The sequence below is a fragment of the Stigmatopora nigra genome, chromosome 9, assembly GCF_051989575.1.
Source record: "Stigmatopora nigra isolate UIUO_SnigA chromosome 9, RoL_Snig_1.1, whole genome shotgun sequence".
NCBI classification, from domain to species: domain Eukaryota; kingdom Metazoa; phylum Chordata; class Actinopteri; order Syngnathiformes; family Syngnathidae; genus Stigmatopora; species Stigmatopora nigra.
The window spans coordinates 4,475,694-4,605,506 of NC_135516.1; the positions used below are offsets into that span (position 1 = coordinate 4,475,694).

General features: G+C 37.5%; 6 protein-coding genes across 19 annotated transcripts in view; 4 read left to right on the forward strand and 2 right to left on the reverse strand.

Annotated features, from left to right (window-relative positions):
• The window catches only part of rnf220a (ring finger protein 220a), a 125,774-nt gene extending 123,588 nt beyond the window's left edge, over window positions 1–2,186 (forward strand). For all 8 annotated transcript variants that reach the window (XM_077724202.1, XM_077724199.1, XM_077724204.1 and 5 more), the window contains 2 exons: window positions 164–238; window positions 747–2,186. In XM_077724202.1, the coding sequence (XP_077580328.1) occupies window positions 164–238; window positions 747–818 (147 nt within the window). In that variant the 3' untranslated portion in view covers window positions 819–2,186. The remainder of the gene's footprint in view (window positions 1–163; window positions 239–746) is intronic.
• Window positions 2,187–38,005: 35,819 nt separating this feature from the next.
• klf17 (Kruppel like factor 17) lies at window positions 38,006–40,503 on the forward strand. Its single transcript, XM_077724421.1, has 3 exons — window positions 38,006–38,189; window positions 38,293–39,289; window positions 39,821–40,503. The coding sequence occupies exons 1-3, from the start codon at window positions 38,109–38,111 to the stop codon at window positions 39,994–39,996; spliced, it is 1,254 nt and encodes a 417-aa protein (XP_077580547.1). The 5' UTR covers window positions 38,006–38,108; the 3' UTR covers window positions 39,997–40,503.
• Window positions 40,504–41,544: 1,041 nt separating this feature from the next.
• On the reverse strand, window positions 41,545–44,626 carry ppp1r35 (protein phosphatase 1, regulatory subunit 35). 2 transcript variants are annotated; one of them, XM_077724492.1, is made up of 6 exons: window positions 44,507–44,626; window positions 43,755–43,965; window positions 43,576–43,636; window positions 43,056–43,177; window positions 42,883–42,970; window positions 41,545–41,989 (listed from the first exon to the last, which is right to left on the reverse strand). In XM_077724492.1, the coding sequence occupies exons 2-6, from the start codon at window positions 43,959–43,961 to the stop codon at window positions 41,685–41,687; spliced, it is 783 nt and encodes a 260-aa protein (XP_077580618.1). In that variant the 5' UTR covers window positions 43,962–43,965; window positions 44,507–44,626; the 3' UTR covers window positions 41,545–41,684. The 2 variants fall into 2 exon arrangements, with proteins under 2 accessions (XP_077580618.1, XP_077580617.1); XM_077724491.1 differs by having other exon boundaries at window positions 44,390–44,602.
• A 938-nt stretch (window positions 44,627–45,564) lies between these two features.
• slc6a9 (solute carrier family 6 member 9) lies at window positions 45,565–90,184 on the forward strand. Of its 5 annotated transcripts, none has more exons than XM_077723840.1 (15): window positions 45,565–45,583; window positions 50,589–50,872; window positions 63,114–63,232; window positions 77,021–77,177; window positions 77,790–77,921; window positions 78,542–78,809; window positions 79,716–79,848; window positions 79,976–80,110; window positions 80,792–80,895; window positions 82,771–83,008; window positions 83,219–83,353; window positions 84,822–84,921; window positions 85,645–85,745; window positions 86,501–86,671; window positions 87,549–90,184. In XM_077723840.1, the coding sequence occupies exons 3-15, from the start codon at window positions 63,191–63,193 to the stop codon at window positions 87,795–87,797; spliced, it is 1,965 nt and encodes a 654-aa protein (XP_077579966.1). In that variant the 5' UTR covers window positions 45,565–45,583; window positions 50,589–50,872; window positions 63,114–63,190; the 3' UTR covers window positions 87,798–90,184. The 5 variants fall into 5 exon arrangements, with proteins under 5 accessions (XP_077579966.1, XP_077579965.1, XP_077579962.1 ...); XM_077723839.1 differs by lacking the exon at window positions 45,565–45,583 and adding an exon at window positions 46,176–46,318; XM_077723836.1 differs by lacking the exon at window positions 45,565–45,583 and adding an exon at window positions 49,054–49,202.
• A 12,420-nt stretch (window positions 90,185–102,604) lies between these two features.
• On the forward strand, window positions 102,605–117,716 carry lrrc24 (leucine rich repeat containing 24). Of its 2 annotated transcripts, XM_077725169.1 has the most exons (6): window positions 102,605–102,986; window positions 111,075–111,152; window positions 112,346–112,528; window positions 113,848–114,126; window positions 114,228–114,396; window positions 115,842–117,716. In XM_077725169.1, the coding sequence occupies exons 3-6, from the start codon at window positions 112,370–112,372 to the stop codon at window positions 117,074–117,076; spliced, it is 1,842 nt and encodes a 613-aa protein (XP_077581295.1). In that variant the 5' UTR covers window positions 102,605–102,986; window positions 111,075–111,152; window positions 112,346–112,369; the 3' UTR covers window positions 117,077–117,716. The 2 variants fall into 2 exon arrangements, with proteins under 2 accessions (XP_077581295.1, XP_077581294.1); XM_077725168.1 differs by lacking the exon at window positions 111,075–111,152 and having other exon boundaries at window positions 102,606–102,986.
• Window positions 117,717–119,689: 1,973 nt separating this feature from the next.
• Window positions 119,690–124,702, reverse strand: pigr (polymeric immunoglobulin receptor). The gene is made up of 8 exons (XM_077725066.1): window positions 124,568–124,702; window positions 123,748–124,089; window positions 123,564–123,645; window positions 121,888–122,129; window positions 121,231–121,345; window positions 121,002–121,087; window positions 120,718–120,767; window positions 119,690–120,646 (listed from the first exon to the last, which is right to left on the reverse strand). Exons 1-8 carry the CDS (start codon window positions 124,614–124,616, stop codon window positions 120,599–120,601), a joined length of 1,014 nt encoding a protein of 337 aa, XP_077581192.1. The 5' UTR covers window positions 124,617–124,702; the 3' UTR covers window positions 119,690–120,598.
• Window positions 124,703–129,813: the final 5,111 nt, after the last annotated feature.

The following is a 129,813-nucleotide window of genomic DNA, read 5'->3' on the forward strand; positions in this document are numbered from 1 at the left end:
CTGTGGCTGCCGGTTTCTGTTGTGTCATGGTCAGTGGTGTGACGCGCTTAATTGAACAGGGTTCGTCTTTGTCGTAAAGTGGTTTCGTTTTGTCCATCGAGATGCTTAGCATCTTTTTGCCCCATAATTGTGCAGTGAACCCTTTTTGTTTATGTCTCTGCAGGACTCTTACACGATGCCACTCACATCTATACAGTGCTGGCATGTCCACTGTGAAGAATGCTGGCTCAGGACTTTGGTACGTGCAACATACACCCACACAAGTTATCCACAATGTGTCAATACTATAACCTTAAAACTAAGGTCGCTGTCCCTCAGCAATGAATTCAGAGAGAGGGCAGCTAGGGTGTGTTATTACCAACAAAAGGCATTGAGTTGAAGTATATTTGTGGCAAGTCTTTATCTGTTCAACATCAAAGTAACGATTTAACAGGTGGTTTATGCGAGGGAATTCTGCAAAATACTTACGATCGTGATGAGAGCCTAATAGTTGTTAAAATGGTCACGTGCATGTTAAAAAAACAAATGTACGTATTGAGGTGGGCACATGAAAATGTTGTAGTACAAACGAGACATTTGTCAGGGCTGAACAAAACTAACATACTGCATCAAATCTCGGGCGTTTTGAAAGCATCTTTTTCGAGATCACAAATATGATTAGCACTCACCAAGTTAATTTGGCTGCATTCTAACTCCGTTACAACTAATATACTAAAATGTAAGTCTCTCTTTTCTAATGTCAACAGGGTAACAAGAAACTCTGCCCTCAGTGCAACACGATCACCTCACCTGGGGACCTGCGACGTGTCTACTTGTAAAGAGCATACTTACATGCATTAATCACCACCATGGATTTAATTTCGGTTGTCATTTTTCTTTACCGCCCCTCAACTCTGTGGACCAGGTTGTCGGCGCCAAACCTTTTAAAAGAGAAATTTGTGAGAGGTGAGCTGGCTTTGATGAACACAATGGACACGAGCAGCGCTCAGTCCGTTGCCGCTCCACCTTCTCACATTAACATATGCGGGGGACACTGGACATTCACTGGCTTCTGTGACTGCTTGTATATTACATATTGGATGTCTCATACTGATGGACCTTTATTCAGCTGATATCCTTGAAAGTGACTCACCTACCATTAGCCCTGCTGTGAACTCAACTGGAGCTCAACCTCTTAGCAACTTCTGAACCACCCGACCTCCTGAACTCCAACCATGGGCCAGGCTCATTTTTTTTACATCCTACTAGACCTCAATCATTACTTGACAGAAAGCCTTTTTGTTGTTCTTTTCCCTCAGTTTAAGCAGAACGAAAACAAAATAAAAGAACTCCAGCCTTTGTTCTCAAAACCCTATTATTGGTTATTATATGATACTCCATCAATCCAACCATCAAAAATGCAGTCCAACCAAGCACATATAATTTATTTTGTGTATGTTTGTTTACAAACTTAGAATACGAACTATCTGGAGTACACAGACACCGTGCACAGACAATTTTCTTAGCAGACACAACAGGGGTGTACAATATAAAGTTATGCATTTAGTCAGAAAAGGTTGGGGAAAAAATGGCTGGAGTTAAAGAAGCCTTATGTATTTAAGAAAATATGGTTTGAAGATGTTCATTGTACAGAAAAAAAATAAAACTCAAGCCTAGGAGGTCAGATTTAGGTATATTTCTGCAGAATACCTAATTGAGTTTAGCGCTTGAATAAGATTAAAAGGGAGGGGGTGGATGAGCAGTGACTATCTTTTGTTTGGTTTAAAAGATGGGAAAGAATCCTAAAACCCAATACCTTATACCAAACAAGCAGTTCTATAGAATTGAGCTGCTCCTTTTTGCTCCAAATACTCTTTTTTTTCAAGGAATTAGCTTCCGAATCTGAAAATTTCAGGGTTAGGTTTAGAATTTTAACAGTCATTTTCCATCATTTTCATACTGCTTAGCCGCAATGGTCAAAAAAGACTAGTAAAGGGTCCCAGACTTTTCTAGCTCATTTATGGAAGTCTATGGAAAAGAGGAATGGCCCATGCTGTACTAGCAACAAATTGCAATTTAACCCCGCCTCTCTATCCAGCAGCAGCAGCCAAGGTGGTGGCGTGCTTTGTGTTTGTAAAACTATGTATTCTGTGGTGTCTGTATTGTTGTTAAAAATGCTGAAAAAAATAAAACGTTCTTAAATACCATGAGTGGTCCTGTTCGCAAGCACCGGGTCGTCAAATAACAAAGTGAGAGATGAAGGACTGTCGTATGCATAAGATACATTTTTGAATTGTGCATATTTTAATAGTGTTTAAAGAATTGTTCTTACATAACTGTTCTATACACTGCAACCATTATTAGCCACGTGCTGCATTTCATGAGCTTATTTCTTGTGTTGAGTTTATGGCTACTGTTTTTTTATTGTTTTTTTTTTTTGGGGGGGGGGGGGGTGCAGTTTATGGTACTTCAGTCAAGAATGAATCGGATCCGATAACGCTATTCCTGGCTTTCACGTTTAGTCAAGTCTGCCCCAAAGATGACGATTGCACAAAAAGAATTATGTCACAATTATTTTGTGTCTTGGATATGGTACCTGTCTTTCCCGTTTGTAAACTAAGTTTGACATTAATTAAATGATTGTAAATCTCACTTAAAAATTTTGCTTGTGCATTTTTTTTCCCTCCATAATGAATGTGAGCTCTGAGTTAGGCATTCTTTATTACTTTATGCACTTTTGGCAGGGTTTTATTTATATATATATATATATATATATATATATATATATATATATATATATATATATATATATATATATATATATATATATATATATATATATATATATATATATATATATATATATATATATATATATATATATATATATATATATATATATATATATATATATATATATATATATATATATATATATATATATATATATATATATATATATATATATATATATATATAAAATATATATATATATATATATATATATATATATATATATATATATATATATATATATATATATATATATATATATATATATATAGATATATATATATATATATATATATATATATATATATATATATATATATATATATATATATATATATATATATATATAAATATATATATATATATATATATATATATATATATATATATATATATATATATATATATATATATATATATATATATATATATATATATATATATATATATATATATATATATATATATATATATATATATATATATATATATAAATATATATATATATATATATATCAAATAGCACAACGCTATTTTAATAAGAATCGCAAAGCAGTGTTAATTCTACTAGGAGTAACTAAAATGCTCCACATGGGGGCAATGTTTGCCAAGAAACGTTATTGGCACTGTAACCAACTATAATAGTTTCACAATATATTATAGGTGTAGTCCTGAAAATCAAAACCAACCACAAAGGTGTCCTCGAACGTTTGGCTTGTATTATAAACATTATTTATCTTCAAAAGTTCTGAGACTATTTCTTATTTTGTGAATGGAATTGAATTGTACAGAGATGGCCCAGTGAGGCGAGTGGTTAACGCGTTGGCCTCACAGTTCCAGAGTCCTGGGTTCAAATCCATGTAACGTCCACCTGTCTGGAGTTTGCATGTTTTCCCCGGTTTCGTCCCACATACAAAAACATCCAGGCTCATTGGACACTCTAAATTGCCCCTAACTATGGGTGTGCGTGTGCATGGTTGTCCGTCTCCTTGTGCCCTGTGATTGGCTGGCCATTGATTCAGGGTGATAGGCTCCAGCACCCCCTATGACCCTAAAGCGGTTCAGAAAATGAGATGAGATGAGAACTGTACACAATTATCAAGAACCTAACAACCTTCATCTAGAACTCGGTGGGGATGTGGAAAACAACCATTGAGGGCCTATCAAATTTGAATGTGTGGCATATACCAAGGAGATGTGCTCTCACCAGTGCTGTGTGGGCCTAAACTCAGTCGTTAGATAATCAGATTGGCCACTAGGACAAATTCCGAAAAGTGGAACAACAATAGAATGAGACAAATTAACAGCAATGACAAAGTAGTGTCATCCATATTGGATAAATGTGGACAGTGTTCTGTCGACCTATCGTGGTAAGTACTGTTGACAAAAGCATAAATCGCCCTTATCTCGCAATGTCATCTATATAACATGTTTTGATGTTTTTGTGCATACGTAATTGCTTACCTTGGTTAGCGATGAAAAGGAACTAAAAATGAATACAATGGTACCTCGAATTAATTCCACAATTGTTTTTTTTACTTTAATTTTTCGTAAGTAGAGACACAGTTTACATGTAAAAGGACCGTAATCATTTCACATTTTCTTCCTAAATTTTAGAGTGGAGCATGTAAACCCTGAATCCGTTATTTATTATTATAAAGACTATACAGTTGGTAGATAAGTTGGTAACTTGTGGATTCCTTGGTTGACAAAGACTTTTGTGAGAGTAGAAAATAAGAGAAACAATTGATGCTAGGAGTTTAAGTGAAGTCTGCTATTTCTTTCCCCATCAGCATCAGGACAGTTCCTTTAATCTTTGTAGGCCCCCAGGCGAGACACTTGCCTTCAATACATGTATGCATGTGTGTTTTGGGGGAAAAAAAGGAGGGGCTACAGGTCTCCAGTGTCTTAAAAGAGGAAGATGACAACATGAGATAAAGGGGTGTAAAGCTTTTGTGACTCTGTTGGGGGTTATCACCTCCACAAAAGTCTAGCAGCTAGCTATCATCAACAGTGGATGTGACTGAATGATGTCAACTAGGTACATTCTAAATCAGTTGCCAGCCAATCGCAGGTCAGAAGGACAAGGGTGGGCAAACCGGTCCTCGAGGGCCGCTGTGGGTGCTGTTTTTTGTTCCAACCGATACAAACACAGACACATACCTGTCAACCTCTGCCGATAACTGCCCTTATAAATGATTATGATTCCCCGTACAAACCCCCCAAAAAAACGTACAAACACCGTACGACGCATGTTTACTCGTGGTAACTCGTTTCTTACTTGGTGGCTCCTTCATACTTGTTTCCACGATATTTACTCTATGTATATCTATGCATGTCATCCTTTATCGATATTTCCGTACGCCCCGCTAAAAAAATACATACGATTGAGAATAATTTTTGCTGGTATACCGTGACAATAGTAACGATTGATTACAGTAGAGTCGTTGGCTACCAGCCTACGAGACTATCTGGATTTTAGCCAAAACGGTCTTGTTGAGATCGGTTTTCATAAATATTGGCGATTTTTTTTAGAATTTTCCCTGTTCTAAAGTCGTGTACGGCGTACATGATTTGAAATGGTAAAAAAACGTATACAATACGCATAAAACGTACAAGTTGACAGGTATGCAGACAGGTTAACCAATCAGGTTTGTGCTGAAACAAGAAGCACCTGATTGCAATCCAATGATTGTCCTTCTAAAATACCATATTGGTGGAAAGTTTTCTATTATAGATTAGAACAAAAACCTGCATTCACACACGAAAATTGAAGGAATATTTCATTTAAGATATTAAATAGAAACTACTGCAATTGATTTGAGTGTCACATTACTAGCACTACTATGCTCGTTTGCTGACGCAACTAATCCTTCTTGAGCTTTTCTGCGACCGTGTACTAATCTCTTTGGAAGGTGTTTACTTATCTTAAAATCAACAAACAGTGACAGGCAACAACTTGCTACATACATACAGCCCATATTCATCAGTGTGTTAAACACAAAATTAAGGTACGTATTCCCATAATATTACAAATAGCTTCACGAATTGAGACAACACAAAATCATGGCCAATAACCGCTTGTGAATATTGATATTTATGTGAAAACTTATATGTGAACGTAAACCTTTTCAACTGTCTTTAGTGAGAACCTCCCACTTTGTGTTTTGTGGATTACCTTTCAGTAATCATTTGTTAATTATGTTTGACAGGTGACAATCCCCTAAATGAAGTGGAAGTTTGTCAAATGGGAAGAGTCAAGTAGTGCTGTTTTTGTTAATATTTATACAAACATTTTAACAAAGCTTTATTAGTGGAAAGCTATTGTACACAAGTGATTCAGTTTTAATGTTTGCATAACAGGTGGACACACCCACCGAAACACGCATTAGAAGCTTTCTGAAGCTTCTGGGTAACTTACATTTACTTACTTTGTGTTTATTGTCTTTACAAGTAAATCAATTGATTGTATTAGTATTTTGTAACCAAAAGCAATAAGAACTCGATTGACATGGAAAAAAAGTTTATTTAGTGTTCTTCTCTAGTTTTCTGTGTAATATGTGAATATATGAATACACATGTGATATTTAATAATTAGACTTGCTATGAGTCAGTCCATTTTGGTGGCGGGCCATGCATTTCACACCTAGACCTTCAGTGGTTTTCGTCTAAATCCAACCCTCAAAAACTGTTTTATGGCTATAAAACCTTTCCTGCCGCTGCAACACACACGCACACAAAACCAGTACTAATATTCTCATAAAATTGCAATATTATTCAGGAATAGAGCCACATATTAGTAAAATGACTTTACTCATCAAAAATCATTTTAATCTGTACACAAAATCCATCCTTTTTTTCCTCAAGGAGATTTTAACTACTTTATCGTACAAATTCTCATTATTATTCGTCCAAATGAAAGTTCCTGCTTGCCGAAAAATATTACAAAGTCTATCATTCTTGGCTCCAGCACCCCCAGCAACCCTAATGAGGAAAGAGCGGTTCTGAAAATGAGTTATATTTTCAACTAACCAGTAAGGTCACACAGGGCTCGCATTTAAAAATCCACCCTCACACGCGTTCCCACTCAGCCGCAAATCTAAAGTATTACATAACCATAGTAGCCCCCTAAAAAAAACACAAAAATAATCAAATTCTGAAAAAAAAAATAAAGGAATACAACATCCCCTAACCAAAGAGCAAATATGTCTTTTACGTATGCAGGATATGGAACGTGGTAGTACACAAATGCAGGGAGGTAGGCAGAGATAGGGAGTGAGGGTGCCATAACATAACTTTGATAACTGACAAGGTTCTCAAAAATAACAAAGACTTAAAAGCCAAAGAAAAAAACTAAAGCTGCCTGACGAGGAAGACAAGGGGAAACGTGGAGTATTTGACATGAAAAAAGCAACATGAACACAAGTTTCCACAGGCCGATCCGACACGGACTGACGTATACATATATGCACAGGGTGTAAAAAGACAACCAGGGGTTGACGAAACAGTCAGAAACGCCGGGGTCGAACAAGAGGCAGTAAATTGGTGACACACCAGGGGCGTGGAAACGACAGGTGAACTCAATGGGCAATCACAGGGACAGGTCACACAAGGGGAACGATTCAAGTTGTATTCCCATGCAACACTAACCACTTTCTTACGCGCATCAAGCTTCTTTATTATTGCAACTTTGGTTTCAAATGAAATGGCTTGCCTCTTCCTTGCACCACCCTCACCAGAAGCCTTTCACTTTTCACCAACCATATTGAATAATGGATGCACGAGATAATTAATGATAAAAATAAAAAGGTTCTTTGCACACTGGAGATATGTCAAGCACATCTGCAACTTCTGGTGGATGCTGGGTGAGCTGAGCTCTCACAGTGCCAGGTGTCGGTATTAGCGGCTGATGCTAACAAAGAATAAAATGGATCACTTACCTCTCAATGTCTTCTCACCTACCTTCAGTCAGCCAGCAGGAGGCAGATCACCACCCAACGTCCTTCATGTTACCTCACCCCGAAGTTATTACACAGAAGGGATTGTGTGTCCTCCTACCGCAAGTTCAGAGTCCTGATGGATGCAGAAAAAAAAGCCGTCCTTAAGCCTATTTGTCCGTACTTTGTGAGACCTGTAGCATCTGCCAGAGGGGAGCAACTGGAACAGGCTGTGACCAGGGTGGTATGGGTCCCCGATAATGCTTTTCGCAATTTTCTCTATAGGTATGAATGTGTGTCCGAATAGCTGTCAATCCCCTTGTGCCGTGGAATTGGCTGGCCACTATTTCAGAGTGCCCCCCCCCCCCACACACACACACACACACACACCTGCTGCTTATATTGTTGGTTTGGATAGGCTCCAGCACGTACCACTGTTCTTTGAAAATTAATGAATGAAATCCGTGTTTTCCAGTAATCTTCTGAGCCGGATTTTTTAATTATGTTTTTTCATGGATTCAAATTGGGTGATATTTACAGAGGCGGTCCTAGCTAATTTTGTGCCCTGGGCAGATAACTGTCTGGCAACCAAGTAGCTCGGCCAGAGCCTGTGCTCAGCCAGAAAACCTTAGTGCATGAGTGAATGTGTAATGGTTTTACATTTCCTTTGTCTAACACCCGGAATTCATTTGAAAACAAATTAAAATGTCTATTCATATTCTTTGCTTTTCCCAAATGGGACACAAGACACAAATTCAAAAACAAAAGTTATGAAAATGGCATTGCAATGTAGACCCAGTCAAACAAATGTTCTCCCGTATTTCTTGAAGTTGTTTGCTTTGCAAATATCCACCTTAACTGCTTTAGTAGTTGTTCACACATAATGATGCAAATATCATAAATTATTGTGTATTTAGTATAACTACTAATTGTAATATAATGGCAGTTTTTACATTTGAAGGCTAAAAATGTTGCTCAATTATTTGTCATCATTTCCCACGAGCCATTGGTACAGAGCGGCACTTGTGTATTCAACTATTATCAGTCAGACACAAATTAATAATTAAGTATACATACATCTGTTTAATATGGCTGCTTGTCCCAAAATAAAAATTAATTTGGGTGGTTTAATTTACAATTTTACCAAATGATGTCAGGAATTACATGCATTCTCATGCAAACTCCACACAGGTGGAGGTGACCTGGATTTGAACCCAAGACCCCAGAGTTGTGAGGCCCCCCTTTTGACATATTCCTCAAAATCAGTGGTGCTCAAACTTTTTTGCTCAAAGATCTACTTCTCAGGGAGCCAACTTTACGCGATCTACCCTTTTTTTCGTGGCCAATGACAAAGCTCAGGAGTTACTATGTCTGCTGATACCTGTAAAAACCCAATGTAGTGTAGGCAAGTAGTAATCATACTTGGACATGCAATGACTCTGTTTCCCAGCTCAATTCCTAGATCAAATTTGATTTATTTTGACGCTTTGGCTTGATTGAATTGAACTACTCAATTGCTTCTCAAATTATATCTGTACATTTTGCTTGATTGATTTGGGGTTAGGGTTAGTGGTGAATTCCTTCTGAATCATACCTGTACATAATTGTATGCACATTTGCAGTGCTATGCATCTACCTTAAATTTTCTTTTCTCGCCTAACCCATTTTTCAAAAGTGATTTTTATAGCACAACAACTGTCTTTTGGTTCTAAACAAGCTTGTTTGTTTTATTTTCAGTATTGCAGAAAATTCAACAAACCCTCAACTTTGGGCAAAGAAATACATCACCATGTAGTTAAGGGAAGACAACACTCTCCCATCCATTTTCACATGTTCAACTTTCTTGGCCCCATCTGCCCATCTCTGAGCTGGCTGCATGGAGGATAAGGCATTTGGATGTTGTCCCAGACAATGGACAATTTGGGTGATTTCCTGCGTGCCAGTGTCAAATGATTTTGTCCTGAGGCTGAGCTGATCCTGAGCCTTTTGTCTGTCTGGCTCGATCTGTGGAAGTCAGACTTCCCTCTTTCTCTCAGTCTCTTTTCATGTGGTCTCTCTGAATGACCCAGTCCACGGCTATTGTGGTGTGATTTAGTGGTTGCTTCACTGGATCCAATGACTGAGGGATTGGCGTGCAGTGTTAACTGTGTATTTGATACTAGTAGCCATACCTTTCACAGGGATCATCTCTCCTCGTTGGAAAGACGCATGCATTGTTGCAAACAATAGCTTTTGTTTTCCTGCATAAAAAGAGGTTTTAGGAGCATATTATTGGAGTTTTGCTGAATAAAATCATTTAAAACTTTAAAATGAATCAAAAACTTCATTTTTAACAATACTATATAGTCTTTTTCAGGGTCTATTCTCACCCTTTTGCTACTGTGAGAGTGAAGTTTCCCAAATACTGAATGAATAAAGTTATCTAATTGAAATTAATCTAATTAATTCAATATCAGGCAGGCACAATCTTGTTATAAAGGTTGAATGTAGCGATTAGTTTTGTGTAGGATAAGACAAGTTATACACTGGATTGACATAAATTGAGGAAATTATCTTAATAAGGAAATTGCAGCCTCAATGTTGGGAAAAAAATTTCCACGCAGGCGTGTTTATAAACTGAGGATAAATGCCAATATTCCAGAAATTCCAAGGAACAAACCTCTGGGTTCTGGATATGAGCCCTATTTTACTTATAACTGCTAGTGTTCCTCATGCTATTTTAAAAATCCTGTGTTTTCAGTTGAAGTAAATTCCGAAGACAGGTTCCTTAAACAGGAATGGAAGTGTGGAAAGTTTTCATTTGACTTCTATACTGCAAGCTATTTTGGGGACAGGAAATGATACATATAAACTATGTTTGGTGTTCTGTTAAAGAAAAAAAATCAGTAATTAGTGGTTCAAGTCAATACTCTTCTGTAAACAGTAATAATAATATTCCAACCTCATTACTTGCATTACATTCCTAGCAGCAACTTCACTCTTCACCACACACCCACTGACATGTCAAATAGAAGAAGTAGTTGGAAGTGAGGTGACGTGAATTAAAAAGTGATTGGTCGGAATTTCGCATGAAGGTTTAATTGAGAAACTTTTGTTCCATAATTACTTTCCGGTCTGAGTCAGTTCACCCATAAATGTGTCAGTACTAAGATTTACAAGCAAAGGTTGTACACACCTTATGTAATGTGACAGCGAGTTTGTTGCACTTGCAAGAATGAATTATGCATTTTACTGGTAATTTATGGTGAATGGTGATTTACATGAGATTTCAGTGTCAACTTTACATGTAGATACTGATTAAAAAACTAATAAAAAAACAAATGAGAGACAAGACATTGAAAAATGACAGGAAATTGCTTTGAGTTCAAGAGGAAGAGGTTTCAGTCTAAGGCTTACATTGTAGACCCAGACAGTGGCAATCAGTGCGTACATATGAGTATCTTAGTTCTGACTAAAAATAATTTGTGTCCAATCCAACAAATAAATTTCATTTTGTGTGAGACCCACTTTCTTCCTGGCATGACACACAGCAGGTGTTGTTTTTTTTTTAGGTTAATAATGCATGGATTAAATTTTGCATGTGTTTACACAAGGTTCAAAATTGGAACGATGTGATCTAAGACAACATTTACAGATTTATTTTTGCTTTTTCTAAAGTTTGATCTATTTATGCATTTGATGAACCATTTATTAAATTGGATAGATTAGATTAGATAACTTTATTCATCTATATTTGGGAGATCTACCTGTCAGTAGCGAGCGGGTGACAATACAGACACAGGAAAATACCTTTTAGACATAAATAAATAGCTAATAAATAAGTTAATAAATAGATAAATAAACATCTATCAATCATCATCACAGGGGATGCTGGAGATGGTTCAAGGAGGCACTTTAGTACATAGAATACAATTTATAGAGAACATGGGTGGCAAATAGCCCAGGACAAATAAAGGCCAGCCAGACAGAAGCCATCCTATATGGTTACTATCTATAAAAAATAAAGCATGAAATAGTGAATTAGTTAAATTACACCAGCGGGTGGTGAGCTCTATAAATTTAGCAGAGCTAAAAGATTAACTTGTAGGGCAGAGAGCCTAGTACAGGGGTGGGCAAACTTTTCGGTCCGGGGGCCACATTGACTTTAAAAATTAGACAGATGGGTCGAATCAGCACAATATACGATACATATAAAAAAAACTGCATCCATTAACAGTACATATGAAACATAAATAGAAAAAGGACTAAAGTATTAACATACTCATCACTCATCATTAATAAAAGAAGTATAAAGTACAAAGTAAAGTAAAAAGGAATGTATTACGAAATATTCAAATGTAATTTTAAAAAAGATAGAGGGGCTGTAAAACACGAAAAACAAATAAGAGTGGACAGAGCTACTGCCACTGGCTTCCGCGTGACGGCGCCATCTTGGGGAAGAAAAAAAAAACATTATTTGGACAATGTCGGCGGGCCGGATTAAAAGGCCTCACGGGCCGGTTGTGGCCCGCGGGCCATAGATTGCCTACCGTACCTGGCCTTGTAGGTCTAGATGGGTAGTACATTAAAAGGGTTGAGTGGGTCAGCAATAACGGTGCCTCTGGCAAGGCGTTTGATTGGGTCGATAACTGCTGGGTTGTTTTGGTAAATAAGGGGGAAATTAGTTGAATTAGGGGGTGACCCATGACTACAAAGAAGACCCCACGAAGTCTGCAGGTGGTGGTAAAAGAGTTAGTGAATATGGTAAGGCGGGGGGTCAGGTGTTGAGATAGGTGTTTACCACTTCGATTATGGTGTCTTTTGAAAAGAAGCCTCTTAGGAAGTGGATGCCAGTGAGATCTAAGCTGCCCAGTGTGAGGGCAGGGGGTATCAGTTGGTGCATGTCTTATAGTTTTCAATGTTTTGTTTTTCTTCTGCATTGTATTGTAGCATAACAAGAAGAACCTGACTGCAATCCAGAAAAGATGTCCTCTTTATGGGCTTGTATCAAAACCTGTGGCCCTTTGTGGAATAGTTGTCCCACCCCTGGCCTTAGATTGTTGACCAGTTGTTTGAAGTCAGCAGTGTTTATGTTATTTGATGTTGTCTATTAAGTCAAGCTTTCTTGGGCATTACTTTCTTGTGTATCTTTGCTGTAATTTTGCTTGGAAACAATTCATAAAGGCAAAAGATTTTTTTAAAGGACCATAATGAATGGAATCAACAAATGAACAGATAAATCTTTGCAGTTCAGTTGACTTGAGCATTTTGACTAGGTCTGCCTCATCATTCACTTAAGCAAAACAGCTACTTTAAAGTGTGTTCGTGTGGATGTGTTCGTGTGAGTGCATGTGTGTGTTTGTGTGTGTGTGTGGAGGGAATATTGAATGTGAATTGTTATTCATTTCATGTGAACAAACAACACATATCAATGGCTAATGTTCAGTTGAGCGACATAAAAACAAGGACTTAAACAGCACATGAAACTGTACACAAAGTATTGAGCAAACAAAAGAGACAGAGAGGGTGTAATGTAATCAGTTTGGCTTTCTGAGTCTTTTATTTTAGATTAACTCCATTGTCCCTCATTGAGTGAATTTATGACAGAGTCAACCCCGAGAAATGGTGATTTTTTTTATCTAATGCCTGTCCAAAAATTAACTCACTGAAACCCAAGACTCCTCAGTGGAAAAGTATTTTGTGTGTCAGTGAGTGAGTGAGTAATACTGGAGAGGAAGAATAAGAATGAAATGAAGGGGCGGGGGGTAGGAAGTGAATTCTATTTGGAACTTCCGATTGAGACTGCTCTGGTGCCAGTGCTGCAATGGCATCTAAATAGAAAATCTCTTAGAGCAAATTAGCGTCCAATCTGGACACTTTGAAGTTTGTCGGTGGCGAGACTCAAAATTTCCTTTCCGCATTACGGAGTCAGTTTGCGTTTGTTTTCTCAAGGGAGTGAAAAATACGTGCCTTGAGCCATGCATGTACGTTTCTTGTCTGTGTTTGTGTCCATCCGTAATTCTAAAAGGCATAGTAGACTGGATGAAGCCCCCTCCCAAAAAAAAAAAAAATCCCCAAATTGTATGTCGCTTTGATTTCCCACTCTTTCTTATTCATCACACAAAAAGCATTACAACTGTGTTTTGTTTTAGTTATAGCAATCATCGTACCTGGTTGGACTGTCTTTCAAGCTCTGAATTGTCCATATTCTTTATGACAAAGCCTACACGGCAAGACTCCGCATTGTCCTGGGGCAACACCAGATTTTGATCTAGACTCGATATGCATTGCACTGAATTGTGTTTTGAATAAACATATTGTCATCCTTGGGAAATCGACATATATGAGAAAATGAATACCAATAAGTTACATGAGGATGGACAGCATTCACCAAATTTCACGATTTATCAGTTTGGTGCTCAGGGGAAAGTGTAATCATGTCAAAAGAGCATCTATTTTGCCCACACTATTGGCTGATTAAATGTTTTCAATAAAACAAAGTCGTCAACAATGCAGATGTTGGAAAGTCTAAAATTCACATTCTGTTTATTCAGTGTCATTGATAATGTACATTGTAGAAAAGCCCTGGTAATCGAATACCCATGAACTTCTTTATTCGCATACCATTTTTCGTGGTATTTTCACAATGATTGAAGTGGCAATTGTGAACTTTAGGATTTCCATTTTTTCCTGCTAATGGCTAATAGTCCTTTGAAGTAGCATATTTCCATTACAAATTCCATACCATTGCAAAAGACATTCAGGCCAAAGACATTTAGCCTTTGCAATAGCATTCCTGTTGCAGTTCCTCTTCAGTCTGATTCCTCCATTTGGATTTTCTCAACCAGTTAGTCCTTATTCATTAAGGGGATGAAATGGGGTATAGATGGTTGTTTCGCATGGGTATATTTGCCCCAACAAGTCTGTGTCTGTAAAAGATTTGAAATTAAACAGGAACATATATTAAGAACATACTTAAATTCTCCACAGATTTTTAATTTGTAATGAACAGATCTTAACAATGTATTTTCTTGTTATCATTATTAATTTCTGACAAATATGTATTGATGATGATATGTGAATGTGGTTGTGTATTGTCATTTTCTGTCATTTATACTCTTGTCGGGATTTCAATTCCATATTTTGATCCATTTGACATTATACATCTGATTTTTCCTACACAGAAAGTTAGTTGCTGAATTTCTGACCCTTTCAATTTAGGGGTTCTCAGGCCACACAGACAGCCGGGATTTCAGGGGGCTTTCCCTTTACTTCCCACATGCACGGTTGAGGTGAACAGTGGAGACAGGGCTACATGGGAACTTGTTATTAGTCTTGAATCAAACATCAGATCTTTAAACTGATCAGATGAAGACAAAACTATTAACTTCCTTTTCAGGCAGCACACTGGTTCTTTGATGTCTACTATACAGTAGTATAGACTTGTGTATAAATGGATAGTCAAGAATTTTTTATCTCAAATATGTGTTACAATTCTATTTTTGTGTCTAATGGCAATTGCTAAAAGGAAAAAAATAGTTAAATATTAATTAATATTTTTAGCAAAATAAAGAACCATCATTAAAATGTAAATTTAAAGCTTCTCCAAACTATAAATTGAAATACAGTATCATTGGTATATGTGATGTCAAAGACTACATTATGAAGAAAATAGTAATTATAATTGATGGAGAAGCTTTTAGCACTATTTGAACCACTTATCCTCACAAGGGTCGCTAGGGGTGCTGGAGCCTATCCCAGCTAACTACAGACAACAGGCGGAGGACACCCTGACTCGGTGGGCAGCCAATCGCAGGGCGCAAGGAGACGGACAACCATTCACGCTCACACTCATACCTAGGGGCAATTTAGAAGGAGCTATTGGCTTAGCATGCATGTCTGGGGGATGTGAGAGGCAGTGGTGTGCCGTCAGGGCCTTCTCTGCTGGCCTAAGAAATATCTGAGTCGCAGACTGATGTTAATTATATTGTGTCCATGAATACTTATTAAAAAAATTAAAATTGTCTGTTAGCTTCCTTTCATTGCTTTTTATAATAATGATAATAATAATCAGACAAGCTTTGTCATTATCGTTGACTCGACAAAAGCCTAAATGTCATCATACCCAGAAACTGCATATGACGAAATTGGTAATTGTTATTTTCCCCCTGGTTGCACTGCTTCCAGATGTGTTTTCATATTTACGCATTTAACTAATCACATTTCAGCCATTATTTGTTGCCAGGGTCAGAAATCTGCCTCAAAGCATGTCGGCCTCAGTTCTGCATCACAGCACACATTAAAGAACTGTTAATTTCTCAAATTCCATTTAATATTTATAGCAACAGTCAACCTACAAACTGCGAGATATTCCTCTATAAAATTCAATATTTGGCATTCTTATATGGTAACCTTGCAATTCAATTTGCACATTGTGGTGGGTCCCACCGTTCTATGGTTAAGCCACCTCCTCGTCTAGACTGTGTGCTGCGCGGGAAAGACCCCCAGCCTTCGGTGACCTCCCGTTTATCTCTTGCTCCTGTATTGCTCTGTCCATTTTGCCAGGGTGCTCTCCTTGGCGCACAGCGGGGGTTGCCAGGCAGTTGGCGCCAAAGGGGTGTCATTCCCTCTAGGTGGGGATCCTCACATGTCCTGGGCCTCGGGAGCCCTGCTGTGGTCCTGGTCGGGTGGCTAGTAGGTTGCGGCATATCTCTTAGTTCTCTTCCTGAAGGCCATGGGTTAGGGGGAACGCCCTGGGTCCTAGGGAGCTTTCGGTGTACCATTTACCTGGGCTTCAGGTGCGGGAAAGTACAGCGCTGGGTCTCCATGGCAGGCCCAGCACAATAGTTTCCTTTATTGCATTACCGAACCACATTAGAGTGGCTTCAAGCATTTACTATCCACATTCAGAAAAACAAGATTGTTGTTGCCAAGATAAGCGATCGAGTAGCAAAGATTACTTTGTCGACTCATCAATAACCCCGGATTATTTCCCTCATCTTGGGTTTCTCACCTCACATTTTTGGTATTGTAATGCAAACAACAGAGTACATGTGTGTGAAATGATGCATGCTTTCATCAGTGAGTTAGCGTTAACTCAACATGACCTGGTGGATACCTGAGTTCTTCGTGGCTCTGTCACTGCGGCTTCCAGTTGAAAGGGCATCCACCCAGATGGAAAGGAACAAGCATGTACACTTTCAGTTCACACATGCAAATACACATTTTGAAAATGCAAACATTTCAACACATGAATTCATAAAGATACAAAAAGATATCTTGCACACAGAGTGTATACTTGACAGACATGCTTACACACCCGCACAAAAATAGGCTACACTTTGCTATACACACAAAGACCCTGCCCTTACTGACATAATTTCTCTACAGTGCTTACCTGACTATAGGGCACTTCTTGACATACTTTTATCCACGCATGAGAGATTACCAATTGTACTTGCGTAAGCATCCTGAGTCTGACCCTGTTTCCTGTCATTGGTAATGTAAATAAATCAGTGCTTATTCAGAATTATATGTGGATTGATGAGTTCTGTTGAACCTGGGAAAAAAACTAACTTTTTGCTTGTCCCTTAAATAAGCGAAATACTTTCTTATAGACTAGCTACTATAGTATTTCTCATTGAGTTCGTTCTAACTCCTGCAGTGTTATTTGGTGTTATCCCATGTCTATAGGGGTTTTTGATATTGTCCCCTGTGGTGGCACCTTAAGTGCTGGTGGTGCAGCCCAAAGGTTGGGGCTGGTCAGTGATTGTAGCCCCCAACTGTGTTTGGAATGAGGGGCCTGCCTCCCTCCAATTACATTTAAACCAACCCCATGAAACGAAAGGCTTTACGGCTCTTATCCAATATGAACCCCGGGCAATAGAGGGCAGGGAGAATAAGACAGCAGCAGGTAGTAATGGTCCTTAAATGGCAACAGGCATTCCACAGTGTGAAGCCTCTCCCACTGCAGGATTTGGTCGGGGTGACAGGTGAGCGATGGATGGTGTAACTGCAGTGTGGGTTCACGCAATAACTCATGAACACCTTCACCCAAGGCATGTCTTTGCAGGTACCGTACAGCCACAACCACAAATTGCAAAAACACTTTTGGTATATTCAAAAATAGATGTGAAACTTTAATAATGTATTCATTTAATGTTTTTTAGGTTATTGTTAGTTGAAGCAAAGTTAACATTTCAAAATGTGACAACAAATATTCCTTGAAACATGCTAGACTTTTGCAGATGACACTCATTTAATCATCTTCAACACTGCTTAATCCTGGTCAGGGTTGCAGGGTGTTGTAGTCTATCCCAGGTGACTTTGGGCAAAAGACTGATCGTCAGCCATTTTTAGGGCACACACAGAGACAGACCATTTGGACTCACAATCACATCGCCACTGAGCGGGAATCGATTGCATGCTGTCGGCACCAACCACTTAACTATCAGGTGGATAGATTACAGTGACAGGAAAAAAAACTGCCAAAAAGTTGTTTTTGTTCAACAAATGAAATGGGAATAAAATGACCAAAAATATGATGTTGTCTAGGGCGGCCCGGCGGCTGAATGGTGAGTGTGTCATCCTCACAATGGGAGACCTGAGTTCAAATGCAGGTTGGTCCACCAGTGTGGAGTTTGCATGTTCTACCCGGGCCTATGTGGGTTTTCTCTGCATACTCTGGTTTCATCCCACAATAAAAAAAATGGCCACATAGCAATTTTTAAAAATGAAATTTACAGCCAAAAGCATTTTACTGAAAAACATTTTATTTAATAAGAAAAAATGTGATGCAAAGCTATTTGTTCCTGTGTGGAAAAAGGCAACTACTACTCAATACACCTAACATGATTAGTTGCACTATTTTAAGCAGTAATAACTGACAAAAAAGTGTTTCATATGACTGTACATGAGCACCATCCTATCACCACAATTGTTTTAATTAGGTAACATTGGGGGTTTGAGTCAGATTCAAGGCTTCAAGTCTTGATATTGCATGCTTGACATTTGATATTATGTTCTTTCTTTGAAATGCAGTCTTACATGTATATGGGATGTAAAGAGGCCTACCTTCAAAAAAAAGAAAAATGATAACTGTCTCTCCATACAATATTTTCTTAAACGTCTTACGAATCATTCCGAATTTTGGTTCTGCTTAAGTAACATAAATCTGTATGTTCTTTTTGGTCTCCAGTCTCTTAAAAATACCATGGGTACTTGTAGTATGCTGTTGGATTCCAAACAATTGTATAAAAAAAGAGATGTTTGCCCACATGCTTCTCTTTATCATCACATCATTCAAATTAAACAGTAGCCAATCTCTGCTGGTCTTGATGGAAAGGCTTCACTGACACCAAAACATGGTCTTGAATATTACAATATACACATTTTAAAGTATAATTAGCTCAAACATAAGACAGGAAATATACCTTTAGGCTAGCCATAAATAAAATTAGGTATTTTATGGTAATAAGGAAACCAGTACAGGGTGGGAAGCTATTGTTGCCCCTGCTGTGAGGCTTATTAGTGTCACCCATTAATGAACAGTATAAAACACACTGTGAAATTTCTTGAAAACATGGTCTGTAAGTCATTTTTAGGATTCCACAAATGTGCTTTTGAAAACTACGATAGGCTTTTCCCTTTTCGAATGGTTCCCTAATTAAATTGCTGTTTTCTCATTTAACAATATCCATATTTATGAAATCTCCTTTAGCTTATCTATTAAGTATGTGAGAGACACAAGAATGAGATGCAGCCCAGAGGAATAGGTGTTGGCCAGGTGGTGTTCCCCTGCTATTAGCCCACCTGCACAACCCCATGGGGTAAACTATGTAATGGGACATCAGCCCAGCTCTTGTAATGTCTTGGCAGGTTTAATTAAAATTGCATTGTTAAGCCTTTACCATGTATATATATTTATAGCACATTCCTGTCCTAAATACCTTAGTGTAACTTGAGCTGGAAGTCTGGAGACTTTAGATGATTGTGATTTTATGGCGGGCAGGACTTTAGTCAAAGGGGATATACCATTATCTTGCCCCTGTTGTGAGGCCCATGGCACAACTTCATAAGGCAGTGGAAGTACGGCAAAGCAATAATGTAATGCTAAGGATTAAAAGATGCAAATTCACTTAAATATAGCCACAACTGTATACATCCTTATCGTCATAAGAAAAAAAAATCCTGAAATTTCTACAAGACAAAAGTAGAACTTCATCCCAAGAATGAATGCATAATTGAACAAGTGAATTGTGTTGAAAAATAAGCATTTTTCTTTTGCATCTAATTGAATACTGGCTTGATTTCTTTGAAACGTGACACAAATTGTGAAAATATTTTTTCTAGCTGTATAAACAAATATAAAAATGTAACCTGGTGTTGCGCAAGGCTGCTAATGCAGTGACTCAACCCCAATCAGTCCACACCTAGAATGTAACAATGGCACAATGTTTTAACATTAATCATCTTGTGAAAATCCTGCCACTCGGCTCTTAACCAGGTTTACCTTGTTCATGTAGTAAGAGAGCATTAGATTCTACATCTATTTATTATTTTTTGATGATTTAATAATAACTAGTGAGGTTTTTCTTAGGTGAATTAGAATTATGTTTTTATTCATAGAAAAATTGGACTTGGTGTAATGAGCCCTTTTAGAAAATATTGCATACCAGTTGAAATATTATTTTTTTATATGTTTACAAGTTTAAAGTCTATAAAATAACACCAACAGAAAAATTAAAAACAAATTGACCCTTACCCATTTAAAATGTACAAAGTTGCCAGATATTTATTTTTATGTCATTACGCATTTGTGGTTTGTTTTGAGCCTGTGATCTTATGCCCATGAAAAACTCTTGCTGAGGGTAATTACTTTATGCCACTGTTGGCTTTTAAGAAATGACTATGGATACACTTCCTTTAGCTGAACAATTACCAAAATATCTCTGATGTCTTATCACTCTTATGCTCTTATGCTTATCTACCGATGTTCAACTTATCATTAAAAGTTAAACTGTGATTTTGCCACTCATGAGCAACAGGCAGTTTGTTGTTTATAAGATATCGGCTAACTAAACTAAACATTTACTGGTACAACACGTGTTTAGTCTTGTATTTATTTCGTTGTTTTTTTTTGTGAGCATACAAGCTGCCATGGATTCTAAAGGCATTACTTTTATTGTTGTTGTAGCCTGTAATAATGCTTTTTAACTGATAACCTAAAATCATTTTAATGGTTTTTACATTAAACTTTTTTTTAGATTACAACACGTGTTTAGTCTTGTATTTATTTCGTTTTTTGTTTTTTTTTGTGAGCATACAAGCTGCCATGGATTCTAAAGGCATTACTTTTATTGTTGTTGTAGCCTGTAATAATGCTGTTTAACTGATAACGTAAAATCATTTTAATGGTTTTTACATTTCACGTTTTTTTTAGATTATTTACAATGTGATCACTTTTCATTCAACATCATTGTGTAACCTCAGAAATTGCCTTTGAGTAAATGGTCAAACAATTCACATAAAAACACTTCTCATACTTGCAAAAAGCCTTCCCTGAATAATTATGGCCATTGTCCGACATCACTTTAAAACCTATAAATGAGTATCGGGATGCCAATACATAAGTGAAACACGGTCGGTGACCAAATACGTTCACAAATAGTTTATCATTTGCCGCCAGCAGTGCAACAAATTCACATTATTGAGTCAATCAATGTTGCCATTCATGTTCAACCATCACTTCTTATTGAAGCATACCAATTTAAAAAGCACTGACAGCTTACTTTTTGACCTGTTAAGCATGTTTTTGATGCTTTGGACATTCTATTGATGGCTATAAATGACAGCATTTTCTCGTGCCTGCCCCTTCCAGCATATCCAGTAATTTTATGCTGCTATTAAAAAGAGTGAACTAAAAAACAAACAGGCTTGAGTAAACATTGTTAACACTTTTTTGTGAAGATTTGTTGGACTGTGCAAGTCAAATTGTGGTCATATAGTCATTCTGACTGTTTTCTGACACCCCCAAACAAGTAGAACTGGACATTTTAAAAGTGCTTTTTATTACCAGTGGCCTAAGGCACACCTGTGCAATAATTGTGTCTAACTATGTGAGCCAAATGATGGTCACCACAGATACCAATTGGATTTCTTTATTATCTAGATGCCTTCAAAGATGTTCTCATTTTTGTTAAATATATTTCACACTAAAATGTAGTATGAATATTTCCCTCTTGATTCGTGTTAGTATTATAAATAGTATAGTAAACTCATCCAATGCTTAAGACATGTAAACAATACCGTTTATGATCAAAAGCTCATATTTATCCCTCTAAAGCAGGAGTAAGGAACCATATGGCTCGAGAGCCACATGTGGCTGTTTTGATTGGTTGCTTATTGCTCTAAGCTAAAATATGGAAACCGAGAGAGCCGACACCCGAATGCATCAATATGAACGTCATATTGGCATTGTGGCATAGATTTTTTTTTGTTTTACATCTATTCTCTCATTGATATTTATTGATCTCATTGATATTCCTTGATTAGCAACAGTGTGACGATGCTATCAAAAGAATTCACAGACTTTTTGTACTTTAAAAGTAGTAAAATTATTTAAAAAAATACGTATACATTTTAACTTTTAAATTGAGTATGACTCTCAACCAATAATATTTAAAAATAGGAATTGTTTACGGCTCTCGCTTTCAAGAAGGTTCCCAACCCTTACTCTAAAGCAGTGTTTCTGTTTTTGTGCTATAGCACACTGCTTTGCAAAAATCTCAAGGCACATCACCAGCTAAAAACCTTCAAATTTTAAACTCTGTCACCTATATTTACAATATATGTAATTCTCATCGTAGTTTTTTTCTATTTTAATCTTGTAATTTTACACTTTTTCCTCTCTAAATATTATAATGTGTACATTTTTGGTTTGTAATTTCCCACGGCACACCCGACAATCCCTTACGAGACACCTGTATGCCGCGCCACAGTGGTTATAAAACCCAAACCACTAAATGATGAGACAGCAAATTAATATTCTTTTAACTCTGAGCCTCAGAGCAAAAAAATACAAAACTTCAAAATAATTTGTAGTATTCAGTCAGTTTTTTCTTCATTCATTCATTTTCTGAACTGCTTATCCTCAATGGGGAGTGTTGCAGCCTATCTCAACTGACTTCGAACATTAGGCGGAAGACACACTGAATTGGTAGCCAGCCAATCGCAGGGCACGAGGAGACAAACAACCATTCACGCTCACACTCATGCCTAGAGGCAATTTAGTGTTCAAGTATATTAGATTGTTTTCTTCCAGATTAAAATTAATTTCAACAGTTTTACCAGCCTTTTTTACACCACTTATCCTACTCAGGGTCACGAAAACTTGGAGCGAAAGGTGGACTACACCCTAGACTGGTTGCCGAACAGTCGTCAGGCACACATAGGGACAGATAACCAATCCCACTCACAATCACACTGCCACTGAGTGGGAATCATGCCTATACTTACTCTGTCTAAACAAAAGAAAGTTTAAATCCTAAAAAAAGATAAATGTTTTTATACCTATTCTTTTATCTTTGTGTAATTATTATATTCAATGCAGCATATTTGTCACACTTAATTGATCTAGTTGCGTTTGATTTTACATATTATTGTGTATTTTCTTTCATATGAATTTGCAAATATTCTAAACTGGCTTGAAACCCTTAAGGATGTGCGGTACGGAAGATGAATGAATTTTTCTTAATATCGTAAAAAATTCAACTATTGTTTTGTATTCTCTGTGTGTTAACCGTTTAACATTTCTAAACCAACAGTGATGAGTATTAATAAGGTTGAGTGACTGACTGAGGATTTATGTTTTTTGTTGTTGTTTTTTAACCTCTTATCACCTGGTGTCCACATGTGTGGACATCACATTTCTAGTTGTCAAAGACTACTATATTAAATGTTGGACTACAAGGGCCTGGCGTCCACTTATGATGTGGACATCATTTTTCTCAGTAACTTCATCATGTAAAAATATAATTCTTTGTTTTCACACTCATCAGGTCACAATTAGTCTAAATATGAAAGAGAAAATACAAATGCATGCCTTGCATGAGTTTGGGTATGGGTTAGTAGGTTAAGGTATATTTTTGGGATACTTTTATTCTTCAAAGCACTCTTATCATATGAATAAAAGTTAAACTGACATAAGGCAGTCCTGAAAAAAAGAGCCACAAAGGCTTCCAGAGGCAAGGTGAACCCTGATTGATGTCCTTGACTTTTGACCTTTTGACACCTTGTATGCCCTAGGGATGAAAGCAATTATTTAGATGACTCCTGGTTCAGTGACTTGTTCTTACATACTCTTTCCCTGTTTAAAGAATCATGTAAATATTGTGTAGTTATTCTTATTTCTTCGAACCAAACTTATACGATTCTGCTTCCGGTTTTAGATGGAATCCATATGGCCAATACATTCAATTAATTCTATTTTTCTTTTAATGTTTCACATCGCTGATTAATACATTGTAGAATTGTATGATTTCAGAGAAAACCAACACAATGTCAATGTAAATCCTTCTCTGTCTTTGTCACTTAAATATGCACAGCCTTGTATAATTTGTTTCCTTTTTAAAAAGTACTTTTCAGCTCAATGTTATCCTTTATCTTTCTCTTACCTGTCAACAAATGAGAATTAAACTCAAACAAAAGGATAATTTGCCCAGGCCATTTTCTATATCTCTTCATTGTTGTTTCCTCTTTCTACCCCCAAGTACTTCAGAGTAACCTTTTACATCTTTAACTAGCACTTTTTTCTTTCACCATTATGTTCTCGTCCCTTACCACGTTCCTTTGTTTCCACATTTTTCCAGGCTCTCATTTTTTTCCCTCTGTCGGATGATGTTAAAATGTGGTATTCCCGTGGGCGAGCCAGAGGATCAAAGAAAATGTTTCACATGTCAAATCAATCTAATGTAAATGGATACTAAATCACTGCTATGCAGGATCCTCACACTTCCACATTGACTCCCACAGACCTCTTTCATGTACCACACAGGCAATTTTGGTGTTTTACGGCTTCATGCACAAAAGGTTTTAAGCCTGAGGACACATGGGTGGAAGATACAAGACCTGATCGTCACCAGATCCTTCTGCACCTCAAGCACCGTGACACTTCTTACTCAACCACTACATTGCTTTCCAATCCTTCCCTACCCCAATGCAGAAAGCATGTTGATCACTAAATGAAAAGAATCGCTTATGTGATTTAATTAAATCATACAATCAATATTATCAATTAAGAAAAAATCACAAACTAAGAAAATAAATGTTATTGAAAGTTGACCTTTTCTTTTCTTTAAGAAAATTTAAATTAATGTTTTTCGTCTCACAGTCCTACAAATTACAAAAAAAATGACATTTACAAGGTAATTTATGGTGAAAATACTCGTGTGATCCATAATTTTTCATTGTCATTTGCTGCTTCTACCTTAAAAATGATATTTGTTTTAATTCGTTTATTTCCAAACTGCTTATCGTCTCAAGGGTGGCGGGGGGTGCTTAAGCCCATCCCAGCTGACTTCATTCTGGAGGTGCTTGCATTCCAATTGCAGGGCACAAGAAGACGGACAGCCATTAACAGTCATACTTAGGAGCAATTTACATTGTCCAATCAGCATACCATGCATATTTTGGGGGAATATGGGAGGAAACTGAAATACCCGAATAAAACCCACGCAGGCCTGGGGAGAACATGCAAATTCCACACAGGAGGTCCAACCTCGTATCGAACCCAGTACCCCAGAACTGTGAGGGTGATGCACTAACCACTATCCGCCGGGCCGCCACTGATTTGTTTTAATGAGATATGCTCCAGCACCCTACAAGACCCTAATGAGGATAAAGCGTTTCAGAAAATGAATGAAGATTTTTGGCCAGATACAAAATTAAGGTTTCATTTGTACTATTAACTAAAGTTTTTATTCCCCTTGTTTCTCAGTTTTAAATTTGATTTGATGATGAATAATTATTGACAGTTTAGTGCATGTGCTTTCTTGACTTGCAGGTGTGAATCAGATAAGAAAAGGTGACTCACTAATATAGTAATTATGAAGTTTCAGTTTTTCTTTTGTGACCATTTTCATCATGTGACATCCCCTTTGCACACCTAATTTTCAGCCGTTGTTGTAATTATACCTAAAATTGCTACTTTGTTTGGATTAGATCTTGCATTCACACCTAACTGGTTTAAATACACGTAGTTGGAATATTCATTTTACACACTTAGCACCTGATTTTTTTCTATTTTTAACTTCAGAGGCGCTTTCTTTTAACATCCTGTAGTACTAGTACTGTATGTCGTAAATGACTGTTGGTCTGTTGTTATTTTTTGTTCCTTTCTTCATGTGGTCACAGGGAGTGATGCTATCTACAAACCGCAGGCGCCATTTGTGGATCAAATACAGAAACTGCTAATCTACTTTGTGGCAAAATGTGTGGTCTGTTAATGAAAGATGGGCGCCTCTTTCTGCTGATGTCTGGGTATGTGAGAGAAGGAATAAGAAATGCAGTTTGTGGACTGATTGTAGCAGTAAACAGACAGTAGTTTCAGGACCAGTTATATATCACTGGTGATGATCCATTCATGAGTAAACATGGATTCTTTAAAAAGCTACTGGCTTGATGTCAGTGGTGATGAAATGATTTAGAAACCTAAATCCAATATATTAAATATCAAGTCCTAACAACATTGTACATAGGATGAAGACAGATTATGACATGTATTACATTAAATTTTGCCCCTTGTCATATTGTCTAAGAAAAAAAACAAAACTGAACTACTAATGTACTGTGTACAACTTCAATTCTTTATTATTATGATATTTTGTCCTAACTCCACTTCTCAATTCACATATTTGTTTGTATCTGTTCATATTGCAAATACATGGGCCTCACAGCGTGAAGGGAATTCATCTGTAGTATTACACCAATATTTGATGTCCTACTGTGTTAGTGTTCAGTGAGGACTCAGCTGTCACACTTTTCTGATAATTCTGAGAATTTTACTTAGTTTTGCTTTTTTTGGTCTCCACATTACTTTCTTGAAACCCACTTTTCTGATAATTCTGAGAATTTTACTTAGTTTTACTTTTTCTTTGTCTCCACATTATTTTCTGTCTTATTTTTGTCCTCGTACATATACTTGAAAAGGAAATTGATTAGAGTTGGCATCCATAGAACCAACCTATGTATGAGTTTGAAAACTATTTCCTCAAATTACTAATGTATGTATGATTTAACACTTTAACTAAAATAAAAAAATATATAGCTTAAACGGATCTCATTTACAAAGGGGTGACATCACTATACTATATGTCTTCCAGTCATTTCAGTCCAAAACCAAACCTAAATGAAACATATCTGACATATCGATAATCAGTTGAGGCCAGAATGTAGGACGAGGAGTGATACCGTCCTCTTACTAACGGAAATGCAAGAGGCCAGATTCTGATAACATTCCACCCGTCTGAAAAACATTCTTGGTGTGAGGTGATAACCAGCTTCACAGAAACCATGACAGTGTTCATTGGCTGATCCCACAATTTACAAACAGTTTAGCCTTCAAGTTTTTTGTGGTTCATTTTGTTCTAGGTTTTTAATTACTACGAGTTTTTTTTTTTGTATTTCGTTCAGTTCGGTTTCTATGTGTTGATATGCATAGTACAAGTTTCCTTAAATGAAATTTCTATTTTAGAAGCATCTCACATCCAGGTTTATCCATTCTGAAGTGGGTTTCATACTTACTCTTTTGCTCTTATTTAGTCATAACTGAATAAGGACAAAAGACATATTTTAACGACAACCACTTCAAGTAATTTTATGTTTATCAGAAAATTGTTAGTAAGTGTTGTGTAAGAAATTGGTACAACACAAACACTGCCTATATAAAAAAAATCTGCTGTAAAATGAGCACTTGAAGGAAGCAGTAAATTGTGTATTCTATTGTTTTCATTCAAACATTTTACCAAAGATTGCATGGAACTACTGACAAATGACATGTAGCCTGTTTTTTGTGCTTAATGGTGTTAGATCAGGGGTAGGGAACCTTTGGCTCTGCAGCCATATGTGGCTCTTTATATGGGTGTTTATGGCTCTCTGCGAACCTGTGTGATAAAATATGAGAACCGCTGGTGAGAGACCTAAGAATCTATATTTTGAATATGGTGTGGTTACTATGATTAAATGAAATTGAAAATGTTCATCCATGTGAAGGCAAAAGAGTCAATGAGTACAAGTTTGTATCGGGATGGTATCCATATTGGTGCCGTGCGTTATCTCTTTTCTCAGGTTTGTTTTTGTTGCTCTACTTGTTGAAACATACCATTAAAGGTCGGAGGCAGACTTGGTCAACAAGAGTTATCTGAAGTGGATCTCATTAGGCCTCTAAAAGGGACAGAGGGTTGGGGGCAGGTGGGTTTTTTACATAGCAAAGGTAGTGAGCTCATATCATGACAAATTGGGGGTGAGAAAACATGTCAACTCCATTTAAAAGGCAAAAAGATGAATGTATGCTGGCTAAGTTGTGTGCCGAATGCCTACAGACCACCTCGCATTTCACTGAGGTTTACACAGTGCACCGGAATTAACCTGTTAGTGCTACAACCTCACAAAAAATGCACCTTAACCAAAAAAGAAGAAGAAAAGAGTTTCACAATGAAACCTTTTTTTTGGACAAAATGCTAAAATGCGCAGTTGCCAACTGATGAGCAAAGAAATTAGGTTTTCCGGACCTGGTAAGGAGATCAGTACATGTGTTTGGCTTGATAACATTGGAGATAGCGTAAGTACTACAGCCTGTCACTATAAGAATTTTTCTAACCACCTGATAAATGGTATTTTAGTGGAATTACAAGAACTCTACTCCATTCAACTTTAAAAAAAGGTTTACTACATTTTCTGACAAAAGCGTGCAGTTGGGAAATGTGTTTATGATGAATAGAACAATATAATTCCAATACAATTTGATACAAATTAAATGATCTTGAACTTTTTGAGTGATTTGATTTGGTGCTCAACGGCAATCAATCAAAATTTCAATGGTTTTGATATATGACGGAGTTCCAAACCATAATTTAAATCATCGAACATATGTTCCTAATTTTAAGTCATTGTAGCCAAAAACAAGTACCCAGAGGCTTTACTACTTCTATCATAAAAGTTTACCGGCTAACCAATTTAGCATTCATTTTATTGTACTATGCGTATAAAATATAACAAATCAATTTTAGAAATCAAAAAGAAGAAAGAGAAAAAAATCCTTTAGATAAATTAGAAATTGGAATTGTCAGTCACATTTGACAGCACAAGCAATGATTCTAAGTCAAAAAGCATCAGATTGATCTCATTGTTCAATTAATTGCACAGGAAACAGAATAGCAAAATGATTTCCAATTCTTATTTACTATCAACAAAATTGGTGACAATTATCATGAGGTTTCATCAATATGGTTCAACAGTAACATTACCAAGACCTGAGTTAAAAGACAAAAAATAAGGTCTGGTCTCGGAGCCAATACATTTTTTAAAGATTTTTAAATGAATTAAATATTTCTAAAACAGTTTCCAATGAAGGCTGGATATTATTTTTCATTCCTTGAGTCACGATAATCAGTATCAGTACATAAACTGAAAGACATCATTAAATCCATGAAAATCCTAATCCAGTCATTAATGGTTTGACAGACACTTAACCATCTCAGTTGCCTTTTGTCTTGTGTCTTTTGGGGAGGGTTGAGGGATGGGTAAATGGGTGTAATTGGCTGGGCTTCTATGCTCAGGTGAAAGCACAACTCTTGTCTAAGGACACAAGACCGTCTCCGTGTGTCTGCAGCACGGCAAGGTCAAAAAGACACGGGATGTTTGGACCAACACAAACGCAGTCACACACAGAGCCCTCTTCACTCATGCTCAGCCACAACAATCAGCCCAGATACCTGGGAAGGGTAATTATTTGCACTCCTGTCTGTCTTCCATGTTTCAAAACACTTAGCTGCAACGTCTGAAAAGAAACAGAAACTAGAATGGATGTCAGAACCAAGTAAAACCACCAAAACTGCTAAGAAATCATAGTTTGAAGCATAAATACCACAAAGTCACCTCTCGTTTTTATGTGTTTTTTCAATTGCCAAAAAAACAAAAACAAATGGTAGTATATATCCTAGTTGAATTCTTAACAAAAGTGTCTGAAAGACCCGTAAACTTGAAAGCAGAGCCACCAGTTTCTTTCTCCATGAGTATGTAAATAACAAACAATCACGTTATTTAAGATACCGGATACTACGTGGAAAAAAATCAGTAAATCATCATAATTCAGAATGCGTAAGATGTTGCAGGTGTATTTGTCAGCATTTTAACATCCTAATTGACTATTTGTATATGCATGGGTGGCTTCAATGTGAATGGCACACCCTTGAGCAACAGTAACACGTCAAGTGACACAAAATACCCAGTGTTGGACTATAATAAACGTATCCCTTCTTGTCCTTTTGCTCAACCACGTAGTAAAGAAGCTGTCTTTAGTTTCTCTGTAGCCCGTACAATGAAGGAGAGAATAGTTGTATTTTTAAAGAGCACTTCATCATCATTTGACGCATTGTAACCTTTCTTAAAGTTGAACAGGTTGGCTGCAATTGTGCCACAATTAGCATGTTTTTTTCTGATGAGTCTAACAAAAGGATAACAATGGATCTGATTTTGACCCTTTGGCGTGCGTCTAGAATGTCACGGTTAGTTAGCAGTAAGGCATCTAAGTCAATAAAAGACGAACTATTTTAGCCAAGATAGATGAGACACTATGCACCCCCCCCTTACCACCACAAGAGAAAATAGTGCACAGATTGCACCTGAACATATTATTATTCCGCAGCAACCCAAAATCATATCCCTGTTTTAATACATACTACCTCCTGAAAAAAAAACCAAAAACTATCTAACGTCAGGGTTTGTGTTTATTTAGATTGTACTAGTTCAGTTTTAGGTTTGGTTGTTCCCTTGTTATGTTGTATGTTGGGTTTGGTGATATTCTAGTCTGTTGTCCGCTGTATCTCATCCAAATTTAAGTCACCAGCAATTGCCTGCTCAATGTGTGCTGGGCCAATCAGACATTTTCTGTTCAGTCTTGTTGGTCCATTGTCGCTGTCAGCGCCTCGTCAATATCACTTTGTATTTTGCTACTTGGTTTTGTTTTTTGTTTTCCGCAACATTGTTTGAGATTCAAATCTACTATTTTTGTTCATTTGGTCGGTGTTGAATAGTAATAGCCGAATAAATCCTTGTGCAGGGCTGAAGCTTTAATTCTTTTTGTACCAGATTTTCAGGGCTTCTGTGTGAGAAGGAACAAAAACATCTAATGATATAATGAAAGCAGCTGTGTCATAACTAGACCAATGTACTCAACGAGACATAGTTTTAAATCAGATCAGAACATGGGCAATGAAAACTCCTTGCAAGATGCATGCATGGTTATGAATAGATATTCTCGCACACAACTATCTATACATCTGTCTTTTTTGTAATATTTTTTGTTTGTTTGTGTTTTTAATGACTTCGGTACAGGCTGGAGCGGGCTCATTTCCCGCTGATGACGGTATGATTGTGAGTACGTATGGTCATTTGTCGCTCTGTGTGCCCTACGTCTGACTGGCGACCAGTCTAGGGTGTAGTCTGCCTGTCACCCGAAATTATCTGGGTTAGGCTCCAGCAACTCCCGGAACCATTACCAGAATGCGTGGTATGAAAGATAATATATTTTTTTAATGTTATGTTCGTTGATATGGGGAAACAATATTAGCTTGTATTATTTCTAATTCAAATAATGTGTTGTATTTTAACCCAAGCAAAAACTGCTGCATGATTGACCTCCAAAGCAGATTTGGGGCAAGTGAATCTGTTCTTTCTTGTGATAGTTGTCGTTTGATACAAACTCCGACACTTTAAGTAGAAACATGCCGCCTAATTAGAGTGACACAAGCTTCGGTTTTGTTTGCCAATCTCTAGTCTTTAAGTATTTTTGAGTTTAAGCTAGTTCCTCTTGTTTTTTGTCTGAGTAACTGGGTTTATTCCATCATTCCTCACCTGCCCCCCCCCCCCCCCCCATATGTGATATTTACTTCTACTTGCAAGTCAAGTTTCTGCTAGCAGCAAAAGGTGATAAATGGTGGTATCACTCAATGTCAGAGTTTTTGGCTGGATTTCTTCTTGTGCCTATTGGAAGAAGGCACACTCAGTCAGTCACAAAGGTTCTATCTAAATCAACATCTATTCTAAAAGGTTACACTCTAGACACCCAGCTAAATACAAAGATGTTTGAGTGCCATCTACATTTCATGGAGACGACGCAGCATATTTCTGACTGATCCCAGTTGGTATAAAGGTTATATCACGACACATTAAAACATGTTTTAGGGTTAAAGGGAAAAAAATCTTCCACACCACACATTAGCTCTCACTTCTCAATGTTATGTTAGAATGCATGATCACAATTTAGTTTGGACAATGCAGTGTCAGTTTGCATGATATTGTGTAATGATGTCGCAATGTGTCTTAAAAAAAAAGAGTTATCAAACTACAAGATCAGAGCCTACTTGAACATTGCTTACTGCTATGAAGAGTGGGGTCCGGCAGATTTCGTGGGGCAAGCAGCTGTCAATCAATTTTTGACACAGAGGTGACACAATATGGGGAAATGGAATTCTCCGTTTATTTTACACTGCATTCTCAAGGAGTATTCTTTTTAAAAAATCTGATGGCGAGAGGGGGCGTGCAAATGAAAGCACACCTCTGTCACAAAAGTTTCACTATAGGTCATCAGAATCTGCTAGTAATGTGTATGGCATCTCACATTGTGGCATGATAAGCAGAAATTCCAAAGTGTTAGTCTACCTACGACGGGGTCGTGGGGCAACTTAGATGCCGCATCAGCAGTTATTGAATATTTCACACTATATGAGGTGTTGGATATTTATATTACTGTTATGTAATACTATTTAAAATCATACAAAAACAATTGTTTTCTCCCTATTCATTCCAAACACCACTTATCCTTGTCATGGTCATGGGGTGGGATGCTGGAGCCTATTTAAGCGGACTAAAGGGGTATATCAACCTAGACTAGATGCCAGTCAGTTTGTGAGTTCATCAAAAAACCTTACAATAGCTCTCGTTATTTAAAACTTGCATTGCACGTTTTTTCTTGTCAAACACTAATCCACACAAAACAGGACGAACTGATAAATAGTCACTGGAGGTAGGAGTTAGCTGGAAAAACACAATGGTCACATCCTCAATGTCTCTTGCAAACTTTTAGGGGGAGGGGAGATGAAACTGAGTCAAAAAGAAAAAAAGAAAGAAGCGAGACCGGTTTCTTCCTTGCTTAAAGTGCAAGATCTGGTCAAATGACGGCAGATATACAGAGTGTTAAGGTTTTACGGAAACAAACAACATACCTGTCAACCTCGAACCATTTGTGATCTTACCAAATTTTGTTTTCGCCCTTACATATATGTATAAATACATGGAAAATCTTACCACTTTACATAAACAAGGGAACAGGAAACGGAAATCACATGGTGAAAGTGTTACAAAACGAAATGTTTATCATGATCTTTTTTTTTTAGCCAATCAGAGGCGCCGGTACATATATCACTTGGCAGACATGCGTTTCCGGGAAGAAACAATGGCGGATGGTGAAAAATGGCTAGAAAGTGCCTTAATTTATTTTTTTTTCTCAAAATCACCGTTTAGCGTACCATTTTCATGTGTACAGCGTACCAATATAAAAATGGGCTTTCAGTTGTACCAATTACGGCGAGAACGTACCAGTTGACAGGTATGAAACAATGTTCTTTTTGGAATTCTAAGCACCTGGGAACTTGGGGCATTATATTTATTTTCTAAATTTAAAAATATTGATTAAAAAAATGAACATTTTTTGTTCATAATTCACAGATTGTTATGAGATTAGAGAGCAGCACAGCTATGTTATGGATGATTATTTAGTTCATATTGTAATTGGGTTTTTCATAAATAAACATGTGGATGAGAAAAGATATAGGCTGTACAATGCTCTTAAAGACAAGTAGTTGAGTCCAATTTCAGCAAAAAAAAAGCAATATGACCCCAAGGAAAACACAAAACTCTCCCGAGAATTCTAGTGTCCTCAAATAATACAACAAACTAAATTAAAGAAACAAGTTATGTAACATCAATGCAAAAGATGCCCCAAATCCCTAGGCTGAGTAGAAACTAGGTTTGTCATGGGATTAAGACAAATGATTCAAGGTGATCACTTATATATATATATATATTTTTTACAGCAGCAAAGGTGAAGTTTGTAGTCGCCATGTGCAATTCAGAAAGACACTTTTACACACAAAGCTCTGTCTTACTATTGATAGAGTTGCTTCACTGCAGGATAGATTTTAGAAAACTATTGTGCCAAGAAGAAATGTGCTAAGAGATGCATGTGTTTAAGATAAGAGCAACCATACAAGAAATATTGTCATTCTTTTTGTGACATAAAACGGTATATTTTTATAGTGCCACAAGGAGAATGTGGGTAATAATAACAGAGCTTCAAAAACTTCAATTAAAACAACACATTTCCTGGCTATGGGAATAACCACCAGGACCCCGCGACCCTCATAAGAATTAGCCGTTCAGAAAATAAATGAATGAATAGTATAAGACAGAGACTATTCTCATTATCATAATGTGATGCAACATCATTTTTTTCAAAGCAGATATTTTAAAGTGACCCATAACCCTTGTGAGAAGAAGCAGTATGGAAAATGACTGAATTTCAATGTGAATTTTTACTTTTACTATTATCATTACTTGGATGTCCGTACTTTTATAGGTAGAACAGGCTCACAATCAAATGGACGTAGTACTTTAAAAAAAAAAAATATCTGAAGACCAGCAAAAGATAGTACAAACAAGTACAACAGTAAGTGTCTGTGATCAGCAACTTTTTCAACATGTTCCAACAAGTATATACTGCCATTATTTTGGAATTGGAAAATAGTGACAGTCACTTCAAATAAACAGTACCTCAGATAAACTACTCCTTGTTAAAATATGGACTATTTCACAGTCAAAAGACTAATTAATCCCACCAATACGCTAAAAACTGTGGTATGTGCTCACCTGATCTCATTAGGGTCATTGTTTATATCTTCATTAGTGCTGAACACAATTAAACCATTTAGACAGCGTGAGGCGTCTGACTAATGGTGCAAGATAAACCTTTTAGCGCCACTAACTAAACACTAAGGTGGGACAGTAATCTTTTGTTTGATATAGCAAGTGGTTTAATTTGCACTCGGGATCATGTCACACTAAAAATGTGCTTTTTAATTTTGTTAGTGTTAGATTTTCCGTGCATATCCACATTATCGGTGTCAAATTAACAGTGTAATATTTTAGATGCTTGATCATTTAACCATAAATCATATAGGTTTTTTTAGTAGCTCATATTTATTGGGTTATTTTATTGGGTAACTAAATTTCCATATCAGGTTTCACAAGGGCATCCCAGCTAACTACAAGCACCAGGCAGTGGACACCCTCAATTGGTGGCCATCCAATCGCAGTGCACAAGAAGAAGGACAATTATTCATGTGCACAATCATATCTAGGGGCAATTTAGTGTGTAGACACAGCTTACTCTGCATGTTTTGGAATTTGCGAGCAAACCGGAGTGCCTGGAGAAAACCCAGACAAGCCTTTGGAGAACATGCAAACTCCACACAGTGAGGACCGACCTGGGTTTGAGCCCTCAGCCCCGGAAATGTGAGGCTGACACACTAACTACTCACCGCCATCTCTCTGAGTGCACCCTACGGATGATTCTGACCAGTCTAGGGTGGAGTCTGCCTTTCGCTTGAAGTCAGTTTGGTTTGGCTCCAACAACCCTTTGAGGATGTGTGGTATGGAAGATGAATGAATGAAAGTGTCCCTAATTGGTAATCATCAATAAATTGTTATTATCTTCAGTCTTTCGATAAAATATTAATTATAAGTAACCTGGAGTATAATATATATATATATATATATATATATATATATATATATATATATATATATATATATATATATATATATATATATATATATATATATATATATATATATATATATATATATATATATATATATATATATATATATACACACAGACATTATGAAACAAGTATTATTTTTAATTCACAATTTAGGTTATTAATTTTAGCAAACAAGTTCGACTAAAAAGGGACCAATTATGTTAGATCAACCAAATAAATTAATGTATTAATATTTACTGATGAAGAAACACAATTTTACCCAAATGGTAAATGACCCTGTTTTGATCTAGTGTTTCAGTTAAAATGCGTCTAAACTGGAATATTTTCACCTAACTGTATAGAAAATTAAGACTTTTGGCTTTTGGGAGAGACATTTTGACTGGTTGTAAAAGTAGGTCCTGAGGCAGATATTGTGATGAACTACTTGATATCTTTCTTTAATGTAACAGTCTATGTTTTATTGCTCTCCTGCTATCCAAATAAGAGTATTTAAAATGGAATCCGGTTTTCCCAAAATTTGCTTTGGATCATGTATACTGTCATTTCTGGTAGCCACGTGTGCATTTACATGTAAAAACAGATCAACCATTTGCTCAAAAAACCCTTTTCACATCAACATAAATAAATGATCCAGATTGCAACTTTCTGTAGTAGTTGAAATATGTTTAAATTATTAAACTTAAAAGCTGAGAAAAACTGATGTGAAATAATAGGATATCAGATCAAATTTGTACATCTTATTAAAGTGACTGGAGACCGAATAAAGAATTTGTGAGTCAACATCCTTTTAAGATTTAAGAAGCAAAACAAAGTCTTAACCAAACCCATCTTTTATTTATTCTTGGTAAACTCTGAGGCAGTTTATTGTATCTATGAGATGGCATGCCACAGCTCTGTCTGACTGTAATCTTCAGTAATTGTGTTTAGAAAACACTCAAGCTGGACGGCTTCCTCCCTTTTTAAAAGAGTCACAAAGGGAGAAACCTGAGCCTGAGGTGGTTCTTTATCTCAGTCTTTCTGTTTTTTTCCTCAGTTTTGTTTCAACTAACTTAAATAATTATTTTTTTAATCACACTTATGATGGCAAATGAAAAATGATGATATTCTCCCTGAGGAGCCCAAGAATTAAAGTATTATTTGCCCAAAGGTTTTAACCATATTTATATTTTATGGAATCAGTTGTATTTCTTGTCTATATTTAATGTATTTGCTTGGCAATAGACAGATGTGTAATTTATTTTGCATAAATGCCTAGTCAGTTAGGATTAATGACAATGCTCCAGGGACTATATAGCGGCTATTATATACTTCTTTTTTTAGTAAATGTACCATTTACTATTACACCATGTAGCATTCTATAACAGATTGAATAAGAATAGCCCAATTTTGACATTAATCGAGTCCAACTTTCTTCTACAAAATGGTAGTTTGGGAAAATTTGACCAAATTAAACAATTAAACTAATAATTACAGTAGGCCCCAAAAAATATGCTACTCCTTTTCATATTTTATGTTAGTGTTCTTCAACACTCTGTTTTAAATGGATTTGAATTTATTTTAACTGACTGCTTTTGACTGGCTAAATTATGTTCTTTAAGTGTATATCAACCTAATGTTTTTTCATTGTAATTTCGAATGGTTTGTTTTGTTTTTCCTCTCGACAAGCACTAGTAGGCCAACATTATCATAGCCATTAATGGAGGGCTTTCAGAGCAGGACGGGTAGGGGAGGAGAAATAATTAAAAAAAACATGTAATCTTTTGTTTGACAGTCAGATTAACAAGTCGTTTCGATGGGCCTCTAATAGCGCACATTCACACATTCACGACGATCAATTGGGGACAAATTAATGGCTTTTCTCGGAACAGGGGATTAAAAAAGCGATCATTTAAAAGATATGGAATCAACCACACTTTGTGCCACTGAAATAGAGATTTTAACATGTGACACAAAAAAGTAAAATCTTAGTTTCTTATCATTGTGTCAGAAAAAGGCTCCTGTGAGTCAAAAGTGGAAACAAATACAAATAATCTGAAAGACGAAAATGATTCATCTGGATAAATTAGCAGAACTGATTGAGTTTGATGTGATGATACATTTACGTTGATGGAAGGGAGGAGGTGTTGCCACGCCCCCCATCCCCAGCCGAGGTACTTATGGGGTGCTCCAGCAACTTATTCGGCAACCAAAAAGACGCTGCAACCCATGGAAAGAGGGGCTAATTTACATGTTTTTTCGATTTTTTTTATTCTTTGTTTCTATTAATATTATTTTTCCATCTGATCTGGACTAAATCGTCTGCATGGCTTTAACTGAGTTGACGATGCCCACCACCACGGCGTCGTTTCCATGCTTCCAATCGATGCTGGGACCTTACACCAATGTAAGAATTCAAACTTTCTCCGCTTGTAAGACTCATTTACTACTACTACTCCAGTTTTTTACATTATTATTTACAAATGTACAACTCTTGTTCTCCTACTCAGCGACTTCAAGACGATTCGACTGGCATCCAAGTGGAATTCAGCATTGTCAAATCACCGGTTTTGTCCTCCAAAGATGAGGACGAACTGGGCAAATTCTTGGACATTGATTTTATTCTATCAAACACCCTCGGCGCCGACGAAAGCGGGGATACATCTCCGGTCCAGGCGTGCGCTTATGCCCTGCCCGAGTCCCCGGAGAGCTGCGGCGGCAGCACAGCGTCGGAGCGCGCTGATCGGCCTGCCTCGCAACTTCTCCACGACAACCACGGCGGAGTCCGTTTCACCGAAGCGAGTCCCTTGCGCAGTCTCATGGCGGAACTTTTCGCCCCTGACGTCGGCTACCCGCGGGAGAGTTCGCCGGATTGCGCGGACAACGCGGCGAGAGATGGCCGAGAGTACATGGAGCTGGGTGCGATAAATCCAATTGCACACTCGGCTCACTACCAACCCTCATCGATTGTATGCAAAATTAAAACCGAGCCCAGAGGAGGCCAGTCGTGTATGTTGGCCGGTGGGGACTTTATGGGGCCTTCTACTTTCATGCACCCACAAAGTCACTCAACAGGGTTCCTTCCCCCCACCATGCAGCAGGGACCCCAGGGGCGCACAGACTGTCGTTTAGTGCAGCTCAACCTTACTAGTCACCACCTCCAAAACAATTACTCGAGCAGCTCTTACCATTACGCCCAGCACAACATGCACACACGCTTCCAGGGGCAGTACAGCATTCACGCTGAACCCACCCATATCCATCACCAAGACCACCAGCAGCATCAGAGGCAGGGGGCTTCCGCACATGGAACCATGCTTACCCCGCCGTCCTCGCCGGCTCTGATGGATTTCTACGGGCAAGATGAGCTGGGCCTCATGAAGCAGAAGAGAGGGCGCAGATCGTGGGCCCGAAAGAGGGCCGCCACGCACAACTGCGAATTCCCTGGGTGTGGGAAAACGTATACCAAAAGCTCACATCTCAAAGCCCACATGAGGACTCATACAGGTGAGCCCCGTGATTGTATTGGCATCCGTGCTGATAGAGATACTCATCTCTCGGGGGGTGCTGGAGACTATCACAGCTAACTACGGGCCAGACACCCTGAATTGGTGGCCAGCCAATCGCAAGGCTTGAGGATAAAAACAACCATTCACGCTCATACTCATACCTAGGGGCAATTTAGAGTGTCTAATCAGCCTACCGTGCATATGTTTTTAAAATGTGGGGGGAAACCGGAGTACCCGGAGAAAACCCACACAGGAAACATGAAAACTCTCTCACACTCATACCTAGGGGCAATTTGGAGTGTCTAATCAGCCTACGGTGCATATCTTTTTGGAATGTAGGGGACAACCGGGGTACCCGAAGAAAACACACACAGAAAACATGAAAACTCCACATAGGTCGACCGTTCGGGATTTTAACCCAGGTCCACAACTATGAGGCCATCACGCTAACCACTTAGTCGCCAAGCCGCCCCGTGATAGAGTTACACTGTGTATAAAAAAAATAGCTTATTTTCCTGTCATCCCACAGGTGAGAAACCTTACCACTGCAACTGGGAAGGATGCGGATGGAAGTTTGCGAGGTCAGATGAGCTGACACGTCATTTTCGCAAGCACACTGGTCACCGGCCGTTCCAGTGTCACCTCTGTGAGAGGGCCTTTTCTCGCTCAGATCACCTGGCCCTCCACATGAAAAGACACATGTAGACTTTACACCGATTGCCTCATCTCCATTGATGTGCCTTCGCAAGCATTGTACATACCTGTGCATATGTTGAGCTAAATTATGACGGACTTTAGTCGCCTTCCAAATAAGTTATTGACTGTTTTGAGTGCCTTAAAGCTGAAAGAGGGGCTGCATGTCGGGCAGGACCCAGAATGCTGCAAAATGTTTCTTTTTGCTTCTGTTTTTAATATTAAAGATGTTAGATGCCTTCTTAATTTTAAAAGCTGTATTTTTCAAGTGTCTCACCCTGATAAACATGACAAATATAACCATGTGTGCATTGTAGGTCAAGCCTACGTTATTTTCAGTGTGTATGAATCAGGTTCGGAAGTAAAATAAAAAAGGCAACATTAAAGTCTGCAGGGAAATTATCTAATGATGTAATTACTTTTACATTTTTAATCACATATACGTCTGGACGGACAGACAATAATTGAAGGAATCACTTGTTTTGATCTGCAACTTCTCATTCTTCAAGAATACATCTTGTGTGTGTGATCCAGGCTCTAATAAAAGTATTTAAAGAAATAGCTGTGTGAATGTTGTAATCCATTAATGGTGACGTAATATTATATTGTTAATGTCCACACGGTATATTTTTCCTGTAATGTTTCTGAGTTACAGCCTATACTTAGCGTAATAATGGTAAATTAAAACTACCATTTAAAGTTGCCGGCAACAGAGCATGTTGCGTGGTTGTAAAATACTGCCCTCTAGTGGCCAATACTATAACTAGTAATGGCATGCAATGTTACTTTCGGATGTTTTTATTTAACTTTTCAGCCATTTTATTAATTGGCTTTGTCAAGGGGTTTAAGGTCCCCTTGACGCGGCGTTTTGCAGAAATAATCCACTCTTTTACTGTATTTTCTGCAATTTCTTCCTCCTCTATCCAAAGGACGGACAGTATCTACATCTACAGTGATAACCTCTTAAAAAATATTGAGGGCATTCCAAAGAGCTGTCACTCTTAATCCTTCAGTCTGCTTCAATATTCTAGCTTTGGTCGGTAAGTGGCCGTATATTGCCTGTCAATATCAGTGCACTGCATGCCACTCTTCTTTTCTGTTTAGCGGTCTGAAAGCTGTGTGGTTATAACGTCGGCCTCACAGTTCTGAGGTCTTTAGTTCAAATCCAGGTTGGTCCAGGTGTGTTCTCTCCAGGATTGCATAGGTTCAGAAAATGAATGAAAGAATTTTAAGTCTATCTTTGATGGAAAAAAGGGCCCACTTCATTTTATTGACACCAGCAATTTTAAAAAGGAAAACTCCTGAAAACACAATCAAATAAATAAAATAAAAACAAAAAGTTAGAATTCCATGATGACAAATGGCAGTCAAAAAACTGTTGTTGTGAGACAGTGAAGGCATTTGTTGGGTGTAGTTTTGCAGCTGTTACAGATGTACTGACATATTGGACTGTAGTTTAGTTGGTTGAAAACTTGCGACATAGGCAACATTTTTGCCATTTTAGTATGGAAATGTCCACTGCAGTTATCACATTAAAAAGACAAATCCGATATTCAAAAATTATTTTATATAATTAAAGTTTATTCAAATAATTTCACAGGTTTATGTTGTTCCGCACCTCTATACTTTTCAGCTTGCAAGTGACCAAAATAAGGACACATGCAAGCAGCTTTAATTGCATAATGTAAATAAATGATGTATTAAGGGGTGGCTTCCCAACGACATCGTCGTCGGTAAAGGTCAAATGTAGAGGAGCCTGGACGAGGTCTTGGGACAGGGGTGCTATTGACTCGCTCCTCTTCCACGGGGAGTGGCTTCTGTCTGAACAAGTCAGGGGTTAAAAAGATGACAAGTGAGGGGCTTGCCGCTGCTTTGTTGTCCTGACTTCGGGTTGGTGGGGCCACATGCAACTTGTCTTTAACAGCTTGGCTTAATAGGTCACTTTCAGGTACATCCACGCTGACCAATGAGTTAAAAAGGGTTTGAGACCAAGAGACATTTATTCCTGTGAAAAAATACAGATTGTTGTTGAGCATAAAAATGATAGGACAGAAAATAAATGCAACACGAACAAAAAAATAATGCAGAAATGTCAAATTACAACACTATAAGACAGTGGGGGAGTAATATTTAACATGACTATATTGCTTGTCAAATATTCCGTTTTAGTGTGAAGAAGGCACAGTACAGGTGTGTCACGTGACAGCTATGTCCTTTTCTACGCTTTGAAGTGGAAAATAACCACCTGCATTTAGATATAGCGCATACTGATAAAGGATCCAGAATTGTGACTAGGTCCATTGGTAAATTTCCAGCAAATACAGTGTGAACTGGCTAAACAGGTTCACAATTACAATAGGTCAAGGCATGTGTGAAAGTATCTTCAAGTGAGTCGAACGAACATCAATCTACATTTTTATTAAATCAAAAATTGTAATAATCACAAACAGTTATCTGGCAAAATTCCAAACCAATGAATAACAATGATAATAAGGTATATTTCTACTACTTTAGTGTGCCGCTGGCTTGCTAATTAAGACGACATAGTAAAAAAAAAAACAATACAATTTCCACGCTTTATTTTAATTCTGACAAGATGCACCCTTTCAGTAAGATTGACAACTGTTAGATTTAAGTTGACTCAAAATAAACCCAGATAGGCAGACAAATATCCAGACGTATTCTGGTGAATTCTAGTATGATTCAGGGTAACATAACATGGAAAAATAAAACATTATATTGAGCACGCAGTAAAGTACTGAGTCTTTTTTTAATGGCTTCTAACTTCATACTTATATATTTTTTATTAACTAAATTTAGTATGCTGTTTAATTTGCCACATAAAATAGATATTTTTGTTTTGACTTTACGTTAGCTTTCATAAAATAGTCAGGTTACCTTGTGTTGCTCTGTTGTTTATCTGTTTTTTTTTCTCCACTTTCTGTAAGGTCTCTTGAACAGCTTTGTGGGTGTTAAACTCTGCTCCCTGGAAAAGAATACAAATTGTATATGCATGTTAACTCTAAATTTGTTTATTATTATCACTTTTAATTATAGCCAGGAGAACAAACCTGCAATGCCAACAACTGTGCTTTTAGAGCCAAGGTGCTGTTGAGCTCCACTTCTTCAAGTTTGTCTGGGTAGTCATACGAAACTGCAGCTTTTAACTCCACCCTTTCGCTTGTAGCTCCACCTATTAGAGGATAGTGGCAGCCAATTACAACTTTGGATAATGTAGTCTTCCCTCGGTTATCGCAACTTCATTTTTTGTGAATTCACTTCTTCGCATTCACTTTTTTTCCGCTATCAATTATTTAAAATATTGTTTTATTTTGAAGTTCATAAAAATGTGAAAATCCACACTGAAACTCATAAGGCGAAGCCACTCATGCTACTAGAATTTAGCAATGAAGAAGAAAAAAAGTAGTTGTAATAGGGATGACCCTATTTCGTGATTTTGCGATTATTGCGGCCATGTCTGGTCTACATTAACCGTGATATTCAAGGGATTAATGTATTTGGATTCCGGTTCCCATGGAAATGATCTCCTCGATTTTTGAATGGCGGCTGATTGCTGAGGTAATGCCTTACTTTTTGGTGAAATGTGTGGTTCTGATATTACTTTCACCACAGCGGGCTGATCATAACACACCTGAAAAGGCAACAATTACATCGTTAGTTACCAATAAACAGTTTTTCATGCAATCAGATGCATTACATTTAAGTACAGCTTCAACATAATGCTGTCAGCAATTGATATTAGTAGTCACCTTTGTCTTTCTCTTTTGTCCTCTTTGTTTTGTCACATGTTGTTTTGGGGGTTCTGGGGCTGGGCTGGCCAGGACAGACAGCTCAAGTTCAGGACAAAGTGCCAGTGCAGGTGAGGAGGAGAGAGGGAGCGGAGGTACTGATGGAGAAGGGGGAGGCGAGGAGAAGGCGGCTCTGCTGTTCATTCTGACAGCAAAATGCGACAGCATACACCTTCAAAGTTTAAAGTTGAAAGTATTACAAAACAACCTGTTCCATCAATGCAACTTTACATTGTAATCAGGGTGTACGCGGGCTAGGTGACTTTTCAGAAGTTGACTTTAGAATGTCTAAAAACTCAAATGCTAGTCTAAGTCTGCTGGGATGGGCTCCGGCACCCCATGCGATCTTTGTGAGGATAAAGCAGATCAGAAAATGAGATCTGTCAGTATTAATTATGCTGGTCAACTCGTCATAAAAATTGTGAATATAATATTACACACGGTATGAGGTCTAACCTACGCTAATGCAATTGCAGTAGGTCTCATCTCTAGTGTTCCAATCAATTCGAACCGACGGATTGCTTTTACACTGTGGGATCATCACAATGTAAGCCAGTCGTAAACATAAAAGTTTGACTATTGTTAACAAAGCATACCTCATACAGTAGAGCACTAGTTTACCCAGAGTTCGAGTAGAAACACAAAAATATTCAATCCCAGTTCCGTTCTTTGTAGTTGCTTGTGTTGGTTGAAAACAGATCCGAAATGGGTACCTTTTATGACTATTATCGTTGTTTTCAAGAACGAATTTCCCTCCGTGTTGCTGCTTCTTCTAACAGCATTTCTGGTCTGATTTCTGGGAGCAAACACCACAGTGGCATCTAGTGGTAAATTTTAGAAGGTACATGCGTTACTATTATTGTGCATAAGACAAAAGAAAGGGGTTCTCTATTTGCATGTCTTTTTTATGTCACGTTCTTATACATTTTCAATAATTTGGGTTATGGGTAAAACGTTTCTTTAATTTTAAAGAAGGGTTTGCTCAGTTGTTCAGAAATACAGATTACAACATTCCTCTAGTTAGTCATTGATTAAAAGAGACAAAATGATCTATGAAACAGGAAAACACTTTTCCGAGAAAATAAACGCAGTAGTAAATTATTTTTATTTCTTCACGGCACAGCTTATTTAAACAGACTTTTCTCAAAAATTGCAAAAGAACAATTCCAGTGAAATTGGGACGTTTTATTAAACAAACAAACACTGAATACATTTTGAAGATGGCATTTTTCATAAATAGAGTTCTCTCCAAAATTGCACAAGACTAATTCCAGTGAAATTGGGATGTTTTATTAAACATTAATTTAAAATAAGAATACATTTGAGCATTGAATTTTACATGGATATAACTCTACACACTACAAAGACAACACATTTAGGGATCAAACTGATACATTTTATTATTCATTCATTTTCTGAACCACTTATCCTCAAAAGGGTCACAGGGGTGCTGGGACCTATCCCAGCTGACTTTGGGCACAAGGCAGGGGACAACCTGAATTGGTGGCCAGACGATCGCAGGTCACGAGGAGACAGACAACCATTCTCACTCACACTTATGTCTGGGGGCAATTTAGAGTTTCCAACCATCTTACCATGTATGTCTTTAGAATGTGGGAGAGAGAGAGTTGTGTATAAATGTGGCTAACTTAATTGAGATTTTAGCGCCACTACATGGTCAAAGCGCTTTTCACCTCCCTCTGCCGTCCTCTCACCCCACCTTCTGACCATCTGCACAGCAGCAGCGTCACACACATACATTCTTGTAACCTGAATCCGACTAAAAAAAGGTAAACCCCAAAACCAAAATCGGCATGCCAAAGCCTGACAAGAATGATGTCATTGTGTGTTCTGCATCCATCACCTATCTCACAATTCATGCACATCTCCAATGATCCACTGCAGCGACGCTCGTGTGCGCAGTAGCCCCGGGGCTACCACACCTGTCTGCAAGATTCCATTGTTGACGCATTTATATAGCCACAGTATTGACCTCAATTCTGGTCTCATTTGAACCAATACAAATGGTCATTGCCTCCGACACGTCCACCAATTAAGCCAAGACGTATAGTGTCATTCATTGCATGATAACAAAAGAATGAACAACGCCTATAGTCATTCAACCACTAAGCACGTGTAGCGCTTCACAAAGTGTTGCATAGGCTGTAATGCAAATATAATTGGAGTTTTGTTTACACATAAAATGCGGTTTACAGCAGTTTTTCTTGCAAATTGTTTCAATTGGCTTGATATGTCAATTGGCATGTAGCGGAGGAGCGTCGTTGACAACGTGCGTGCGTATGTGCGTATGTGCGTGTGCGTGCGCGTGTGACGATATGCTGCGTGTAATATCCACGCGCTCACATGCAGCTGCCCTTTCATGGGATATCAGAGTTGTCATAGGAAGGGCTTAGGACAAGTTGACCCGGCTCTTGTTGAGAGTTGACTACAGATGATGCAAGTTTGAACAATTATTGGCGGAAATTCGAATGGCATATAGACCAAGTGGAGGGATCGTCTGAAAAGTAAGATGAGACTTTTGGTCTTTCACCTTCTGGTTTAGTAGGTAAAGAGTGATTTCCCATTAAATTAGTTGGTAGATTTGTGTGTGTGTTTATATTAAAAGAAAAAAAGTATTTGTGCATTTAATTTATATAGTTGTGAATGGTGCTGCCTCTTTTTATGGTTACACATAGGCAGATGGTTAGAGTGGATGATACTACTAAATGGATATTGAATGTCAAATGTCAACAGGTGTTACATGTGTTTCAGTGCTGAGGAATTTGCATGGTAATCCAAAAATTTACAACGGATAAACACTCATGTCAGATTGGGATTTTACATTTGGTGGTACAATTGAATGAATTGACTGATTACAAATGGCCAAATTGATTGATTTGATGCCTGCAACTTTTGGTGACTTGTTATAAAATATAATTCTTTAAATCTACATGAAAATTGAATAACAATACTGAAATGCTGGAATCTTTCCCAGCTGATTCTGGGCGAAATTTGGACTACACCCAAACCTGTTTGCGAGTCATTCGTTATAATAATATTATCACATTGCATAAATATTAGTAAATTAAGAACTAACAATAAGGGGCCTTGGGGGGGGGACCTTATGTTTAACAAGTAGGAAGGAAGGATCCTTCCTTCTGATGATTGTCTGTCCAACTATGTCACTATTTTGAGCTAAGGCATATATTTCACATTGAAAACTATTTCTTGTAGAAAATATATAGCAAGATGTGGATGTGGATTCCGATTTCCTTCAATATCTCCGAAACATATACGACAGACTGGTTGAAAACTCTAAAGTATGAGTATGGTTGTCTGTCTCTTTACAGCAACACAGCCAAAATTATTGATTATGAAAGCATCATTTACTCTAAACACAATTTTGAAATGATTCAATTAAATGCAATTTAATATAAAATTGAAACACCAGGAACTTTTGGGGCTGATATCTAATTCCGGTAATAATAGAATCATATTAAATAACATTGTTATGTAGTCTATCTGTCAAGTGAAACTAGGTTTTTAGTATATGAACTAGGTTGCTGAACTGGGTGGTCAAAGGCTATGTCAACAGAAGTTGCACATGCATGAATGGTATTAGATAAGCACAACCCTAAGCAGGTGCACTCCCACCCCAAACAATATCATTACCCACCCAGAATGTTTTCTGTTTGTTCATTTCACAAAGGACTTAAACAGCAAAGCTAAAAAAAATTAGTAAAAAAGGCAAACAAGTGGTAAAAAAAAAACATAAATTCTTGAGAAAAGTAAAAGAAAAAGTTCTCAGGTTGTTATTTTTGTTATTGCTGAATAAACTAATATGCCTGTTAGTGGAAGAAATATACACCATTCATGTTGAAGGTGCCAGCTCCTGGTGTAGAGGTTTACTTGCCCGACGGGGCCTGCGGGCAGGCGTGGGCTCAATTCTTGCTGGTGGCGGTATGACTATGAGTGCGGATGGTTGTTGTTCTTTTGGTGTGCCCTACGGCTAAGCTGTAGTCTGCCTTTTGCCCGAAGTCAGATGGGTTAGGCTCCAGCAAACACCGTAACTCTTTCAAGGATGGGCGGTACAGAAGAATATTTAATGAATGAAGGTACGGTTGTAATTCATTTTACGCTTTGCAATATACGACGGAATGTTTCAAAGTGTACCAATTTCTATGAAAGATGTGAGAAACAGTAAAAGAGGGAAAGCCATTAAAATGAATAAAAAACTGTTTTCCACTTTAATATGAAACATAATTAAAGAAAAAATTGGTTTCCTTTTGTAATGAAAAACCAATGATTTTCCCTTACTAAGAAAAAAAAGCTCAAATAAACATTGTTTTAGATTTATACAAAACGGAATATTCGGGGCTTTTGATCCAATTCTTTTAATCCAACTATGAAAAAAAAATCTAAATATTACACCTAAAATGGTCCGGCCGAGTTGAAATCAAGTTAACGTTAATGCGGGCCCACGAACCAACCCGAGTCTGACACCCTTGCTGTATGGCATATCCCACCCAACTATAAGTACTAGGCAGGGGAGACCCTGAATTAATGGTCAGGCCCCTGTGGGCACAAAGAGACAGAAAATCATTCATGCACATATTCATATCCAGGGGAAATTTTGTCCAACTAGTATGCATGTTTTGCATGTGGGAGGAAACCAGAGTACGTGGAGAAAATCGGAGTATGCATAGCAAGCCCGGGAAGAAGATACAAACTATACAGAGGAATGTCTTAACCTTGGATTGAAACCTCGATCTCAGAACTGTGAGGCTGACCTACTAATCACTCGCCTCAGTCACACTGTTCAGATCCAGTTATTTAAGGCAGTGATTTAAATGAAACCAAATATTTTCAAATAATATATGTGTTTCATGTTTTGTGATTCTCATTCAATGGTACAAAATTCACCGATTATGAAAATGATTACTCAGGTTTTGGTAATTGCAAATTCTGTTAGAGGATTCCTGATGCTAATTACCTTGTGCAGTACTTTGTGTAACTGCTTTGTGAGAGTGGCAACATGTGTGTTTTTACTTGTTTTCGATACATAATGTTGTAGTGACTCAACTACATAGGTTAGTCATTTTATTTTTTATTTTCACAAAAGTAAGATAAAAAAATAAATAAAACAACATTCTGTTAATCTTTGGCGACAAGAATGTCTCAGAGGTAACAAACACATCATGTCTCTAGAGGAGTTTTGTGTAATATCTTACAGCCACTCCTCCTAGAATTGTCCAATCGACTCGCTTCCACTCCACGCACATGCTTTGTGTACATACATATTAGTTGACCTGCTGCATGGAGCTTAGTCACTCTTTACTTCACTTTTACTATCTCACACTACACACTTAATGCTGAAATTGGTATCGATCAAATGCTGAACATTGGACGGTAAGACATATTATTTCATCTTTATTGTTATGTCTCTTAACATTCTTTGTCACTTTGTAGTATGATGTATTAGTTGAATAATTTGCATTTTGGGGTTCCTTTATACGTGATGTGATGTGTGTTGGGTATGTACATTTCCTTTATTTTCCTTTGATGACACTATATGGACATTTTTAAAGTTTTTTTTATCCAACAGTGTTTTGATTTGTCAAATTAGAGAAAGTAAATAACCTAACTTATGTATGTTGTAGTATTCAATTACAAACATTTTTATAATAACATTAAATTGTTCATATTAATGTGCAAAAATAATATAAACTCCAGTGTTTCTGAAAGTAGATTAATTTGACATCGGAATCATTATGTCAATTTTTGAAAGTTTCTCATCAAACAGTGCATTGATTATTTAAACTTGAATTTGTAAAAATATTTGAAGCTAATTTATGTATGTTGTAGTAATAATTACAAACATTTTATAATAACATTAAACCGTTTATATTAATGTGCAAAAATAATATAAATGCGAGTGTATCTGAAAGTAGATTAATTTGACATCTGTATCGTGATCTAACTCACTTTTCAACTTTTCAACTCAAAACCTTTCTGTTTCAATTATTAAATATTTCTTGACCATCTGCTACTTTTGCTTCATAGCTTCTTCTTGTGTACTTTGATTTTGCCTTTAATCTTTGCTTTCTTTACTCTACTTTGTTACTCTATTGTTTCTCTTTATAAATCTTGTTACAAAGTGTCCTGAAAGGAATTTTGGGAAAAAAAGGTATTATTTTCCTTATATCTTCACCGCCCCAAAATCCTTGAACTTAACATCAGATGAAAAACAGTAGATTTTCATGTGTCTCATCTCTTATTAAACACATGAGAAATATTACATTTTGAAAGTACACAAAGTACACATTACTTTATGATGATGTGTGCTTTTAATGATCAGAGTCATCTCAAAACCTGTGGTGTTGTTTAAGTGGTGTGGCTGATGTTTTCTATTTTATCTTATATATATCAACAGTAAATGACTGCTCCAAACGTTACCAAACATTGCCTTCAACAGTTAATCTCATTACACAAAAGGCCACTTTGTTAATGCAGCTGCTTTGCTACAACATGCAAATCTATTACTACTACGTGTTTCAGAATCCTATGTATGCACACTTTCTATGAGAAATCATTCATTCATATCATACAGTTAAGTTTTCACTTAATTTAAATTAGAATAAAGTCCCCAAAATGACCATGCATGTGTTTGGAAAGTGTTGCCTCAGTCTTGTCAAACAACCCCCCTTCCCCAACACCTCCCACCACCATCTGCCCCCAACCCTCATGCCTTGACTCACCCTATCCCTCTCTACTTGTCACATGGTCTTTTCACAGCATAGAAAAGTTTCTGGATTAGGGCAGAATTAACACAAAGCGGCGACGCCACCTCAGCTACATTCCCAAACAACACTTGAAGAGGCTGAGGAGGAACAGCGACCAGGAAAGTGACGCTACACGGCAAAGACACTCAAGCGAACTCCATCTCAGAACAACGTCCAAACTCTTTATAGTGAGAGACAGACAACTTCACCCGAGAGAGGGAGGGAGCATCACAGAGGCAGGGATCTTTGGCCACAAGGTCCTGAAGGATGGAAGAGAAGCAGGTTGCAGGGATCCTGGTGAGTTCAGTAATCATTTTCATACACTTAAACAAGCAGGTAACAAATACCCCTTTCAGTAACATTAAAAACATTGTTTTTATTTAGTATTTAGATACTCCTGGAGTCATTGAAATGCGCCTATGTCTTGATATTCACATTAGATATCTGGTTTTGCTACTGTTCAGTTAAATACTCAAACAGTGTGTCAGTGGAAATGACAGCACTGTTGGTTAAACCTAAAGATTTTTTTAATGGCACACAGCTCACAACCTCCTTCAACATTCTTTTCCAAACAGTCCATTATAAGAAAAAGATTAACACAGTATAAAGCAAGACTTTAACACACTTTTGACATTCACTTTTTTTCTGAAGCTTAGCTTCTTTCCATGTTTTGTCAATTCGTTTCTTGAGCTCCACATCTACAACTTAAATACCTAGACACTTTAAATTTCACACAATAATGTTATCAGTCTCTCCTGCTTGCCTCTTCTTCTCAGTTCCAAATATTGGGAGATAGTAAAAACTTGAAGATAAGGTTTCTGTTCATAGCTTTTGGGCAGTGTGAGTGGATGATAGAACCACAATCTTTGACATAGTTATAAACAGCTGGAGACCAAATAATGGAGTTTTAAAGTTTCAGTTATTTGCTTTTTCCAACTGTATATGGACAACAAGTTTTTGAGGAGCAAATAAAACATGAGAACAATAAGAATCTGAATTAATATAATTTATTAATCCTACAGATTGGAGTTAACCAAGGTAAATTGACTGAACTAAGGCCCGCAAAATTTAAAACCATACAAATCAAAAACCACATGCCATTCACAGCTCATGAGTTGTGATGTAAAGCCCAAAAGGCCAGTTCAGTAGTCTCAGTACTTTATAATTAGAACAAAGATGGGTGCTGCTTTAGCAAACAAAATACTATTATACTTTAAAAGTCACCACATTTTCCATTAGTACCACAAATCTTATCAACTTGCCAAATGCATTTCTCTCTTACTCTTTCTTACCTTTAGTCTTTAAAAACAGCCCAATTGGGTGGTAATCTGGCCTAAAATGGCAACTTTGCGGCGGGTCCTTCACTATATGAATCATAAAATCCCCCCCAGGGTAATTCTAAATTACCCCGGACTCTTTTCTGTTTTTCTGTTTGGATCATAAGTGTCAGGCTTATCTTTAGTGAATATTACATACATTATATGATTATTCTACAACAACTCTAAAGGTGAGTGTAGCTGATTAACTTAATTTAGATTTGAAAAAGTATACTTCAGACTGTGAGTATTAAGTCATTATGGTTACCGTTAATCGGTAAATTGGAAAGTTTGTTTTGAGCAAAAGCAAACCTGACTACTTGTGTAATAATGCCATATCTTCAAAAGATTAATAGTATATAAAAAACATTTATAGGGAGGGCACATTCTCCCTGGGCTTGCGTGGGTTTTCTCTGGGTACTCCCATTCCCGCCCACATCCCCAAAACATGCAGTTTAGGCTGGCTAAATTGCCCCAGGTATGAATGTGAGCATGAATTTTTGGCCGTCTCCTTGTGTCCTGCGATTGGCTGGCCACCAAATCAGCGTATTTCCGCTTAGTGCCTGTAGTTATCCTGGATAGAATAAGCTCCGGCACCCCCGCGACCCTTGTGAGGATAAATAGTTTAGAAAATGAATGAATGAATGCGTTTATAGGGAAAACAGAGGGGTAAGACATGCCCATACACAAATCATTAATGTTTTGGGAAAAGGGTGTGTGTTTGTGTGTGCGTGCGTGTGTTTGTGTGTGTGCGTGTGTGTGTGTGTGTGTGTGTGTGTGTGTGTGTGTGTGTGTGTGTGTAGTTGCGCGTGCCTTCCTGTCACTAACTGGCACTGCATTGATGGCCTCTTTTTTCTCTATTTCCCTTTTATCATTGGCCTTTTACCCCATAGATGTTCAATTCTTAAAGCCATTGATTTTATTTGTTAGTAGTTGGAGGTTTTTTTTTGTTTTCCGTAGTGCTTTATTACAACCATTATGGATGAATTTACAGTTATAAATGCTCAGTGGATGCACCCATTACTGTAAATCTTGCTAAGACACAAGGCACAGCTTCCTGCTTGGCTGGTAGAGTTCTGCTGCCTCTTTTTTTCTGCTCAAACCTAATTCCTGTTTCAAAGGGAGACGTGCACCGTCAATCTTCCTCCACCAGTGTCTTTGACTCCCTTGGAAGCCACTACTTCCACTGAAGAGATGAGAAAATGGTGCAATGGCACAACCATTATAGGAAGGATAGTCTTTGTTTTTTTTTGTTGTGTTTATTACTATTGATTGCTTATTTTTCTTCTTTTAAATTATTGTATTTCTCTGGATGTGTGAGTAAAAAAAGAAAAATGAGATTAACTGAAGCTTTGGTTAATTTCTGTAGCACAATCTTTTTCTTCACTGTACTTGTCGGTCTGTTGTCAGGTTTCACTGGCTATTCTGTTTGTATTTCCGATTCTAGTTTTGTAAGTTAGTTTGTAAGTTCGAAACTAAGTCCTGAAGCCAGTAAAAAAGTTTTATATAAAAAAACCTTTGGACAAATCACTTTTGTCTGTTTCGCCCTGTTGTAGGGTAATGGTCACAAAAATTCCAAATCAATCACACTACATGTATAACCCACTCATTGTTTCTCATATTTCATACAAAATTGGGACACTCTGATAATTTTTAAAGGGTTTAGTTGGTAATTTTTTTGAGGGCTGTGGAAGGAATTAGGAAATTTACATTTAAAGTACTGCTTTCCTTACGAAAAGTTATGAAACTGATTCTTGAACCAAATAATCATAAGTAGATTTAGTAAAGCACCCAAATAAGTTAGAACAGGAGCAAACGAACTGTCTGAGCGTTGTCTTGAATTCCAAACTTACAGGACTCGGTAAAGGCTATAATGCGTCGCTTGTTAAAATGAAATTGTTGGTGGCAAAGTGTTTCTTAGTTTTCGTTGCCTTTCGGCATGAGTGTGATCGTGAATGGTTTTCCGTATCCTTGTGCCCTGCAGTTGGCTGGTAACCAAATCAGGGTGTCCCCATCGTCTACTGCCCCTTGATGGCACCCCCCATTAACCTTTTGAGAATAATCTATACATACTCCTCACCTCAATGCATTTAAACAACTTTAAATGAATTACAGTGGTTTAGTAACACAACTAACCGCACCAAAAATGAATCACTAATTGACATTAAAATTGTGTATTTGTCAAGGGACGTCTTGTTTGACTTTCTCAAAACTTTTAATCTAATAATCTAATAGTTATTTAGTGTTGTTGTTACTAAATTCTGAATTAAGACAATTATCCTCATCCGTAGGCATTTTTCTTACTTTATTTGGAGTTGACCCTGTATTATAAAAACGACAAAGAAAACAAGGAAATAATATTTGTAATTTCTTCAATAGATTTTAAATAAAGAAATTGTTATTTTTTTACAAGCTATGTTATAATATCCTTTTAATTACAAATGTTTCAGGCTAATAGTAGATTTCACAAAGCCTTACTATTATTTCTAACCTTCCTTTCATTGTCTTTATTTGTTCTCATAATGCAAGTCAATTCTGATATCATTTTGTACTCCTTATCTTTTGTTCCTTCTTTGATACATTCCCAACAGGCCCTCCTTCTGTTCTCATATTTTTTCTTCAAATATTTGCTGAAACGGTTTTCCATCTCCTCTATTATTATTGTACCTAGGTTGTAGTTACCAATATCTTCTAAATTATGATAAGAATGGAATTCTACAGTCTATACCCTGCCTCTCCCTATTTCAAATGAAGAAAAGCGATAAATAAATGGATGTGTTCATGATATCATATATTATTGCTATAAATATCATGCAGCTCTCTCCTAGCCCTCATCTGCGTTTTACAGTGCCACAATTATGAAGTCAGCAACACACACCAAATGCCACACTGTTGTAGTAGGCCATTTATTAGGTACCACCAATGGGTTCCTTGCTTCAGGACACCTGAGCACAGCAACCCTAACCAGCGGGTGGACCTAAACTCATTGCTGTTTGGTCAGAGGAGACAATTTTTAAATGAAATGATGCATGGCTTTCATACTTTACCAGATGATTTTTACTGTTGCTGTAATTGCACAATTCGTACATACCCCCTGTGTTTCACTTTTGTATATGTGCGTGGATGCGCATGTGTTTCACCCTGAGGGGACTATTGCTAATGTGTGTGCTGTAGGCTGTGAAGTGGAAAGAAAAAAAAAAGAAATAGTGGAATCCATAGCTGAAAACCTCCCCCAGGTCACAAAACAAAACAAAAAAAAAAGCTTGATGACATAATCCCCATCACAGTTACTACGTTACAATCTTCATTTAGTATACAGTACCAGCCTTTTACTCATTACAATACGGATTCTAGTTGTAGTAATCCCATAAACTGAAGTTGAATGTATTCAAATATCAAACTTCAATTATGATAACCATTCAGTCCACAACAGGCTAATTAATGAATGTGTCTTTGTTTATATAAAACTGCCTGAGTAAAAATAAGATATATTTTATAGTAGTCTAGAGATAAAACTACATTTACTGTTTTTTTTTTTCCAATTTGAAATTATGTAACCGACATATTGAGTTGCCAGTAAGCCAGTTCAGTAAACAGCAATGCTCAGCAACCGTGCTGACTGCCGCTGGAGCAATGGGGTAACAAACAGATGTGAATGAAGAGAGGAAAGTCTGTGCAGGCATTTGGGGGTTGAAGAGTCAGACATTATTTGTTTGTCTGATCTCACCCACATGATCGACCAGCTAAATGAGGAGGTAAGCAAATGCAACCTAGCGCAAGGGTCAGAGGTAGCTATAAGGGAAAAGGCACTCCTACATGACCCTGACAAAAGAAAAGGTTATCAACTGTGTTTCAGATCACAAGTACTACCCAGGTAATACCTGTAACAATTTACTATCCTATATGGCACAGAAAGCAGGCAGCAGAAGGCTGAACAGGTCGGCAAACTTTATCTTTCAACAGTCAGTTGGTCCGTTCCCCACAGAAAAGAAACTACTGCTTTACATCTTAAATGAAATAGCCTAATATTTTTCGGGCTTACCGCTAATGTTTTTCAGAAGCTTTCTTTGAACAATGAACACCTAGTGAGGCTTTAAACTGTTTTCAAATGTGTTATCAACAAGTAAACCTCATGCAGATTGCTTAAGAAATAACCAATTTACAAATAATTTTACAATATACATGCGTTTGCCATTTAACCAGTACTAGGGCAATCTTTGGTGTGAGCTGAGAAAAAGTGAGACAGAAAAAATGTATACCAATTTTTACTCACAAATTATGGGTGTGTGTTATACTCGAATAAAAATGGAAATCTAAATCTACTTTAGCCTTGTTGGTTAGTCAGGCTTGAACTCCACTATAATCCCCACTTCCAGCCTGCTCTTGCAGGTTAAATTCTTATTTAAAAAAAGCATAGCTGACTTTATTTCATCTGTACACACTTACTAAGGCGGCTGTGCAGGACCAATGTTCCGTTAAGTATCACTTTCCTTCATTAGTTACTTCTTTCCTGATGATTTACATTGAATTGTAACATTTCTATTTGACTAGTGGAAAATTCATGATTCTTTTTTGTGTTCGTTCATGGATTTGTTTCCAACTCATTGTGAGTCTGAGTGGTTGCCTGTCAGTAGATGTGCCCTCAGACTATTGGTGGCCAGCTCAGATTTGAGTCTTCCTTTTGTTTCAAACTAGCTGGCATAATCTCCTGCATACCCCGACCCTGAGGGGGATAAGTGGCTGGATGGCTGTTCTTCTCAGTTGTGCTTTGCCATGTTACACACTTCATTGTCATCCTACCACATGCCCTAAAGGATCATTGTTATTTAATCATGGTTGGACATTTTCTCTCATGTGCAGCTCCAACTACTAACGCAATGTGTAACGTAACACCCTAACCACTACTTTTTTTAACGTCTATTGAGCTTATGATGCGGTGAATCGTATATGTGGAAACAGTTTTAAAGTTGGCCAATATATTGAAGCTGCAACTTATAGTGCGGAAAATACCGTTTTTAAGTTTGATAGGCTTTAGTAAATAAAAAAAACACATAATTCAAACCCAACATCTGTTCAAATTTGCTTATGTAAATTTTGTGATATAACGCAAATCAACCTCCTTATAATGAAAGTATTTATCAAATCAAAGTTTGAACATTTAAATAACACTGCTGACTTGTGGCGTACAGGATTAGTCAACTGACTTCGGTGAGGGTAGGCGCGAGCTCGATTCCCACTGTTAGTGGTATGCTTGAAAGGGCGTACAGTCCGTTGTCTCTCTATGTGTCCTATGCTGACTGCAGTCTGCCTTTTGCCTTAAGTCAGCTTGGTTAGGCTACAGCAACCCCCGCAACCCTTTCGAGGATGCGCGGTATAGAAGAAGAATGAATAATAAATGCTAGTAAAATATTAGGTATGCATACCTTAAGTCTTGACCACAGGTTGAATCTGTGCAGGTGCATTCAGCTCGCCGTCTTTTATTTTATACCCTTATCTTGTAATCTACAAATGTTTAAAGAAATTCTATTTTTGACGCACTTTAAAAAAAATTATAATCGGAAAATACATTAATAATTTTTCTGATACTTGAAGACAATAGAAGCTATAATTTATTTCTACCTTCTTCATGCTTTGTCCTATTACAAGTACAAGTGTGACAGTGGCTTCAGCCACGTGTGTTTAACTTTTGTCACATGTACCTTGCTTTCGTTCCCAGCAATGGCCCCATATGTTTGTCAAAATGTGTGTGTTGTGTGCTTTTTCCAGCCTGATTTGCTCCCCTGCTTTCCCTCCGATGAGCCCCGCTCTCCCTGGGGGTCCGAGGCCGAAGCCTCACGCTATTTATACAGACCCAACAGCTGGGGCCCTCCCAGCCAAAGCAGTGGGGGTCGGGGAATGGTTAGAGAAATTATCATGAAACTTCAGGTTAAACCAAGCGTTGGAAATGTCTAACTGTTCACTTTTTTCATCCGCTATCTTGTTTTACCAACCTAAACAACTACAAACACAGATTGTTTTATCATCTTCCAGCACACTTTAACACATTTTATTCTTTTATTGATTTCAACACTCAGCCTTTTGTGCAAGTTTCTTTTTTTTGTTACTGCTATTAGTTCTTCTATCAATGGCTTTGACAGAGCGTGTCATTTTGCGAAACTTAACTCTACAAATTTATGTAATCACTGCTATAGACTTCTCAAGGCGAGCTCGCCTTCATTTGTGTGTCGCCTATTCTCTCATGTCATTTTATTAAGTGAGCCACTCTTGAAAAGATCAGTCGTATGGATGGTTCCTTCAGTTAAGGGCCTTTGGTTGCAGTTGGAAGAGCCATCATAGGCAGGCTGGGCTAATGAGAGATGAAATGATATTAACCTAATTGTTTTAAGGGACATATATGGAGATTGAGAAAGAAGTAATTAGTTTAGCTGTAAGTTGGCCTAATTTGAATTTGAGCTTTTGGTGTAAAAACAGGTTTTGCAAAGGATATTACTTGACACAAAGTTACGCAGTAAGGAATAAAAGCAATGTCTGTCTGAATAGAGTAGGATTACTGGTGACCAGTTTAGGCTATAGTCCGCCTTTTTCCCGAGGTCCGCTAGGATTGCCTCCAGAACGTTGTGACCCTGAAGGCTATCCTCAAAAAATAAATCATGACTATTGAACACTTGACTATTTTCTTTTTTAAAAATCCTGTTGCCTGGTGATATCACCTTGTCTCAATTGTGTTCAGTGAAAGAACACCGTGTTCAGAGGAAATGGATGCTGGCTAATGTGTATAGTTAATAGGATAATGTTTAAACATTATCATGTTTAGGTTATGAAATCTGGGCTAAAAATGGGCTTTTTAGAAACATGGGCGAAATGTGATATTTTTTAATAATTGTATATTGCCAACAAATTTTGGATAAATGAAAGAAAGTAGCCTTTTTTAAATCTTTTTTTGCTCTGCTATAAGACTAAATTTTGTGAGGTCCAGAACTTGACCTTGAGAAATCCTTGAATTGCCTGAATTACAAATAAAGATCTCTTCAAAGATTTCTTCAAAGATTTTTGGTGCAGATTCCGGGGGTACTGCCAGTGTAAATTAATAACACTTGAATGCAGATTTTATTTTAACAACCAATTTATCCGATGGCCCAGTGAATGTAAAACATATATAAAAGATGCAACAAATAAAGACATTAAAAGCAAGAAACAATTACCTCTTTGAGGGGCCTTGGAATCAGGAGAACAGTTTGCTTTCTTCCAAAGAACAATGGATTTTTCTTTGAATTTTAAAGAAGCACTATTGTTAGGAAACATCGCGCGAGGTGACATCATTTGTATAGTTGCAAGTCAGTCAGTAATGACATTGTGTCTTTCAATTTCCTTTAACTATTCAAGTTTGTGTCTTCGGGTGTAATATTACTGGAAAGGTATTACCATATTCATTGTTAAAACAATGTTGACAGCCTGCCTCATTGTAGTGACAGAATAAAGTGGCATTAGGAATCATTACTCAACTATGGAAATCATTTTTTTTCCTTTTTAAACATGTTTTTCTCATTTTTTCCATTGCCTGTTAATTGTTAAATATTTAAATATCTCGAGCAAGCTGCGTGTTGTTTCTTCTACAGACCATTTCAGTCTTGAGTTTGACTCATTTAATCAGGTACAGCACATATTAATGAACATATTTATATTCATGTTAATGAACGTATAAATGTAAATATGTAAGATTGTAGCCAAGGGCATATTTATTTTCTTGTTGAAGATAAACGATGACACACATATACACACGTAGCACAGTTTTAAACAGCGTTGTGGTCGCAATTTTGTTCATCTAACAGCCAGGCTTAAAAATAATTGGCGAAGAGGTTCTGAGATGTGAGTTCACCTATGTTAATTGGTATTGGACAGAGAAGGTGCTTTGGCTGAGAGCACTCTTTTTGAAGGGAACTGCATAGTCACCTCTAGAACCAGCCCAGTTGATGCTCACCCTGTCTTCCACTCACTCTAGTTCAACTTTTTTGAACAGAAAAGCAAATACTGTCACACTCAGAGACAAGTTTTGTGAACACGGTTTGTTCCGAAGCTTTTCGGAATAAGTGTTTGTGTTAAAACGTTTTGATTATTATTACGTTTTGGATGATTAAGTCGATATAAATCAACCATCTCATTTAGAATAGAATCTTGATAAGAATGGGTTTGATAGGTTTAGATTATGGTGTGTACATAAATAAATTTGATTCTGATCAGATTTTTCATCTGATTAAATGTGTCCATTTAAATGCAGCCAATAAACGGTTAAGTGCAAGACTGTTGTTACTAAATAAAAACATGATTAGATTCAATCCCACTTTTACACAAGACAGGTTGAAAACTCAATGCCACAGTCAAGCAATTGCTCGATTACATTCTTGAAAACAAGCAAAGAGGCATTGTTTTGTTGGAAACACAGTTTAGAAGTAATGAGCCTCTAATGAGTGGCAGGTTCGAGCTATATTTAGGTGAGAGGCATTTGCTAATTGAAGAAGTGTTGCATCTACAAGACATTGTAAAAATACTGTTATTATAAAAGGTCGTGCACCTTGTGGTTGGCATTGTTTGTTTTTTTAATTCAAGGCTTTAACCCATTTACCCTATTTTTTGTGGCTAATAACTACAGTTGTACCTTTTAATTAGTTCCAGAAGTGGTTGTTTTTTGTAATTACACACATTTTACATGTAAAAGCTTTAATTCTTTTCAACCCGTGATGAGATCCCTAATACTACACTTGAAACCCACACACATGCAAACACATAACATAAAATTACGTTACATCTAATTTTCTGAAACACTTATCATCAGGAGGGTCTCGGGGGCTGCTGGAGCCTATCCCAGATGACTTTGAATCGGAGCCGGGGGACACCCTGAAATGGCGGTTAGCCAATTGCAGGGCACAAGCAGACGGACAACCATTCACACTCACACAAACAATGAGGGGCAGTTGAATGTCCAACCCACCTACTATGATGGTTTTGAGAATGTGGGAAGAATTCGGAGTACCTGGAGAAAACCCACTCAGACACAAGGAGAACATGCAAAGTCCCCACATGAGGACTGACCTGGATTCAAACCCAGGACCCTAGAACTGTGAGGCAGATATGCTAACCACTCAGCCGCCTTGCCGACCTCTTACATTTGATAAAATATCTTACAACTCTTGCCTCTGCCGAGCTGGGTTAAAGCAAGAATTGTGAATACTGAAAACAGCACATTTCTTTTCACTTGCACCATAACTTTCTTGGCCCCATAATGAAAAGCAAATAATGAAGCGGTATTAAGCACACTAAGAAAATCGCAAGAAAAAAAAACGTGTCAGAACTCTTTTACAAATAAGGGTCAATGTACAGCACATGAATCAGGAACTCACCACTGGAGCAACACCACCATGGTCCCAAAAAAACTCCTGTAAAGTGCGCTTTTGGTCATACCCCGGATAGCCATTTCAACGGTAATAGCCAATGGGGTAGAAACTCTATCATGACATTGAATTTTTGTCGTTTTGTGTTTCGTAACTTTGAATTTCTCTTGAAGCCAGAGACAAAATATTACCAGCAAGGTTTTTCGTAACCTGAATATTTTGTATGTTAGAGACATTCATAAGTAGAAGCACCACTATATGTATTTGCAAATATCAATTAGCGCCGGATGGATTACCCTTCTGCATATTATTATTTTTGACTTTACATATGCCATAAGTCAGTCAGTCAGTTTAAAATATGAACATGTAAACTCCACACAGGGCTTAGCCCATCTTTCCTATGAAGTCGGGTATTGGTTAGATTCCAGCTCAAATATGTGGGTAAGCAAGAAAAAATATAGGGGCAATGATGCCATTAGTGATTTAGTTTAGATTTGAGTCCATCTGTTTCGTAGTATGGTGGGCTGTTGCTAAAGCTTGCTTTAGATGGCCATGTTGTGACATGTGCATTGACTTTGTTCTTTTTTTTTAACCCTCAACACTTTCACATAGCACACTGGAAATAGTGGCTGTATTACAATATATTCATTATAAGTGTTTTTTCATGTTCAATGAAATTCAATACTGATGCCTCAGTGTTGATTTTCAGCTTCTTATCAACACCTACTTATGACACCTAACTTGTATTTTATTTACAGCAGCTCGTCTCATACATTTATTGGTATGACAATTCCACGCCTGAAATTAAGGACTGACATTCGCCATATGGTAATAGACAAGAACAATATGTGAGACAAAACAAGTCCAAAGGACCAGTTTGAATTTATAAGGGTGTAACTCAGTGAAACATGTGGCACACAAGACCAAAGAGTAGAGCTGTTCTCTCAGTGTGACATTGTGCAGGGTGTGTGTGTGTGTTTGTGTGTTTGTGTGTTTGGTGTGCAGGGGGTGACGGGCGGGAGGCATTGGCAATGTCAGGTTGTAGAGACAGACGAGGATTTGGAAGAGTCAAGTGCCACTGAAAGAGAGGGTGTTGGTGGTCTTCAGAGCTGCAGCAGCTGCCTCTGAAAACAAGTGGATGAAGTAAGAGAGAAGGAGAAAAAAAGCTTAAAAGAGGGACAGACGAGTGACGTCAGGTTTTATTTTCTTCAAGTTTAATCTGTTGGTAGAAAGAGGAGAAAAGAGTGTTTGGCTGCAGCCCATACATGCTCTAAAAACATCGTATTTTACTCTGCTAATCAGTGTACAAGTGCAACACTATATACAAACCACACAAATTCCTCCATCGTTTTCCTCTGCTTCTGTTTATGCATTCTGCCAAGGTGCTGGTTTGACAATAGGCCATTCATTGTGGAGGTAGAGGAGAAAGACTTTGGATGTTTCCTGTGTCTTTTTTGTGAAAGGAGGGCGGGGGCATGAAAATAGGAGGAGGTGGATGTGGCGGAGACGAGGACGGACGGATGCATATTCCTGAAACAGCAAAATACAACTGAAAAGAGGCAAAAAAGAAAAGTAAATCAATGAGAGGAGTGAGAGAGAGAGAGAGACTGGGGTGAGTAAAAAGTAAGAGGGTGACGGGAGGGAGAACTGGGATCACAGAAGGAGGGAGGGGAATGGGGGATAGGGAGAGAGAATGGGCTACCATGCCGAATGAGTGAGAGAGGCGGAGAGGAAGCTGAGCTCCATCCGATGAAATGAGGTGAAAGTAATTCAGCATTAATCAAGGCAGAGAAAAAGGGAGCAAATACTGTGTTTTCTACCCTCTCATTTACTGAGGACCTGAAAGGCAAGGCGTGAATGACGGAACCTACAAGGTCCAGCTGAGTAGCACCACTGGACCAGAGCATCACACCATGTCTGAATCGAACACCATTGCTGCTTCTACTGCGGACCAGGTCAGTTCTTGATGATCGATTTCTTGGTGGATTTTTTTTTTTTCATTTTTACTTGCATCAAGAAGCAGGTCATTTTTTACTCTCGGCACTAGAGAAAACACATGAAGGATCTAACTTCTATAACGTACAGTTCCAGTCAGAGGTGAACTGTGTTTAGATCCTAATTTAAAAGTAGTTAAAGGCAGTTTATAGGAGCAACCAACTTGAGTGTGTTTCTTAGACTATCAAAGAAATGATTGTTTTGCCTGGAGCTGCCTGGACAACGGTACTGGCTCCTGAAAGAATTGAATTCAACAAGACGTGCTATTGTCTACGCCGCCTTATTTTTCGGTGATCATTCAGGAGGTCTGTGACGACTCAATACCCCCCGCACCATGTGAGGGGGGAGACGTAGCTCTTTAAAAACCTGACCACGTGTGGCGGCCCTGAAAAGTTCTTATAAGTAATTGCAGTGGGAAGTCCGGGCTACCACTGTGAGAGATGGGACTGGTAAGGAAGTGGGCCGCACCGCCGTGTGTGTGAATGAGAGTGACAGAGTAGAAAAGTAGAAGGGTCCAGAAAAAGAAGATATTTATGCCCCAGTGCCCTCCCCTACCACAAGTTGCTATAAGCAAACACATTGGCACAGACGTCCTGTTGCTTTAGACGGTAGCTGACTTTGAAACAATTAAATTGTCCTCCCCGTTGAAGATAAACAGGTTATTTATGATATGCCAGTTAAACAAAATGTGTGCGTGCATATGTGTGGACCCCACCATGTTGCTTTGCTATGCTTTAAGCCAAGTCCTTGTCTCCTGTTTCCGATGGCTACTGCCGATTGACTTAGCACCTACGCACACACTGAGGCATCTCTTACATGCATTTTGCATTTCAATAAAAACAGTTATATTTACAGCTTTATATGTCCAAACATTGAATTTTTGATTATCAAAATTAAATTGGCATATTTCATTGTTTGGACAATTCTCAGAATAGTGTTTACAAACTATCATTATAAATATTCTATTACTATACTTCTCAACCCTATTGATTGCGATAAGATACGCAATATTACTTTTATGTTAAAATGCTTATTTACTTTTTTACTCTTTTTATCAGAGCATACACTATAATAATAATACTAATAATAATAATATGTCCAATTACTATTATTATTATTATTATTATAATAGTGTATGCTCACTGATAAAAGAGTACAAAATTAAATAACCATTTTTAACATAAAAGTAATATTGCGTATCTCATTGCAATCAATAGGAGTGAGAAGCGTGGATTCCAATAATGCCAATTTTATTGATATGACTGCTATGGAACTCACATGGATGGTTGTTCAAGCGCTTTTTGCCCCTTTTCACAGTTCTTGAGTACCACACAACATATTTAGCTGTGCCTTAAATATTTTGATCTTTGGTTTGTGGTCTAATATATATAATTTTTTTAGGCGCTGTATGTTAAAGGCTACCTATAATATTCTTCTTTTCAAGTGGCAGTCATAATATTTTTCAATGTTCAGATTTAAGTATGTATTTAAAATTGTCAAACCAAAATGCAAGAATATTAAAACAATGTTATATGCTTAAAAATGCTCAATGCACTCAACTCCCTGACAGAATACCACAAAAAAAACATTAGAAATGATAGAGCTTAATCTTCCACAATTATTCCAAAAGTGTGTATTAGACCAGCATCACCCTCTTGATTTAATTAAGCAATATCTTTGGTCAGGAATTACAACAGTGCCAGAGGTGTAGTGATTAAAATATTAAGCAAGGCTTGTCAAATAATAAAGTTCTACATGAAGCGCTTACATTGATTAGTAAATAGAAACTCCAGAACATAAACTAATTTCTCATAATTCCTGTACAATTATTAATGTTGTACTAATTCTGGTTACATTTACAATTTTACATTTAAATTGTCAAAATATCTCAGCACTCTTTATTATAAGGTAGAAAATGAAGATAACTTACCTGTATACTCCGATAACGATTTTTTTTTGCATTCCTTATTTTGAAAATATTGTAGCGCACGATGAAAAAAAAAACATGAAACTACATTGTCTGACTTCTAGACACTTAATGCACATAGATGCTTTCATTTTGAGTCTTTAGTTACAGCCACACTTTAAAAAATCCCGTCAGTGGTCATATTAATATTAATTTCTGTTTTGGTTGTAATCAAGGAGTTCATCCATACATTTTCTGAACCGCTTTATCCTCACAAAGGTTGCCGGGGGTTCTGGAGCCTATTCCAGCTGACTTTCTTGCATGAGACCCTAAATCAGTGGCCAGCTGATCGCAGGGCGTTATTAAGGAGTTTTCACTTTAAATTCTAAGTGCATTGCCGTCGCAATAATTTTAAGGCTACTTGCTAGAAAAAAATACTAACTATTGACTGAGGCCTGTAGAAGATAAACATGTTTCCAATTATATAAAATGCTAAGCCCAGAAATATTAACAGTTAACCTCTCAGTGGCAGATTGAACTCAAGGTGTTGCGACAGTGGTCTGAATTCCTCCGAATTGTTGACATGCTTGACTAATAATTGAAATAATGAGTTGACATTGACCGGAACTTCATTTATTAACGAGAAGTTCTGACATCCTCCCTTTCGAATAAAACATTAAGTGAAATCATTTGAAATTAATGTCATTGGGGGGCTAATTGCTCAGTTAATGCTTTTTTCTTTGAGTTGTTGAAAATAATAATTTTTCACACTAGACTCTAAAGCCATTCTGCAAAATGCCACATTGCATTAATGTGCCTGATTTATTCCCTAAATTTACTTGTATTCTTGATGATTGATATTTTTAGGAACATAGCTGATCAAAACCAATTTGACGGAGAAAAGAAAGCTTAACAGATTGACCTAAATTATTGGTTTGTAAATAAGAAGATTTTCTGCATCTCACAGTAGCATGCCAAGTAGATAATGTGGCTTATTTTGTTGAAAAGTACATTTTATTCCCAGCGATTCTCCCAGGTTGGTTCCTATACAAACCAATGTTCCCTTTTAGAAAACATGAAGGTTTACGAACTGTTTGTTCTCACGATTCGGTCTGAAATCGTAATTTTCAGAGTTGTTAGTTGTAGAAGATACAAAATTAGAATTCACATGAAATAAAACTGAATGAAAATAAATTGGTCAGAAAATATCTAAGAAGGGGTAAAATACTTATTACGCACTGAAAAATATTGCATTCATTTCCATGCATTTTTAAGGACTGTGTGAAAAATTCAAGAATTTTCCAAACCATGAAAACACCCATAGGAATTTTTCAAGACATGGCATAAAACACAACACAAATATATTTTCGTTTCAGTGCGGGCCATGCGAAATGTACTTTGGAATTTGGTACAGGGACAGCAAAGGTTTGTCCTTGCTGACTTGCCAGTGTCAATTTGAAAAAATAAATAAATAAACGTCTAGAAAATGGTGCACAGACTCAATTTGTGCAAACAGACAGAGATGCTACTGCTCATGTGAGAGTGATGTTGAAATCTTTTTTTGTCAATTCATTAAAGCATAACTTATTATTATTGTTCGAAAACTGATCATCTCTAAAGTATGTATGTATGTATCATGGGCAAACCTGTATCGATCCACAGAGCTTGATTTTCAATTTGTATTGCGTTGATTAAAGAATTGTGGAATAATAGTTAAGAGTGTCAATTGAGGGAAGCCTTCCATAGGTTATGGATTAGCCAGAAGAGGGCAGTGCTGAATGATTGTTGTCTGGTCTGTAGGTTGCCTTTAGGTGAGGGATGGATTCCCATTTGGTGGTTGTGTAATTGGAAGTGGAAATGGTTGTCTGTCTCAGTGTATGCCATAGCGGTATGATTGTGAGTGCAAATGATTGTTTTTCTGTGTGCCATACGACTGACTAGCAACTACTCTTCCACAATTGAGCTTAAAATCACCGACCAACATTGGTAGACACTTTGGGACACTCTTTGACCCAGTCACTTAACACCAACGCAAACAACGTTAGCACGAACATGCCGACCTTATACATAGTAATTTGAAAATCAATTTACCATGCAAGAAAGTAATATAGGAAAATACATCAAAGTACTACACTTGTTAAGGAGAAATTGTGAAAATCTAATTTTCTCCTTATTTTCACTTCACATTGTCATTACATTCATAGTCTTGAGTTGGTGAAGGCATTTCCAACGCATTGTTGATTTGGCAGCCTTTTTAATTTTCGTCACAGTCTTGTGGACGAAAAAATGTAATGCTCTTAGTCATATTTCAGTCATTCCAAAATGTGTTAGTTTTCACCAACAATGTTTTTTTTATAGTTTGAGTCAACAAGTACCTATTCCAAACGTTTCATCTTTAAAATCCAAAGCTTTTACTCCCCCCAAAATTCCCAACATTTTTAACTGAATATTAACCGATTTGTGCAATGGATTTAGACAGTCCAAATACAGATTAAATGGCATACTCTGCATGATGAACTATGTTAAAATGTACTTTCCATAACATACAATGCAGACGTTGGCACCACATACAAACAAAAATATTTGCCTGCACTCCATTTACAACAAAATGTGAAAACGAAATAATTATATGAATAGTTAAAATAATGATTGAGTATTCGATAACAGGAGTTTTCATGTTATCCACTTTCTTTTCTCTGGGTTATCCGCTTTGCTCCCACATACCAAAAACAACCCATGCTTGGTTAGGCACGTTGAAGACTTTAAATTGCCCCTACGAGCGTGAATGGTTGTCCGTCTGCTTGTTCTCTGCACTTGGCTGCCCACTAATTCAGTATCTCTACCGCCTGGTGCCCGTCGTCCACTGGCATAGGCTCCACACCATCTGCAACCCTTGTGAGGATAAGCGGTACCGAAAATGAATTGATGAATTAAAATTATAATACATTATTTACTGAAACAAATTGTATATGTTAAAATAACTAAATTATCTTTGAATAAATATCACTGTGACAAACTTTCAGGTACCATTTCAGTTATTGTGGCCACCAAATTGGTCGACTCCCAAAGGGTCAATGCATAGGGTTCTTCTAATTATGTTTGAAATATAATCATTTATACTTGCGTTGTTTCCAACCAACCATGTTCCGTTATAAACATTGTTAAATACAGTCACCGGTAAGGGCAAGGGCATCACAAGAGGGACACGAACAAACACTGCAAGTTTGCAGGGTGACTAAATACACGAACAATGACCACATGTCATACATTGTGAACAAATGACAAAGTATGTCACATATTCTTCTAATCACTCAAACTCATTATCATCTCATTATATTAAAGTTAACCACGACATGTCACGTCATGGAAAAATGTTCGTCAACGAAATATTTTCGTTATCATCATTGCTATCAAACACACTTCTCAAATCATGCTTATCAAAGGAAACAGTTTGACTACTTATTTTTTCTTTTTCGATTTGTTTTAAGGTCGTATTACTTCCTACATTGCGGAAAAGTTTTATCTAAACGTCAATTGAAGAGCTTAAGACAGAAATGCATCACAGTTATATCCTCGAACAAAACATCTTTCTACTATTTGCTTTAATAAATATATTACTTGAAAAAGCAGGCCTTACTACATAGTATATCTCAACTCAAATGCTCCTAAAATGGAGCAAATTATGAAAGCTAAACAGAAAATGTGTGTGTTTGTGTGTGTGTGTTGAAGGCTGATTACAGTGGGAGGGTTGAGGGGGGCGGGGGGGTGCAGGTGAACAGCTTGCGAGGGCAAACCACTCCGCGGGCTGAGTCTCGCGCATCACTTGACAGCCATACCCAATGAAGGCCTACGCACAAGTGAACTTATTAAGCAAATGAGTGAACAAGGCAAAGGGAAGGGGAGTGTTGCAGAATTGTGTTGCCATAGCTTTAATGATCGGACTCTCTGAAAACCTCACTCTCTGGCAGTATTAGATGCTTCCATTTCATACTACATATTGCTCAGTTTAATAAAATTGCAACATCTGTCTAGATTTTCCAAATATTCTCCCAATTCATTTCAAGTGTTTTTATTTGTTTATTTCGATTGTAGATTTAGTACTTTAAAGGTCCACTGATTCCCCCTGAAGTTACTTCTGAGTACCGACTACAAATACTCTTCTAAATTGTGTGCAATGACCGAAAAGCTGTGACTTAATGGAGTATGAAATTTACTGTAATTCCTATACCATAAGGTTTTCCTGAGAAAGGAATGCCATCCAATTCCATTTGTACAATTAATCACACTCTAAATATTATCTTTCTTGCACACATGTTAATCATCATTGTCATCATACATAAATCCATCCATACATACATACATACATACATATATCTTCTGCTATATTTGAGGATGTTTTGTGAGGGCAGCAGCTTCAGCAGTGAAGCCCAGACTCACCAGCAACCTCTTCCAGTTCCTTTAGCGTAGTCTCGAAACTTATTTAGTCAAGTCTGGAGACATAATCTCCCCAGTGGATACTGTGATGACCCCGAGGCCACCTGAAATCCTCAATAAGTAACTGTACAGGGGTCATCCTCTTCACTTCAGTTCATCTTTTTCTTGGCCTGAATTACAACTGTGGTCTCCAATTTTCTTACTCTATTTTTAAAGTTGAAAACAGACAGGCTAACCTAGCTCTTTGTATGTGTCCAATAAATCAGGATATAAACAATATTTTTTTATTGATGTTTGGTCAATGATTTTGAGGCTCCCATGATGCTGATCTTTAGAGAAGATAAAAAGATGACCACCTTTTGCAAATGGCCATCATTAATACTCTTACTCATGATTGACTTTACCTATGTATATAGTGCATGCAAAAAAATATTTTTGGTGATATTATTTGGTTGCCAGCCCAACGCAGGGCACAAGCAGACGGACAAACATTTATCCTCAGACTCATACTCAGGGCTAATTCAGAGTGTACTTTTGTAAACATATACTAGTCTTACTCATATAGTTAGATATACTGACCTCGGGATAATTTTTCATCTATACCAATACTTTAATTTTTGGATTATAAGGAAGGGTATTGCAGTATATGTCACAGTACAAAGTACCATCACAATCACCTCAATTTATCCAACATTTTCAATTCATCCAACATTTTTCTACACTTACTGATGAATACTTAACAAACATCTACTATGTTTATCAGTTATGATTACTTTGATCGAATCCCATCTTAATGTTTAATAAACCTACTTTTCATGTTTTTTGGGATGTAGTAAAAAACTGAGAATACATAACATTGTAAGGTCATCAATTTTATTCATTCAAAATAAACAGCAAAAAAAATTGGGATGAGATTCTAACTAAAACATCGGAAAAAACAGCAGTTGCGTATTGTTGACTTATTTTCAGTTAAAATACACCTGAGCCACCTTTGAAGATTACCAATTGAAGACATTTCCAGTCTTAACTTTAACGTTCATTCTTTTCTTCTTCATTTCATCTTCCAAATGGTTGCGTGGGTTGCTGGAGCCTAACCCAACTGTCTTTGGGAAAAGGCAGACTACACCCCAAACTGGTTAGTCAGTTAGTCATAGGACACACAAAAAGGCAAATAACCATCCACACTCCCAATTATACTGCCACCAGCAGGAATCAAGCCCACGTCTGGCCACACTGTTGTCAGGCGAGTGAATCTCTACACCACAAGGCCCTTAGCTTCTACTTTCTGAATGAAAGTTCTACTATAGAAACATTTTTCAACCCTTCTAAGCCTGATGCCTCATCTATTGATTGTTGTCATTTAGCCAAGCAAAAGGTTTTATTCAGTTTCTGTCCAACAGGATCTTTTGGTATGTGGCTCCCAATGGTGAAAGGTTGAGAAGCCAGTCTACACTGTCTTTAGGCCTATTACTCTCACATCAGAGCTTACTTATAAAGAGCGCTTAGAACAGTCTGTTTTTAGGGGATCCGGTGGGCTTTTTTTCCTGTAATGGTTGAGTGGTTTCAGTCATTGCAAACAAGGATGTTTACAAAATTCTGCATAGGCTGAATAAAAATTACGTGTGCCACTTTGAATAACTCATCCACCATCTTTGATTGGAAAATAAGATACATATTTTTGTAGTTGTTGATGTTCAATTTATTGAAAACGACAATTTAAATATCGTGTCACATTTTTTTCAAACATGCTACCCATTTTAGTGGTACTGAATGAATCTGATAGGAATATGTTCCATTCTTGACCTGCTCCATGATGAATTGCATAATTTATTCTTCTCCTATAGTAGTTTTCAGAAAAGGGGTGATGGGGGTGCTGTAGCCTATCACAGGTAACTATCAGCTCTTGCTGTGGTACGTTCTGAGCCAGATATAAAGTAACTTTTAACACTCCCAATCACACTTTTGGATAATTTCAGCTTACTATGCGGTAGAGAGGAGACTTGAGTCGCCGGAGGGAACGAAGAGATTTGAAGAAGTGCATGTACGATCAATAATGTTCCTGCCATTATTCGCTCAGAGCGCCGCCATCTTATCTATTACGAGTAGTTAAACATGCTCTGACTAGCCAGATGCGAGTAGCCTTGATACTTGTGTTTGTAGTGTTTACCATGTCAGGACATCCCAATATAGGTTAAGGTTGATCGAAAGTCTTGTGGTTGATCATTAAAATATCAGGCTTGATACCTCCGTAATTTGTATCTCTTGCAATTATTGCATCCAGAGCCTTGGTGAAAACTAGACTGCGACAGAAACACTTGCTATTTGTACTGCTCGTGCAGGATACACCTTTTGGGAAATCAAGTAGACAATACCTTCGATTCATACAGTATCTCAGAAATGCCACGTGTGATGATTTTTCTTAATATTTTCCCTTCAATGTAACACATTTGTACTCCAATAAACCATAAATATTGAGGTGACAATTGTGAATCAAGGGGCGTCTTATACGAGAGAAATTGTAAAATTCAACAATTTTAAGTGTACGGTTTATATGCGTAGACGGTCAATGTGAGAAAATACGTTGACATATTTGGTTTCAAAGAGACACATGCATTCTCAAATGAGGCTCAGGTGTTCTTTAAACAAACTCGTCTTTTCAACAGGCCTTGACTTTGATTTTTGAATATTCATATTTTACTCTGACTGATACACTGATATCAGCACAACTAAGTGTTTTGATTTTTCAGTTTTACAATGTTATGGTAGTACTAACTAAATTTCATTGACACTAGTGTTTGTATTGTTGTGAAATGTAAATAAAATTGACTTGATCGATGCACGTGTTTCAAAAAACTAAACATTAACTCAAAAGGGACCTTGAAAATAGGCAAAAGTTGCTAAAACTAGGGGGTGAATAAGGCAAGGCCATGTGTGGTCTTATGTAAAGCCCAGATGGTCCAAAAAAAAAAAAAAAAAAACGTGACAGAGAAATTGAGTCAGTGACTGGCTGACCCCACAGCTTACAGGAACCAAGACCATAGGCCACAGCACCTGGGTGCAAATTTAAAGGTCATTTGAATTGTGAACATATAATGAGAAACTATGAAGTTTTAGTTTTTCCCATAATATCAAAGTGTATCATTCTTCGGTTGAGTTAGTCCCTCAGCCTGGAAGCAAACACGCTTTGTTTTGACATGAGTACATTTCCTAACCAATTTTTTAAATTTAGCATTTCTCCAAGCAGATTTTTTTTCTTTTGTTTTTATTGCTAAACTGTTTATTTTGTTGCATTTGTTGCATTTATTTTATATGTACATGCAATGCAACTTTAAACTAGTCCCTGGGCTTGCAAAACCGGTAACTGCTGGTTTGTGAATAAAGCATACAGCTGTTTTTGTTTTGTAAGAATGCCTTCTAATCCCAAAGCTTTATTTTATTGTTTTATGCATTTTTAACAATTTCGGTAAAACATAATAAAAAATCAAACTCCCATTAAAAGTACACAACAACTCAATTACCAGGCATAATTTTATATTAATCACAGTTGGTGTTGTTGTTTTAACTTTGCCACCCTGATACAAAGCAGCTAGGTGGTTTGTGATTGTTTGAAATGTCTACACCTCATTACAAATCTTGGAATCCAGTGTGAATGAGATTGGAATATTTAAATGACCACAAATCAAACAAACCAAAAGCAGTACAAATGCTTTTAACTATTATCAAAAAAAAAAAACTGAAATCCATCTAGATGCAAAATATTGTATTACTCAATTCTCTGTAACTTTTAGTCTGCATAATAAAACCTAAATTTGTGATACATTATCACATATTGTAAAAATGTACCTAATTATAAACTTTGTTAACATACTTAAAACCTAGTAATCACTTGTTTAGTTTGAGACTATGGCTGATTTGTCTGAGCTGAAACTTAAACAGGACCTCCATGTTCAAACATCTGCGTGTTTTCTCTGATAGCCAAGTGTGACATACATTATATATTAATTTTAGAAAACTAAAACAGCAGACAGCTGCACGATCTCTCCCTCTCTCTCTGGCTTTTTCTTTTTTCCAAAATCAACTTTACACATGGTTTGTGCAATCTGTAAACTGCTGCGAGAGCACATCAACACCGCTGTGAAAGGTTTCATTCTACGCAATCTCCTCACCAACACATGTTTGTTTAACTCCCTGGTTGCGCCACCTGCTCTAAGATTAAAGGATGCTCAAGACAAGACCTTTCTCTATCATCACACCCCCCAAAGACCTTTGCCCCCAAAGCACAGAACTGGGTTTTTTTAGTGGTTGGGGGTCAAACTCCTCACCACATACCTAATATAAAGCTCAAACCTTTAAATTGTCTACTTCCGTAATCTATGTTGGTGGTTAAGTGTATGTAACATGAAAGGAATATGGCATTTTTTTTAGCCTGGTTGAAACTTCAGTATTTTCTTGTTATACAATGTTCACTTTGTTTTGTACGCTGGTCAGGAATTAAAAAAACACCCTTAGACGTAATGATTAATGTGAATGGGAATCACAATATACTTTAGGCTTATTCAAAATGAAAAAAATGAGTAATATTTTTTTGCCTATGCATTTCATATGCTCTACTGAAAAAAAACAGACTAATGTCTGGTGACAGGCCTTCTAAAGAATGGCGTATGGGTTTACAGTAGTACCTTGAGATACGAGCTTACAGCGTTTCGGGACTGAACTCGCTTTGAATGGTTTTGCTGGTGTCTTTTTCAGATGCTTGCTTTGGTTTCAAGTCCATTGAGTTTCCGCAGATTATCGACACAGTCTCGTTTGCATCCAATGACCCCCATTTAAATGGCCTCAGATAAGTCATCAGCTGTAGTCACTCATAATCACTCAAAAGAAGTTAAGAGCCCATGCCATGAAGCTCATTTCACTGACACAACTTTCTAAGTCACCAAAATTGCTGTATGTATATTTTTGACCCAGCAGATTTGATCACTTTTTTCTGTTCACCCATAATACAGTCATAAAAGAACCAAACTTCATGAATGTTTTTTGTGACAAAAACATATCTGTTCCAATCGCTCTATCAGAGAAAAATCAGAGTTGTAGAAATAACTGGAAACTCAAGAAAGCCATGACATTATGTTCTTCACAAGTGTATGTAAACTTTTGACCACAACTGTATATATGTGTTGGATACACACACACCTAACCCCCTCAGATATTCTCACAAGAGTTAATTTTGATATCTTTGCCAAACCCATGAATATGTTCAGCCTCCTGAAAACTTCTGGGCCATTGATAAATAGTTATTAAAAATATTCAGCACAGTCAGCCACATTAGAGGATTCCCATGCTGTTGTGCTGACCTCTAAGTTAGGGATAAGTAGTACTTTACTGTTTGCGTGCCGCATGTCAAAAAAGCCTTGCAATAACCAAAGGAGGAGAGTGACACAGCTGAACAGATCATGCCAGCTAGTTTCACTCGGGAAATTTTACTAGTATATTTGATGTTGATGTCGCACGAAGTGACTTGCCTGGACTATTAAAACAATGAATACTTCTGTCAACCAGAAAACATTTCAGCCAACTGCCCAGCATTATCGTTTTGTGCAGTAGGACAATGACCCGTCGGTAGGGTTTAAAGTAAGTAACTAAACGTTTTGGAGTGGCCACTCAAAGTCCAGACTTAAGTTAAATACATTTGTTGTGGTATAACCTAAAATGGTCAGCCCTTCCCCAAAAACCCAATATAAATGAGTTAATTCATTTGGCAATCTGAAAGATTTGATTTTGATAAGTATGTTGAAGATCGGTAATCGAGTGGTTAAAACATCCACCTCACAGTTTTTGATGGTTTGGAGTTTGCATGTTATTAGGCTGGTTGAACACTAAATTGTCCTTAAGGTAAATGTATGATATTCCAGATGGAAGGCAGCAAATACTTCAACAAGTACATTTAGCTGAAGCTGTACAGAAGGTGAGGAGAGGGTATCTGCTGGGTAATCTTGTAATCAGGATGTCAAGACCATATGCTCAGGGACTTGTAAGTTGTTGACATCACTTTAGATTCTGTCTGCTGCAGTTGATTCACCTCATACTGAACTTACAAATGAAAGTCTTTTCCATAAGATATCAATGGACATATGCTTGATTTTGGTGGTTTTCTCTGGGTGATCTGCCTTCCTCACATATCCCAAAAACAAGCATGGGACGCTGGTTGAACACTCTAAATAGTCATTAGATATAAGTATGTGAGCATAAAAGGTTGTTTGCCTCACTGTTCCTTGCGACCGGATGGAAACCTATTCACTTTGTTTCCTGTCTATTACCCATAGTTGGCTGGGATAGGGTCCGGCACCTCTGCAGCGCTTATGAGGATAACTGGATCAAAAATGAATGAAAGAATGAATCAATTCAATATGTACTTCTAAAAAAAATTAAATTAACTGAAGCCACATGTGCCTCCATTCTATCCCTCCCTTTTGACGTTCCAGATTTCATTTATTTTTCTCCTTTTTTATTATTTTATTTTTCATTTTATTGTTTTTTTCTCTTTATGCTCCAACCTCGGGTTTACAACTTAATACATTATGATTTAATACCTAGAGGTATTTATATCATAGTAAAATGACAGTAGTTAAATGAATTCAAGTAACCTCACGGTCTTAGGGCAGTGCTTCTTAACCCTGTTAGAGTTGCCAAACCCAACCAGTTTCATTTGCACATTCACTTAACCCCACCAGTTTCATATGCGCATTCACCAAACCCTACTTGAATGCAAAATAAAGTATGATTTTTTTTTAATTCAAGATATATCAATTCCTCGCAGCACTGATTGGCCGAGCAATGTCACATGGTCATGTGAAGCTTCACCGAACCCCTGAGACCGACTCATCGAACCCTCAGGGTTCGATCGAACCCAGGTTAAAAACCTCTGTCATTGAGGTCCATTCGGCTGACTTTGGTATGGTCAGGCGGGGGGTCGATTCCCGTGGTGGCGGTATGATTGTGAGTGCAAATGGTCGTTTGTCTCTCTGTGTACTCAACGGCTGACTGGTGACCAGTCGAGGGTGTAGTATGCTTTTTTCCCAAAGTTAGATGGGTTAGGCTCCAGCAACACTTGCAACCCTTTTGCGGATGTGTTTTATGGAAGATAAGAATAAACTAATTTACTTCACCAGTAATGTGTTTTACAAAATGCATAAAGCAAATGACGTTGCATACAACGGTGTGGTACTTGTTTACTGAGTTTTATGGAAGCTGGTGTTTTTGCAGAATTTTGCTAAAACCTCTCTCTAATCAATCAAAAAGGTTGAAAGCAAATAGATAATCCACTTGGCATTGACGTCTCAGAATATATAATACAATGGGTATAACCTATCCAATTCAACATTAACATGACATTATTGTGATTTTGTTGCAGAATGGAGCAGTTCCAGGTGAAGCGGCGAATAAGGATGAGAACTCTCGGAGGGGGAATTGGGGAAATCAAATTGAGTTTGTCCTCACAAGTGTTGGCTATGCTGTGGGTCTGGGGAATGTTTGGAGGTTTCCTTACCTCTGCTACAGAAATGGAGGAGGTAGGCATTTCATCACAGAAGTTTTTTGACGGTTAGTTACGTGTTTTAACGTTGAGGTCTATGTATGTGTTTATTAAACTTAAACGTAAGTTGAAAAATCAAAAAAATATTTACTAAATCTTTTAGACTTGAACATTTCTTTGTTGTGTGCTAAAAATGCGATTTCTCATCTGAAGTGACAAAATTGCGTACATTTTCTTGATTTCTGTATATGAAACCTACTTGTTGTTTTTTGTTTGTTTGAACAATTAGTTGTGCATTTTCTAGTTTTTATTTCTGCTGCTTATTTTTCCAATATGATAGACATTTTGAAAATGATTACTTGATTTGACTTTTATTTTACTTTTAAGTAAATATGGGTCAAAATTGACCCTAACATCATATATGTTACTTTAGTTCATATTATTCGAAGGACAGTATAGAAAACTATGGTCATTTAACCGATGTGTTCTAATACTTCCCAGAAACAGTTTGGTGGCATAAAAACCTTATAATTCAACTGTGATTTTTGGGGGGCATGTTTTAAATATTGTAAAACGAGTATTCTAGAATTCTCTTGGATCTTGAACGTATTTCTTAGTGATGACTAAATTGTGACTGTTCTTTCTCTAGGTGCCTTCATGCTACCATACTTTATCATGTTGATTTTCTGTGGCATTCCACTCTTCTTCCTTGAGTTATCCTTCGGCCAGTTTGCCAGTCAGGGCTGTCTGGGAGTCTGGAAGATTAGTCCAATGTTCAAAGGTTTGTGTGCTTGTAATGTATACTAGACTTAGATTTCCCGAGAAATAAAAACTGTTATGTACAATATTGGGAGAGAGATCATCCTGACAAATCAAATTTGAACATAAGTGCATTATTAAACATTACAATCAAGCAAGATAGTTTTACTGTTAAGTCAAACATTACTGTTTTATAACATTTAAAATGCATTTTTTTATATTCAACTAGAATAATAATGCTCTCAGTCTTCCTTGAAAAAATATCATGGAAAAGTAAGTTTTGTTTTTGTTTTTTTAAGAGTAACTAACCTCCCACAATGTGTCAAAGCTGGCAAAGGATGTTGCGAATGGTTATTAAATGTAGGGTCACTTCCTTCTGTTATATAGTCCAAGGTTTTGTTTATCCAACTATTTAATTCAACCACCAATGTCTCAATTCAGTGGCATGTCAAAAGCATTAACACACTTCTTTTGAAAATAATGTATTTTTCTTAATGTCATGCATACATTTTTAGGCACAAAAGTGATGCATATTGAGTGATCAGTATTTTTGACCATTGTAATTAGTGCTTCTTTTTTAAGTCTTTGAATGTTTGTAATCTATCACAATTTAGCACTTTCTTTTCTTTTGTTCTTCGGCAGGTGTTGGTTATGGAATGATGGTGGTGTCCACCTACATTGGCATCTACTACAATGTCGTTATTTGCCTTGCCTTCTACTATTTTTTCTCATCTATGACAAATTTGCTACCATGGACATACTGTAATAACCCCTGGAATACACCTGATTGCAGTGGAGTTGTGTCTCAAGTAAACACTACCATGGCTAACGTCACCCGCAGCATGGTGGAGGGAGTGACTGAGTTAGTTAACCGCACCAAAAGAACCAGCCCAAGTGAGGAATACTGGAAGTAAGTCCCATCAAAAGACCATTTTGAATGTTGAATCATGTCTGACACTGGTTTTGAATCACTGCTCAGCCCTTCCTATCTAGACTTTCCATGGTCTGTCAGTGCTTGTATGTCCACCAAAATGTCAAAGACATGTTAGAGTGAACACATTGTGTTCAGAAATATACCCTCCAATTGATTGGTGGTTAAGGTATTTTGTCTTGAGTGGACACTAAAGTCATTTTGCAATCATTTGAACAATTTCCTGCAACAGAAAGGCACTTTCTAAAAAGAGTGTGACTTGTTTGAAATATGTTATCTGTGTAAGTTTTTGACGGACACAGTGCTTTCAAGTGAATTTGTTTTGTGATTGATTTTTTAGGTTTTGAGGGGACACCTTGAATGCTATTTGGAGCCATGTTAGGATCAGTTATGCAATTCTTTTATTTGAATTGCAAGGCCCAACATGCACATGTTAGATAAGATTGGTTTCCATCTACTTTCTCTCCAGTGAACATTTAATTTTTTCTAGCTGCCTTCAAATTTAGGAGATTTTATTGAATAATGTACAGCTTATTTATTAAGTGATACACAGTAAGTTTTAAATAAGGGGCCATTTCAAGACACTTTCTTTTTTAATTAAAAATATATATATTTAAAAAGTTTACAAAGGTGGGTAAAAATTCCTTGTATATAAATAATCTGATAAATTGAACATATATTATGTTACAAACCTGAAAAAACTAGATTCAAAGTTATAAAGAAATGTCATTCCAATGTTATGTAAATGTGAAATGTGAGCTTTTGGTGACAAAAAAATTAAGATGAAATTGTAGTTGTGAAAATGTATAATCTGGTCAATATGGAGCAACACAGTTTAAAGGATGGACATAAAAAGTTTTTTGCATGTTTTTTTTCCCTCCCCAGGCATTATGTATTGAACATTTCTGATGACATTGGAAACTTTGGAGAAGTGCGTCTTCCCATACTGGGATGTCTGGCTATATCCTGGGTAGTCGTCTTCCTCTGCCTCATCAGGGGTGTCAAATCTTCTGGAAAGGTCAGTTAAACATCTTTGAATAAGTGTAACTTCAAAAGAAATCGCAGTTGGATCCAATGAACACAGACTGAGCATGTCAACGCTGTTCTACAGAAGTCATGAAGTTCTTGTTTACATGCATTTGCAGGTGGTTTACTTTACAGCCACATTCCCATATGTTGTACTGACCATCTTGTTCATCCGTGGGATTACGCTGGAAGGAGCCATCAATGGAATAATGTATTACTTGACTCCACAATGGCAGAAGGTCCTCGATGCAAAGGTATTTTTTTTTGACCCGGCATTTAGGTATTTGCATAAGAAGTTTATTTGCTTTGATATGTTGTGTTTCTGTTATGGTTAATACAATCTTAAAAACAATCATATTTTAAATTCGGAAATAGAAACACATTTTTGGTAAAAGTCATCATTTTTAATAGCTTAATAACATCAATATTTAGTGGTAGTTATATACTATCTAATATTAATTTACAAAGATTTTTTTATTTTTATTTTTTATCCAGCCTGCTTGTCCCAACCCAATTTTCCCTCATTATTTGTCACTTGCATCATTAAAATCGATCAAAACAAAATAATTCTGTTCGTGTTGTTACGATTTTACACATGTATTAAAATGTTCCAGAAATATTTATTTCTTGAGAATAAAAAAACAACGAAAAACGCTGATCGCCACAGCAATGTGAAAATAAATGGAAGAGGACGCATGACATCACTCAGGACCAACTCTGGCAATCTGGTCAACAGTGCAAAGAGATTAAAACATTTTTTGCCTTTTTTGGTTAATTTTACAAAGAAAGGGCCTACTGGTTGTAGTAGCTCAGTAAAGTTCAATCTATCTATTTAGTAAAGTAAGCCCTATGGTGACAGAATAATTTAGAATGAAATAAAAATGCCTGTTTTCCAAAACCTTTTCAGTCATCTATTTGTTGTGTTTTTTTTCTAGGTGTGGGGCGATGCTGCTTCACAGATTTTCTACTCCCTAGGATGTGCCTGGGGGGGTCTTATCACAATGGCTTCCTACAATAAGTTTCACAACAATTGTTTCAGGTATTTTGAATTAACTGGAAATGTCACTTCACTAATCACAGCACAAGGTCTTTTTGCATTAATATCTATACAGATCCAATTTTAAAAACGACATTTTTTATACCAGTAGTTGTTATAAGAAATGTTTATCCTGCATTCTGGCTATAACAGAATATTCTCTTTTTTTAATCACACTATGTCAAAGTAAATTGCCCAGCTCAGATATATGTTGTTGGAGGAAAAGAGCCCTACTCAGATACATGTTGTGGGAGGAAGAGAGCACTTTCTTCCTCCTCGGGTTCGATTAATTTCAAGTAGTGAGAATATTGATTATCTGAATGCTGGCTGAAAAGTCACTTTCATACAGTAAGTTTTTGTTATGAAGCGGGAAAAACAGATAACGACAACCTTGTATGAAATTTAAAGACATATCTGGCGATGTAACAGGGCTCTACTGAGGAAATATGGAAGTTCATGCAGTAATGAGTAAACAAGGGCAAAAGACACTTCAAATTATAAAGGGTGATATCTAATCCAATCTACAACCAGAATTTTAAAAATGACACTATATGTATAAATCTCATCTAATTTTCGGAACCAATTTATCCTCATTTGGGTCGCCGGGGGTGCTGGAGACCATACCAGCTGACCCTGGGCCAGAGACGGGGCGGGGTGCACCCTGAATCGGTGGCAATCCGCAGGGCACAAGGACACGGACAACCATGCACTCTCACAACCAAACCTAGGGGCAATTTATAGTGTCCATCAGCCTACCATGCATGTTTTTGAAATGTGGGAGGAAACCGGAGTACCCGGAGGAAACCCACACAGGCCCGAGGAGAACATGCAAACTCCCCTCAGATGGACATGACCGGGGATTTGAACCCCGAACCCCAGAGCTGTGAGGCCGACGCGCTAACCAGTCACACGCCTATATGTATACATATGTATAGTGTATCTATAGAACATTTTACAGCTAGTGAAGGCGTATATTTGTTTTTCTAATCATTTACTCATTAGAATTAATAAATGATAAAACACATGACTTCTTTAGTCTGGAAATTGATACATTTTAGATCACAAAAAAAATATTTTACTCGTGTTTGGAGCAATGGAAAATAATTTGAGATTGGGTAAAACAATAAAGAACTTATTTAGCCTGGGATTTTTATACTTCTATAACTCCACCTAATACAAAATGATTCAGAAATGAATGGAGGTAGGGAAATAAAAGAGCAAATTTACTTACACTATGTGGGTATCTGGGGAAAAGCTGAGAGGGTTCAAAGTGGGAACAAACTTGAATCTATCTGTGCATAAAGCTGTGTGTACTCTATCCTATTCTGCTTCTGGGGCATCATTCTGAATTTCCCTACTGCTGCAACATCAATCGGACTAGCAAATGAGAAGCAGTGCAACAATCTGCGGTTAACCTTACTGTTTACAAAGAAGTAAAGTAGTCTCACAGTAGGTCTATTATTCATAACAGTGGGTATAAGAGGTCTATAGGCACCGCTGTTAAATAAATGCCTGAAAGTAAAGTGGTGTGTTGTTCACTAGCTTGCCAAATTTGGATTATCTAAAAAAAATACTCAATGTCAACAGGTTATGGGTGTGCATATTTAAGCAACCAGAGTATATTAGGTCCAGTTTTGTTGTTGTTTTTGCCCGGTAATTAAGTCATTTTTCTATTGAGTTGCAGAAATTAAATGTCCCAATAAAAGTCGAGGTTATTTGAAATTGCCATCGTTACAAACAAAAACTTTTTATATCTGTGAACATTTTAGAGAAGGTTATATCATGTGCAATGTTTCAAGTTAGTTGTGATTGCTTTATATGCAATGAATTGTTTTATCAGACATCTAATTACCGTCCAATTTATGTTTCAATGCACAGAGACAGTATCATCATCAGCATAACCAACTGCGCAACAAGTGTCTATGCTGGCTTTGTAATTTTTTCCATCTTGGGCTTCATGGCACACCACCTCAACGTGCCTGTGTCAGAGGTAGCAGACCATGGCCCAGGACTGGCATTTGTTGCATACCCAGAAGCCCTCACTCTCCTTCCCATTTCTCCACTGTGGTCACTGCTCTTCTTCTTCATGTTAATCCTTTTAGGATTGGGAACTCAGGTAAGGCTTGAAAAACATTTCAACTATTACATTTTTTTTCCTCTGGAGGCCACATGATATGTGAGTCACTTTTTTATGTTGGGAATGTACAAAGGCAGTCTACAAAGTCATGACTACAGTGTTATTTCTTCTTTCAGAAAGAGACTTGTAAAATGATAGACACTGAACAAGAGACATATAAATGACATTTTCATTAATTTGTTGATTTAGTTCTGTTTGTTGGAGACGCTGGTGACAGCCATTGTTGATGAGATAGGCAGTGACTGGATCATGAAGAACAAATCTGTAGTTACACTGTGTGTGGCTATTGTAGGATTCCTCCTCGGAGTTCCACTAACAACTCAGGTAAAAATAAGAAATGCACTACATCATACTATAAATAAATGTAAAATTGTTATGTTTTTCTTGAATATTATTCAATTAGTATATTATTTTGGCAAAATAATCAAGATCTCAAAAGGAGTCAAAAATAGTATCCATTTCTTGAGTGTTGATGAAGTAAAGCCCATAATACTCTTCAGTCAACATTGTATTTGACTGTTGATTTTAATGTATCTTACATTATCTTTCTGCTTGGCCTTGACGCTTTTGAAACTTAACCATATCTGTTAGTCCCCTGTCTCGTGAGTGGCAATCCGCTTCTTTCTGAACTCGAGATTACGGAATTAGTAGGTGATCTCAAAGCATTTTTGGCCAACTTTTTTCAACAAAGACAATTGGGAAAGGAGAGCCTGCTTTTCTGCCAGTACTTATCTGGCTGGGTACACGATGGATTCCTTGGGTGCCTGGAAGAAAGTATGCCAGTCGCATATTTTCATCAAGAATATGAAAGATGCCAATCTGATTGAACCAATAGTGGTGAGATTCACGGTGATTGGAATTGGTGGAACCCTGACCCAACGTTGTTTTCAACGGACATTGGCGGCGTGCTCTGAATGGGATCAGTTGCCTAAATTGCTTGAGGGGTCTGCTAGTGCTGCCGAGGTGCAGATAGGAGAGCTTACCAAAGCTGGATATGGTGTGTGACCAGGCTGCTGGGATGAACTGCAAGATGAAAGTGGCACTTGACCTGAAAGAGATGCCAACTAGCCATGGAGAAGGAGCCTCTCATCAGAGAGGCCAGCAAAGACACACAATTCAATGAAATTGAGCATTGTGGAAACTGAATCCAGTAACATTCATATTGAAACAGAACAACCAATCTAGTTTTGGAAATGTTTAACTCCTGGAAAGGAGTTAAAGCTAATCTGCAGCTCAGCGCCCCTCTACTCTTTCCCACCACACTGGACTGAAAAACTCTGTGACTCATTGTTGTGACGTACCCTGGTCCAAACCTATTCGTACTTTTTATGGTGTCAACATTTTCATTTTGGTGTTTAGTGTATCTGTGCATTTGATGTCTGATTTTTTTGTTGTTGCAAATCTCTCATTCACAACCCAAAAGGTCAAGGTACCCACCATCCTACCTTCCCCATTGTTTTCCATTTCGCACTGTCCAAAGCGCTCTACGTAGCAAGTCGACAGGAAGCTCAGCCTGTATTTCCATAATGTAGTATGTGATGTTTTAACTGTCTCAGTCGGGCTGTTCTTGGAACACGTTTTCTTACACTTGTTGTAATGACTTACTGAATTCATTACATTATCATTTTATTATTGACCAAAGTTAATGTGATATATTTATTCATGAACAATTGGAGAATGTTCTGTCAGATAAGGAGAGCGTATGAGTGGTATATCGTGATTATCCAATGCCATGTATATATTTCCCTGTTGGGGAGAGCTGTTATGACACATTTTCTGTTCATGTCTACAGGCAGGAATCTACTGGTTGCTACTGATGGATAACTATGCTGCAAGTTTTTCGCTGGTCATTATCTCCTGCATAATGTGTGTCTGTGTTATGTATATTTATGGTAAGGCTCAGAATCAACACACATTACAAGTGTTCTTAAAACTTGGGATGATAGTGAATTTTTTTTAAGAATGTTTTCTCCTGAGGTACAAAGACTGTAGTAAATATAGATGTTCGTTGAATGCTCATACAAACAAAAACTAAATGAAATGAAAGGCTGCCATGACAAAAGTTCAGTGAAGAATTATAACACAAAAGATGGACGATGCTACGGTAAATAGAGGAAAATATAACAAATCAAGGCAATAATACATTTAAGCTAAGAAACTTAGACATCAGCCTGTGTTTGGCAGTAGAGCAAATTGTCGGAAAATGTCTTGTTTTTTAAGAGTACCCTAGTACATGTTGACAAGGACTAAAACCAGCTCTGTGATGGCTTAAATTCTGTTGGTAAATGATCACTTGTCTTCAAGGCTACTGGCTTGCTAACAGTTTTTCTTATTCCTAAATGGGTCCAATGAGGTTTGTGCTGTCATAAAAATCAAGATGCAGTGCATTTTCAGTGTGCAACTACACATTCAAGAAATATAAATAACATGGACTGTGTTTGCTTTGTGATCAGCCTAACCCCATCACTTACCTTTTGGAAATGGATCAAACCTAGATTGATGCTACTCATTATAACACAGAACACTCAATATTTTGTTACTACCATTTATGTTGTCACCTTAATTGTTTTTTTGCATGTACTTTCTTTGAATTTTAAATCACTCCTTTCCTTCAGGTCACCATAACTACTTTAAAGATGTTGAGATGATGTTGGGGTTTCCTCCGCCTCTCTTCTTCAAAGTCTGCTGGAGGTTCATCTCCCCTGTCATTATCTCTGTAAGTAAACACTCACAACAAAACACCATCTACATACTGCCAAAGCATTTGAGGAATATGACCTATATTCCAAGCTAATCTGGTGGGCTTTGTTTCCAATTGCGACCTCAGCGCAAATCTTTCTGAGGGGAAAGTCTGCAGCTGCTATCAGCCGAATTTCCCGAAAACCCATACAATGCTCGTCCACTAAGCTGTTGGACCAACCAATACATGTATTGTTGTGGATTACTGGTTAGACTCTAGGCCTATCCCTGACTCCAGAACTCATTGTGAACTACTGTCCAGGGCTGCCACTGACGCTGAAAATGTATTATCAAATACAAATATCTCTTAAACAATATCATTTGAATTTTTTTGCACTTTTACTGATTCATCTTTAATTTATCAATTGATCAACAATCTGTAATGCTTATCCTAATGAGACCGAGCTAGGATAGATAGTCATGTACTTACTGCCTGATTGGCTTGCCAGTTAGTAGTGCTTTCCCACATCCCACACATGTATATATATATATATATATATATATATATATATATATATATATATATATATATATATATATATATATATATATATATATATATATATATATATATATATATATATATATATATATATATATATATATATATATATATATATATATATATATATATATATATATATATATATATATATATATGTTTATTTATTTATTTTTGTTATATGCACTGCTCACTGATTTAATTAACTTTCTCCTCTTTTGTCCATAAAGTTCATCCTGATCTTCACAGTGATCCAGTACAAGCCTATCACCTATAATGACTATGTGTATCCTGGTTGGTCTTTGGCCATTGGCTTCTCAATGGCGATGTCGTCAGTGATTTGCATTCCCATCTATGCCCTCTACAAGATCTCAAGGTCCCCTGGGGCCACCTTCAGAGAGGTAACACAGTTTGAATTGTCATAAAACATTGTAAACTGAACTTTACCTGCTCTGATATTTAATCACTGATCAAAACACACCATATTTCTTTCGATATTATTTTGAATAAATAAACACCCCATTTGTAGGGTGGCCTAAATACAAACATGTTAGTTTAAGTACGACACGTCTTGTTAATGATAAAAATTTATAGTGACATAGATACAATATCAATATAAGAAATGTACTGAATATTTACCAGTTAAAATCAGACATTGGTTTGAATCGTTTATAAACATATTTGCCAAAAATAGGGGGGCTTTACACAAAAGATGATGACTTGAACTGAGAGACACAACCTTAATTTGTTATCTCCATTTTTTGTTGATATGACTCATTTATTTAACTCTTTAGCTGCCATTAATGGAGATCCAAACTATTTAAACTGGGAAGGTTGGCAGAGATTGGTTGTGAGGGTTGTAATCAGCAGAACGACAAGAGACGATATTTGAACACTTCTTGAATGATCCTCTAAATCAGGGGTCGGGAATCTTTTCTAATGTTATTTCTTGAGAGCATACTCTGAATTTAAAAGTCAAAATACAGTAACTGGTTGTCTTTTATTTTAGTAATTTCACTTCTTTTAAAGTGGAAAAAAATGAATACTTTTGACACCATTCTTATGCAGTTTCTAATCAATGAGAGTATGCATTCTAGCAGACTAATGCAAAAAAAAGATTAAAGCAGCACTGGACGTAGTATCTCAGTTCTGTCACCAGCGGGTTCCATATTTTAGCTCACAGGTTAGCGAAGATGCACCCATCGAAAGAGCCACATGTGGCTCCCGAGCCATAGGTTCCCCACCCCTGCTTTAAATCCTTCTCCCTTTTTTGCTCAGCGTTTGAAGAATGCCTGTCGAGCACATCCCAAGTGGGGCCCAGCCTTGAAAGAGCACCGCACAGGCCGTTACGCCACCACAGCGCCCGAAGAGACAGCAGAGTCTCATCCATTCAAGGAGAAGGTTGAGCTGAAAGAAGAGCTAAGGGAGGAGAAAGAGGAGGATGAGAGGAAGGGTGACTTCAGTGTCACCATCCAGGGAAGCAATGGCTCCACCAACACTCACAACAACCCAAATCAAAGTGCATAGATGCCATCTCCTCTCTGTCATCCACGACTGATGCCATCTCCCCTTTATCCCCTTTCCTTCTTTCTCCACTATCCACACCACACTTTCCCACAGTCATTTGTGGGGAAGGTCCCTTTTTGCTGGAGACCTTTACATATTGTAAAGGCTTATTTTATCCATCCCAACCTCCGATAGCTACCTGTGTGTTACCTTTAAGGAAAAAAAAAAACAAGGCACAAAAAAAGAAAGAATAAATTGGGTCAATGTCCAAAAGAAGTTTGTATGTTTATGTATGTGTGTTTTTAATGTGTTGCACATAATTTAAATAATTCCGTTCCTTTTCCGTAATGGTGTTCGTAAAACATGTACCTGTGTATGCCGTGTTCATATGCAGTTGAAGCTAAGGCAGATTGTAAGGCTGGTTGTGTTGGGCTCGTAGCAGCACATAGACATGTACCGGCCAACTTCTTATGGACCTGCTGATTCAAATTTACTGTATAAAGCTGGAAAAGATATACATACACACTAATTTACACAGGGGCATTCATTATACACATTTTACAAGCAGTGACCTCACGCAGAGTGACTACTTACTACTTTATTGATTTTCTATTTCCTACTCATTTGAATTACCATGAGATATTGAAAACAAACTGAAGCTTTCAGTTTAGTGATTGGACTGAAAGGTTTTGTTTCATTTCTTTAAAAACTCTAACCTGTATCCTACTTTTTTAAAAAACAAACACATGAAAACATCAATCTGTATTCTACTTTAATACAAACAAACAGATGAAAATGAAAATCAGACATAGGCATTGTCATCATCATTGACTTGACAAAAAGCCTAGTAGTCATCATAACTTCAGCAGCGTATGACAAAAATGTATGACGATACTATTATAGCACACAGTACATCAACATTAAAACAAACAAAAAAAGATATAACATGGTTTGCTTTGAAGAATTGTGGTTTGCCTTGTGGGACCTTGAATTAGGTAACTAATTGAAATATATGATAAAGTCCCCTCAGTGTACGGACCACCACTCAATGGATTTTTCCATGTACAGTATTAGAAGTAACCAGAAGTAAGATCTCTTCTTTTGTCTTCCAACAATCCTTTTTGTGTGAAATGCAATGTTGAGATGTGAATGGGTCAGAATCCTGAGCCAAGGAGATTGCCAGTGAAGGCATCATTGGGTTGTATATCTTGTCTCATGTTGCGTAGTTGTAGCTGTCCCCCCCTATTTGGTATGTTCTGTGTTCAAGCAACTCTGCACAACTTTATCATATTCTGAAGCTGTGATGTGATCTTTCAAGCAAAAAAAAAAAATGCCAGCTTGTTTCCAGAACAGCACAGAATTGATTTTTTTATAATAAATGGTAAATGTAGTAAAATAGTTTTGTACTAGAAGTATCATTTAATTATCTCACCTTTGATATAGTGTAGTCATTTATTACAACGGCACTTTTTTTTTTTAATCAGAACGGTATATATTCTTACTTGTTCATTCAGATTTATTTTGGGACATTGTGAGATAATTTTTTTTAAAGAGTAAATGCATGGTTTGTCCTGTCACAATTTAAAAGAAAAAAAACTAAATCATCAGTACACTGTGTGTTTGTTTTGTATTTTTATCTCGGGTCTGTTTTGTGGACACCTAATTTCCAGTGACGCCAATTTAAGTTAACTTTCATTTGTGCATATGACAATAAATTAGCTTATTCTATATTCACAGACATAATTGTCGAGTGAGTGGGTGCAAATTCATATACAACACGGTTCGATCCTAAGTCGGTGGTCTGTGTGTGGGGTTTGCATGCTCTTCTCGGGTTTGTGTGGGTTTTCTCCGGCTACTCCGGTCTCCTCCCACATCCCCAAATCATGCAGGCTGGTTGAACACTCGAAATTTCCCCTAGGTATGAGTGTGAGCATTATTGGGTCTTCCCCGCCTGGTGCTCATAGTAAACTGGGATTGGCTCCAGCACTCCCCACGACCCTTATGAGGATAAGCAGCACCGAAAATGAATGAATGAACCAAGAGTAGAAATTTGAGTCATCAGTCAATACACACATATCAGCGGTGAAAATGAATGCCTCAAGATTTTAACACATGTTTTGACCCCATTGGGCAATTTTTCATTGGCAAATGAATGATTTTCGTCCTGGATCTGTCTGTGTACAGTAGTCCTTTGTGCTTGCAATATTAATTCAGCATTGCAGTTGTTCAGTTTAACCACAAGATGGCCTATGTTGACACTCATGGTAATGAAAGCACAATTATTGAGATCTAACAAGCACACTTCTATTTCTTGCCTGGTTTTGTAAACAGGTATCAAAAAAATAAAAATTAAAAAAAGCCACACTGTTCCTACTATTCTTAATAGTGATGTTTAAATATTTCCAATTGATTATTCTAAATCAAGTGCTCTTTGGGACATACTTTGTTGGAACTCTCAAGTCTGTCATCGGTCAAATTTTGGAGGTTTTATTTTTAAACATGTCCCCTTGTCCTATTTGTGCTATATACACTTCTCTGCTAGCTCACACTCTTACCTTTGTACAGCAATGTAAAAATGATAGAAACGTGCCTGTTTATCTTTTCTTTAGTTATAATGAGCAAGTTAAATTCTTTTTTATTTGTGAATTATAGTTGTTTAATGTGGATGTCATGTGTCATGTGTACTGCATGTAGTGGATTAGCTTTTACTGCTGATTCTACATGTAGAGCCAATTTAGTGGTAGTTTTAATACAAACGTACCTCTAATCTAAGGTTAGGGTAATCAAGCCCATCTTTAAAATCTATTTTGAACTGAGAAGATAAGCAAACATATTTTATCTTGAGATTTGGATTATTGTTCATCTGTGTTTAATGACACCACTTTTTATTATTTCTGTTTATTTCCAGAAAACATTATGATTATAGCCAGCTGATATTATGTGAGTATTGTCAAACAAAAAGCTTTGGATTGAAACTTGAACTACAGAAAAATGGTCAGTGTGAGTTCTGCTATAGACAGTGATTGCAGCAACATAACTTTTGTTGGTTTTATGTGTATGTATGTATATATATATATATATATATATATATATATATATATATATATATATATATATATATATATATATATATATATATATATATATATATATATATATATATATATATATATATATATGTATATATATATGTATATATATATATATATATATATATATATATATATATATATATATATATATATATATATATATATATATATATATATATATATATATATATATATATATATATATATATATATATATATATATATATATATATATATATATATATATATATATATACATATATATATATATATATATATATATATATATATATATATACATACACACGTGTGTGTGATCAGTGGCAACTGACTGCCTCAGCAATTGCAAAGCTTCAACCTGTTAAAACCTGAGCAAACCAAACACCAAATAATAATAATCATATTAACATAATGTATAACAGTAACAATTGATTAATGAAGAAAGATTCCACAGCTTTCAAGACCCATTTTTATTTTTCAGTATGTGCTATTTTCTGCATGAGGTAAATATATATACAATAGTTCAGCGTATTATCCTTTAATGTGATGTAATGTAAAGTTTAAAAAAAGCACACTGAGATGTGGAAAGTCGATAATATTGTACAAAATTTGATTCCCTTTTCCTGACATTGTCATTTGAATTTACAAACTTATTTTAAGTGTGATTTTTTACAAGCAAACGAAAGAATTGTGTTTTGCTTATGATAGCAAAAAATACTGAAAGTATGTTTTGGGAACTGATGTTTTTACAATGAGTAAAAAAGCACAATGGATCATTCAAGAGGAAATACACAGGAACACAATTCTTCTGATACCTTCTATCATATCTCTATCTAACTACGTCTGTTCTTCTTGTTCGACAACCTTTAGGGCCAAAATACAATGAAATGTCTTAGTCCTGTCAGCTGTATATTGTAAAACTGTTAAATTACATTGATGAATAAAATCTATTTTAAAGATCAGCATTTGTGTGTTTTTCTTGAATATATCTTGTGATCCACATCAATTACACAGATAACATTCAATAAATAAATACAGTGTTCCCTCGCTACTTTGCGGTTCAGCCACCGCGGATTCAGAGCTTTGCGGGGTTTTTTTTTTGGAAAAGAAAAGAAAAACAAATATTACAATGAGACAACAGTTTTTTTTGTTATAACATAAATTTCACTCTCTTTACCCTTAATCTATATGGTGTACTGTATACAGGGGGAGGTAAAAAAATTAATTAAATTCAAATTAAGCATTTTTCAAGGGGAATCCCTACTTCGCGGAAATTCACTTATCGCAGGTGGTCCCGGTCGCCATTAACCGCGATAACCGAGGGAACACTGTACTATCAATATGGCCAAATCATATTACATATGCCACTCAAATTGGACTAGACGTCAACGATATTCCAAAATATCTGAAATTATATTTACACTTGTCCACAGCTTACTATATCTGTTTGAACATGTCTAGATTTGACCCCTCAGCTATAATGTTAAAACTGAGTTGTGCAATGTCGGCAGAATATAAGTTTCTTCTCTGGACCATATTCAACTATACTTTCATCATCGGCAAAATTGGGTAGCGGTTGTCGTTTAAACACCCGTGATAGAGTGTATAGGGGCGATGCACGCTGTGAGCCACTGGTGACGTGCGTCATCACTCACCCACCATTGTACCTTTTAATGAATATAAATGGAAAGGTATACTTTGGAACAGCTACAGATTGCCCTATTTCAAACTTCCTGGTTTAGCACAAACATCAGAGATGCAGTCATTTTAGAGCTTATTAAGATTTCTAACAGTTTCTCAAAATCCAGCCAAAATCAGAGCCACATTAAAAAAAAACATTCTAGCTTGTCAATGGCAATCATTTGCTCTGATTTACTAAGGTAGATGTGTTTCAAACCATTCAGTCAGCTTTCTGTAAAGCGTACCAAGGACTTTTAAAAAATGTGATTATAAAAATGTTTTTTTTTTTTTTAGGAAAACATTTTTGTTCTGAAAGAGACCAATGTTTTTTGTTGTTGTATCCTTGGGCATTTCTGATGAATTCATGTAGAAAATTAAAACATTCTAAAGAGTTCAAATCCTTTCTCTTCCCACTGTACAGTAAAATCTGTTTTTCTTTTTAGTACTCTACCTTTTACACAGGGAACAAATAGGTTGATTTATGATTGTCTGACATCAGGATAAAAGATTGCACAGAGCACTAATTCATCTTGGCCAACGTCTAGCCATCTGAATAACAATAACAACTACTTTCACCAACCTTATTAATAAAAGTGTCAAATTGCTGAGTCATATGCTACGACTTTTTTTTTGTATACTTTATTGCAGGACCCAACAGAGCAGGTGGATATATTCGGTTCTGTTACGCAGCAGCAGCAGCACAGACTTCCCAGAAGTCGTCATCTTGTAAATAAATGCTACAATGATCTTGAGGCTGCAGAAATTGCTTTCTGTCAGTAAATCTGAAAACACTCAGGTTGATGTTCTTCCTATATACAGATATACAGGCTTGCATGTGCAGGCACATGCAAACACACAATGTACTGCAACTCAACTGCTATGCATAAGAGACACATGCGTGACCGGACATTTCATCGACGGACAATATCGATATCCATCCAATCCAAACTAGTTGCACATCCCCAACATGCCATCATTTATGGGGTGTAATTAAAACACTTTAGCATGTCACATATGCGTTGATATTCTGTCCATAAAAGTTAAAAACAAGACCTGTGATATAGGGCAGCCTTGGTTGAGACCAACACTCACTGGAAAGGGACCTGACTTACTAACAGACCAAATTATGACACCAGTCATTTGGTGTTTGGACCCGTAGTAGGGGTTCCGGTGCCTCATTTGGGGCAGGTTATCCTGGGGGACAGAGGCGAACGCTTTTCCCAAGCTCACAAAACACGGGTAAACTGGTTGGGCAAACTCTCATGAACCCCCAAGAACCCTTCTGAGAGTAGGAGTTTTTTAGTAGGCACTTTTTTTGCAGGCACTGCTTCTCCCGAATCTGAGATTTCATTACCAGATGGACCCTGCTCTCCAGTATCTCCAAATAGACCTTCCCACCAGGGAGGCTGAGGGATGTGATCCAAACCCTACCCTTTTTAAAAAGCTAAACACCCACTCCTGTTGACCAATCCAGGGGATTTGTCCCCAATGTCTACACAATGTTTCAAAGCCGTGTTAACCAAGACAACCCCATAAGATCCCAAGTCTTTCGATCTTGAAGGAAGAGCTTTTTAACCACCTCAGTGACTTCAACCCCGAGATAGGAGAACCCGCCTCAGAATCCTCATGCTCTGATTTCACATGGGAGGTAGTGTCATTTCCATTACCAGAAGAAAAATAAATTAATCCCTAAGCCCACATTTGCCACAAGAGTTTTATTTTTGTAGATTATATTGTACAGGTCTCACAATTTATCCAATGTTACTTGCCCATAGGTGCTCATAAATTACATTTTAATATTAAAGATGTGTGTGGGTGTGACAACAACAGGATGATACTCATTGTAATACAACATAATAACATTTCTTATTGTCAGTAGTTTATTTATATCATCCACTCTGCAGTTGTTTGACAGCAAAATAGAAGAGAGTTGGGCGTTTGCACAAAACCCCAAAGTCACATTTTATTGTTTGAGAAATCAAATATTGATTGAGAAGATTTTTTTCTCTGCCATAAACCTTTTTTATTTCTTACCAGAGAAACCCCTTTAAACATGAAAGGCTTTTAATAATTTGTAGAGAGAAAGCTTCTGCTGTACAATTAATTAAGTTCAAGTCTATTTATTAAGCACAATTCATAGGCAAAGTAATTAAAACACTTAAAACATAAAATATCATAAGAACATATAGACATAACATAAGGAATAAATACAATCACTCAAATAATTATATGAATACATTAAAACACACACATAAATGAAAATAGAAAAACACCCTCAAATGCCCTATTAAACAGAGCTCTCTTTAGTCTGGATTTAAAAACTGACAAGACTTGGAGCTTGTCTGACATCATAAGACAGGCCGTTCCAGATTTTTGCTGCGTGAAATTGAAAAGCACCCTCCCCACACTTATTCCAAAAAATGGCTGTTTCTAGTAACCACTCCTTGAGCATCTCAAAATCTGAGATGGTTCATATGGTTTTAGCATGTCGGAGATGTATTTAGATGCAAAGACAAGTATTCAAACAGTGTTGTCTTTAAAAAAAAGGCTAGTAGTGGACTAATATTGTCATAATTTTTAAATTTAGTCAAGACTAGAGCAGCAGCATTTTGAATGCACTGCAGCTGTTTCTGAGCCTGTTCAGAAGTGAAGAGGACATTACAATAGTTTATTCAGTGGGGTCAAACATGTGCAAATATCGCTACTAATCTGCTCTGGACAATGACTCTGATTTGAGTAATCTTTTTTCTAGGTGGTAAAAAAACGTTTACTAATGTACTCATGAATTGAATTTATGTAGTTGTTGGATTTTATGTCTGAGTCTCTGCTTACTCCTAGAATTCTAACTTGACTTTTAACTACGAAAAACATTGCCTCAAGATGACTGACAGCACTGTGCCATTGGTTCTTTTGGCTGAAAAATAATACCACTGCTTTTTTTTATGAATTCAACTGGAGGAAGTTGTTTTGCACCCATACACTAATCTGTCCAATCTATTGGCCCATCTTCACTGACTTTAGACAGTAGATCTGAGTGTAATCTACACAGTTGTGGTAAAAAACACTTTAGCTCCATTTTAACTCAGCCAATGGAAGTATGTAATGATTGAAAAGAGAGAGTTTACGTCACGGCCATTCAACCGTCTGGGTCAAAAATACCAATTTGAAGCAAGTGCATTCTGTTCTCAAGGTAGAGTCTGAACATGTTAGGGTTTTGAGTGGATTTAGTGTTTCGGTTCATTTTGTGTTTGTGCCTTAGTGTGACTTGTTCTTATGATTGCCTATTGATTGCAACTGTTCTCACCTACTCCTTGTCAGTCGTCCTCCAATTGCCTTGTCAGTTTCCTGTTCCTCATTGTCTCGTTACCCTCTATCTGTCTGTATAAGCTATAGAAGAATGTTGCGTCAAATTTCCTCGTGTTTGGCTTAGTCGCCTTTACCTGTCCTTGTAAATTTGTTTTGTGCATTTGGTTTGCTACTTTGTCTTTGTTTTACTCATGTTAGTTGGTAACTGTTGTAATGGATATCTGCCTTGCTTAATCCTAGGATTGGATCCCCAATTAGTTTGGAACTGTAATGGTACGAATGGACCAATTACGGACCAACCGGGAATCATTCAGCGTTAAACTGCATTATCTCCCCGTCTAGCGCACCTCTTCACCTTTTTGTTGAGTGATTTTTCTGAATGTGAGGAAGGCCACAATTAAGTAAACATCTTCTCTGACACGTACTCCAATTTTTATTTTATGCCTTCATCCAGTCCTTCGTGAATCTCTTGTGGTTGCCATTTTTGGACTCTCTCTATCTTAAACGCAGATTTCCAGTTCAATATGCTGTCATATACACATTGAAGGATACGGACCAGTAGGTCCTGAGAATTTGTCTTGACTCCAAAAGGTTGGGGAAACAGACCGTTCATCACCTTAATGGAAGAGTATTGATTGTGGTGCAGGACCACGCTACCCTGCTGCAATAGTAATGGACTTCCATAGAAATCACAAATGAAAAGACGTCAGGGAACAACCAGGAAGAGACAAACACTGTTGTCCTGCTTGTTTGCATCTATGTTGTTTGTGAGTCTGCCATTGTGCATGTGCCATTGTGTGTGTGTGCACTTATGCCAGCGCCTTTTCATTCTCGATGGAGAACACAAAAGTGAAAGCACACTATTAAATGGTCCATTTACCATACATCTTATCACTTTTCTCATTACCTGCTGTGGTATTCAGCGATCGAGTCAGTTTTTATTGTTTGTCATTCTTTAGCAACATCGATCTGAAGTTTTTTGTAATTGTAAAAATGTTACTAGAACTGAAATTGAGTGCAATTGCATCAAAACACATTTAAGTTCTTAACATGGTAACATTGGAGGCAACATTGTTATCTTTAAACAATGTATTTTTACTGGAAAATAAAGTTACTCAATGTTTTTGTGTTGTGTGGCCACCTAAATCACTATATATGTATTTACTTCTGGGCCTTTTTATGGTCGATTTTGGCAATTATTCAACAAAATCCAAATAGCATAAATTGTAATCCTTTTGAGAAAATTTAAACACAATCTTGTTTTTTTTTTAGACTTCCTTAGACTTGTAGATTATATAGCAAATAAGATTGTTGTTATTTATTTGAAATCTTGGTGTAGTATCAGTAAGGGAAATTTATTTTTTAGCAGAATTTAATAAAACATAATTCTGAATGCCTTAGACCACATGAAAATGAGCAAAACAATTAAGAAATAGAAATACAAACAGAAAAAAATAATATACATTACAGTCACATAAAATCGGGAAAATAGTTGAAAACAGTGTTTTGAGGCATGAGTTATGGAACTAACTGTTCAAGCACACTACAGACCTTCAGTTAATTTGTTTCAAAAGCGATATTGCAACTTAATGCTCCCTCGCCCTGCCTTCCTTTTTCTTGGGAGAAACAATATACCGCTTCGAGACCACCAGAGGAGTGTAGATGCTTCAAATAATTTCAAAAATGTATGTTTGGCCCAAAGCCATTAAATGTTTTCTAGATGAGCAGTAGTAAGATTTTACAGTCTATCTTTTAAGGCCAGTGTAACCCCTAAAATGCTTCAGTTTTTGTCTTTCTCAGGACTCTAAGAGAAGCATTTGGGATTAGGGGCAGTTTCCTGACTGATTTTTCAGTTTCATGCATTAATACGTTTTCCGATGTCTTATTTGGAATGTAAGTGCGATGATTCTGTTTTCAGGCTGTATTAGGCAGATTTAGAAATAAAGTTATTGTATTGTTTCATAATCTGAGTGAGAGAAAGTATGCACGTATAGATTTTAATAAGGATACCAACTGTTATTTGCGGCACAGAGATCCAGTAACCCCAGAATAGATTATTTGCTTGCCTCATTGTTCAGACAAATATAATTTACACACCAATATGCACAATCTCAGTTGTGTACCGAGGCCAAAATCCAGACTGAAATGAGTTATACATTTAGTTTTGCATTGTAAAAGCAGGAATTTGTTCAAAATCCCTTTCAATCATTTTTCAGTTTATATTTTGGGCCCCAACCCTTGGCAAAATTCCCTCAAGAATTGCTATCCTGACTGTCTGCCATGCTCAGAATCGCCCTCCCATATGCACAAAGAATGAGTTGCCGCGCATCACTTCACATTGGGCTGTAGCTAATGCTAGTGTTACACTAATCCCCAAGAAAAGAAATGTTACTATTAGATTTGTCTTAGTTTAGGTTCAGTGCATGTCTGTTGGTTATTGTGTGGAGGGATTGATAGATGGTTTTCAATGCCAGGGGGAGAATAAACAGCACTGGTGTGGATGATTGCCTTATCTGACTTCATGTTCTTTATGTCTTTTTCTTCCGGCTACAAACAAATAAAGATGTGTAATGCATTAAATTTTCACAATCATGTCAGAGAGTATGTTACTGAAACCAATATATTGGACTTCTTCGAGCCGTAACCCGCCGTTCTTTTGTCATAAAATACACCAAAGTATCCCAATTTGCTGTTGTTCACTTAGTTGTGCTGATATCAGTAACAGTAAATATATCAGTGGTGGACCATCAGGGCTTGCAAGGCCCTCTCTGCAGGCCAAAAAGATATCTGAATCACAGACTGATGTTAATTATTGTTTGTCCATGAATACTTAAAAATTCCAAATCGTCTGACAGCTTCCTTTAATTGCTTTTCCCTTAGTTTCGCTGCTTCCACATGTGTGTTTTCATATTTAAGCATTTAACCAATCACATTTCAGCCATTATTTATTGTCAGGCTCAGAACTCTGCCTTGAGGCCTTCACAATCAGTTCTGCAGGCTCTGCTGCATAAAACAAGCATCGATAAAACTGTTGATTTAACCAATCAGATTTGGCGACACCAAGGCCTTCTCACAGTTGTAGGGATAGGTCATCGCTTTCACCTATGATTCGCTAGTGATAGAGTGGACTAGCCATAGCTACCAAACTGTATCTGGAGTCAGCTGCACAAGCAAATATAATGTTATGTTGATTTAATAGCAGTTTGTCAACCCGCAATGGCTGAAGGGGAAAAATAAATTGATTTGTGTGCAGATTTACTGTGAAAGCCATTTTTAAGACGGACTTTCCAAGAAAAGCTGGACATCATTAAGAAAGGTCGGACAACTCTGAAGCAAGCAAGCTTGTCACAACCGGGAACCAACATTTTCAGCCCTAAATCGAATAAAAATGTACTATGCCAGAAATAAGACAAGACAGGCTCGACTTTCAGCATTAACTTCGATGGCGATTGAAAAGAAAGAGCAAAGAAAGGAGGATGGATTTTGTGTACAAATAAAAAGGATTTTTGATGAGGAAGATATGGCCAAATAATATTTTTTGTCAGTTGTTCATCAACAAGCTTGACATTGTGATATAGTATATTCATTCATTCATTCATTTCCTATACCGTTTATCCTCAAAGGGTCGTGGGGAGTGCATGAGCCTATCCCAGCCAACCACGAGCAGGCTGGGGACACCCTGAATTGGTTGCCTGCCAATCACAGGGCACAATGAAACAGGTAACCACCCACACTCGTAATCATACTGCCACTGGGTAGAAATGAAAACAAGATTGCCTGCACTAAATTCAGGTGGAAGTACTACTGCACAATTGGGTCGTAGTATATATAAAAACAAATGTGATCACTAAGCTCCACTGAACGTCAGCGATCACAACATATATAACCTGGAGTAGAGGGTGTCTCTCATTTACCTAAAAACATTGGTTCTTTAAAAATAGCCACAAAATTGAAATTGCAGTAATCAAAGTGTGACTAATTTTGATGCATTACAGGTAAAGACAGCAAAGCAACAAGAGGCAGAACATTGTATTTTTTTCCAAATCTGGAGATTTAAAGTGGGAAACTATGCCTGTTTAATTCTGCCTTTCGAACAGCATGGTGACTCAATGAATGGAAAACAACTTGTTAGCAAAGTTTATGGACCAGTTTATGTGCAAATGCAATTTGGACAAGACCCCGCTTGCATACAAACACGTGGTGCATTTATGAAACTGAGATGTGAAGACGAAGGACTGTATTGTAGACATTTGAATTTGATGTTAATTATTCTAATGTGGGTCAAAACAAACTCCTGGGGATAGGAGGACCTCATTAATATCAAGCTCGAACTCACACGCTGTACTTCATGCTTAACTTCACAAGACACAATAATGAACAAGCTGTAAATCCTCAGGCATCTGAACCTTTTTATACAAAGCAACACACCAATCGTGAAACATCCAACCGATGATCAAATTATGAAGCTATTCTTTACTCTTTTGGGCTAGAGCTTAATCATTTTAAAGTCAGTGCATGCAGAAAGTCTTTTCTAATGTCTTGGCATTGGCAGGTTTTTCACAGTGAAGCTTTTAAGTCGGTACACTCCACATTAGAAGGAATGACCTATATCGTCATTTAAAACTATATAATATAGAAAAGCTATTTTCCAATTACAAAAACAATGCTTTACTGATTAAAGAAAGGTTTTTGATTGATCACATTTTTACTATGAGAAAAATAATGGAATGATTTTTAAATGAACTATGCTTTAATTCTCACCTCACTCACCTTCCATACCGCCCATCTACGAAAGGGTTGCAGGGGTTTCTGGAGTCTAACCCAATTGTTTACGGGCGAATGGCAGACTACACCCTAGACTGGTCGCCAGTCAGTCATTGGGTAAATTCACGGCAATGCTGTCGTAACATAACATAAACAAATTTAAATGAACTTGGATTATGATGCAGACACACTCGATAAATTTAATCTAACCTTACACTAAATTGAATTCTAATTTTGTATTATTAAGTTTTTGATACCTTTCTTCTCCCGGGTTGGCTCTATTTTCCCCGCCTCCACCCTGACTTTCACTATCAATGGGCTGTTTGCTTTTGTGTTCACTTCAAAATATTCTGAAAATGATGCACAGCACACAAATGTTCTCACAATAGGATAACGCACGGCCACTTGCCAACGAGAAGTAATATATTCTCCTCGTATTAGCGATCGCTCCGCCTTTCTCGCTCAGTGACAGGAAAAAAAAACACTGTAAAAAACGCAACGCTCTGCCCAGTCCTCGTAGATATCTGTTATACACAAAAGAGATGCGACAAAAAAAAAATCATAAATAGTCTCTCATGTCTTGGCCACCTGGCTTTCTCGTATATCGAAATTTGTCTCGTATGTCGAGGTACCACTTTACTTGAGTCAGCCGGTGGTGGATTGACTGGAAAACATCACGAAGGATCAGATGGCAGACTTTTCTGATAACATCGAATTGAGAAAGTGAAAAAAAATGTATACCAATTTTTTTGTCACAAATTATGGTTGCATTTTATACACGTGTGCATGTTATACACGAGCCCGCGTTATGCTCGAATAAATACGGTAATGAATATTTATAGATCAGTTAATGAAGAAATCATGTTATTTTCAATACTATCTTTTTTTTATTAAATACATGGGTAAAGGAGGTTTCGAACTTAAACAGCTCAAAATGACTTCATTTTTGAACTAATTTCCTATATAGAACGTGGACTGTCTCAAAGGAACATTAATGGCTCGTGAACTGATGAAGTAGACTAATGGAAAAATGATTGAAGGAGCTGCTACTAAGTATTTGCCTCTGGGACAAAGATTTATTTCGAACTCAACATTCACAGAAAGATCCCTTTAGAAGACAACATACATTAGAAGCATGAAGAACAGTTTAGCTGCTGCTTGCTGAGCTCATAATAGATGGTTGTTTGTGTCTGTGTGCCCAACAGTATTCTGGGCAACAGCCACATCAACACAGGAAAAAGTAGTTCTACGTATTTTGCATATCGGGGGTAATCGGGACCACAGGCTATGAATTGTTATTTCTGCCCATATCCTGCTAACAGCTCTACACAATATCATTGAGCAACATGGTTCTGCATGACATAGAAGACACACTGGTTGCAATAAATCATTATCTAGTATGCACACTCATTTTCAGTGTGAATGGAGCACAATAACAAGTCAGTCAGGCAAGGAGTTTTGCATCTGTAGGCACCAGCCAGGCAGCAACCTTTCATAATTAAAGACCACATCACAGTCTGTGGTTTATTGAATCCTTTCTGCATAATTTCTCCATTCATAACCACAATATGAAATGAATATTATATACATACACAGCTGGTGGGATGTCAGTCATGATGGTATCATTCTTCATGTCTAAGATGTGTTCCAGTTTTTCATTCTCTTTATACATAGTATTTGAATTTAGCTGACTTTTATCATCCAAAATTTTTATAGTTCTTCATCTTCACATTCCATTTTTGGAATTATACATTTGACCAAATAACTTATTAAGGCAGTTGTACAGTTCAGTCTCAACATAATTTTACATTGCATGTTCTAAGGATGGGGTGTTTGGGGGCTGAATATGGGGCATGCTTCTTTCTTTTCTTTATGTGGACTATCGACTTACTGTTTCAGACAAACAAAGAGTAACGCTCCAGGTTGCGTGGGATATATAAATCTCTGCTTTCAAAAGAACTGAGATGCGGAGGGGGTTAGGAGAAATAATGCAGCCCACCCCCTCTCTTTGACACTGAGAGAAAATGAACTCAATACAAGCCGATACACTTAGGTTCGTTATAACTGCAAGATAAAATCAAATAGTCGACAAGATAAGAAGGCAGAAGGAGGAAGGAATGAGGAGGGAGAGGGGGAGGATGCAAGAGTGAATCGACAATCTCCAGCGCTGACGTCCGGCTTTGGCGCACATCAGTTGCTTTCTCTCTGCGTTCCAAAGGACAAGCTCCCACTGTGCACTGTGTGGGATATAGTCGCCAAATCAGGCATCACAACAGTGCTGCCTGCACGGATTTAAACGGGATTTTCTTTCCTCATCATGCCGGTTTTTCTGGGCTTTTAAGCGAGCACCTCTACTCGCGGAGAATCGGTAGGTTGCAGTTGTATGGAAGTGGCATGGGAAAGTGTTACAATGGGACAGATTCAGACGGTGATGGACGTGTAATAGGATCGTTGAGAATTTAGTATCAAATGAACAGATCTTATTTTTCACGGCTTTATATTATTATTGTTATTGTCATTATCGTGAGTGTTATTTGTATTATTTTTGTTGTTGTAATTGGCATGTCAAAACTGCCCCAGGCAATATCATAATATGAGGAAAAATACAAAAATAGCAAGAATTAAAAGGAACAAATATATTTTTTATAAGTTCAAAAAATATTTTATCTTTTGTCACTTGGCTGGTACCCTTTTGTACCCTTGATATTATAGTATAATGATGCAGGTAAACAAAAATCTTTGAATGATTTTCAAGCTGTTGCAATACAATTCATGAAATATGCAATGTGCCTGGGTGCAGGTTAATTGGTGGTCTTTCAATTTTTGAAATGGAGGAATTAAAATGTTGAACTAGAAGCAAACTAATACAAAGTTGTGACCTTTTTTTAATGTAGCAAATGCGACAGCCTTAATATATACATCCAATGGCCTGTGTTAAAATCGGCCATGCCTTACAAAAGTAACCCACGAGCTAAAAAATAAAATGTATTGAATAGTAAATGGATATAATTGAAGTGGCTTTTATTGTAAAAAATGTGAGAGAAACACAGTGTTGTGCTCAATCCATAGCCTTTATAAATTGATGGGATTATACAGAAATGCAGCTGAGAAAGCAAAGTGCAATTTAGGACCCTTAGAGACAGTAAATGCTCTGATAGAAGGTCATGTTTTCTCATTCTCAGCATTAAGTGCTGCCATTTCTTGGCTAATGTCACCGTTGGTATGCATATGACTCTTCTTAATTGCTATTCAAGACATGAAGATAAGGCCAAACCGTAGGCCGATGGATAGGATCTTGTTTATATAACTCATAAAATGCATGGAGTGTGGAATATTAGGGGGCAAATCGGTTTTATCTAACATGGACAAATCGTTACTGCAGACAAGTTGAACACTTATGCCCAGAGATGTCAACATTTTTCATGCAGCTTCTGTCTCCAAGGCAGTGATAACTGAAATCGATGATAGCTATATTGCATGAAAGACCAATTCCCCAAACATTCAAGTATGAAAAAGATCAATTTCTACAATAATGGCATTAAGGAGAAAACCACTTTTCACCGTTTAAGGTAGGCAGCAGAACTATTCATAAGCTAAATGACAGTATTGGTTGATCTACTGAACTATTCAGAAGCTAAATGACAGTATTGGTTGATCTACTGAACTATTCAGAAGCTAAATGACAGTATTGTATGATCTACTGTATGTTTTGCAGCTACTGTTACTTCCTTGGCAACCTGGAAGTTCAATTCATTTCGACTCAAACTACTACTGAGCACAGTATTGCTCTTACCATATACACTGAAATGCTGTGGGGTGTAATGGAGTTGCCATTGCAGCATAGTTTTCTGTTTAGCTTTTGGACACACATTGCACACGCTTCAAATTGCTGTTTAAATAATGGCTGCTCTGTCAACAGAGAACACATGAAGCTATATTTAAAATTTAAATGCAGCTAGTTGATACTGCACAGCAATGTTTGAGATAGAATAGAACCAGGCACATAGTATATAAATTGGTCAGGGTCTTTAAATGATAGGGATTCTTCTGATTTTTCAAAGGAGGTGGATGTAACTTCCCTTCATCTATCTTCCATCCTGTCAGATGTCATCCATCAATTACAGTCAGAAACGCTGCTGCTCTGACAACGATGAGCACATAACAACAGGACAGATGGAGCCGTGTGCAACTCCACTGATGAAAAGTGGGAAGAATACAAGAATACAGATCTTGTTGACCCGCAAATTCTAGGGAGCGACACATAAAAAGAAATTGCTTGTCAATCATTTTAAATGAAAAAGGTTCTCCATGTCAGAGAAACTTGAGGGATTTGACATTTAAACAAAGAAAAATCTATATCACGAAGGCGACTGTGATCTCTCTTTAAAACATAAAAAAGGACACTTCAATTATGGTTCATATAATGTATAGTATTCATGATCAAATTTCAAAAGAGATGGCGACTCTAGATGAGCTCAGAACAGTTGACATTTTATGAGGTATTCTTTAAAATCATAAGGTGACGATAATATTGGCGTAAATAAAACAATTCATGCTTACTTGAATGGATGGTTTATATGTCAAGGTGTTTGGGGGAGTCATTCATCAAGACTTCAGCGACACCTTGTCTGAGCTTTAACAATTTGCCAAACAGACTATAATACGTGTTGTTACTGTTCAAAGGTAAGTCAATTTACTCCATATAACCCGAAGAAAGCTGTTGAATGAAATTAAGTTACTGGAATCTTTTGAAATGCAACCCCTTTCCTTGCTCAAAGGAGTCTGCAACTTCAAGAACAACAACCATAGCTAACTTGTGTGTCTTAACTGGATACAGGTCTAGTTGTGGTCCCATTTCTGCCATAAATCTGAGATTTTTTTCTAACATTTTTCCACATTCAATGATTAATGAAGGTTATTTTCCTGACTGCTGAATGAAATCATTGATCTCATAAGTGAAACAATGTATTCGTCAGTTGATCTGGAATTTGGAGACCATGAAGTAATGACCAACTAAAATGTCATAATTGGTCATTCCATAGCACATGTACACATAATCACTAACGTTAGACAGTTATTTACGTCTCTCGATATCTATCACATTCACAAACTGTTTCCAATCAATGGCTGGGTCTAGTTTGTCAGGGTAGTAGTGTGGAGAAGAAAAATCAATGATGGGTCATTAACTGAGCAAGGCTTCCTTGACCACTGGCCTCCAAATATGTATATAATATGATATGCATATATAAGAGCACAAACATAGTGAATGTGTGTGCTACTCGAACTGTCAGTCAAACTACAATGTAAAGGTTTCCTTAGTTGGACGCTGCATGTTGATGGATACAGGTTTTTTGGGGGGGAGGGGTTGATAACACAGGGGTTTGTCATCCCACCTCGCCTTGGCCTTAGTATGTTTGTGGACGAAATAATTAACACGTGTCAGTTAGGCCACAGGGATGACTGATCAGGAAAGAAAGAGGTCAGAAAAAAGGGGGTAGGAAAATGATGGAGGCTTCTGGAGAAACCATCGAGCAACTCTAGGAGTGTGAGAGTCACAGACAGAGAGGAAGAGAGAACAAGAGTACTAAAACAGAGAGTTTCAGCTGCAAAACAAGTGATAATGAAAGGGAATTTCTTATTTGTCTCCTGGTCATCCCATAGTTCTTGTGAGTAATTTTGCAGATGAAATGACATCTTGTATTTCTATGCAGCTTTTTGCCCAAGCTCACAAGAAGTGTATTCTTGGCTTTTGGGTCCTTTGAGCTGACTTCTTCTTCATCATTAGAGTTACCATAACAACAGATGAGGCAGACCAGCAGCAAAGGAAACACAGAGACATGAACTTTGTTTTCGCCTTAAGCGCTGTGGCTGTCAGCTAAATTCTGAAGCATCAACATCTTGCCTACACATTCCCTCTAACGCTCACACTCATACCTACTCATTTTATCCTTTCATTTCCAGTGTGTGAATGTTTACCATTGCTGCCGTCATCATTAAAGGTGTGATTATGCATTTGAATATATGTAAAAGATGTAGAGTTGTTTGGCAGCCCTACAAACGGAAATGAACAAAATATGAATGCTTAAATTATTCTTTAAAATGTGATCATTTTATTAGTTAGTATTATAACTTATATGAATAATTTAGCAATACAACTCTGTTCATTCATTCGTTTAGTATGATTTTTTCTTTGGTTTTGGTTTGTATGCTGCTTAAAATGCCACTACGAAAGAATTATGTTTGAACGGTACGATAATAAATGTAAATTAAATTTGAAAAGCTCACAGATCTTCGAGTAAAGTAGTTTTTCTGTCTTAACATGCACTTATATAATTTCCAATTTACAAATGACTTGCAATGAATTGGTTTGTGCTCCAATATATGGATTGGATTGGCTAACTTTATTCATCCCGTATTCGGGTAATTTCATTGTGATAGTACCATGGGTGACTAGACAAAACAACAAAGCAAAAGCACAAAGCAAATCAAAATAAATTTGGTCTTAAAATCTCCCTTCCTTTGTGTTTGTTCTTCTTGGGTAGAACCCTCACTAAAATTGCTACCCCGCTGTTATTTGTGAACAGTTCAGGATGAAATTTGTGGCGAGGGTCAAAATTACATTAAAAATTAAATTTGCGACTGCTGATTCATTGATGACTGAGTGGTTAGCGGTCAGCTCACAGTTCTGTGATCAAGGGGGGTGCTGGGATCTTAACCCAGCTGAATTGGTGGCCAACCAATGCAGGGCACGAGGAGACAGACAACCATCCACGTTCACTAGGAGACAAATAACCGTCCACACTCACACATATTTAGGGGCAATTTAGAATATTCAACCAGCAGACAGACCATGCAAGATTTTGGAGGGAGGAAACCAGAATACCAGGAAGAACATGCAAACTCCACACAGGAAGACCGACCCAGGATTGAACGCAGGACACCAGAACTGTGAGGCCGACGCATTAACTACTAAGTTGCCGGGCCTTTCATGGCGCTCCGGAGGAGCGAGTAGTTAGCGCGTTGGCCTCATAGCCCTGGGGTCCTGGGTTCAAATCCAGGTCAAGCCCGCCTGTGTGGAGTTTGCATGTTTGCCGGGCCTGATTGGACACTCTAAATTGCCACTCGGTATGGGTGTGTGTGCATGGTTGTCCATCTCCTTGTGCCATGCAGTCGGCTGGCCACCGATTCAGGCTGCTTCCACCTCTGGCCCGAAGTCAGCTCGGCTAGGCTCCACCACTCCCTGTGACCCTAATAAGGATGAACCGGTTCAGAAAATGAGAAGAGATGGGAGATTTATTAATTTTATTATTGTATTTTTTCATGACAAAATGTTGCTGTCTTCTTAACCGAGCACAGCTTTACGAAAGGTGTCAAAAGGCTTTCCCTTCAGCATTTGAAACCTGATACAGAAGCTGTCTAAAAAGGTTTCGGTGGTTGGTTTTAACATACAGATATAGTATATAATTTTAACCTCAAATCCTTCTATTACAGTTTACACCGTCAGTAGACAGATACAGTTGACCTCATTTTTAATAGCAGATAACAGAACTCAATGCGAAAACATTAACAGTGGTGAGAGCGGCTTAACTAACAAGCATCTGATTGTGCAGATTACGCCTGTACCATAGAGGATTACTGAAATTTAAATGAACAAATGGACCTCTCCGTACTGAAATCCCAACATCAGGATGACAAAGAATGAGAATCTAAGCTTGAGTATAAATGAAACAGAGGTACAAATAGTATAAAAATTGTACAAATTGCCATCATATTATTTTTGCATTACGTTGTGCAAGTATCCAACTTTACTAAGGGTAAAAATAATCAATAAAAGATATATTAGATAAATAAGTGGTCAACAAAATAAATAGAAGAATAAGTAGTACATATTAATGGGTTTTTATTAGCTCCTAGGTGCATAACTTTACATATGTAGTACCCAAACTGGAAACCGTGGATAACCAGCCAGACCCGATCACTCTTCCAGACCCTTAAGGGGCGGGATTTGGCACGAGGAAGATTGCGAGACGGACATGCGCTCTGTCCATCCGCCCCCTTCCTCCTCCAAGAGAGAGGAGGGGGGCACGATAAAAGACAAAGAAGCGAACGAGAGGTGTCCATTTTGACCATTTTTCCTCATAAAATTAGTCAAATAAGCGCAAAGCACAGTTCTAATCCCAGTTTATAGCCGCAACGCAAGATTCAGTAGCCTGAAGGGATGTAGCAGAATGTAGGTTTTTATGCACGTTGCAGCCTCATTCATTTATTTTCATTGCTGTGGTGGCCAGGGTTTTAGTTTTTCCCAAGAAATTCAATCATATTAATACGTGTTGTGCAGGAAATTGTTCCAATACAAATACTGCCATTATAAGCCTCTATTTTTTTTCTGTCTGACCAAACGTTTAGCTGTGTGGAGAGCAGATAGAAGAGGACCTGCTGGGGGGAAGTAACCTATTCTGTTGTTTTGATCAAAATATTTTACTGAAGACTCCTTTGGCCATGTGGCAATTGATGCATTGTCAATGATGAGGTTGTTAACTAGGACATGGGAACCGAAAAAATGCTTTAGTTGAGGCTTAGATGCTTAGATTTGCCATGTCTGCCGCTCTTCTTTTTTCTCCCAGCCACTTATGCTATGTTGTTTGAACTCATATGGTACAATCTCCCTGGAATCATGTTCTTTAGAATTTATTAACTCCTTTGGTCCACTTTAAACTTTGACTCGTCGTACGATGAAGACGGTTCTCGACTACACTTTCCATCGAGTCATATGCCCTCACCTAATCCCTGATTTTGCTAATAATTAAACAAAACAAAAACAAAAAGCCTAATTGTCATCATACCCAGAAACTGCGTATGACAAAATCGGTAGTGCCTCTTCATAAGGTGCGTTTTCTCGGCAAAAGACCCAAATAAGTGATAATTTCGGACTCGTAACTTGGCATTCTGCCGTTATGGATCCATCACATCACTCCCCGAGCAGATCTCTCTCTGTCTTTCACTTACCTTCAGTCAGCCAGTAGGAGGCAGATCACCGCCCAACGTCTTTTCATATTACCTCACCCCAAAGTTATTACACAGAAAGGATTGTGTGTTGTGTTACCGCAAGTTTAGAGTCCTGATGGATGTGGGAAAAACTGTCCTTAAGCCTATTTGTCCATACTTTGTGAGACCTGTAGCGTCTGCCAGAGGGCAGCAGCTGGAAAAGAAATGTAAACTAATTCGAGGACTTTGTATGCATATCACACTGATCACAATGTTACTGCTTTTTTTTCAATATAAGGCTTCTACCCAAATAATAGTATTGAGGGAAGATGCATACTAATTATCCCCATGTATATTCTTAGCCTTAAGCATTATTGGAATTTAAAGCAATTAAATCCGCTCTATTTTTCTCCCCTCTATTACAGATGCATAGAGTGTAAAATGTTGACTAAAACTTTAAATGACAGGCCATGCTTAGAATTAAATTTTTGTACTTGGTCTATTCCATAATTATAATCCTCTTCTTTCTGAGAGCAGAACTCTCTGCTGCTTTTGTTCAGAAGTCTCTCTGATGACTGACCAATTTATGTAGGCCACATTAGATTACTGTAGACAGGCTATCCATATAACGCTTCATATTAATGCTATCCAAACAAAATGTAAATTATTACTCAGTGTTTTACTAGTCCAATTTTTCTTTCAGGAATAATGGGCTACAATATTACATTGCTGCTCTTAATTATTGTGCCACTACAAATAGGGCTGCCTAATATCAATTTAATAAGTATGAATATGATGAAGAAGAGCTAAAGGCTCACTCTCTCTTTCTCTGTCTCTCTCTCTATCTCTCTCTCTCTCTCTCTCTCTCTCTCTCTCTCTCTCTCTCTCTCTCTCTCTCTCTTTCTCTCTCTCTTTTTGAATTGATTGTAAAGGCCTTGAGGCAGATTTCTGACCTTGGCAACAAATAATGGTTGACATTTGATTGGTTAAATGCTTCAATATGAAAACACATCTGGAAGCAGTGCAACTAGGGGGAAAAGCAATGAAAGGAAGCTAACAGACAATTTGGAATTATTTAACAAGTATTGATGGACAAAATATAATATATGATATAGATATTTCTTAGGGCAGCATAGAAGGCCTTGAAGGCCCTGAAGTCCCACCACTGTTTCAAATTATGTAAGGCAAACTGAGAAAAACTCAAGAAATAACTCTGTGACAAATGAGGGCGACACAAGAATCAGGAACTCACCGCCAGAGAATCGAGAAGGGTCATATCTTGATTAACTAATTACTCATTAACGTGATGTCTCTTGGGCTAAACAGGCATGCTTGCCTTGCGCACACATAAAGCCAATGCGAATGTGAGCCCAGAAAATCAACTACAACATGACAATTCAAAGAGAAAAATATCAGTTACAGGAAGATTGTTGTAACGTCTCTTGTGTGTGATGACGCGATGCATTTGCAGGTGCAAGAGCTGATGTGTACTGCGCTCGAGACTGAATAGGTATCAAAGAAGTGACCCTGTGTGCATGTTGTGAGTGAGGTGAGTGGCAAGAGAGCTTGTCTTGCATGCTAAGTCCAGAGATGGCTCTCAAGAGGAACTCTTTTAAATACTGCTATCTCAAAGTATCTGCATTTGAACTTCGCTTGATTTTTGTAAGTTGGACAGCTGTATGTTTCTTGGAACAGTAATTTTCTTGTCAAAGTGTTTCGTTACCTGAAAACTTCCTATGGGGAAGCATTTGTAAGTAGAAGTACCACTGTATTACACACAAAAAAAAAATCAGTTCTGATGTCTCCACTTACAATATTTTCAAATGTGCAAAAAAAAATTTCTATCAAACTGTATCAAAATTACATACATTGTCTTGAGAAATTAAGAATGAATCTCGGAGATGAGGACTTAAAACTGGACTGATGCTGATGATTTCAGAGGCTTAAGGAAATTACACCATGGTTCTTTGGCAATGATGGTATAGGGACAACACTCGCCAAACTAACTCACCAATCAAACTGAATAAAGGGTACAAGCCAGAATTAGTGGATTCGGTTTATTGCAAGTTCCATATAATCAAATGAGAGCCTACTGGTGTGTGGTGCCTTTTCATCTGCCTCCTCACATTGATTGATTCTGCATTTATTGTAATCACAGAAATCTGGAAATGAACTATGTTCTTGAGAGGAAATGAGTGAATTCATTCTTCCAAGAGACAGGCAAATCACCATATTGTGGTTTGGAATCATATTAAGTATCGACCAATACGGGTGACAACAACCTCATTCAGTTCATCATTATTTGTGCATGTAGTATCTTTTTATACCATAAAAGTCAATGATTTAAACCAGGGGTGGCCAATTTCGGTCCTCCAGACCCCCTATCCACTCTGTTTTCCATGTCTCCCTCCACCAACTTACCTGAATCAAATAATTGGGATTGGTGTGAAGCTTCTGGACAGCTTTCTGATGAGTTGATCATTTGATTCAGGTGTGGTAGAGGAGGGAGATATAGAAAACATACTGGATAGGGGCTCTCGAGGACTGGACTTGGCCACTACTGGTTTAAACTGTTGGTTTTGACCTAGTAATAAAATCATTGAATGTGAGGGGTTAGTGATCACGGTAGTCATACTTCAAATGTACAATATATATTCATGCTTGTTTTCAATTTAATCAATCACAGAAGAAGGGACATGTGACACATTGAGTTTACGTGATTTCTTTTCTCATTTTTACCAGCACAACTGCAGTTGTTAATCCACCATGGTCTACTGGCTGTCCCCACTCGTCTTTGTTATCATCGCTACTCTTTCCCAACCTTTAGTGGGATGTCCCTCTGGTTGCCGTTGCTACAGTCTCACTGTGGAATGTGGCTCCTTTGGAATCAAAGAAATCCCACAAGATGTCCCCACATTCACTGAGGTCAGTTGGCAAGTTTAATTTATAGCAAATCTTGAATAGTATCTCATTAATATCTTATCTTTTGAAATCTCAGTGATCCATGTTCTAACATTAAATTAATATCATTGAGGATAATCATTTTGACATAATCATCTTGGATATATGCCTGAGGAAGGGGCAATCATTCATTCTATCCCAGAAAGTGAGCCTCTGATAATCACTCATTCAAGATGTTTAAAATTCACTCATTCATTTTCCATTGCCGCTAATCCTCACATGGGTCATGGGTGATGTTGGAGTTTATCTATGCCAGGATTGGGCAGTAGGCAGGGGACACCCTAAATTGGTTGCCTGGCAATTACAGGGCACAGCATTGAGACAAACAACAATTCTAAATCAGACACACATACTCACAATAAGGTAGAGTATTCAATCAGCCTAACATGCTTGTTTTTGGGATGTGGACGAAAACTGTAGTGCCTTACAAGTCATGTGAGAGCATGCAAACCACCACCACCAGGGATTGAACCCTCGATTTCAGAATTGAGAGGCAGACGTGCTAACTACTCCTCACTGTGCTGCGCCGTGTTTAACAGTAATGTCTCTTTTCATTATAGATAACTTCAGACACTCAGCATTAGGGCATGTGATGAATATTGATGAATTAGTTATCGAGTAATTTATTCCATTAACCTCAATCATAAAGTCTCTCTTGTTGTACGTTATATTATAAAGCCTCTTTACTTTTTCTCCCATAAGCATAGTTGAATTAATACAAAATGTGGTCATTATGCAGAAGTTCGATCATCCATTTGTTATAATTTGCATTTGTAATTTAAAGCAAATGAATCATCTTGGTTGGAACAAATTCACTTGTAGTTGACAATTTGAAATGAAAATATTCAAAATGTAGAATTAGCAATTGAAAAAAATTGCATTGAAAAACAGTTCTATTTTTGGAACAATTGTGTTGACTTTAACATAGCACTGAAAAAGACATAACTCATTCCCTAATTAATTGCTGCTTCCCCTTCTGGTTCAAACTTCAAATGGATCTCTATCACTTTCAATGACATGATCATTGACTGGCACCTTGCCCCGTTCAAAAGGATTAGACATCTATCATGTCATTGGCAGTCAAAAAGTTGATTTATCCCTTTGACTGATACATTTAAATGTATTTATCACAGTAATGTAATAATGGGCCTATGTCCACCTCAAAAACAGTTTCCATTTAGATCTGTACCTCAGGAAGAAACTGCAGAATGCATCATGTATAAAATGCCATAATACTTCATTGATTGATTTGATTTATTTTTAATGCTATTTCTACCCTACAGACATTGTTCCTACAGGACAATGCTATTGTGCATATCCGTCTTCAGGATCTGACTCGGCTGGACAGCCTCCATTACCTTTACCTCCAGAATAACAGCATTTCAGCCATAGAGCCAGGCGCATTTCTTAGCCAGGGCCAGCTACTTGAGCTCGCTCTGAATGGAAACCTCATCCATCTTGTCACCCCAGAGATGTTCCAGGGATTGGAGCATCTTCGGATTCTCTATCTTGCTGGCAACCAAATCACTCGATTACAGGATAACACCTTTAGGGGGCTACAGGTGGGAACGGAACTGAGCTTTCTTTGCCCGTGAAGATTTGTTATTGATTGCTTATTATGTTCGTTCTTATTTTGCTCACTTCGAATCACATTTCATTGCAGCGCCTCCAGGAACTCCATTTGCAGGAAAACAGTATAGAGCTACTAGGAGACAAAGCTCTGTCTGGATTGTCATCTCTGGCTCTTCTGGATCTTAGTCAAAATCATCTCCACACTTTTGCAGCCTCATCACTCAAACCACTTGTCAGTCTGCAAGTGCTACGGGTCACAGGTTTGAATATTAGAAATCGAAGAATGGTGTGCAAGTCTTGAAATGAAAGAAAGGGATTAGAAATGAGTCGGTTGCACAAATAAAATTACAGATTTATAATTTTCATGTTGATTTTCACACTAATGCCTAACTCCTACTACACAATTTAAAATGAAAAAAATACAAAATAAAATATAATCAGACATAGGTATTGTCGTCATCATTGACAAAAAGGCCAATTTTAGTCTCACAGATATGTCATGGAGAGTCTGTGACAATCATGGTTGCTATTTTAAAGCAGCCATGATGCCTTTTGTACTGTCACATATCCACCAACTACCAATCTGGTGTTTCAGATGCCTCAAGGTTATGCCATAGGAAATATGGTGTGAGTTTTGGCTTTGGCACATCTTACTTGTTCCTATAATTTTTTGATGGATATTAATTACTAATAGTGCGCTAGCTGCCTCCTGGTGTGGAGGTTCCCTCTGACTTCGGTGCGGGTGACTTCCGACCAGTCTAGGGTGTAGTCTTATTTTCGCCCATCGTCAATTGGGTTAGGCCCCAGCAACCGCCGGAATCCTTTCGAGGATCCACAGACTGGAAGATGAATGAATGAATAATAGTGTGGGTTCTCTCGTATTTTCTTTTTTTAAAACAATTCTGAAAGTGGATATGATACACATCGCCTACGGTTATTTTCTTCGACTGCACAGACAAAATAAACGGTGAATGAGATTTAAAGCTTTCACCGCATAGTACACAAATAACAAAAACAAACAGACAAATAAATAATCAACACACAAGAAATGAATAAATAAGTAGTGCAAGTGAGATCAGCAGAGCGAAGCAGCCTGTTCCGTTGGAATTCCTGGATGAGTTCCATGGTTTTGGAAACATTCAGCGCCAAGTTATTGAGAGCACCACTCGCTGAGTCTATGGAGTCAACAACAAACAAACACATAGATTATCACTATATTGTAATGATAAATAAATATTCAATACAATATTTGGAATAGATAAAGAAGCGGCAGCCCAGCGGATGAGTTGTTAGTGCGTCTGCCTCACAGTGGGGGATCTGGGTTCAAATCCATGTCGGTCCACCATTGTGGAGTTCGTATGTTCTCCCCGGGCCTGCATGAGTGTCCCCCGCCTCTAGCCCAAAGTCAGCCGAGATAGGCTCCAGCAACCCCGCAACACTAGTGAGGATAAAGCGATTCAGAAAATGATTGAATGTCTCCTAGACAATAGCTTGTAATTCTCAAAAAATACATTTGTTTTGCAATTACAGATAACTACAGTTAAATTGATCTATTTCTCAAACAGTAGCGATTTTAAAAAGATATCTGTTTGATTCCCTCGTCCTATAGCCCATATGGACTAAAGTTAAAAGTCAGACAGAGGGGGGGTGAATTTTCCTTCAATTGAATATTTCTCTTTTCTGTCTTTGTTGTATAATCCACCAGAAAACCCATGGCGATGTGATTGTGCTCTTGGCTGGCTAAGGACATGGATCAACGAGGATGGACAACGACTGTTAAGCACTGCCGAGCAGCGTCGCCTAATGTGCTCGGAACCACCCCGTCTTTCCCACCTAAGTCTTGGAGAGGTGGCTCCAAAAAGCCTGGTTTGCATCCCTCCTGTTGTACAACTTGAACGTAGTCATCTAACTGTAAGACTCGGGGAAAGCCTGAGAGTTTCATGTCAAGCCTCAGGATATCCTCAGCCTCAGGTGACTTGGAAAAAATCTTCGAATGGCAAGGCCCAATTGTCCCCACGGGGCTTAGTTCAAGAGCTGGGACCCAACGGTGAACTTTTCCGACCTGGTGTTGGTGGAGTGGTGACGGCCCTCCCTAGCAGTGGGGGTATGAAGATGGGTGAAATCAATGGGCTTGTGCGGGGGACTGAGGAGGGAGGTGAGAGAGACAGTTTTGACCCAGACATGGGCAGCGGCATGCTCTTTCTCAGCAATGTAACAGTTTCCCATGCGGGTCGCTATGAGTGTGAGGCATGGAATCCTGGTGGTGTGGCAAGGGTTACATTTCATTTAGCGGTCAATATGTCCTCATCCTCATATTCGTCACCATTTTGGCCATATTTAAACACACACTCATCAGTTTCGTCGTCATCCAATTCTTTCTTCCATCCAAAGGTTGTGGATGTTAGCCAGGAGCCACTTTATGAGCAAGACAGCATGGACTTTAGTGCTCTTGGCCCAGCCACACAGACTGCCATCGCTGTTGGCATCTCTTTACTAGCACTTACTGCTATTCTACTCTTGATTATGATTTACACACGGCACCAGCAATACTACAAAGAAGAAGGGGATTCCTACTGTACCAGCAAAGAAGAGAGCATCATCTATGTAAATGATTACTCTGATGGACCAACCACTTTTGCACAACTTGAGGAGTACAGCGATGACCATGGTCATGAGATGTATGTGCTAAACCGAGCTAAGCCAGTTGGGTCTGCCTCATTGAGTTCTCCCATGTTCGGAGAGTTTGTTCCCCAAAAGAGGCTGAAAGAGGCACTCCTGGATGATCAAGTGATTCAGACCCTTTCCAGATCAGGGCGGATGGAAGTTCGAAGGAATCCTGGAGATGGCGGTGAGGGGCCATTAACCACTGACCCAGAGGAAGTCTTCCTCAGTCAGAGTCTCATTTTTGGATCACAGCTTGCTTATGAAATCCATTGCTAAGGAGTTTTGCTTGAGTTCATGCATTATTGTCTTGCTTCATCAAAACTACGAGAGGAAACCAACATGCAATGATGAAAATATTTTTGATAATAGGAAAAGAAGGGACATTACTTAGTAATTATTTTTATTGTGTAAGATTGGATGGGTCAGAAAGCAATTCAGCCAATTGTTCTCTGAATCAACGGTACATTGAGGAAATATGGTGGTTAACAGTATATTTCACAAGTATGTGAAACTGTTAAACAATTACTGTACATTGCGCTCAGACATTGTGTAGTGAGTTTCTTTTGTGTAAATATAATGGCAGAAATTCAGATACATTTTTGTCGTTCTTGCTGTAAATATTACCGATCAACATTCAACAACAACACTTTTTTTTACCCAACTGGTAATATAAAATTTTACATTGTTTGTAATTCAAAGTTTGTGGAATTTATGCCATTGACATTTGTCTGTAACCGCCAATTGACTGTAGTGTGAATTGGTCACAGTGCTCTGCAGTTTCTACATATTAAAATGGATTTTAAAGCATAAAATGTGTGGTTCCATCTATTTGTGTTTTTTAGTTATTTTCTTATGTATTACTACTGCTACTGTAATGCCACTTTGAATCAGCTTCCTAATAAATAATAACGCTGCATTCAGTGTTTATTTTGCACACCTTGCATTTAAGTTAATTGCTTTGGATTGGGAATTTAAGTGAAATCAATCAAAAGCAAATCCATTACAGGTCCGGTACATAAATCTTTTGACTGACATTTTAATTTGACTATTATATAAAAGGGCACTGTTTGTAGGCACACTGTTTAACTCTATCACAACATCAGCAGGCAGTGACAGTGATATTGGGCTGTAGAAAGAATATAAAAAACAGCAATAACAAAAGCCGATTAAAACCATTGCTCGGACTGTACTGTTGTACAAGCTGTTTTATTCATTTATTTACAAGACTTTATGCAATGCCAATGTGTATCCACCAAATCCCTGCTTCGAATGGTTGTCATGGATGCAATGGATTTATTTGTACCGGATTAAGACCGTTGCTTTTCTTGTTTTTTCATTGTGGTTGGATGGATAGTAAAAAAAAAACAGTAATCCTGCTGCAATCATAATAACGCCCCCACCGCCCCAAACCAGACATGGCTGCAATAATCGAAAAACCATGAAGTAGTTACCCCATCATACTACGTTTTTGCGCCTATACAGAAATACAACTACAAAAGTACACATATATACATAATGCCAACATTTTTAGCACTAAATCGAATAAAAATGTATGCTAGAAATCCGCTGTGTCCCTCGGTATAAGAAATGTGTTCTATTGGTGGTGTTAGTTGAACCTTTTGAAAGGGAAGTGATGTACCCAGCAGACGTTGGATTGCATCTATCATTGGAGCCAATACATTGTGCCGAAGAGCTCTAACTATGACAGTCAAAGTAATAGTTTCACAAGCGGGAAGGCAACAACACATTTTTGAATAAACTATGCCTTAACTATTACGGCCTTGTGTGGTAAGTGCGTGCATTTGGAATTGAATTGAAGTCCCCAAGCAGTATAAGGGTGTCCTAAGAAGTGGCATGGTCCAGCACCCCTTACTGGGACTACAAGAGTAGTAGTTTGATGGATAAGCACATACAACGGTTATTTGTTTCCACACCTGCAGCCAGAGGGAGCTGAAGTCAAATATAGAGGTGGAGATTCAGGGTGCATTAAGAATGCCCACACCTACATGGTCCTCTTACAATGAGAAATTCAAAATTGCAATACAGCCCAAGCCAACTTAGGGGGCATTGAGGTTAGCCCAATATCCAGTGGGCGCTTCTGGACATCATGCTCATTTGCTGACGGGGAGGTTTCATTTGACGACCTTAGAGAACAAGCTTCATAACTAAGAATTGATCCACCAAGATCGCATCATTAAATAATTTCGTAGCCAAAATCCTTGTCCTCTCACGCAGATGATGAACACATATGACGGAGCCTAACATTACAAATTCAAGCAGTGTATCGCAAGGGTCTCATGGGTGTAGATCCATCGTGTTTTTGCAAGGGGAGGTGGGAGGTCTGTCTCTGCCGAAGAAAGTGCCAATTCATTTAGGTAACCCATCACAGGAGATCAATTTCTTGTATCTGATTCCTCACCTTGGACCTGCTTATCATGGGTGACTGTGCCAGGGGCACTAAGTCCCAGAGAAGAGCTCCTAGGATTAATGAGATCCACAAACTCCTCCAGCACAATAGATTAGAATACTAGAACAGCATCACCATTTATTACCATTCCACATGTAAAGGGCAACTACATTCCCTTTCAGGTAGAACCTGTCAAGTGAACAGAACACACAAATGTAGATGGATGGGTTGCCTGCCAGGTCACCATGGAAGGTACTCTGGGTCATTGGATATGGGTATGAGGAAAGGGATGATAAAAACTCCCTAACCTGTAAAGCAGACTGCACAATCTGGAGGAAAAAATATATATTCAGAAGCAAAAAGAAAGATTGTTTGGAGAATTTCCAATGTTGGGAGTGTTAAGTCATGAGAGAACAGAACGAGGTATTCGAAATGATAATAAGCACAACATGTATAAAATGAAAAACATTAGTACATTTGTTCTGCATCCAAAATGTATTTATTGAGCCACGCTATAAAAGCAGACACATTTTTTTAAAAATCTGCAATAAACATGATGCAATAACCCATTCACTATGTGGTTTCTCATATTATTCTTCCATTCAGTAAATATTGAATTAAAAATACTTAAGGTAATGGATGGCATATTTTTCATCCTAATAAAAAGAACATCCTCATCTTCAAAAAAATGCCATTATTTGGTAAAAATAAAAATATTAAAAAAGATTGGGTTTTAAAATCTGTTTTATGTTTTAACTTAAAGGAGGTTATTGGCGGCGATCGACATCAAATCCATTTTGGCTTGGAGGGCTGACAGCGACAGTTCGATCACTGCCTGTACCCTTATCATATTGGGTTGAACGCCTATCGCAGACATGATGACTCAGTTCCAGCTCTCCAAATTGAAATGGATTTGAGCTCAAAATTCATCAATGGAAATTAATCAGTCACGGGACACAAGTAACAAAATTCCAAAATTATAATGACATTACAAAAGAAATGTATACTTATATTTACATTTGTTCCAACATGTATTGACCCCTCACCTACTTGAACTACACTGTTTATCTGATTATCACCATCGAGTGTTAAAGCTGACAAGTGAAATTTAGGCAGAATTTAAGCTTCCTGTGTAGGCAATATTCAATGATATTTCCCTTTACTTGAAATACATTGTTTATGTCACTATCACCATCAAGTGTTAAAGCTGACAAGTGCAATTTAGGCAGAATTTAAGCTTCATGTGCAAGCCATATTCAATATTTCCCTTTATTTGCTGTGGGCCAATAAAAACTGGGTAGCAGGGCCTAGTTTGGACCCCCGTGCTCTATCTAGCCAGTCAAAAAAAAAGCATGCTTCACGTTTCAGTTCACTTAGAAATCTGACAAATTCTACTCCACCATGGCCTTTTTGTTGAGGAGCATTATCCCTTTGTCCTCCTTTAAAAGATGAAAGGAAAAAAAATCATCGTTTGAATAGATGTATTAATATGCTATTCAAGAGGACTTACCATGTGTTGTGTTGTCCTCCATATAATTTGTCTTTGCTTTGGAAACCGGTCTGTAATAAATATTAACACGTTTAATAAATATTAACACTATCTATCTATTCACCCTTATCAATGTTTTATTACAGTCTCATTAGCGTAGCTGGTATAAGCTTAGCCCATTTCGGGAACAAATGCAAGCGTGTAGTTTCTATTTTGGATTGTTTGGCCTTTGCAGCCTTTTCCTCTTGTGGCTTAATGGGCAATATTTTTTGCTGAAATTGGGATGTGAATAAATGTCAACTTACCACGTTTCCACATCCAGTTTGCTAATATGGCCAAGGCAACAACCAGCATGAATGATCCACAAAACATCACCGACTCCACAGTGAAACTAAAAAGTGCATACACAAACACAGCTTGTTCAGAATCATGTACATCTTAAAAGAAAATGGATGATTGAAATAAACATCATGTAAATTTTTCAGCTACATTTACTGATTTTCAAATAAACGACTGTGGCAGTCACTTTCTCACATTTGACACTTCCAGCCATCCTTTGTGGTAAGTTTAGGAGCAGCTACATCTACAAACGACTGGTTTGCTGCTGCTGCTTCTGCCTGGGATGTCCCAGTCATAGCTGCGGTCGTTGCTGGAATTAAGAACATTTGAAATTTATTTCGAGCCCAATGTGAAAAACTTTGTGTTGTGTTGAAATAACTCTGAGTTTTTGAGTGCTGCTAATCGTATTACTTAAATGAAACATTTGGCTTACAAATCTGAATAATGTTTTTTTCTCTCTTCATCTAGCTTTTATCGATTTATTTATTTAAGTATGTTTTGATTTGGTTTGATCCGCTGATACCCACCCATCACATTGTTGCACAGGATCTGTCTTTATATACTATATTACAAGACCTAATGAACAAAATGCGGATCAAATGTGTTTCTTAGCCACCTTGTGGTGTAGTGGTTCACCAGCCTGACTTTGTTGCAGGTAGGCACGGGCTCAATTCCTGCTGCTGTCGGTATGACTGTGGCGCGGATGGCCATTTATCTCTCTGTGTGCCCTACGACTGACTGGCGACCAGTCTAGGGTGTAGTCTGCCTTTTGCTCGAAGACAGCTGGGTTAGGCTCCAGCAACCCTATCGAGGATGGGCGGTATGGTAGATGAGATGAGATGTGTTTCTTACTTCCACTCGAACTGGTAGTTGATGGGCGGTGAAAAACTTGGATATGGACTGGAATTTTCTCTTGTCCTACAGCACACCAGTACCAGCCCATATCTCTCCTCTGCAGGTTCTTTATGGTGATCGTCAAAGTCCCAGTTTTGTCATCATTGATGGCCACAGATGAATCATCATAGGTGCCTTCATTGCTTGTCATCAGGCAATTGCTCCAGTCTCCACTCCTACACCACATCTTCTCACTCTCCCTGTTGGTAAAGGACAATTCAATCAATTCTGTATTGTAGGAATTAACTCATGTGTACAGGTATGAATATGCTTGTCACAGATTGCATATTGACTTAACTTTCATGTTAGAGCAATTCACGCGTTTGGGGGATTGGCAGACTGCCCTGTACCAAGATGGGTGACACATGAATTGCATATGCACATTTGAATTTATCCCTGACAGACAGCAGAGGGGGGATTGATCATGTTATGGGGTTCTTTTTCATTCAACGGAACACAGGACCTTCAGGCTGGCATCCCTCATTACTGAGAGACCTCATGTGTGTTAACAGTTGTGGGGTTTTTTCAATGTTGCAGTTCCTCTTCTAGACCATATTGCACGTTCCCCTGATTTGAATCCCAAAGACAACATTTGAAGATGGATGGCAAGGGACGTTCATGACAAAACGTTATCATTTCAGGACAGGCCCTTTGGAGGAAACAATCTTGTTCCAAAAAGATTGCATCAAGCATGTCCAAACATTCTTTTAAATGATGGAGGAACTCATTGTTTTTGGTTCTGTTTTGAACATCTTTTTTTAATTGTAGCAATTATCTTAAAATTTGGATCAGCTGAGAAACAGCCTGGTATGGTGAGCCCTGCAGACAGGAACCCACTAAAATAAAACAGGAAATTGCATGAAATAACTCCACTGACTAAGATGTGTAACACACGTGCCACTAAAAATCTCATTTAGATCCAAATAGAGATTAAGAAGAATAACTGTATAAACTGTAGGGCAGGGGTGACAGACTCCGGTCCTCGGGAGCCCCTATCCAGTCTGTTTTCCATGTCTCCCTCCACTAACACACATGAATCAAATAAACGTGATCGGTATGAAGCTTGCTGAAGAGTTGATCATTTAATTGTGGTAGAGGAGGGAGATATGGAAAACAGACTTGATACGTGCCCTGGATGACAGGAGTTTTACCAACCAGAGAGAGAGCTGGTTTCAACAGTAGATATTAAGATATTAAACTCTCTCTCTCTCTCAAGAATATAATTTTGAGAGCAGATTTCAACAGGAAACTATCGGTCATGTTGTCATACGTTCGGCAACCAAACGTCATGGCGACCAAACGCCCGGCGACCAAACGTCCGACGACCAAACGTCCGACGACCAAACGTCCGGGCGACCAAACGCTCGGCGACCAAACATCCAGGGACCAAACGCCCGAGTTCCGGTGAATACGCATATGAAATTAGTGAGGTTTGGTAGCTCCAACAAGGTAAAGAGCCACTGGTCTATAGTATAGGGAAAAAAACAATTATTTTCTGCATGTGCCTTGCAATTGGCTGGGCTCAACCAGTTTGGGTATACCCCACCTCCTGCTCATTGTTGGCTGAGATTGGCTCCAGCACCCCCACAGCCTTTATTAGTGGTTCTGAAAATGAATGAATGGAAATAATATACCTGAATTTTGGACTGTAAAAACATTGAACTGTGACACTACGTCCCTCTTCTTCACTTACTCTGCCATTTTTAACAGACATTCCTGGAAAAAACACATTCAATTTTTTCACTGCCAAAAGATATATAATAGGTAATGTCATTAAAGCACTTGATAATATTAAAAATGCATACATGCTTAATTCACCTGAGATTACTGTGACGTAAGTGAAAGAATTGACATCAGCTTGCCAAAATCCACCAAGTTCCACACCACACATGTACCAGCCTGAATCCTCTTCCTTTAAGTTCTGCATTGTCACTGTGAAGACCTGCTGGATTGGGTCATCAAAAATACTTACTCTGTCCTCAGACTGGCTAACAGAGACGGGGTCATCTGTACGGGCCAAGCTTGTGCAGAATTCCCTCATCTTTCCCTTACACCAGTACTTAACAGAACTGGCATACTGAGGCTCATAATGACATGGGACGAGTAGTGAGTTGCCCTCCATCACTCGAAGCTCGGCGGCCATCAGCCCACCAAGAATGCCTGATGGACAAAACAATTACAGTTATTTCTTGTGCTGTTTCAATTCCAACTTTGAAGAATAGCAACGTTGCAGATATCAAAAAGTTCATGAATGCCTTGCCATGATGGAAGAAAAGAGAAGTGCTTTGGCAATTTCAGTTTCATTTCTCTTTTGTCAAGAAGATTCATGTTGATCAACTCAATCTTTCGCCAAAAGTAGATTGAGTCCCCACATTCTTCTTTGAACAAATAAACAAAACTAACTTTTGAGGACTTATAAAACAAAATCAGTTATACTACGCACGGAGTACTGCACGTTATTTTTTTTCAAACGTGGAATGTTACCGACTAGAAGAATTTGAAACATCTTGTACTCCAATATATTGGACTACCTAGGAACTATGTATCATATTCTTGGCTCTTTCTCATCACAAACGTTTCTTCAAAAAAAAAAATCATTAATAAAATACTAACACAACACAGGTGTTGTTTTTTTTACCTGGTATCCATGGCAACAAGTTGAGCAAAAGTCGGTTAACAAAGTTCATGTTTGAATTGGCGGTGATTTTCGATCCTTATCCCTTTCTTCTCCCAGTTCTCAGTTTTCTGTCTGCTATTTCAACACCACCCTGGTCATGTGACCATGAGTTGGATCGAGATGTTGAATGTGTTAACTACAACAGTGCCAAATAGATTTGAAGAGAATGCACTGTCATTGTTTCAGGTTAAAAATTATTAATATATTAAGTAGGATTGTGAAATATGCTGTTGTTTATCAAATTTGTTCAAGGTTAACCATATTTCACAAGTTTAAAATTTATAGATCTCCATGGTGTGCTACGATACCCATTATTAATGTGGGCTCCCTTATTTTTCCAGGATCTTTAAGTACGTGTTTTCAGTACTATTATACTTTTTGGCTGCTGTATATCATACAATGAGGCGAAGATGGCCACTCACTGGGGCTAAAGCTCTTAAGAAATTAATGAACGTAAAAAAAACATCATGTTATATCGTAAACTAAGCGTATTTATCTTGATTTCAATACAAAACTAAGTTATTTTCATATTACATGTTGCATGATTTTTGATGGTCTAAAAAATTGTGCGATGTTTCGGCATCAAATGGTATCCTCAAAAAATATATTTAAAAAAGTTGGATTGGATCGTAAGTCAAAATGCGACTATTGGGGCCTAATGATCATTAGCCCCCTGTTCTTCAAGACCTTAAGCTTAAGGGGCCTTTAAGAAGACTTCATCCACTGAATGCTAAAAAGTCAAAGTAAACAGAATATAAATTTGTATTCTTCATACCTATAGACACCCGGTTGTTACCACACAAGTGTCCATGTAAATAAAATAAAGTTGTTACTACACAAGTGTACCTGTAAATAAAACACAGTTGACCATAAGCCACATTACTGTAAATGGGAGGGAAAAATGTGGCTTATAGTTTAAAATTAAAGTTTTTACAGCGCAGGCCAAATGTTTGGACACCTTCTCATTCATGACAATTTACATTTTTTGATACTCACTAATGGGCGGCCCAGCGGATGAGTGGCTAGCGTGTTGGCCTCACAGTGGGGGACCTGGGTTCAAATCCAAGTCGTCCACCTGTGTGGAGTTTGCATGTTCTACCCGGGCCTGCATGGTTTTTCTCCGGGTACTCTGGTTTCCTCACACATTCCAAAGACATGCATGGTAGGCTGATTGGACACTCTAAATTGCCCCTGGGTATGAGAGACAGAGAGGGAGATAGGGACAGGGAGAGATCGATATATATTAATTTTTTCTTTCGGTGTCCAAACCGCGTTTCGACACAAGGGTCGCGGGGGTGCTGGAGAGGGCCTAACTATGGGCAACTGGCCGGGGACACCCTGATTTGGTGGCCAGTCAATCACAAGGCACAAGGAGACAGACAACCATACACACACTCATACCGGGCAGAAATTTAGAATGTTCAATTGGCTTATAGAGGAAACTGAGAAAACCCATGCAATCCTAGGCAGAAATTCACTGTGAGCACACCTGGGATCGAACCCTTGAACCCTTGACCTCAGAACTGTGAGGCCCAACACGCTAAGCACTCTTCCATGCGAAAAGGAGCCGGATGGACGAGTGGATAGCGCATCAGCTGGTTGCTGTGGCGGCCACACATTTCAATCCTGTGTCGGGATCTTTGTTTGTGGAGTTTCCATGTTTTCCTTGGGATTAGCTGGGTTTTCTCTGGGTACTCTTGTTTCTTACAGCGTCCCAAACTCATGCCGGTAGGCTGCTTGAACATCTTAAATTAGTTATGAGTCTGAGTATGGATGGTTGTCAATCTCCTTGTGCCTTGTAATTGGCTGGTCACCAATTCAGGGTGTCTCCTACGTGTTGTCCATAGTTAGCTGGGATATGCTCAAGCACCCCCATTATAAGTGGCACGGATAATGACTGAGTGAATGAATTAAGACTTCTGCATTCACCTATTGTTGATTGTAGGGTTCTCTAAACACGACTGAACTTAAAAAAGGAGGACTCCAATGGTGCTCAAAATGAAGGCAATTGAAGGCTAGGTTTGTTTGGGCACCAAGAATTGACATTGACTGGAGACAATTAACAAATACCGATAAAACTAGCTCAACCAAGATAGAGAATGTAGAAACTAAATAATAATATTATTAAGTATGCTAGTGATAATAGTCATCAATAAAAAAGCCCAATAAAAATAATCTTTAAGGAGTCATTGTCAAAAGAGATGATGATGCATGCAACCACACAAATAGTGTCATTTCAAAACCAGCAGAAAAAATAATCGTGGCGTTTACAACCTCATTAAAGCCACAAGGGGGCAGCCTTATGATTTTTTTATAACACATTCCGGGCCAGTGACGGGGGGACATCCTGAATCGGTGGCCAGCCAATCGCAGGGCACAAGGAGATGGAAGACCATGTATACTTACACCCATATCTAGGGGTAATATAGAGGGTCCAATAAGCCTACCATGCACGGAGTGTGGGAGAAAACCATAGTACCCAGAGGAGAACATTCAAACTCCACACAGGTAGACCGACCTGGATTTGAACCCACGACCTCATAGTTGTGAGGCTGACACGTAAACCACTCAAGTCGCCGGGCCGACCTGATAACAAATCTATGTATTATTCTAAAAAAAAAATTGCTGGCCACTGATTTAAGGTGCTCCTTGCCTAGTGCCCATAATTGGCAGGGATAAGGTCCTGCAGCCCACAACCCTTGAGAGAATAAGATGTATGGAAAATAAATGAATGAATGAGCTGTTCTAGTCTATATTCAACGTAAGGACAAGTTGGAATGGTCAATCAACCCACAAGGTTGTATAAAATGCTAAGAGACCAAAGAAAACCAAAGAAAACATGAGAAGAACAGGTAATATCTACGCCTGAGGGGATCGAAGATTTGCTTCCGGAACGGTGAGGTGATGATGATGATGATGTCGCTGATGATGTCCATCTTGACAATGACGTCGTTAATCGCTTACACACTCAGTGTTACACAGATTTATCTGCCTTAGTCTGAAGTTGGGTCCCGCCTCTTTTATGTTTTTGTGAAATACTTGCTGTGAAACATTTTTTTTTATTTATCGCCTAAATCTGGTCTGGAGACCCTCTTTTGTTTCGATTATTTCATTTAAAAAAATGATCAAATTCTGTTTATCCTTCAAATGTTATGTGATATATCAAATACACAATTTGACTGATGACTGCTTAGATTTTTTAAGAAATTGAATTACATAACCATTGAGTGAGAACAATAGGCCTGTGCAGTTCATGCACTCCTGTTTTGTCTGTTAATAATCATCTCCACAGCAACAACGCTACATGAATCATCAACTGATAACTAAATAAACACTGGAAATAATTATGATTCGTAAGGATTACTCAAAAGTATACAGACACGTTTCATCACACTACTGAAAATCACACTGCTCTCTTGATGTCATGTTTTTATGAATCATATGAATCATGACCTGTCAGTGCTAGGGGCGACAGAGTCTTGAGAAATACAGTATTGTAGTATGTGACATGCTTATGTCAAACCACTACTATGTGGTGGAGAGACTTTGGCTTAATCTAAAGAGAAAACAAGATTGACTGTGGTGCAGTGGTAGCTATACTTAGGTGCAGTATTTGAAAATGGTGGGAAATTTGATTTAAATGTCTAATGTATGTGTGAGGTTTTGTGTTAAGGTGTATATATATTTTTTTCATTTCATGTACATAAAACCCAGTGACAACCCTAGTTTGATTTATTAATAGTTCATCTCTAAAGGTTTTCCTTTGGATAATTTTAGCTCACCAAATGGTCAGTGGGAAGCCATTTCCTTCTGTTGTCAACTCACAGATGAATAGGGAGCCCAATTCATCCTTTATGTTTCCACTCACGCAGTCTTCTCGCCAAGCTGTGAATGTTGACCCTGTCGTTCATCACACTGCTTGCTCTTGGTTCAGCACACTCTGTTCAACTTGACATGCACTGGTGCTTTTGAATTTTATAATAAGCCTCCAATTTTATTAAAGAAATGCTTACTTGCAAGAACAAGTAAACGCATAAGCAAAAGTTTGAGTCACACTATGTGATCTTTAAAGTGAAATCATGCCAATAAAGGTTTGGCATCGGGTACAAAGAGCTTAAGGGAATTTGTAAATGCAACAACAATTCTATGTCCAAGTATTTTTTTTCTCATCATTTAATTTTTGTTCGTCTTACAGTATATCAAATGTATATTTTCTGTATTTTAAACTGCGCACAAAAAGTCTTTGTAAAATAAGTTTAACACGTTTATGTATATATCTATATTTATATTTATATATATATATATATATATATATATATATATATATATATATATATATATATATATATATATATATATATATATATATATATATATATATATATATATATATATATATGTATGTATGTATATATCTATATTTATATTTATATATGTATGTATATTTATATATATATATATGTATATATATATATATATATATATATATATATATATATATATATATATATATATATATATATATATATATATATATATATATATATATATATATATATATATATATATATATATATATATATATATATATATATATATATATATATATATATATATATATATATATATATATATATGTATATTTATATACACACTTATCTATTTATTTACTAACTTATTTATTACCTATTTATGTATGTCTAAAATGTCTTTTCCTGTGTTTGTGAAAAAATGAAAATCAGACATAGGCATTGTCGTCATCATTGACTTGACAAAAAAGCCTAGTAGTCATCATACCCTCAGCAGCGTATGACGAAATTGTATAGTGCTTCTCCACAAGTTCGTCTTCCCAGGCCAGACACATTTATGACATTTATTTATGACATATTCATACTTGTTTGAATATGTCATAAATAAATGTCAAATTGTATTCTTAAATTCTTAAATTCTTAAATTGTATTCTTACCCTCTTGCTACTGTGACAGTGAAATTTCCCGAATACAGGATGAATAAAGTTATCTAATCTAATATATTGAACTTTCAAATTATACCATTGTACTTTTTTATATAAAGGCAAAGATTTGTGATGGGGACGCTGATTTATACCGATATATTTTTTTTTGCACTACATTGTCTTATCTAGAACCACAGGAAACATCTGATTTGAACCGTTTTAGTATCCAAGTTTGGAGAGAAGTGAAAACGTG

What these genes read in the sequence shown, in the direction of transcription:
- klf17 (XM_077724421.1), top strand. Translation starts at nt 38,109, where the DNA reads ATGGCTTTAACTGAGTTGACGATGCCCACCACCACGGCGTCGTTTCCA. An exon ending in TGCTGGGACCTTACACCAAT is followed by an intron (nt 38,190 to 38,292) that starts GTAAGAATTCAA and finishes TCTCCTACTCAG; the next exon opens with CGACTTCAAGACGATTCGAC. An exon ending in CCACATGAGGACTCATACAG is followed by an intron (nt 39,290 to 39,820) that starts GTGAGCCCCGTG and finishes GTCATCCCACAG; the next exon opens with GTGAGAAACCTTACCACTGC.
- ppp1r35 (XM_077724491.1), bottom strand. An exon ending in ACCACACATTTCACCAAAAA is followed by an intron (nt 43,178 to 43,575) that starts GTAAGGCATTAC and finishes ATCCTCTAATAG; the next exon opens with GTGGAGCTACAAGCGAAAGG. An exon ending in AAACAACAGAGCAACACAAG is followed by an intron (nt 41,990 to 42,882) that starts GTAACCTGACTA and finishes ATTTTTTCACAG; the next exon opens with GAATAAATGTCTCTTGGTCT.
- slc6a9 (XM_077723840.1), top strand. Translation starts at nt 63,191, where the DNA reads ATGTCTGAATCGAACACCATTGCTGCTTCTACTGCGGACCAG. An exon ending in CTGCTACAGAAATGGAGGAG is followed by an intron (nt 77,178 to 77,789) that starts GTAGGCATTTCA and finishes TTCTTTCTCTAG; the next exon opens with GTGCCTTCATGCTACCATAC. An exon ending in GATTAGTCCAATGTTCAAAG is followed by an intron (nt 77,922 to 78,541) that starts GTTTGTGTGCTT and finishes GTTCTTCGGCAG; the next exon opens with GTGTTGGTTATGGAATGATG.
- lrrc24 (XM_077725169.1), top strand. Translation starts at nt 112,370, where the DNA reads ATGGTCTACTGGCTGTCCCCACTCGTCTTTGTTATCATCGCTACTCTT. An exon ending in ATGTCCCCACATTCACTGAG is followed by an intron (nt 112,529 to 113,847) that starts GTCAGTTGGCAA and finishes TCTACCCTACAG; the next exon opens with ACATTGTTCCTACAGGACAA. An exon ending in ACACCTTTAGGGGGCTACAG is followed by an intron (nt 114,127 to 114,227) that starts GTGGGAACGGAA and finishes ATTTCATTGCAG; the next exon opens with CGCCTCCAGGAACTCCATTT.
- pigr (XM_077725066.1), bottom strand. Translation starts at nt 124,616, where the DNA reads ATGAACTTTGTTAACCGACTTTTGCTCAACTTGTTGCCATGGATACCA. An exon ending in AACTACCAGTTCGAGTGGAA is followed by an intron (nt 121,346 to 121,887) that starts GTAAGAAACACA and finishes TCTTAATTCCAG; the next exon opens with CAACGACCGCAGCTATGACT. An exon ending in AAACTGGATGTGGAAACGTG is followed by an intron (nt 120,768 to 121,001) that starts GTAAGTTGACAT and finishes TATTTATTACAG; the next exon opens with ACCGGTTTCCAAAGCAAAGA.